This window comes from Mus musculus, chromosome X, assembly GCF_000001635.26.
Source record: "Mus musculus strain C57BL/6J chromosome X, GRCm38.p6 C57BL/6J".
Taxonomy (NCBI): domain Eukaryota; kingdom Metazoa; phylum Chordata; class Mammalia; order Rodentia; family Muridae; genus Mus; species Mus musculus.
The window spans coordinates 107,756,205-107,900,383 of record NC_000086.7 but is presented as its reverse complement, the minus strand read 5'-3'; the positions used below and the strand labels follow the sequence as shown (position 1 = coordinate 107,900,383).

The 144,179-nt window shown below is 36.2% G+C and overlaps 2 protein-coding genes across 4 annotated transcripts; one reads left to right on the top strand and one right to left on the bottom strand.

The window, feature by feature from the left end:
• Positions 1–27,472: 27,472 nt before the first annotated feature.
• Positions 27,473–107,794, bottom strand: Tent5d (terminal nucleotidyltransferase 5D). 3 transcript variants are annotated; one of them, NM_001271008.1, is made up of 6 exons: positions 107,734–107,794; positions 80,629–80,698; positions 76,905–76,975; positions 37,364–37,427; positions 34,867–34,980; positions 27,473–30,089 (listed from the first exon to the last, which is right to left on the bottom strand). In NM_001271008.1, exon 6 carries the CDS (start codon positions 30,068–30,070, stop codon positions 28,898–28,900), a length of 1,173 nt encoding a protein of 390 aa, NP_001257937.1. In that variant the 5' UTR covers positions 30,071–30,089; positions 34,867–34,980; positions 37,364–37,427; positions 76,905–76,975; positions 80,629–80,698; positions 107,734–107,794; the 3' UTR covers positions 27,473–28,897. The 3 variants fall into 3 exon arrangements, with proteins under 3 accessions (NP_001257937.1, NP_001156576.1, XP_006527999.1); NM_001163104.2 differs by lacking the exon at positions 107,734–107,794 and adding an exon at positions 83,743–83,907; XM_006527936.2 differs by lacking the exons at positions 76,905–76,975; positions 80,629–80,698; positions 107,734–107,794 and adding an exon at positions 43,471–43,575 and having other exon boundaries at positions 27,494–30,089.
• Positions 84,050–117,633, top strand: 2610002M06Rik (RIKEN cDNA 2610002M06 gene). Its single transcript, NM_025921.3, has 8 exons — positions 84,050–84,249; positions 92,495–92,592; positions 106,730–106,876; positions 107,223–107,291; positions 107,378–107,485; positions 109,605–109,648; positions 112,046–112,118; positions 112,531–117,633. The coding sequence occupies exons 1-8, from the start codon at positions 84,234–84,236 to the stop codon at positions 112,573–112,575; spliced, it is 600 nt and encodes a 199-aa protein (NP_080197.2). The 5' UTR covers positions 84,050–84,233; the 3' UTR covers positions 112,576–117,633.
• Positions 117,634–144,179: the final 26,546 nt, after the last annotated feature.

The following is a 144,179-nucleotide window of genomic DNA, read 5'->3' as shown; positions in this document are numbered from 1 at the left end:
AACTGGAGTCTATTCTATTTGTATTTGTAATAAAGCTTTATATCCATTAATAAGTACTAAACGTCTAAAATACGGGCTGGCAAATTTCTGGGGATATGTGATGAGTAAAACTATTATGTCTATATTTATGGACCTGATAGTAAATACAGTAAGGGGAAACATTATTAGAAGGGTCAGACAAATATGTTTTTGATTTTTGAGTGTTGGTATTAGCTACCAAAACATGATTACCATGGAAGATTCTTCAAAGGCTGCTGTCTGAATTCCTTTTCTCATTGTTGTGACAAAATAGCTGTTAAAATCAGTTTCAATATACAATTCAAGATAATCATGGTGGAAAAGGGATGGCAACAGGAGCATAAAGCAGGGTGTGAGATGGATGTTTGTGCTTAGCTCATTTTTGTCTTTCCAAGTCAGTCCAGAACTCCAGGGCACACACTGTGTGTCTTCTCAAGTCAATTAACTTTCCCTGGAAACTTCTTCACAAGCCAAGTGGAAGATCCATTATCATGGTGATTCTAAATCCTATCAAATTAACAAATAAGATTAGCCATCAACTTCCACACATTCTAAAGTCTGGAAGGACAACCTTAAGGAAATAAATTTAGAGCTGAGATTAAATAATTATATGTTAACTGAAAGAAAACTGTATTCCAAGCAGGGAGGGAGGCATATGTGAAAGCTTTGGGACACTGTAAACCATCATCTGTTTGTTACATCTTGGATTCGGAGTGTTTCCCAGAAGTCCATTTGTTGGCTTGGCTCTAGCCTAGTGGCATTACAAAAAAACAGTTGAAGGATTAAGAGGCATTTGTCAGGATAATGAGGGTGTTTTCTTGCATTGCCTAGTGTGTGTGTGGGGGGGGGGGGAGCAGGTAGCAGGCCTCTTTTTTTTTTTAACCTCTTTTTACTCTCTGGACATGAAACAATTGGTTTTCTCTGTTTTATGTTCCTTACCTTTGTAGGTTGAGTCACTACAAGTCAAATAGCAGCAACAAACAAACATGGACTGAAACCTCAAATTTCATGAGCCAAATAAACATTTACCTATAAGGTAAAGGTCATTAGGTAATTGTCACAGGCATTTATAAAAGTTATGAACATAAAGTAGCATGATGGTATGATCATATTTCTGAAGATGCTACTTATTTGGGTCATAGGACATGAACAAATCTACCTGGTACCCATCTCAAAACTTTCTTCATACTGACTAGATTTTTTAATGCTGAAAAGTGCTATAGAGGTTGCTGGCAGTCGAAATTCATCAATAGTCTTACACAGCTATGAACCTGATAAGAAGGACTGGCCTGGCAATATGTGCCCATTGCTGGGAGAGTGCAATGACTGGTATGGTGGTAACCAACTGCTTTCTGGTTATATTTAAGGCTCACTACACAAGAAAGAAAGAGCTCGTGCCTATTAGTATAAAAATGTTTGGAAACCTATGGCTGGGAAGCTCATAGGCTCTAGGGGAGAACCTACTATTTTGACTGTGATAAATGGACACAGTATCAAATTGCTTTCTAAATACTTAACTTTATAGTCATATATTACTAAAGCTCCCAGTCCTCATCAAAGAAGCTCACTTTTAGAGGAGATGACAGTATAGCAATTCATAACTGTTCAGTTTGCAAAAAATAAGTGAAGCGGTCATCCCTGAACAGGACATGTGTATATCTGCTCCTTACAGGGCTCAGGAAACATTGGGGAAGAAGGTAGATATATAAGAGCTAGAGGTTGGGAAAAACTGGTCCAAAACAGTATCTTCTGGATATGGCAAGGACATCACATTCATGAACTCATAAGAGCTGTGATGACCTGCACAAGATTAGCACAAGCTCAAGCCCATCCGAATTTCAGTATGAACAGGGGAGGGGCACCTGAAGTTTCACAAACAGGAGAGGAACTGTTGGGCATTGATAATAGTTAGAGAGTCAGTTTGTTGCAGGGGTTGTTATGTCCACTCCAGTGTTATCTGCTTGGTAGGCCTCAGGGACTAAAAGCAGTCATAAGGTGAAGAGTTTCAAGGAAACTTTGCCTCATGGAACCTTTGCATTCTCATAGCCTGTATACTCAAATCTGGTGTATGAATCCATGTGCTCTCTTTCAGTATTGTTTTATTATAAGTGACTTTAAGGATTGATTTTTGACATAGCTAAGCCTCCAATGGTTCCTAGAAAATCCTTGAAGCCAAAGGTGAGCTTGGAATTCAGTAAGAATGTTACCTATTCAGTAACATTCAAATTCACTTCTAGTAGAGACAATGAAAATAATCAGGCATTACAAAGTAAAGAGCTAGGAAAGCTCAGAGCTAGTGTGCACAGTAATTTCTTAGGACAATAGCTGAGTCACACACAAAACACAGGAATACAAAATGGCCTAGCAAATAGGTGGCTTGTTGCATGAAAGAGTTAGTGGAAGGGAATTCCCCTGGTACATGTTTCTTCACTAGGCTCAGAGGAATAGCATAATCAGATATTTAAGAACCCCTGTGGTGGGTTTAACAATAGACTAGCTTTGCATGCGAGCATTCACCTGGTTCCATTTTAAGTGGTAAAGGAGGCCTGGTCCCAGCCTTCCTTTTATGTATGCATTCCTTTTTGTTTTGTGTCAATGTAACTTGGTGGATGTGTTCCCCTGGCTTTTCTTGTTTTTCTTCTGTATAAAAAAGTAGGCCAAAAAAAAAAAAAAAAAGTCTGGTGTTCGTTTGGACATTCAGATACACACTCCCTTGTGTCATGTCTGTTTGTCACCCCATTCTTGCCGATTCCATGCTCACCTACCTAAACCCCTGATTCCCACGGATGAGGGGGGCCAACTAGGCCCGGTCCATGGCAGAGGAAGGTACTACATTTGTGTGCATATGCCCAGCACTAACAGACACAGTGGCTTAAAAATAAATTTTAAAACAGTATGGTATTAGCACATAAACAGAAACAATAACCATGGAAGAAAATAGAAGACCCAAACATGATTGCACATAGCTACATCTTCGTATTTGACAAAGATTCCAAAAACAGAGATTGAAAAAAATTGACAGCATCCTCAACAAATGGTGTGATGAAAACTGTGTGTTCACATGTAAAATTAAGCCCATATCTTTCACCTTGCATAAAATCTAACTTCAAATAGATCCAAGATTTAATATGAAACCTGAAACACTTAAACTGCCAAGAGAAAACAGGCAGTGCCTTAATGGATATAGACTAGAGCATAGATTCTAAATAGTGTTTCTAAAAAGTAGTTTCTAAATAGTATTGCATTTGCTCAGGAATTAAGACCAACAACTGAAAATCGGGGCCTCAAGAAACTAAAAGCTTCTGAATAACTAAAGAAGTAATCAACTGAGTTAAAAGGAAGCCTACAGAATAGAAGAGAATCTTTGCCAGCTACATATTTGACAGAGGATGCAGAATATACAAAGAAATCTAAAGGAGCTAGAGAAAGTACCCAAGGAGCTGAAGGGGTCTGCAACCCTATAGGTGCAACAGCAATATGAAATAACCAGTACCCCCCCACCCCGGAGCTCGTGTCTCTAGCTGCATATGTAGCAGAAGATGGCCTAGTCGACCATCACTGGGAAGAGAGGACCCTTGGTCTTGTAAACTTTATATGCTCCAGTACAGGGTAATGCCAGGGCCAAGTAGTGGGAGTAAGTGGATAGGGGAACAGGGCGGGAGGAGGGTGTAGGGGACTTTTGGGATAGCATTGGAAATGTAAATGAAGAAAATATCTAATAAAAAATTTAAAAGTCATAAAAAAAGAAATCTAAGAAACGTTTAAAAAATCCCACAAATGGCCCATGCCCTCCCCCCAAAATGAGCTGTAGATCTAAACAAAGTGTTTGCAAAAGACAAAATAAAAGTGGCAAAGAACTATCTCTAACATTTTTTACCATCCTCAGCAATTAGGGAAATGCAAATCTAAACATTTTGAGATTTTTATCTTACCCTGGACAGAATAGCTAAAATTAACAAAACAATGGCAAGAAATGCTCTGAAGATGTAGGAAAGAAGGGATGGGAAATCGCTCACTGTTAGTGGCATTGCAAACTAGTCTGATCACTCTGGAAAGAAGTGTAGAGAACTCTCAAAAAGATAAAAATAAATCTACCATAAGAGCTAGCTATACAACTTCCTTGGCCTACGCCCAAAGTACTTGACCTCCTTGTCCACAGATATTTGCTTAGCCATGTTCATTGCTGTTTTAGTCACAATAGCTAGGAAATGGAAACAACCTTAACTCAAAAATGGATAATGAAATGTGGTGCATGTACATGATAAAATTCATCTCTAAAAATAAATGAAGTCATGAAATTCGCAGGTAAATAAAAGGAACTAGAGAAGCTTATATTGTGAGGCGAAATGAGAGCCAAACTTACATTTGAAGTTGTAATTACATTGCCTAAGTGATCCATACAACAAAAATCCCTCTAAGCTGTAAACCCCTGGCCCAAGGACAGATGCTTGTTTAGATGCTAGAGGTCATTATTCATATAAGATAACAAGCCGCTTGTGTCCATTTTCCTATACCAGTTTGGTTGATCCAACTGCACCAGATATACTTGATTACACATACTGGAGGTACTTAGGCAGGAAGTCTATCAGGACGTATGATTACATGATTGAACAAAGGAGGAAAACCTTGTAGGTTTGCCGTTATAAACACCTGGTCAGGGTAGCTTGTGGCCATTTTCTGTGAATCCTGTAATGGACTCAGCCAAAGCCCATTATCCTGACCAGTATTTAATCAAATTTAATTAAACCTTGCTTTAAATTTGGCTCAAAATTTTAGTAGTGGTCATATTCTCAACCAGTGAAATTAACAGTATCCCAGACCCAGAAAGACAAACGCCACACATTTGCTCTCATACGTGGTTCCTATCTTTAAATCTTTAGGTATGAATATAATACCTGGGGAAATTGAACAAACCGGGAAAATAAAATAATATGGAGGTACAATGGAGGGGTTAATGAAAAGAGGAATAGCAGGATACAAGATAAATGAAGGGAGACAGGGGAAAGACAGGGGAGACTAACTGAGGAAGAATAGAAAGGTCAGTTCAGAAGTAAAGGGAAGGAGGAGGGAAAATGATTTTGTGGGTTTTTTTTTTTTTGTTGTTGTTGTTGTTTTTTCCTTTTTTTTTTTTTTACATAAAACATGCAATAACAATGAAAAGGAGGCCAGAAAATTGAATGAAAGCAAGGAAAGGTATATGGGAGTGTTTGAAGTGAGGAAAGAGAAGGGAGAAATGTAATTATGTTCTAAAAAAATTAAAAACATTAATAAAAAGTCATATGAATCAATTTTATTTTTTACAGTCCAGTTTTTGCCCTCCTCCTGGTCCACTTTCTCACACTTTCTCATCTAATTTCTCCTCCCCTTGTCTCCAAAAGGATGCAGACCCCCTGCCAGGCCTCCCTACTCCTTGGGGCCTCAAGTCTCTCAGTGGTTAGGCATACTGAGGCCAGACCAGGCAGTCCTCTGCTGAATATGTGTTGAGGGCCTCGGACCTCAGAGTCTGAGAGATCTGAGAAGTCTGGGTTAGTTGAGACTCCTGGTCTTCCTATGGGGCTGCCCTCCCCTTCAGCTTCTTCAATCCTTCCCCCAATTCCTCCATAGAGGTTCCAAACTTCAGTCCAATGATTAGGTGTAGGTGTCTGCATCTGTCTCAGTCAGCTGCTTTTTGGGCCTCTCAGAGGACTGCCATGCTAGGCTCCTGTCTGTAAGCACACCATGGCATCAGTAAGTGTCAGGCCTTGGTGTTTCACCATGAGGTGGATCCCCAGTTTGACCAGTCACTGGACCGTCTTTCCCTCAGTCCTTCCCTTCACGTGGTCCTTCCTCTACCTCTCCCCTTCTCTTCTGAGAGGGTGGGCACCCTGGCACATCAAATTTCTGCAGGGTTAGGTGCATCCTCTACCATTGAGACCCACCAAGGCAGCCCAGTTAGGGGACAAAATTCCAACAGATTTATGGACAGCCCCTGCTCCAGTTGTTGGGGGACCCACATGGAGACTGAGCTGCATATCAGCTATATTTGTGCAGGGGATGGGGGAGCCTGGTCCAGCCCACGTATGCTCTTTAGTTAGTGGCTCAGTCTCCGAGAGCTCCAAGGGTCCAAGTTAGGCAACTCTGTCTTCATGTGAAGTTTCTATCCCCTTCAAGCCTTCAATTCTTCTCCCAACTCTTTCATAAGAGTCCCTGACCTCTGTGTAGTGTTTGGAGGCCACCTTCTATAGCTAGGAAGGACCCCCAGTGGAAGGATAAGGAAACCAATCCACTTACAGGACTTTTGTCCCAAAAATTTTCCCTGTCTAAGAGAAATGCAGAGACAAAGATGGAGCAGAGATTGAAGGAATGGACAACCAATAACTGACCCAACTTGAGAACCATCCCATGGGTATGCACCAATCCTTGACACTATTAATGAAACTCTATTATGCTTGCAGACAGGAGCCTAGCATAACTGTTCTCTGAGAGGCTCCACCTAGCAGCTTAAGGTTTACTCCAATAGGAAGTGCTCAATAGAGAACCACTCTTTGGAGTGGGGATAGGACATTTTTTGAAATTCCTGTTTTCATCTGGTCTCTAGCATGAATGCATGCAGAGTCCTGACTCAGAATATATTTCTCTATAGTATGGAATTTACAGTTGCTTCAAACTTGATGGATTTTCATGGCACTTGTATGCCAATATGGTAACTTCTGAAAAACAAATTTTTTTTCTAGAAATAGGATGAAGCAGAGTTAGGGAGGAAACAAGAAAGCATGTGATGATTGATTTGTTGGTGTTAGAACAAAGAGTGAGGACATGTGAACATGAACTTAATTCATTCCACCATTATATCAAAGGTCAAGTGTTTCAAATCTATAACTCCAAATCTCATTTGGCTGAAATTCACCATGTCAGTAATCTAAAGTGCACTGAAAATATTTTATTCTACTGATTTACCTTAAAATCCCTGCTTGTATTGATTCTGCTAAGAGTTTAAAAGTAGGGAATATAAGACACAGCTTTGCTCAAGTTTTCAGGGCATAAATGGCATGTACTGCTTCCTGACACTGGGAGTGATGTCATTGCTCAGGCCCTGGGGACAGTAATTGAGTAGTGTTCCAGATTCGTCAGAGAACACAGGGCTTTATGTTTTAAGCAGTACTTTCAGGAAACTGTGGCAGTGGGTCGCAAGGAATTTGAAACACCAACTATGGACATAGATGATTCAGGGTTTTTAATTACTTGAATGTTTGAAAAGCTGGATCTCAAAATTCATTGAAAGGTTTGCTTCTTTCCATACTACCATGGAGGAGTTATGATAAAAAGAAAGATAATCAACTTCTTTTTTTAGAAGTTTAGTACGCATCCATATAATACCCAGGAATTTCTCTTGTTGAAATGGTCTCTCTAAATTCTCAGAACAGCCAGTGAAAAGGAGAATCAGCAATCAGAATACAATGCCACATATGTTATTAAAAATTTGTTATTGAATCCAGATGTATGATGCTTTCTATAAAAACCATGTGCTCATATAGTAGTATTTAGGTATTGGTATCAAACTTGGAAGCACAGAAATCCTGTTGTAAAAGTCACAAATCATAGGCCTTGTGCTTCAGAGGGCTTTCCTTGAAATTAATATAGTGGTACTGATTTTTCTTGTACTAAACTTGATTGAGTGTCTTTTCTTACCTCTGGCTGCCATATCTGATTGCCATAAAGCAGGAATCTTAAACAACAAATGCTAGTTTCCCATTATTCTGGATGCTGGGAAGTCCAAATTCAAGATATGGGAAGATGTTGTATTAGATGAGGGCAGACTCACTTCTGGTTTTCAAATGGTTTCTTGTCATCTTATCCTTACAGTAATTTCTACCTTCTGGTCAATGCCAGCTCCAGGCCACCTTGGGCACGAACTCGGTGGATGGTTCCATGGTCCTCAGAGTATTCTCCACCCCCTAGGTGCCCTAGCATGCCCAGGATCTTAGGATCACTGGTGAGTGGAACATAACATCTGTTCCAACACAACTGGGAGTGCCTGGGGCCAACAGGAGCAGGAACACAGAAGCCTCAACCAACCAGCAGCTCAAGTTCCTTCTGGTCAACACTGGTATACCTTGGTTTCAAACTTAGCAGACAGGGCTATGGTCACCGGAGGAGGTACCACTTCCAGGAGATCTAACACACCCAGGATCTTAGGATCCCAGGATCTCAGGAGCTTGGCCACACCAGGATCTCAGGGTATCAGAGAAAGCTTGACTGCCTAGAACTCTGACACACCCAGAATCTCCAGATCACAGGATCTGGGAATCACAGGATCACAGGAAAAGTTGGACTCCCTCTAAGGAGTTCTGACTCAACCGGATTACAGGAAGGAAAGGCTCCAATCAGATATATTGAGGGCAGGGAGCACTTGAGATAATCAGATATCGAGAGGCAAGCTTAAGAACAAAAGCCACAGAAACAATGGATACTTGGCATCATCAGAACCCAACTCTTCCACCATAGCAAGTCCCGAATACACACCATCACACCAGAAAAGCAAGATATGAATCCAAGGTCACTTCTCATGATGATGATGGAGAACTAGAAGAAGGACATAAATAACTCCCTTAAAGAAACTCAGGCCGGGCGTGGTGGCGCACACCTTTAATCCCAGCACTTTGGAGGCAGAGGCAGGTGGATTTCTGAGTTGGAGGCCAGCCTGGTCTACAGAGTGAGTTCCAGGACAGCCAGAGCTACACAGAGAAACCCTGTCTCGAAAAACAAAAACAAAAAAAGCAACAACAACAAAAAAAGAAACTCAGGAGAACACAGGAAAACAGGTAGAATCTTAATGAGGAAACACAAAAATCCCTTAAAGTGTTACAGGAAAACACTACCAAATAGGTGAAAGAATTGACCAAACAATCCAGGATCTAAAAATGGAACCAGAAACAATAAAGAAATCACAAAGGGAGACAACTCTGGAGATAGAAAACCAAGGGAAAAAGTCAGGAGCCTTAGATGCAAGCATCACCAAGAGAATACAAGAGATAGAAGAGAGAATCTCAGGTGCAGAAGATACCATAGAAAACACTGATACAACAACAACAACAAAAAAAAGAAAATGTGAAATGCAAAAAGATCCTAACCCAAAACATCCAGGAAATCCAGGACACAATGAGTAGACCAAACCTAAGGATAATAGGTATAGACAAGAAGTAACATATGAAAAAAAAATTATTACATAATTGTTTAGTAAAGTGATCAGATACAAAAAAGTGAATAAGTTAAACATTGATTAGTAATGTTTATGTGCTGAAATATTGTGCTACTATAGAGAAAATTTAAAATGATATTTTAAATACATAAAATGTAATTTTTAAAAAAATTTGTAGGTATTTATTTCATGTACATTTCCAATGCTATCCCAAAAGTCCCCCACCCGTTCCCCTACCCACTCCCCCACCCACCCACTCCCACTTCTTGGCCCTGGCGTTCCCCTGTACTGAGGCAGATAAAGTTTGCACGACCAATGGGCCTCTCTTTCCACTGATGGCCGACTAGGCCATCTTCTGATAAATATGCAGCTAGAGATACGAGCTCAAAATGTAATTTCAATAAAAGGATGGGAATCAAAGAAAATGTATGAACTCAATGTAAATAAGATAAACCAAGTAAAAGGAATAAAAATAGGCAATCCAAAGTGTTAACACACATGGCTGGGGGATTATAAATGAAATTCATATTCCTTTAATTTCTGAGTTTTTATGATTTTAGTAGCACAAACTACATTCTCTGAATAAAATGCAACTGTACTCCTTACAAAACTTTAAAATTTCATTAAATCCTTCCAATTATAAACTGAGAAGAAACCTTGGTCATTCTATATTCTATCATGAATTAGCTGTTTATCCTTAACAAACTGTATATCCATATTCTTGGGGACCTTACTTTCTTCATTGATTACTGAGTACTGAGTTGTTATAAATTGGTATTTTGACCTGCAATGTGAAAGGGAAGTAATTTGGAGTGAGAAAATAATTAATTTAAAACTAGATGATGTCATAAAGTTTTGTCCTTGACACAATTTGTATAGAAACATAAGAGCTTGTTTTCTCTTTCTCCCTCCACCATGTAAGAATAAGACAAAGGCAGCAATTCAAAAGCCATAAAAAGGACATCACAAGTATCGTGGTGCTATCAACTTGGCCTCAGATTTTCAGCCTTCAGAAGCATGAAAGATACATTTCTGTTTTATCTGCTACTCAGTATGTGGTATTTTGCTACAGCAACTTGAGCAGACTAATGTATTTGTAAAAGTACAAGTGTGACTGTTAGCCTTATAAGGTTGCTATATGATTAAATGAAATGATATTTATAAACTGTAGATGTCTGATATGTATAAGAAAACTTAAGATTACCAGAGAAATTTATAAGTAAATAATTCCTATCATATAGCACGATGATTTGTGAGCAACTTCTTTTTGAATTAGATATTCTTTAACCAAGTTTATTTTCTTTTTATAGATTCACAAAATATTTTAGCTGATTTGAACCACTAGATAAAATGTTATCTGCTATTGACTATAGAGGGAAAGCCTGTAATATGCTGTGAGAATTTCTCTGAATTTCATTTAATGGAATAATGATATTGAAGAAGATTGGCATTTCCTACAAAATTTCATTTTAAAAGAAAATGATTTATATTGCTAACAGAATGAAGTTCACCTTTATCTTACCATCATATTGGCCCAGACACTTCCTGAAGAATAAGTTGCAGACTCAAACAATAAAGGAAAAAAAAATCCTACAGTCAATAGGAATGTCACTCCTATTCCTATTGGAAACTAGTTATTGTCCTTAGCTTCAATGCCCTGTAGCTTTACAGGACAGCTTTGTACTCTGAGTGAACAAGGGAATGTCTGTGCTGCTGCTTCTTTATCCAACCTGAAATGCTAACACCATTTTTATGTACTAGGTATTTTCAAGTAGATGAAGAATAACAGCCCTGAATTCAATGATCTTCTCTAGGCTGTCTAACATTTCATCTTCCCACTTTAACTGCAAGTAGACTCTGAGTTATTTATATTCCTTTCTTAAAAAAAATAATTTTTTGTGATGTAATTGGTATACAAAGACTACACATACTCAGTGTGTACAATTTGGTGTACATGCTGAGAAAACTCCCATGATACTATCACCACAAACAAGGTAATAAACACATGTAACATGTATGTACTATACATTCCTTTTGTGGCTGTTTTAGTTATTGTTCTGTGAAGTTTTATGAGTTTAAGTAGCATTTAACATAACTAATTTTAACCTTCCCATCATACTGTATTGCTATCTATAAATACTATGTTATATAGCAAACACAAAGGTTTTATGTGTTTAAACAAAAACTTTATAACTATTAAACAATTGTCCCATTTGGTAATCATTATATTGTTTTAATATAAATATTACAATTATAGTCAGTAGAAGTAGGAGCACATAGGATTTGTTTATGAGTGGATTGTTTAACTTTGTATAAACTTCTGAAGATGTATCAACTCATAAAAGAATGAAGTTTCTTTGTAAAACTAAACAACATACTATCATGTTTCTCTACTATATTGTATTTACTGTTTTGTTGGTGTGTGTGTGTGTGTGTGTGTGTGTGTGTGTGTGTGTGTGTGTGTTGGTATAGTTTGCACATTAGAAAAATGGTACAGTAGACATGGGAGGACACATATCTCTTAGAGATTTTGATTTCAGCTGTTTTTTCTTTATTTTATTTATATTTCAAATGTTGTCCCCGTTCCTGGCCTCCCCTCTGCAACCCCCCCCATCATATCCCCTCCCAATTGCTTCTAAGAGAGTGTTTCCCCCTTGCACCCACCAATTCCCACCTTACTACTCTAGCCTCTAGTCCCTATGCTGTGGCATCAAGCCTCCACATGACCAAAAGCCTCCCCTCCCACTGATGACAGATAAGGCAATCCTCTCCTACATATGTAGATATAGTCATGGACCCATCCATGTATATACTCTTTGGTTGGTGGTTTAGTCCCTAGGAGCTCTGGGTGTGTGTGTGTGCAGTTTGGTAATATTGTTGTTCTTCCTACGGGGTTGGAATGCCCTTCAGCTCCTTCAGCCCTTCCTCCCAACTCTTCTATTTGAATATATAGTGAAAGTGGTATGATGTGCCACAGGAATGTTCTATTTTTAACTTTTTGGTAATGTCATCTTCTTTTTTATAGCTGTTGTAGCTTTTTTATATTCTGACCCACATTTTTTACATTCTCCACAACACTGGTCAAGAGTTTTAAATTCTCTACATCATTGCCAATACTCCTTCTCCTCCTCTTCTTTATGTGTTTTAAGACAGTATATGCAGCACTAGTTAGTCTAAAACTTAGTAAGTAGACCAGACTGGACTACAATTCAGGATCTTGTCTTAACCTTGAGTATGGGGATTACAGGCCTGTGCCACCAAGATTAACATTTGCTTTATTTCTAACTTTTATTTTCATATTACTGAAATCCTTATGTCTTTTGGAACTTGACCCCTTATTTAGATATGTTTTCTTCATATATATTCCCCAAACTGTTCCATACAATGGAAGCCCTGTATGTCACGAACTTAATCAAAAATATGTGGATGGGGAATTAATAGGATTTAGTTGGGGAACTTAACCCTTGCTGTTTAGTAAATTGATATATTGTCAAACTGCCCTCAATGTTTATACACTTAGACAACCCTCAGCTTTAATGAAAGAAGCCTCTCTTTATAATAATCAAAAAGTGAATGCAGAAAATCATGGCTGCTCAAGGTGCTGTTAACAAGTGTTTGTTGAGAGTAGAATCCTAAACAAACTTATACAACTTTTTCCTTCTAAGGTTCAGGGAACATCATATAAAACGTGTAGAAAGAATGATGAAGTTAGAAGTCATGAAGAAGGACTACAAATTCTGGGTATAACACAGCCATTGTGATCTTGAGTTACAGCAGTTATGGTTACTTGCACTGGGCATAAAAAAATTGGCCTTGTCAACAATCAGCTGTGGGTGGTGGAGTTACTGGCAACAACAGGAATCTGGAGGGAGAAGGATACAGGGTTATTTTTTTCAGTTGTATACAAACTGGTGAGCCTACCCAACCTACCCAACTTCAAAAGATACAAAATGTGTGTTATGTCAGAAAACCAAAGTATGTGAATATAGGAAAAGGACTTGTAGAAAGGAGTCGGGGGTTGACACAGGTGGGAAGTGATGGCAATTAAAATGCATCAAAATATAAAAATAATTGACTTACTGATCTGTTTGTGAAAACTACAAATCTCATCAATGAAATTCATCAAAAACTCTACATATCCCTTGTTAATTGACAGGAAGATACAATGTGTTGCAGTGTAGTCTATTATCATACTGAGCTTATAGATTCAGCATAGCGCTAATCAAAGCTATAGAAAGTTATTTTATGGATAAAGCTGTAGACTGCTTGGAAAGTTTATAGACAGAAGGAAAGACCTTTTATAGCTAATAAAATACCAAAGGAGACAGAGTCAGAGGCTAGATACTGTTCATTTTCTAGACATACTATAAAGTAAATTAATGAGTCTGGAACTGGTAGAAGAAGAGAAAAATAGATCCATGGAGCAAAATAGCTGAGAAATAGATCTATACAAATGAAGTGAATGAATCATTGGCAATGGCAATAAGGAAACTCAGTGAAGAAAAGACTCTTCTTAAAAAATAATGTTGAAGCAAGTCTATACAAACAATGCTAGCCACAGACATTATAGTCTTCTCAAAAGTTAACTCAGTTTGGATCAGAGACAAAATGCAAAGGGTAAAACTATAAAACTTTGAGATTATAAAATAATATGATTTAGAAGATATTAGATTGGGTAATCTAATACTAAATCCCTCAAAATCTTGATGGATGTATTTGGTATACTAGACTTAAAAAGTTGGTGAGTAAAAAACATTGCAAAGAAAATGAAAAAAACCACACCATTGAGTAGCAGTATGTACTGTTGTCCTTCAATATACATGAACTATGCATCCCTAGATTAAATCAATCATGAATTAAATATTTTAAAAATTATGTCTATTATGAAACTGGGAAGGTCTTTGCTTATTCTTTCAACATGATATAGAATAACAAATATTTATATAGCATTAGGTACTATAAGTAATCCAAAAATAACTTCATGTTTGTCCATAGATCATATTCAAGTATTATGCCAATTTAGACAATAGACTAAATATTCAGATTTTGGACATTCATGACGGATTTTAGAAGCATCACTACCCTATAACAAATCTATGTGGAAAAACATACTTGACAAAGCATTCTTATCAACTATATGAAAAGTATTCTTGTTGGTGGGATTGCAGGCTTGTACAACCACTCTGGAAATCAGTCTGGCGGTTCCTCAGAAAATTGGACATAGTACTACCGGAGGATCCAGCAATACCTCTCCTGGGCATTTATCCAGAAGATGCCCCAACTGGTAAGAAGGACACATGCTCCACTATGTTCATAGCAGCCTTATTTATAATAGCCAGAAGCTGGAAAGAACCCAGATGCCCCTCAACAGAGGAATGGATACAGAAAATGTGGTACATCTACACAATGGAGTACTACTCAGCTATTAAAAAGAATGAATTTATGAAATTCCTAGCCAAATGGATGGACCTGGAGGGCATCATCCTGAGTGAGGTAACACATTCACAAAGGAACTCACACAATATGTACTCACTGATAAGTGGATATTAGCCCCAAACCTAGGATTCCCAAGATATAAGGTACAATTTGCTAAACACATGAAACTCAAGAAGAATGAAGACTGAAGTGTGGACACTATGCCCCTCCTTAGAATTGGGAACAAAACACCCATGGAAGGAGTTACAGAGACAAAGTTTGGAGCTGAGATGAAAGGATGGACCATGTAGAGACTGCCATATCCAGGGATCCACCCCATAATCAGCATCCAAACGCTGACACCATTGCATACCCTAGCAAGATTTTATTGAAAGGACCCAGATGTAGCTATCTCTTGTGAGACTATGCCGGGGCCTAGCAAACACAGAAGTGGATGCTCACAGTCAGCTAATGGATGGATCACAGGGCTCCCAATGGAGGAGCTAGAGAAAGAACCCAAGGAGCTAAAGGGATCTGCAACCCTATAGGTGGAACAACATTATGAACTAACCAGTACACCGGAGCTCTTGACTCTAGCTGCATATGTATCAAAAGATGGCCTAATCGGCCATCACTGGAAAGAGAGGCCCATTGGACACGCAAACTTTGTATGCCCCAGTACAGGGGAACGTCAGGGCCAAAAAGGGGGAGTGGGTGGGTAGGGGAGTGGGGGTGGGTGGGTATGGGGGACTTTTGGTATAGCATTGGAAATGTAAATGAGCTAAATACCTAATAAAAATGGAAAAAAAAAGCTCAACAATAAAAAATAGATTTTAAAAATAAGTAAAAGAGGTGATGAGATGCCTCATCAAATAAGATGTACAGATGGAGAATAAACATTTTAATATATCTAAGTTGATAAATCACTAGGGACTTTTAAGGTAAAACAATAATTTATATTACTATATTACATACATATACCAGAATAGCAAAAATCCATCTATTGAGGATATGAAGCAAAAGGAACTTTATTTATATTAGTTATTATACTTCTTTACATTCCAAATGTTATCCTCCTTCCCAGTTTTCCTTCCACAAACCCCCTATCTTCTCCCCTTCCCCCTGCCTCTGAGGGTGTTTTCCCACCCACCCACCTACCCAGCCACTCCCACCTCCCCATCCTGGTATTCCCCTATGCTGGGGCATTGAGCCTCCACAGGACCAAGGAATTCCTTACCCAGTGACGCCAGATTAAGGCGATCCTCTCCTACATATCCAGCTGGAGCCATGGGTTTTTTGGTTGGTGGTTTAGTCATTGGTAACTCTGGGGTATCTGGTTGGCTCATAGTGTTGTTACTCCTATGGGGTTGCAAAGCCCTTCAGCTCCTTCAGTCCTTTCTTTAACTCCTCCACTGGGGTGCCCATGCTCAGTCTGATAGTTGGCTGCAAGCATCTGCACGTGTATTAGTCAGGTTCTGGCAGAGCCTGTTAGAGGACAGCTATACCAGGCTTCTATCAGCAAGTACTTCTTGCTGTCAGCAGTAGTGTTTGGGTTTGGTGTCTGCAGATGGGATGGATCCCTAGATGGGGCAGTCTCTAGATGGTCTTTCCTTCAGTCTCTGCTCCACTCCTTTTCCCTACATTTCCTTTTGACAGGAAAAAATTCTGGATTAATATTTTTTGAGAAGGATAGGATGTGTGGCCCCATCCCTCAAACAGGGTTTGTGCCTACCCACTAGATATTGTCTCTAAAGGTTCTATCTCCCCTTTGTTGGGAATTTTGGCTAATGCCATTGCTGTTGGGTCCTGGAATCTGGGACTTTCTAGTGGCTACTCCCAGTTCCCCATTGCCCACTGCTACGTACCTCCATTCAAATTTCTGACCCTCTGTACTCCCCCCAGTCTCTTCCCTCATCTGATCCTGCCCCCTTTTTCCTTTCCTCTCCTCTCCTCTTTCTCTCCTAGATCCATCCCTCCCTCTACTTCCCAAGATTATTTTCTTCCACTTTCTGAGTAGGACTGAAACATCCACATCTTGGTCTTCTTTCTACTTGGGTTTCATATGGTCTGTGAGTTGTATTGTGGGTACTCTGAGCATTTTTTGCCTAGTATCTACTTATCAGTGAGTACACACCAAGTATGTTCTTTTGTGACTGGGTAACCTCACTCAGGATGATATTTTCTAGTTCCATTCATTTGCCTGCAAACTTCATGAAGTCATTGTTTTTAATAGCTGAGTAATACTCCATTATGAAAATGTAACACATTTTCTATATCCATTCCTGTGAGGGATATCACACAGTTTCTAGCTTGTGGTTATTATAAATAAGGCTGCTATGAACAGAGTGGAGGATGTGTCCTTGTTTTATGTTGGAGCATCTTTTGGGTATATGCCCAGGAGTATACGGTATAGCTGGGTCCTCAGGTAGAATTATTTCCAATTTTCTGAGGAACTACCAGACTGATTTCCAGGGTTGTTGCAATCCCATCTGCAATTTCCTGAACAGAACACCAATGGCTCATGCTATAAAATCAACAATTGGAAAATGGGACCTCATAAAGTTGAAAATCTTCTGTAAGGCAAAGGACACTGTCAATAGGACAAAATGGCAACCCACAGATTGGGAAAAATCTTAACCAGCCATATATCCGATAGAGGTTAATATCCAAAATATTCAAAGAACTCAAGAAGTTAGACTCCAGAAAACCAAATACCCCTATTAAAAATGGGGTACAAAGAATTCTCAACTGAGGAATCTTGAGAAGCACTTAAAGAAATGTTCAACATCCTTAGTCATCAGGGAAATGCAAATCAAATCTACCCTGACATTTCACCTCACAGCAGTCAGAATGACTAAGATCAAAAACTCAGGTGACAGCAGATGCTGGTGAGGATGTGGGGAAAGAGCAAAAGGAACTCTAAGTCGTCAATAGCAGGAATAAAAACAATGGTACACCCACTTTTGCTATCGCAAATTATTTTAGAAATAAACATATACTTACCATATCACCTAGAACCATAAGTTTTAGTACGTATTCAAATGAGTGGGAAATGTTTGTCCCACAAAACTACTGTAAACATTTGTAAGCATACAAATATTTAGAGTAGTTTTAGTCAAAACTGCCCGGAGAAGAAATCACAATGTCCTCCAGTAAATGAAAGGATAATCTATACAGCACATCCAGTCAAAGGAACATCACTCTTCACTTAAAAAAAAAAAATAGTTCCTCAAGCTATGGAAAGAAAACATGGAGAAAACTAATACATATTACTCATTTAAAGGAGCTGAACAGAAAAGCTGTATAATGAATTATTCCCACTATAAAAAATTCTGAGACAACTATGGAGACAATAAAATAATAATTGACAGAGGCTCGAAAGGAAAGAAGAATGAAAGTAGAGCTGTTTTTTTTTTTTTTTTATTGCCATGGTATTGGAAGTATTCTGCATTATAATGATGGATACATGCCATTTCACATTTGTAAAAAAACTATAAAGTATACAGTATGGACCCAGCATGATATACAGATTTTAGGTTGCAATTAATTTCCAATGTAGGTTTATTGAATCTTAACAGATCAATCATTCTGGTGTGTCATAATAACAGGGGGGAAAGGGGAACACTGAATGTAGGTTTTGGGAGCTATTAAGACAACACAATTGTCCTGATCTCTGAATTGGGCCTCTCGCCCCCCCCCCAGAAGAAAATGGGGTCAAAAGCGGGCCACTGACTCACCGCTCCGAGAATAACCACAGATTGTTCCAGCCCTAAGTCAGCCCTGGATGTCCTGACCTCAAGATGTACCCTGATACCGCCAAGTTCCTGCTTCCCCGTGTAGTAGCCAAAAGAAAAATTTCTGCTGCCCCATCCCTCCTGCTGAGAAGTACTTCCTCTTTTTCCACCCGCCCCATTCCTCCTGCTGAAAGGCACTTCCCCTTTTGCTTGTGCATTTAAACCTCCGGCCTGGCTAATACATTGGGGCTTTGATGCAATTCAGAACTGTTCCGTGTCGTTATTCGCACAAGGCCCTCGTCTCTCTCTATCCCCCATTTGGTCTTTAGGAGAAGGTCCCCTCAAGACCCTCAAATAACTGGACCTGCTGGACGGGTCATGTAGGAATATTGGTCTTTCAGAGGGCTGAAAGAGTCAGATGCAGATATTTGCACCCAACCAATGGACAGAAGCAGCTGACCCCTGTTGTCGAATTAGGAAAGGCTGAAAGAAGCTGAGGAGAAGGCAATCCTGTAGGAGGACCAGCAGTCTCAATTAATCTGGACCACGGAGATCTCTCCAACCCTGAACCACCAAACAGACAGCATACACCAGCTGATATGAGGCCCCCAACACACATACAGTAGAGGACTTCCGGGTCTGGTTTCATTCAGAGATAATACACCTAACCCTCGAGAGACTGGAGGCCCTGGGGTGTTTAGAGGTCCAGTGGGGTGGGGGATAGGGGCATCCACATGAAGACAGGGGTTGGGGGGAGGAGGTATGGAGTGTGGAGCAATCAGGAGGGTGGATGGATGGTCTGGGAATGGAATATGGAGTGTAAAAAATAAATTAAAAATAAAAAGAGGCTAAAAAGAAAGGAGGAATATGTAAGAAACTTATGCTGCGAATTTAAACTTGTGTGAAAATGAAGTCTTTCTAGAAGTGTTATGCAGTTTGCCATTATAAGATTCTACCATTTTTCTCTTTGAGAGTTTTAAAGTCATTAATTCTAAAATTGTATGCATTCTCCCATTTCCTGTTATTCCAGGAATTTATTTTGAAAGCCTCTTACTACACCATGTTCATTGACTGTATTTTTATTATTTTGCAGATCTGTTAGTATTTTCATATAATTATGTATAGAATACTGCTCAGAGATGAGAAATCACATCAAACTTTCAAACATTTAATTCTGAATTGTTAGAAGAGACTGAGCCAATTTAACATTTTAAGAGTAGGCTTCCCTTAACAAGTTTGCTTAAATTTACTTCATGTAGACACCAAATGTTTTGATATAAACCACTTCTCTAGAAATAATAATCTTAGGGGTTTATATTTCGAAGAATGTATAATTCTAGAGGAAAGAGTTGATCAGGAGAGTTTCAAAGAACCTTTAAAATATACCCAGATATACAACCTCTCTAAGAATTAACCTTCCATAAAACCAGATTTTCCCCCATTTTATTTTAAATTTTGTATAATGTGAATTACACTTGTCAGTTTATCCAGTGTTACCCCTATCTTAGTGTGTCCAGAAAAATCGGTTTAATAAAATATTTTGAGTTTTGATAAGTCATTTTTTTTAAATTGGAAAAAGTGATTTTTAAAATTTGAAAAATGATTTTTCTCCATGAATGTATTTATTGTGTCTGCCATATTTATGTATCCATGCAAGAGCCAATGTGGGAGTAAAGGAGTCTGTACTATAGAACTGAAAGAAGTCTGGGATCCATTTCACAGATATATTTATAGTCTAAAGGAGATTCCATTTTTCATGTCATTAAAATTATAAATTTGGTGTTTTACTGTTTCTGTAGAAACTCCTTATATTTTATTTATATATTTTTATTAGATATTTTCTTTATATACATTTCAAATGCTATCCCGAAAGTTCCCTATACCCTCCCCCTACCCTGCTCCCCTACCCACCCACTCCTGCTTCTTGGCCCTGCCATTCCCCTGTACTAGGGCATATAAAGTTTGCAATACCAAGGGGCCTCTCTTCCCAGTGATGGCCGACTAGGCCATTTTCTGCAACATATGCAGCTAGAGACACGAGCTCTGGGGATACTGGTGGACTGTGAGCATCCACCTCTGTATTTGCCAGGCACTGGCATAGCCTCATATGAGACAGCTATATCAGGGTCCCTTCATCAAAATCTTTCTGGCATATGCAATAGTGTCTGGGTTTGGTGGCTGATTATGGGATGGATCCCTGGGTGGGGTAGTCTCTGGATAGTCCATCCTTTCATCTTAGCTCCAAACTTTGTCTCTGTAACTCCTTTCATGTGTATTTTTTCCCTATTCTAAGGAGGAATGAAGTATCCACCCATTGGTCTTCCCTCTTCTTGATTTTCTTGTGTTTTACAAATTGTATCTTGGGTGTTCTATGTTTCTGAGCTAATATCCACTTATTAGTGAGTGTATATCTAATGACTTCCTTTGTGATTGGGTTACCTCACTAATCATGATATCCTCCAGATACATCCATAATACTACCGGAAGATCCAGCAATACCTCTCCTGGGCATATACCCAGAAGAAGTTCCAACTGGTAATAAGAACACATGCTCCACCTATGTTCATAGCAGCCTTATTTATAATAGCCAGAAGCTGAAAAGAAACTCCTTGTATTAACAAAATAACAGGAATCAACTAAGAAATTGTACATGTATTTGTAATAGTACTTAATATTATGAATGATGAAAATAGTGCACTATTAATAATTTTAAAACTTTACATTAAATTTTACTGTAACTTTAAAAAAATTATTCAAATTTTAATATAAAACAAAAGGCAATCTTCAATCAGAAACCAGATAATTTTACATAATCTTGTTAAGAACCAGATTTATTTGGTGAGATATGAGAAAGTATTGCATATGTACTTATAGGTTCATTAATGTACATCCACATGACCACATTATACAATATATAGGAATGCTTTTATTTTAATGTTGTAAATAATGTAGAAAGAATAAAAGTATAGCAAACACAGTCTAATTAGAAATTATTTAAGTTATTTAATGGCACCATTGTTATCTGATTTCTATTAATGTTAAATATTGAAACATTGTTACAAGGCTTGATGAAATATATAAATATGTGGCTTATATATCCGGGATGATTTAACTTGAAGGTCACCAGCAAAATATCATGGAACAGAAACAGGTATATACTGGGATTTATATATATATGTGTGTATATCCATTTATTTCTAAATTTACAGTTGTCTATACATTGTGAGTATGGAAACTGGTATTCTTGATAATGTTTTTAAGAGTTACATAATGCAGGGCTTACCTTTGTATATTAAAGGATTAAAAACCGCGGGAGTGGGTGAGTTGGGGAGCAGTGTCGGGTGAGGATATAGGGGACCTTGGGGATAGCAATTGAAAACGAAGAAAATATCTAATAAAAACCAATGAGTCATATTGACTTTTTTTCACAACCATCTAATGATTTCAAACCTTAGTCATCTAATAATTCACATTATGTAGAGAAAATACTTAGTCTTTATTAAGGCAATTTACTGCTTCTTTTTCCCCTCTACAAAGTTGCTAGACAGTATCTATGGGTGTTTAAATCTCAAACAGATGACAGTCGTATTTCCATTACTCTTACCAGTGCTCATTCTTTTAATGATGGCTCTACTCAAAACCACTTTTCATTCTTATCCTCACTTGGTTAGCATATAGTCTTGAAACAATTCCAAGCTCTGCTAAGGTTGTGGTGCGTACGTGTGTGTGTGTGTGTGTGTGTGTGTGTGTGTGTGTATTAAGTATCTATTATATAATTTTGGTCCATTTCTCTGAATGATTCTGGCATGTAATTTCATTTATGGTCAATTATGATCTCATTGAATGCATTATAAATAACAGTAATTTGAACGGGGAACTATAGTAAATAAGGTTTATTAATGGAAGAATCAAATGAATATGAGGGAAATAAATGAATACAAACTATTTATATATTTGAGTTTTGTGGCTGGTATTGTGTATTGGACAGTGTTAATTACTTTGTCGTGAATAGTGATAGTAGTCAAACAAAGTCATAATATACTGTAGGCTAGTAGTTTCTTATGTCCCATATTTGTAACCTCTAATGAGAACTGTGATTCCATACAAATTCTATGGAACAAAACTCAATGTAGTCCTTTTAAAAATCCTTTTAAGTAACAGATGTGTTTATGTTTGAAATAATAGGCATTTACCCATTTTGCAGCTGGTGCACTGCTTCATGTTCCACAGTCATTTTATTTGAAAACTCATTTTGATCTAATAACAACATCTATACTATATGTCCACCAACTTTACAAAATCACAAAGCAAAGGATACAAGTATAAGAGCTATACGGCGAACAATAAAACATACCTTTTTACTATTATCAGAATCAAAAATAGTTTCCACAAAAGATACTTCACTCTTCATATATTAATTTTGTCAAACATCAAAATACATTTTCAAATATGTAATACAAGTCTCAAAATTGTATAACATCATAAAAAACTATTCTTATTTAACATATATTCAACATTAAAGCGAATATTCACAGTTCATCAAACTTTAGGCATTTCAACATCTGCTTAAATATGCCACTTCTGAAATAGTCCTGAAATTTTTATTTACAGAATCATGGTAAGTTATTACAACACTTCAAAAGGTTTACACTGAGAGAGTAAAAGTGGTGATGTGAACTATAAAAATAGAAAAGGCACCTTAAATCTTAGAAAACTATATTTATATTGCCTGCTTTCTTAAAACAAAGCACAAACAATTCAGTGTTTAAAAAGATCATTTTTCTTGGTGCAGTAGAGAATGTTATTAGTAAGTTTACTTAGACCTGGGCAACTACAGTTACATGGTTTTAATTATTTTTCCTGTATAACCATAATTTGTATCACTGATATTTTTCTTAATGTTAAAAGTTTGGGTTTGAATTAGCTGACTGTAAAAACATGTCTTGAAGAGAAACACTTAGGGATACAATTGCTTAGTTTTGAAGTGAGACGCTCTAACTTCACTTCTCGTCAGATGAATTACTGAAATGATATTGTAAAGTTTTTGTTGTACTCAATACTCATTTTGTATCTTGATGGAGAAGATACAGTCCAGTAGTGTGGCCCATAAGTAATGAAGATTAATCTTTTACTATTCATTATATATTTTCAAATCTGAGTATTTGCCTTCTTTGTTTTGCAGGTCACAAAATTCGCTTAAAATAGGAACTTTAAAGAAAAAATGCTTTGTGCTTGTTAATCATTTTTTAACTAGAAGGAAAAGTTACTGACATTCAGTTCATGTAATCTAAACAGAGACTAGGCAATGTTTAGCAAGTAAATCCAAGCTGCCAAAGAGAATGCTACTTTGTTAAACCCAGTGGCAGTGTTTGCAAGGTATATGTGGCCTGTTTTAAAATAGCAGGAGGTCTTCATTAAAAGAGAAAGTCAGTTTTGCACTGTGACCTATAAAACTGCAAACATAGCTGTAAAACAATACCATCTAACTATAATGGATTAATATCTGGATATATGAAAATTTCAGCTAATGAAATGGGTTATTTCTTATCTTACAGGAATAGTTAAGCTTACTGAATGAAATATGTAAAATGTACTGAAATAAATTAGTCAATATGTCTTAATATTAGGATATAATTTATGAAGGCAAATTATATATTAATTATCTTTTAATGTAACATGCTACAGGAATTTCTATATAATATGCATTTTATATACTTTTTAGACAGTGCCTTTTAATCTTAAAATTTTAGTGATTTGAGTTTTAGTTTTTAATGCAACTACATTAAAAAAAAATCCTCCCAAAATTTCAAGATCACAAAACATAGTATAAAATGGCTCTGAATGTGTCTTACTACAAAAAGTTACCTTATAAATCATAGCCATCTGGACATTAAATAACAAAAAGCCAACTGACTGATTTATGTCTATTTGCATAGATTGTAACAATTCTTCAAGAATCAAAAAGTTAACATATACTTCCAGAATTATAGCCTTTGATTTAAAATTGTTAACATGTTGTAGGTAAGAGAAATCTTGAAAATCAGAGAGCCTAAAATTGGGTTCTATGCCCTGCATACAGGGAAGTTACTTTTCTAGAATGGAGCATCTAGTAACAGTCTACAGCTCCAGATACCTTCCTTATTAGGATTTAATCTTTCATAAACACTAAAAAATTACTCCTAGTTTTAATTTTTCTATCATGTCAATGAGAAAAACAGAAGTGCCATGTAGAAAATGAAGAACATGTGAAAGAGAAATGGGATGAATTAAAAACCTTCCTCTTCAGTAGGATGACTATAAATAACAGTAATGTACTGTGAATTTCCAAAAGCTAGAAGATATTCAGGTTCTCACTATAAAGGAAGACATGTGTTTGAGGAAATACATATAACAATCAGGTTTAAGCCTCAGCAATGTTCACATGTATCAAAACACATGGTAGTTTATTAATAATATTAGTAATGTTTCATATATATTGAACATATTTTAAATAAAGATAACATCAAAACCTTCCTCAAGCAAAATGTATAAATGCTCCATTTTTGGAAGCTGTCAAGATTACCATGAGCAGTACATCTCTTCTGCAAGTATTTTCCTTGTTTTAATAAACAGTCATTGAAATTATTATAGCTCTATGGCTAGCATGTGTAAATAGTGCCCTCAACATTGCTAAATCATATAATGTCATGTATATAGTTTCTGTTTGGCACAAAGATTTGGTATTATATAGAAGGGTATCTTGATTTTGACATTAAAGATTGCTACAGTGCTTTTCAAAGAAGATAATTTTACTTTTGAAACCAGTTTTAATTTATATTCCCAACTTGTAGAGAGAATTGGAAAGAAGTGAAAGCACAATTCAATAATTAGTGAACAACAGGTATTTGGAGTTTACTGCCAGAAAAAAAATGGACTTTGAGAAGTCAGGGCACCAAGGTGCCTTTAAATTCTTAAATCTATAAAGAAGGTAAGTTATGAAGAAACACTTGTGCTCAAGGAAGTTATCTATATGGCTAAAATAAAATTTCAATTTACAGTTTTCTTTGTTCAAATAACTGTTAATATGGGTTTTATTGACTCTACTTCTATTGGTGAAAGGCAGTAAAACTGTAAAACCCTTTTAAAATAGAAAATGTAAATATCAATGTTTAACTAATATTACTTTTCATTTTCAAAATATTTGGATGAGGCTAATATAAATATATAAGAATTGCCTTTTAATTTTGAATTTATAAGTTAAGGATTTGATCATTTCTTTACATTTTGCTTTGGAATCAAGCCTTGACTTTATATAGAAAACTTTCAAGCTCTATTACAGTAAAAATAAAATGGTCAGGTACTGTATTAGTTAGGGTGCTCATACTGAGATGCAACATTATTGTTCTGAGACAAGTCTTCCCTATTCACTACCTATAGACATCTCAAAACCTTTCAACAAGAATCTAATAAAGATTTCTGGGTTCTGTATATTAGCTTAAGGTATATATAAGTTATATTAATGGGTCATATTTATAAAGTGTAGTGGGTTAGTTAGCACTTTTGAGAGAATACTCCATTACTCTAGAATTATGTAATAAATCACCAAATTAGTTGTATTGATATTAACTCATAAATTTTGGATAATTTTGAAGAGTAGCTACTCGATGTACTGTTTCCCTTAAGGAGGACATTTTATTCATCTACAAGGGTTAACAATTTTGTTCTGAGGCATTTGAAGGTTTATCTGTATGGTACTCCTTTTATAGGACAGGGAGGTTTGTCTGTTGAAAGAGGCATAAAACTACATGCATAAAAAGTCATATATAAAATATTTGTTGTGTTTCCAAGGTATACATTTATAAAAATGAATTTTGTTCTTATTAATTCAAATAGTGTCAATCCTTTCATAAGACAGCAAAGTAAAACAAAAGTGTTATATTCAAATATCATAGGCGACATAAGATTGTTTTCCAAGGAGTGTATACTCCAGTTGATATGTCACCCCAAATAAAACACTCCTTTCTTTTAAAGCTGTAGATTAGTGACTATCAAAAGACTATTTCAGAATTTAAGTTTTATATACTCTATTAGATCTTTTATAACATACAGACATTGTGGAGCATAAGAATATTCTAGTTTGAAAAAATATGTGTTTGGGGCTGAAATCAAGTTAATTCAACTGATAGAAATATTAAAAATACATTCTTTTGGCTTTGATTAGATTACTGGGGTAAAAAATAAAAACAAGTTTCAAGTAAACCTGCTACTGGATTTTATCATTGGGTAGAATAGTCAAGAACATTATGGTATATATCTTGTAATGCAATGGCAAATGCTGGAATGCAGTTTGAAAAATAACGACTTCTATGAGTGACTTCAGGTAAAAAAGGATGGCACCTGTTTACCTACAAAAACTCCCACATAGTAAACTAATGAATAGAATGTATTGTATTAGTGCTGCTTTTAAACCAGTTACACTAGTACTGGAGACATGCTATTGAATGCATCATATTTTTCTGGCTAGTAGACAATAAAGGAAGGCTTAACATGGTGAAGTTCTTTAGAGAAACAAAGTCATGAGGAACAGGCTAAAAGCGTTTTCTTCCATGGTATTATTCCCATTCAACATGTTTGCTCTCTCTAACCTGAGAAAATATATACATATACATACATATACATGTATGTTGAACTTTTCCCACAAGAAATCAATACACTTAGAATGTAAGAAGAAAGCATGTACCTTTTCGGCCATTCTCCCTACATAATAACTTAAAGCTTTAAGGCAAATGACATAGAAAAATTGCTTCTTAGGAAATATCGAGTATTTATTTATTAAATAAATAAATACCAGTAAGAAGCAATGGGATGGCAGGTGTGATAAGATGCTCCCAAACCTTCACGATTCTATCATTGAAGAACTATGGGAAATACCGAACTTTTAGCAATCATACCACTAACACAATCCTTTTATTCTCAAGTTACTCTCCTGTACATTTTAGAATTATTTTTGTTACTAATGAGTAACTTCAGTTTTATGTTTATGTATTCCAACTTTCTGAAAACTAAAGTTTATATGTTAAGACACAAAGAATGATCATTATGTTTTAGCGAATACAAAATGTAGATACAGTGATACAATTCCTTAATTTTAGTATTTAAAAATTTTTATTTCATCTCCACCTGAAAGGGTAAATCCAAATATTTTAAAGCCTTGTGCTTTTGTATTACACATGTAATTATTTAAACATACCAATGTGCAGTGATGTATGTATACAAAATGCCAGAAATATTAACCACTTCAAAAATTCCATAAAAATTGTACTATTCTATTCAATACTGTAAATACAGTCTGTAGATAGCACATTTCAAGATTTTGATTGCTGGTTCTTGTTGTGACAGAAAAATAAGTTTTCCGATGGCCTTATTGATATTCATTCAGACTAGCTTGCTGTTATCATCGCATATAACAGCTCTTTTCATCATATAAAGAACATTCATTTTAAACCACTCTCATAGATTTGCTAGTGGATATCTTATATACTGAGCAGATATTGAGAATAATGATGAATATATGCAATACTGAAAAAAAGAGTAGTATTAACTGAAATTAACATTGAAGAAGATACTAGAAACAAATCTTTGGTGTTGGAAAAAAGCCTTCATCTAGTGATAAGTGGTTTCAATGTCTAATGTTGAACATTTCCAGTTATATTAAGGATATTGATCAAATAGGTGAAAAAGGAAAAAAATCCCTTAAATGTCATGGCTGAAATCTATTTTTCTTTCATTGTTGATGGTGTTTCTCTTTTCTCTTCCATTTATTTTTATCTTAAAAGATGATGATAGAATAGTTTCATGTTCAGAAGTGGACTTTTTTTCTGTTTCGATGTATAATTACATGGCAAAGATGCTTGCTTAAGTCACGTTCTTGGTTGTTCAGTTGAAAGGTACTTTTCGATCCACATATTAGCTAAATTCATTCGATATAAAGGATAAATTCCTGTTTTCCAGAATATTTTTCCAAGTGGTCTTTTAAATTTTAGCAATGTTTTCAAGTTGATGAAATGTACTGGGGAACACAGGCTTACAATTCATTATTTTAACATCATTTAAAATTATCTTTGAAATCAAATACTTTCAATTTATGAACAAAAATTTCATGTTATCATTTGCTAACAAAAAACAGTGTAACAAAGAACTAATTGTAGTAAAAATGTTGTAATATATCTTCACTACACTTCATCTTAAAACATGAGAAGTGTTCTTTCATACGTTAGCCAAATATGTAGGCATCTTAGACTGGTCACAATAAATTTGTCAGTAAGATGTGAAAAATCATTTAAAGGTTTCTACTACATTTGAAATATTTTACAGTTACAATATTCAATGATCATGTTAAAATGTCAGTTTAGAGATGATACTTTATCCACTATGGTTATTGAAGTATTGGTGAAAATGGAGAATTAGTGAAAAATAGTTGGCAACTACACAAAAATAGATCTTAACTTTTTACAGAACTTGGAAAATTGCTTTTTCAGAGTTGCTTAAGCAAAACTTGTGGTATGTGTATTTCTTACATCATACCATTTTGCACAGGGAACTGCACTGTATGACATGGCTGGAAATAAACCAGTGGTAGCCCAGATGCTACATAATAACTGGGGTACCCTCCCTCAAGAACTAGGTATGGAGCAGGTTGGTAAAAGCAAGTTACGTTGTCTGTACTGGGTAAAATATTCTGTTCTCCAAGTACTTTCAAAGCCAAAAGGGTGATCATGTTAAGGGTCTGCCTTCTTTCATATCCCATGAGGCAGACGGTGCTTTGGTTTACAACTCCATGCAAGGTCATAAGGTAGTCATACTTGTTCTTTGCTTCACCAATGAAATGGTTGTGGAGGTACGATTCAATTTTCTTTTGCTGTTCTGCTACATCAGGAAAATCAATGAAAAATCTAGAACACATATAACGTTCCAGAGTCTTAATTTCTGTTTGACAAGCTGGTTTGAAGTCACGAACCAACAAATTGCTATACTTCAAAAGGCCACCACCTCTGATCTCTTCAGGTTTTCTGGTAGATATTAGCTTATATTTCAAATGTATCATTGCTTCTTGAAAGTCCCCATACATACTTTCAGCCACCACAACAGGACAGGATTCTTTAGTTAGCTTGGCATTTGGGACACTATAGAAATCTAACATGGAATCCAAAAGAATTTGAAAAGAATCTACACTAAATTCAAATTGTCGTCTGAGTGAATTCACAAATTTTAGTTCTACGTTCTTCCCGTTGTTATTTGAAAGGGAGATGAGACTCCAGCGATCATGGTTATTGCAAATTTTTACCATTTTCTGCACATATGCTTCTTTCATGGTTTTTAGGGTAATCTTTTCTTTTTTAACACCTTTTGGCAAGAAGTCAAATAGACAGCTTAAAACTGCATCCTTAACTACATGAAATTCTTCATCACTTGGTATATCAACACCAAAAATAATATCCAAATCTTTATAGCTGATTCCATTATGGCTTGCGAGTATGTAACTTGCTGTTGAGCCATTCAATCTTGTATCTTTAACAACAATGCCCTGTTTTATGAGTTGATCTTTCACAATATGAATAATATCTTTTGGTTTTACCTCCAGCGTGGGAAAATTGCCCCTTCCATGAATTGGGATCACTTCATGTAACACACGATCCAGTGTTACGATGTGATCCCAAGTGAGATTGCTGAATCTGATCTCCGACATTGTGAAAACAACAGAACAACTAGGGGGCAAGAAAAATATTAATAGGAAATGTCAGCATCTTCAAACAAATGTTACAGCTAAAGCATATAAAAATGTTCAAAGCAGACTTACCCAAATATAGTAAGTACGTTGTAAACAAAGAAATACTAGCAAGATATTAATAGAAATAGTCATACTGAAATATGAGAAACTAAAGGTAAAAATGATCATAAGAAATGTTGGCTCATTATTGAATGCAAACATGTTCCCAGGAATTAACTGCAATTATATAATTCATAAAATAAAAAAAGTGTTCTTTACTATTTTTTCCTCACTTAAATACAAAACTGATGGGGTTTGGTCATATAAACACTACTTATAGGGGAATCATAGTAGAACACTAAGTTTGACTGTCAGTAACGTAAACTGAGATGAGATAGCATGGACAAAATGGAACTAATATGTAATTGATATCTTTATCCCACAAATATAAAAGCATTCACAAATACATTATTGAGCTTTGTGTATTTCATCATTCTCACTTTAAATACCATTACAGTAATATTCTATTATATTATTAATACTATGGATTCTTTGGGAATAAGAATAGCATCTGATTCATTGCCTGTTCTATATGCCTTGAGGAATTTAATGCCAAGTGAAAGAAATAATGACTGTTACTTGGAAATGAAAAATGGAACTCTCAAATATGTCCACAAATTTAAACAAGAACATAAAGAAGCATGATTCTCGACATTTAAAAACATCTAGTGCAGGTAGCTGATAGCTGGCATCTGATTACAATATTCTCAGAAAATTTTACAAATGAGGAGCCCCAAGAACTTAAAATTTTATAATATGTATAAACATGATGAGTATAACTATACATAATTATGTATTTATGACATCTAAAGTGATTATGTGGATCTTCCAAATAGTCTATTAAGCTGTTCAAACAAAGTAATATATGAAATTAAATGAATTTTATTATGGATATAGTCTTTGCTTTTTTATTTGTCACTTTATTTATTCACATAGCAAATGTTATCCCCCTTCCCTGTTTTCCCTCCTCAAACCCCCTCTTCCATCCCCTCCCCCCTGTTTCTATTAGGGAACTCCCCCACCCACCCACCCACCCACCAACTCCAGCCTCACCTCTCTATCATTCCCCTACACTAGGACATCAAGCCTTTGCCGGACCATGGGCCACCACTCCCATTGATGCCAGATAATGCCATCCTCTGCTACATTTGTAGCTATAGACATGGTCCCTCCATGTGTACTCTTTGGTTGGTGGTTTATTCCCTGGGAGCTCTGAGGTTTGTTGGTATTGTTCTTTTTAAAGGGGTTGCAAACCCCTTCAGCTCCTTCAGTCCTTCCCTTAACTTCTCCAAACTAGGTAGTATTTCCAGGAATGAAAAAAAAAAACTGTACTATGCTTAAAGTAGATTTCTGTAGATAGCATTCATATCTTGAATATCTAGGGTGCTATCAGAATAATGAAATATTTAGAATTCAAGCTGCATGTATTTCAAGCATAACTAGATTAATAGAATATATTATTTAGTATCTGTAAAACAATCTTGGGTCATTCAATTACTAAGTAAAAGCAGACATGTGTTGGTGAGAATATTAAACCTATCATGGTCCTCTATATATTATCCTCATAAATATGAATTAAACGATTGGTGTGTATTTTTACTATGTAATAGGACAGCTTATGTAATGATGGAACATTCAATATGCAATTATAAGACTGTTTTAAAACATATTCTTCTAGAGTCATCACTAACTTATTTTAAGATAATGATTTGTTATGCCCATGTTATCAGTCTAGAAAATAGAGTTCATAACAATATCTGGACTTATTAGGAATATTTTAGGAAAGTCTATACTTCATCTAATAAATATTTTAGAGGTATAAACTAACTTAAACCACTGTCATAAGCTTTAAAATTCTTCCTTAGTATTCATATTTGTTTTGAAAATGGAAATTTCTATGTCATTAATGGAAATTCTCTTGTTAATATTAGTAAAAATGAATTAGTGGCTTAATATTAGGCTTACAACCTATGAGGGGGGAATATTACTATTTCAATATATACTTTATTAAAAATAAATTATTTTCCATATAGAAGTCCATAGAAACTTTATATGAAAATAAGGTCATCCAAAACAAGCTTAAATGAACTGGCAAAATAAATGAATAACTGGTCAAAAGGGTATCTTTCAGATAAAACAAATTAGAAACAGCTACTTAATAGCTTGGTTATACACATAGATATTACGAAAGAAAGGGAGGGAAAAGCATTTTGTTTCCCAGATGCATACTAAGATCTTGCAAAGAAAACACAAAAGATTACCATTTCTTTGTGCTTTAGTCTAGGAACGTAGTCCAGACAAGCTGCTTATCAGTGAGCAGCAATCTATAGTTCACTTGACTACTTTTGCTAATGATTCCAAGGCTTCTTGTCTCTAGACTAGTCTTCCAATTTAAATGTGTGTGTCCATATATGTGTGTGTATAAAAATTGACCATTGGCATTTGTTAAAAATGAACATAGGAAGTTAATTTGCTAGGATGTGAAGAAATGCTGTCATTGGTTAGTAAATACTTCAACTTCCTTAAAAACATTTTTAAAAAAGAACAATTCAGATTTTTATTTTAGTATTCTCTTGCTACAACTAAATAAACATCTAGTTTACATAAACTACTTTTTATTAAAGTATCATGTTATTACTAACTGAAGAATTTTAAATTGCCATTTTCTTATCACCTGTATATATTCAAGTGTGAATTATAAAAATTTAAAATATTATAATTACCAAAACTTATTGTTATATAATATGTATAATATATTAATACTATATTTTATTATATATTATATATTATAATATAATTTATCATGTATATATTATATACTATAATATACTTTATCAGGTATATATTATATATGTATTATATCAAATATTATGCAATTGGGCAATATATTCTATATAATTACATAGCTATATATTATATGATATAACCTATATATACATACAGCCATAGATAATCACAAAATTCAATAAAGTATAACACAATGGAACAGATAAAAGTGATTGTTATTAATATGGAATCTATAATACTCATCTCTACTAACATGAAGAAGGTTGTAACGTTATACTTCTCTTACATAACTACTATCTATTAATCTTCTGATAAACACCTAAAACACTAAAGTAATTTGACTTAGTATATATAACTTAACAGTCATATCTTCATATAGCACAGCGAATTCCCCATATATTACATGTAAAATATTAAATAGTATGTTAGGAAACAATATTTTCTGTACCAGAAAGCCCAAGTCAATGCAATCTTTGTATCATAAACTTAAAAGAAGTGTGGGAAAAGTATCCACATTTGCTTATTGTACAATGTTGGTTTCAAAAGAGCTCTCAGCTACAGAATGTGTGGTTTTTAAACATGAAGTACTACCATATATTTCCATGTGCAGAATGTCCAACTCAAGGCAAAGCTCCTTTAAAAATTTGTTGCATGAACCTGAACACAGATATAAAAGGTGATATTCTTAATCATTCTCAGAATGTGAGGTTCATATTAGTCCATTTCTGAAGATGTGGTTCTGACTCTGACTTCTTCCAAGTCATCATCCTATAAGCTAACACATTTCCTATCTAGCTTAATTAATTTTAGTTTTCCTACAATCAATATGATCTAATAATATATATGACTATAGTAGATACTGAAATCAAAACTAAGGTGTTTCAGTCATTTAATTGCTTAAATACACCTGCCAGGAAAGCAAGAGGCTCCTAGGGCCCAACAGGGATGACCTTAGCTGAAATACTCAACAAAGGGGAAAGAGAACCTGTATGGAGAGGTTAGGCATGCCCCCCTGTTGAGGGATGAATCCACTTACTCATCTCAAAAATTTTAGCCCAGAATTGCTCCTGTCTAAAGAAAATGCAGGGACAGAGAATGGAACAGAGACTGAAGGAAAGGTCATCCAGAGATTGCCCTACCTGGGGATTTGTCCCATCTATAGACATCAAACCCAGATATTATTATGGATGCCAACAAGTGCTTGCTGACAGGAGCCTGATATAGCTGTCTGTTGAGAGGTTCTGTCAGAGCTTCACAGACATAGATGTGGATGCTTATAGCCAACCATTAGACTGAGTGCAGTGACCCCAATGGAAAAGTTAGAGAAAGGACTTAAGTAGCTGAAGGGCTTTGCAACCCCATAGGAAGAACAATATGAACCAACCATATCCCCCAGAGCTCCCAGGGACAAAACCACCAATCAAAGAGTACACATGGAAGGACCCATGGCTCCAGCTGCATATGTAGCAGAGAATGGCCTTATCTGGTATCAATGAGGGGGGAAGCCCTTGGTCCCATGAAGGCTTGATCCCTCAGTGTAGGAGAATGCTAGAGCAGTTAGGTGAGAGTGGGTGGGTGGGTGGAGGAGCTCCCTCATAGAAGTAGGGAATAGGATAGGGATAGGATAGGTTAGTGGAGGGGAAACCAGGAAGAGCAGTAACATATGAAATGTAAATAAATAAAATAACCAATAAAAATCAAATAAAAAATAAAACCAATAAAAGTAAAAAATTCATCTGTAATTTAGGTAAAGCAAGTGGATTGTCAAGATACAATATGTACAATAGAAACGTTATAATTGTTTTCCTTTTCACAAACTTATTATCCATCTGTCCACAGAAATAAAAGTAAAACTCATCAACAAGTTTCCACCTATATTAATTTTAGAAGTTTATCTACAAAGACAATGAGGATGACTTACAACTTACATTGAAAAGATAACGTTTGAGAACTCTCTATATTCAATATGATGATTCTGTGAATGTTTCAGACAGCATATGAATTTTCATCTTATCATGGAGTAAAGTCATGGGGCAACCAGTCTGAAGAAACAACAAAAGAGCACTGTGATTCATAGTACACATTAATAATCTGATGCTCCTGATTATATTCTGTACACATACATATTCAGACATGCACACCAAAGAAGTGATAGTAAAACCATTGCCCTGAAATAGGTACTGAACTTTCAAGATGTATCATTATATAGACGGTTTGTGAAATATTTCTTGATCCCAATTTCAGAGTTTCTGAATAAGTAGGTCATAGGGGGAACCTGAACATATGCACTTATACCTTCCCAGATGATGTTGATGTGGCTATACTTTAAGAATCCAATTACTAAGAAGATACTCAGAGGCCCACCTGTGGCATGGTCTGCCCGTAGAAGGAGTCACTGTGGTGTAGAAGTATGTGGTAGAGAAAAAGGAAAGCAGAACAGTTGAGCAGTATGAAGAAAGGTGGGTCTGGAACCATGAGGGTTGAAAGTACCCTGATGTTAGCAGTCTGTCTTGCTACCTAAGGTCATGGTCAAGTCCTGGATCATGCTGCTGAGGGCCCTGTCTTGGTCCTTGGCAATGCAGCAGCAGGGGTCTGTGTTGATGTTCATGCCTCATATTACCACCAAAGGCCATGCAGTTGTCCCTGGTCTGAGCTGTGGCCTACGACCAAGGGCTATGCAGAGCTCACTAACTATAACACTCTGGAGAGAGGCCCTGAAGTTACCTTACATAGGTAGCATAATAGAGCTTGGCCAGGTGCCTGCAGAGCAAGGGAGCTAGTCTCAAAGACATAAGCTCCAGAGAGCTGGCTGGCCCTGCTACTCATCTGCCTTGAGGTGGCATGAGTGCTAGAGAGATGCCCCCATCCTGCCCCCACCTGTGACCTGGCCCCGGGACCATGACAGGAGGAAAACTGGCTCTGCTCCTCACCAGCTATAGCACTAGGGATAGCAGGCTCTGCACCTCACTTGGGCAGTAGATATGCCCAGAAGGCCTCGCTACTCTTCTGCAGTGAGGTGGTATGGCCACTCACTACTTGCCATCTATGGCAGGCTAGAGAGCTGGCTCTGGGATCATGAGAGTGGGCCCTGTACCTCACCTGGGTTTGCACAGTAGCTGGCATAAGGGCATAAGGACTGGAGAGCTGGCACAAAGGGTGTGAGTATAGAAGTGCTAGCCAGGCTATGTATCTTCCTTGAGGTGGAGCTGGACTCGCCCCTTGCAGGCTGAGGCACTGAGTGAGCTCTGTGTGTGTGTGTGTGTGTGTGTGTGTGTGTGTGTGTGTGTGTGTGTGTGTATGTGTGTGTGTGTGTGTGTGTGTGTGTGTGTGTGTGTGTGTGTGTGTGTGTGTGTTGGAGGGGACAATACTGAAGAGCTTGCCCTGGTGATGAGGGTATAGAGGAGCTGGTGGGCTGACCAACTCAGCTACCACCAAAGCCCAGATCCAAGGCTTTGAGTTAGCACACCTCAATATCTACCCCATCTGTGAACTGATGGAGGACATGAAGGGGCTGATTCTACTGAACCAAAGCTGCAAGATCTCCCTAACATGGGTCAACAACAGAATATCTGAGAGAAGTTCTGGTTAGGATCCTATGTATTGAATCAGACCAATGGCTCACTGCAATGAACATTTGCAAGTAAAGATTTGTGAGCAAAAGGGTATACTGTGTGTGACACACTATAGCTTCCATGATGAGATTTTTTTTTTTGGCTTTTTTGTTTGTTTGTTTTTCTTTTCTTCTGTGGTGAGGGGAGAATGTTACAAAGCCATAGGGTGAATACTAAGGGACAGAAAATGAGTGGGTTTGGGGTGCATGATGTAAAATTCACAAAGAATCAAAAGATTAAAAAAATTATCACTAAAAGAAACATAGAAGAAATGATAGAGAACCAGTACTATCAACAGGCATACCTCATGACTTGGCAACATCTATTTCATAATAATAAATAAGATATTACACTGAGGGTGGTGATTATGACTCAGTGGGTAAAGTACTGTGTAAAACTGAGGATTCGAGTTTGGATATCCAGCACCCACATAAAACCAGGTATGGCAGTGCATGTCCATAGTTGTAATACTGAACAGATGGACACACAGAGAACCTGAGCAAGTGCTCACTAGCCATACAGTCTAGCCGAAACGTCAAAATCTAGTTTCACTGAGAATACCCTATCCCAAAAAGTTAGATGGAAAACATGAAAAAGACAATCAATGTTCACCTCTGTTCACCATGAAATAATGGAAAATAAAAATTACAATGAATAAAACAGAATTCTAATCCAAGCAAATGTTCTTTTAAAGGCTTTTTTTAAAGCAGTCTAACAGTCCAATATTATTTTTTCAATTAGATGTTAAGACTAACGAAGCCTAGACTTTGTATTATAATTCTAAAACATAAATATTGTTGGTTACATTACTTACAATAAGTGCTTATATTGAGAGGTAGATGGCTCCTACTTTGGAAAACCTCAGGATTGGTATCCACCTGTAGTTAAATAAAAAAAGGCATTAATAATATAATTTACCATATTTCATAAATTCAATAAAGTATAAAGTAGTCTTTGATTACTAGGTTTCACATTTTATTTGATATACTACTACATCTGTTTCTAGGAGAGAAGATTAAGGCCCATGGGAAATGAAACTGGCATATTTAGTTAAAATATAGTTTACCAACACTTGAGTATCTCTTTAAAGATAAAATTTTTTCAAAGAAATCATATTTATATCATGACGAAAATAGATTGATTTGTTATTTTCATGGTATACTGAGTAAAGCAGTAGACAGAACACCCTGGCTAACATTAATAGTAAAGAGAATCAAACAAAATCATGAGAACATATTAATAATCCCCAAAAATCCCTTTCATTGCTTTCGCTCTGCTAAAGGTAAATTCTGACCCAAAACATTAACAAGGAAAAAAAAAACCTCTAAGAGGCTAGGTATTAACCTGAATGCTACAGTGCTTGTCTGTCACATGCAATGTGCAGGGACCAACTTCCAGCACTGCAAAAATAGAGAACAGCACACCCATATTTGGCTACAAGCTTAAAAGAATCATTAATATGATATTAATTGTGGTATATCTGAAATTAATAAGCTAGACAAAAGTCAGAAAGAAGTGCTATCTGCTTGTGGTCCTACACTGTGTCAAGGTCAATGATAAAAATGTAAGATGTGTACCGTTTTGTCATTTTCCCTCTAGAACTATTTATAATGTCAAATAGATGATTTCTTATAAACATATTCTTTGTATTTAATAAATGTCAAGGAGAGAAAGTGTTATGATGAATAATCTAATAGTTATATAAGAGTAAGAACTCTTAATAACATTATCTTTTTACAATTTTTCTCTCATATATTATATCCAATTACTGTTTCTCCTCCTTCCACTCCTCTCAGTGCCCTCCCACCTCAACTCTTCCCCAGATCCACTCCTCCTCTGTTTAACCATCAGATTTGACTTTGTTCTCATTCTTAACACACAAACAAGGATAATAAAATTAGTATAAGTAGTCCATATCAAAGCAAGTGAGTTGTTTTAAATGGGATAAATGTGATCCCTATTCTAGTATAGAATTGTAGGACATTAGGTATATTATAGAGGCAAATTAAAGAAACAATTAAAATTAAAAAGAATTAAAGATGGGGGTTTAGGGAGGAGGTATGGAATGTGGAACAGTCAGAGGGTGGATGGGGTGGGAAATAAAATCTGGACTGAAAATAAATAACAAAAAATAACTGCATGGAGAAAGAAAGAATTAAAGAAGTAGGCCTTATAATATTAATGTGAAGTGAATCAACACAAATACACAAAAGCCTAATTTCCCATTGCTATTTATAATGCCTTTCTATACACAAAAGGTTTCTCTAGTAGCCCAGCTAAATCTAAAGTAATTACGCATATTTTATCTGAGTATCTACAATATATACATATACAACCCCAAAGTAAACCTTAGAATGACCAACAGATTATAATGTATGTCTTTTCAAAGAGACAGATGTGACTCCATAGACTAATTAAGATTATACTAAAACCCCGCAAATAAAGATTTGGGGCTAGAGATATGGTTCAGCAGTTGAAGAGTAGTAGTTGCTCTTCCAGAGAACCAGTGTTTCATTGCTAGCCTTCACATGGTGCCTCACAATTCTCTGTAATTCCAGTCTCAGGGGATCTGATATACTTCTTCTGGTTTCTGTGGACACCAGACATGAATATGGTGCACAAATATATAGGTAGGCAGAATATTCACACACATAAAAATAAATAAAATGTAAATTAATATTCTTAGTTGGGATTCCATGAAAAAGACCAATTTTCTGTGGCTATTATGGCTACTATAATAAGTTATTCTAGTATCTAAATCACACACATATACATAAACAAATGGAAATTAAGATAGCAAAAGTACTAATTTTTATTTTGAATTCATTAGCTCTTTGCTCTACTAATTTCAAAACAGGTTTTGCTTAAAAATGAAACAAATTTTGTGTCTATAGTTTAACTATAGATGTATTATATTTAAGGGACCTGTTATCTAAAAGATATAATTTAACATAATTCTCTTTTTAAAGTCTATACAGATCTGTTTATAAAAATTATAATCACAAAATATTTGCCAGAATCTCTACTCAAATAGATTATTTTATAATTTGTTCAAATGACAAAATGAATTAACTTCTTCATTCTTGGAATTTTAATCTTAGCACATTTTATTAGTCTAAAAAAATCTAATTAAAAAAGTAACCCTACAACCTTTTTCTGGTTAAATATAGCAAAGGATAAAGATTTTTAATTAAAAACTATAGACATTTAAAATATTGATATGTTCAAATATTTTTATGCATTGTTGAATTTGGAATTATAATGCATATATGTAATATTTCAACAACTAAATATAACTTACTTAAGTAAGCATGAGGAACTCACAGTAAGGTGAAGCTATTTGGAGACTTATATTAGGCTTTTTCTATTGTGTCATGAAAGTTTTATATAGTCAAGATTTAGAAAAATAATTTCATTGAAATTACTATGTCATTTATGCCATAATGCACTGTTGGATGTTACAAGTTTTGTTTAAAGGTTCACAAGGATGTTCTTAATAGTGCTTATTTTTGACATTATTCATTTCCAAAGCCTGTCCTGAAGAATGAATCACTTCACTATTAATGTTAAAATGAGTTCATTTTAGGCCAATCCACAAACTCATTTTAGTTTCAATATGGTCCATATCCCAAAACAGTTGCAATAATTCATTTGTCCTGGATTCCCTTAATGAAATGGATAATCATTTACAAAATTTATAGCTACTAACAAATATACATTAGGATAACTGTGAGGCTTATATGAAGGATGTTAACTTTAAAGTGTTCTTAGTGTTAAAACATATCTTTAGTTACATTGTTAATGAAGTTATTAATGCACATTTTAAACTACTAGAAATGACATAGGAAATCTGGTTTATAATCAAGAGTTAGGGCCATGCTGGGAGACAGAGAACATCACTTTCTCTTGTGCCAAAAGATGATGAGACTGTTACAGGTTTTAATTCTATTTTTGGTACATAATAAGACAGTCATGTATTTCTCATTCTAATATTATTTGTATATTTGTCTATACAGCACGTTATGATCATGTCTTTTCAAGTATCATGCTTAAGTCCACTTCTTAGTCAAAGAACAAATTATTGCCACTGGATATATTTACACAAATACCCAATATTCTGTCACTTGTGTATAGAAAAGTAATTTTTCAAAATCCCTGTATGTAGGTATGCAAGAAGGCCTTTGAGTGCACAGGCTAAGGTGAAATGGGAATTAAAGAATTAAGAAACATGCCAGGCACCTACTGACCTAAAGAAAAGAACACATAGGGCTGAAAACAGAGCACCTTTGGATTAAAAACCTTCGTACTCATAAAAGAATGCTTTCCCATCAGGTTAAACCTATGCCTTTAATTCCAGAAAAACAAACAAATCTTATCATGTTCTTTTTTTTTTCCCCCTAACACAATACATGTATTTCTTCCAACTGTTTTTGGTGGTGGTGGTGTGTGTGCAAGCACAAACACTGGCACCCATGCATGCTGTAGTTATCTGTTACTTTTAAATATTAAAAGTGTGCACTCTTCTGAGTAAATCATCTCCTGTTTATTTCAGGTTTAGTGCAAATCCTTTACAGTGAAAAGTATAAGGACATGACATTATAGTTTCTTTCTTCCTCTTCTTCTTCCTCTTTTGTATTACCTGGCTGAGGGTGATCACTATGAAAATTCCAAAGCTACTTTTGGCATTCTTTTTGCTTCTGATATTAGCCAGTAGAGTTGCTGCCTCTGGAAACTGATGCAACATTTAGAGAGATAAACTGGCAAAATACAAATCCAGTTTTCTTTCAATGGAATGCAAGAGAAGCGTACCCCTAAGAAGTCTCTAAAGTGCAAAGAGCTTCCTGGATAGAAGCCAAAGCTACCCAGTGAGACAAAATATCATGCTCTCTGTATGGAATGCTTTTTAACTAACACGACATTCATAATAAACCCGAAAGCATAATAAGCATTTACAAAGTAATTTAATATTTCTAATTACTTTTACTTATATTCCTGTCAAGACTCAGGGATTAAGGACTATATAGAGACAGAAGAGGACTCCAAAATTATAATCAACACCACACACATGCGCCACATGATTCACAAACACTAGCCAAAGAAGCAGAGAAGAAGGAACTCACCAGAATAGTCCAAGAAAACAAAACAAACCCCTCTTAAGCACACAACAAAAACTTCCGTTCATGCCTCTCCCCAGCCCCTATCGCTACCCTCTCAGCCCTTAGAACTCACTTCACCAACTGCTGATCTCTTCAAATCCGACCAGTTAAGCAGCAACTGGAGGGGTGGAGGAGTGCTAAAGTGAGGCTTCTGAAGCCTGAAGGAGAGATCAGGAGGGCTGTTAAAGAGGGAAACGGAAAGAAATAAAACAATGTTGCAAAAGACTGGGAGAGATAAGAGATGGATGAATGAGGGAATGCGCTTCAGGCAAAGAGCCCAGAGAGCAAGCTCCTGCAACAGCTGGCAAGGCTGTTTCACTGCTGCTGTCCAACAGCTACTGGGTGCTGAAATGACTTCCCCAACACACACCCCTAGTCCCACTCACCCACTCCAGACTTCCCTTCCTCTCAGGCTCATTCCCCTCTCATAGCATAAAACCATCTCCATGGCAACCTGTCGTCATACAATTTAAGGTGGTCCGTATTTTTGAGTTGTGTGAGTTTTTCATAGCAAAAAGACTTTACTATTAGTTTTACTATTACTTTTATTGTCCTTTTGCACAAAACTTTCCCTGGTATGATAATACTACCTTTTCTCCCTCCTAAAACGGAAAATCAATTTCCCCTTTCACTTGCAAAAGCTGCCTGTCCTCATAGTTTTTCTACCTCCCACCTACAAACATAACCTTCACACACACACACACACACACACACACACACACACACCCGCACGCACGCACGCATGCACAAGAGAGAGAGATTTATTTTAGCTTTCAAGTGTTTCTCCAATCCTTATTAACACAAAGAAAACTAAAGTTTATGCCCACATGCAGTTTTGCTGAAACAAATGCCTTGTTTGATTTACACCAGATTTCTGCACAACTTGTATTATCTCAGGGAAGTCTCCTTCACGTCAACACATTTTGCTCTCAGTTTAGTCAGAGCTTTAGTATTTTCTCCTATATTGCAGATAAACACAGTAGCATAAAGGCATTCTTTAAAAAATGTTTTAATGTAGCACTAAAAGCTTAGAATAGAATTGCTTTAGTGAAATCAAGTAAGTTTGTTATTAATTTAATTTTTGTTTCTCTTACTTGCATTAAATCTGCTACAGAACAAAGTTAACACACTTTGAAGGTACTAAAGGCTATAACAAAGGGATGATTCACTAATGCTTATTTGGAAGAAAAATTCTAGGCATAAATTTTAAAATATAAAAAAATCCACAAAATGTAAATACGCATAATTGCATACTATCTTACTGTAACTTCCATTCAATGAAATGCCATAACTAAAGTCTTCTTGCTATCTGAAAAACACAGCTAGTAAATATACTGCTACTTTATATGCTTGTTTTGAAATATCTTAAGATAAACTTGGTAAACTATTCACTGTCAGTTTATGTAGCCAAATAATATAAGGAAGTTTTGTAACTCTTTAAACCTAGAATTACAAATAAATGAAGTTCTGGGTAATGCCAATATATTAGTAATCTATTTCATATCTTCCTCATGAGCTCAGAAAATGTATTAAAATAGTTATTGATAAATTGTTCAGTTAATTAATGGCTCAGTTTCACAACAGTTATGATTATTAGCACAATTATTCATAAACTATATTTACTAAAATATTCAATATAGACCTTCATTTCATCTAAATAAAGTACATTTCTAAATAAAACAAAACTTAGATGTCAATTTCAATGTTGACTCACAGTAGCAACTGAAAGGCAGAGTAATGAAATTCCCTTTATATAGGATCTTACCATAGTTTTGATAACATTTTGTTGAATTTGGACTAAACCTACAGCTAAAACTAACTTCCTTCTCTACTACAGCTCCCCATTGACTTCTATCCCCACAGTTTCTGCACCTCATTTTTCAAAACACTATGGATACTGTTGCTAGGAGATAAAAGGTTCTACTATTGCATCAATAATGCTCACAGCTAGGACCATGTTTTAAAATGAGACCTTTAGGTAAAGCCAATTCTGTCTGAATATAGTAATGGGTAGAATATAGTAAAGACTATTTTAACTTCTTTCTTTCTTTCTTTCTTTCTTTCTTTCTTTCTTTCTTTCTTTCTTTCTTTCTTTCTTCCTTCCTTCCTTCCTTCCTTCCTTCCTTCCTTCCTTCCTTTTTTTTTTTTTCGAGACAGGGTTTCTCTGTGTAGCCTTGGCTGTCCTGGAACTCACTCTGTAGAACAGGCTGGCCTTGAACTCAGAAATCCCCCTGCCTCTGCCTTCCAAGTGCTGGGATTAAAAGGCGTGTGCCACCATTGCCCGGCTATTTTAACATTCTTTATTCTTTTAATTTCATACACCCATTTTTAGTCCCCTCCTCTCTCACCAACTCTTCTCTCCTCTCACCAAGTCCCCATCCTACTGTCAGGCATTTTGGCCTTGTTTTTTCTTAGAATTAAAAAAAATAAATGTATTAAATCATATACGTATTCACAGGTTACTAGATATAAGTGTTTTTGTATAAGTTTTATAACACCTACTGTGACTTCAGAAATAAGGTCTAAAATTTAAAATTCAAACTTTGGAAAAGTATTGTCTATTTGTTTTTTATTATACTTCACAAATAAATATTGGTTAAAAATACCCTTAAACAGCCAAAAAAAAGTCCAATTAATACTTATAATTTGTTTTGAGTTCCACAATGAAAATAAAACTTCCTTTCCACAGCATCCCATCACCTTTTCATAGCATACTTTGCTGAATTTGAATTTAACAATACTCCAGAGCTAAAGGCAAAGTTCCCAACATAATGTCTTATTACCTTATAATTATTATAAATATTCTGATAGGGCTATAAAATTAAAAATATATACTATGAAGTAAAAATATGAAGTAAACTATTTGGAAGTGTAAATGATTCATTTTAGACAGTCTATTTAAAGACCGCTTTCCAGTAAAATAGGTAAAGTACTGAGTATATTTTGGAATGACTGAAGAAAAATCCAGATGCCTGATTATTTTTCCCATGGAACTATAGTATACATGTCAAAAAACAACAACAACAACAACAACAACAAAATAATTGTGAATTTTTTCTTTGGGTTTTCTAGGCAGGATTTTTCTGTGTAGTATAGCCCTGGCTGTCCTGGAACTAGCTCTATAAACCAGGCTAGCCTCAAACACACAGAACTCAGCCTACCTTTGCCTCCCAACTGTTGGAAATAAAGGCATCTACCACCACTACTCAGCAATTGTAAATAATTTATAAGACAATAAGCACTATATATAAGGAAATTTTTCATATCTTAATTAGAAATAAAATATATGTTTCTAAATGAATATATGTTTCTAAATGAAAATGGGTAACATTTTATATGTAATGTTGAATATAAGTTTTTAATTTTATACAATTTGAATATATAAATTTAAATAATTAAAATTTTATAATGTGACATATGCTAAATACTTTAATTATCTCATTCAATTTTCACTCAAGGAATGTAAATAATCAAAACTCATAAACCAAATGGAAAAAATAATATATAAAGTAACTCATGAGTAGAATAAATAAAATACCTCAAAATTAGCTAAGAGTTACATAGATAGGCATAGAATGAAGAAGTTTTAACTAGAATAAAGCACTAGGCATTTTGATTTGTCATTTAATATACAAGAAAGATTAATTTTGTAAAAGCCCCAAATATCACAAAAAGATATCATTGGATAGCAATAACCAATACAGGAAACAACTATAAAATAAAACAATAAAATATCTATCAAGCATCACTCAGACATTCATCTATCTTGTTAAAATGGTCTTAAGTATTACCAGTTTATTATATATGTGAAAACAACATGTTAGCCAAATAGAGTATATCATGAAAATATCAGCAAGAAACTTGGTAAAGACAAAACAGAAGTAAAAGACAGGTATCATTAAATAGTTAGTTGTTTAACAATCCAAACACCTCATCTCAGGTCCATTAAGTCCATTGATTAGAATAAATGTACTTGATTGCCAGTGCTGCATGGTTTTATTATTATTATTATTATTATTATTATTATTATTATTATTATTATGAAGTACACACACACACACACACACACACGGGTATGTTTGTTATTGGGGCTCAAACCTGAACCTGCATATAGTCAATAAAATGTTTTATCACTGCGCTATCCCCTCAGTTCTCTGTATTCTAAAGTACAATTTAAGGTCATTCTTCAAACAAAAATCCTGTTAAATTCACTGAGTGACCTCTTACATCTTAGGAAAGAATACCCAACTCCACAGAGTTGTAAGAAAATAGAGTAGAGCTCTCTGGAGAGTTAGTTAAGTAGAAATCAGGATAATTTGTTTGAAATTTAACCTAGAAAATGCTAAACATCCTTAAATGGGGTGCTGAAGCTACCAGCAGAAAACATCAAACTGTTTACATTACAGATTGGGTATGGACTTGATCAGGACTATTTGCCATTACAGATGGCTTAGTCATTAAGGAGTACTAACATACATTTACTGATGGGATTAGTGGAGTGTAAAAAAGCAGTGTTTGTGAAAGATACAAAACATGATAAGTGGTAGATAAAAGGGTTGTAAATATAAATATTTAGAAAGAAGTTTACATTTGTAGATTTGTGCTGCTCTCAACCTTACTCAGAGAAGCTTCTCACTGCAGAGGGTACTGGTGAAGGCATAGATTCATAATTGTTCATATTGCTAATGCTGAGAATAAATAACTGTGAGTGCTTAAACATACTTGAATCATCTATAAAAACCTTCCCTCACAACTGGGAACTTATGGACCATTTTGGAAGAAGGAGTAGTAATAATGTAAGAGCTGAAAAGTGGAAAGAGATGCTGCGAGATGCTGTCTACCAGACATGAACTCAAAGCAGCTGTGGTTGCCTGCACCAAACCTGCCCAAGGTCAAGCATGAAGGCAGAAGGGGCTCAACAGCATTTATACCTAAGGAGCTCATGACAGTTGATATTCCTGTGGGAGCAGAAGTAACTTTCCTTGTAGCTCAACCACTATGTTCCATTGGGTGGCCCGACACCCATCAGTATAGGGACAACATAAGTAGCAAAAAAGGAGATATAAAGTTTTGGGATTTACAGACCAGTCTCAACAAATCCGTGAGCCCATGCCTCACAATAAAATAAGTCAAAAGAGTATCAGGGCTATGGTTCATCAGGAGAGCAATTGCTGAGCTTGTATGGACCCTAGTTTTAGTCCTTAGTAACACACACAGACACACAGACACACAGACACACAGACACAAACACACACAGAGACAGACACAGACTTTAAAACTCCCTCAAAATTATAATTATTACTTACAACTCATTACTGTTAAGTCCACCAAATATTGATGGGCTTTTTTAAATAGCTAATTGAAACAAATTTTTGCTAAATTTAACAAAGTAGAAGAGAAACGTAAAGGATGCCATCATTTGTTAAGCTTTCATTAAGCGTTACACATCAATAGTCTACTTATATTCATTACAACAGTTAATTATGACAGTCACACAAAGTAGATCTTATTATCGTCACATTTTACAGAGAAGCAAACATAAACTCCCATATACACTAACAATATATTATCCCACTGATCTATATTCCCAGCATATAATTTTCTACATTTTAAAGATTCGAATCTGAGGAAAGGATTAAGTAATTTGTCCTAGGTAATACAACTTTGAAATGTTATAAGTAGGATAAAAATTCTAGGTTTATTAGGTTTCAAAAAATATACTACAGGGTAAAGGACAGAACATGGGGAGAGACAGCTAACACTTAAGGGTCTTCAAAAACCCTGTGGAAACCTACTACTATAGAACCTTCCTAAAATATATAAAATACAAAAGTAATTTAAGTGGAGTTACAAAATAGTAGAGGGCAATGCCCAAACTAGACAGCTTATGCCATCAAATCAAACTTCCAGTGTCAGGAATAAATTACATCTTGTTGAGCCATTGATCCAAGTGGGTATCATAGACTCATCTAAACATCACAGACTTTTGCCAATATGCTTTGTGTTACTCTCCTCAACCTGATAGTAAGTACCTATTGACAAATGTTCCACTTATTTGTGTCAATGAACATGAAGAAATCCAGTTGGTGCCCAGCTAGAATCTTCTTTCCTACTAACTAGTGTTTATGGTACTTTAAGGTACTGTGAATGCTATCAAAGAAGAGAAGTAATTATCAGTATTACCCAACTACAAACGTTGTGACCTCCAACAGAAACCTGCCTACAAGCTATACTGGTGCACTAGTGGCAAAAATGTTAGGGGAATAACCAGCTATTCTTTTGAATCCACTTTTACTTTATTTCAACAGCTCTACAAATGACTTCATTTGATTATGCTTGTCTACCCCCGATTTAATAACTTACAACAGAATGTAATTGCTTTGTACTTATTACTGTGAAGTGGCCCCCAGAGGAGGATGAGCGCTTGGCCGTGAATTTTTTAAACTCACATCTCTCTCTCCTCCCCCTTTGGATGAAGGAATCTTCATGGAGCTTCTGCCTCCTGGTGATACATGGCAGGAAAATTAATTCTGCAGGAGTCTTTTTCGAGACCAGAGTTGTGCTTTGGCAACTAAAAATCTATCTGCTGGTAATTATTGGGGTGCAGGCCCCAGAACTAACCAGCTACTTTTCAGTTGGATTTAAGTACCATTATGTGAGATGAAACCCATACCTGATAATGCTAAAGTGGCCAAGAAGTTGAGACTAGACATGTCATGGGCCCTTGGAGAAAGCCTACTATTATTCTACTAAAGGAACATAGTAATGAAATCACTCCTAATTACGTAGTGCTATACTCAGATAAGTACATTGCTCAATTCTCAACATAGAAGATTTGCCTTGAGTAGATGAATTAACAAAGAGACCCACAACTTAGCATTGTGTAGAAAGAGGAGAATGTAGAAGAGAGATAGGGAAAGGAAGAATTAAAAGGAAAGGGAGAGAGAGAGAGGGAAAAAGAATGGAGGAGGAAGAGAGATTTTGTAGAATTCACTCCTAAATACAATGCCTTTAGCAAACCACTCCCCTCAAGGCTTATGGATGTATGTGGAAGAGGAGGCAGAAAGAATGTAAAGTCAAAGGGGATGGATGACAACAAGGAAATATCATCTTCTAGACACAATACTGATGTATATTTGAATTCACAAATACTATCAAAGTACAACCAAGACCTGTTCAAGTTCAAACAAACCAAATCCCAGCACTGAAGAGGGGAAGTGAACACAAAACCATATCCCTAATGGAAGAAGCCACTTGCACATGGTATCTACTGGGAAAGGATAAGCCAGTTTTTTTCCCAATGGAGTGTCACTGGGTATACTGGCCAAACTCCAAGTGAAGCTCCATGCTTGGCCAACACAAAACAGATTTCATGATTTTGTTATTGTATGGAGAATAATGATATTGTTTTAAATTACAATTCACCCTGAATCTTCTATTATGATGTGTGATATGAAATTTTTGTTTTGTTTTTTTATAGGTCAAAATGCACCCTTTTTTTATTAATCATTTTCTTTACATTTCAAATGTTATCCTCTTTCCTGGTCTCCCCTCCACAAACCCTCCTCTCCTTTGCCTCTAAGAGTGTACTCCTCCACCCACCCACCTACTCCCCCATCAGCCCTCTAGCATCCTCCCTTCTCTGGGGCATCAAGCCTCCACAGGACCACGTGCCTCCCCTCCCACTGATGCCAGGTAACACAGTCCTCTTCTACATATGCAGCTGGAACCATGGACTGGCCAATGTATATTCTTTGGTTGGTGATTTAGTCCCTGGGGCTCTGGGTGGTCAGGTTGGTTGGTATTGTTCTTCCTATGGAGTTGCAATCCCCTTCAGCTCCTTCAGACTTTCCCCTAACTCTTCTATTGAGCTCCTAGGGCTCAGTCCAATGGTTGGCTGTGAATATCTGCTTTGTCTTAGTCCAGTGCTGGTGGAGCCTCTCAGAGGACAGCCATACCAGGCTCCTGTTTGTAAGCACATTTTGGCATCAGCAATAGTTTTAGGGCTTGGTGTCTGGGGATGGAATGGATCCGAAGATGGGCTTTTTCTTCAGCTTCTGCTCCATTTTTGTCCCTGCATTTCCTTTAGACGGGGACAATGAAGCTTATCAAGAAGGAAGGTCAAAGTGTGGATGCTTCAAACCCACTTAGAAGAGGGAACAAAATAATCACAGGAAGCAGAGAGATAGGGGGATCTGGGTGGGAGAGAGGAGGTAGAAGAAAAAAGGCAGGACCAGGACCAAGAATGTGAAGAGACAAGAGAGAAGTCCAGAGGGCAGGAGAAGGAATAGAAATAAGTAAAAGTGGAAGATGGGGAACTTGGGGAACCACTAAAAAGTCCCAGACACCAGAGATGCGAGAGGCTCCCAGGACCCAATGAGGATGACATTAGCTGAAATATCCCACAGTAGGGAGATAGAACCTAAAGAGACCACCTCCAGTAGATAGATATGTCCCCCAGTGAAGGGATGGGGCCACCTACCCATCTAATAATTGATACAAAGTTTTAAATGACTACCATTCTTGTTTCTACAACTTGCTAGAGGTGAAAACCTAGGGCTAGATACATGGCAGGCAAGAGGGTAGACCACTGACTGTACCTCCTGTTCTACTTATAACTCTTTTAAATTTCAAAAGATTTTTTTCTGTACTGGTACTGTTATTTTATAAATACTGTGCATAATCTTACCTGTGCCATTTAAGATTGATTTTTTTTTTCAAATTTACTATCATGGAAACTGCCACTATAATTTATATGGAAGGCTAATATACACAACCAAAAGAGATTTGATGTCAATCTAGCCAGAATTTTGGAACTAAAATCATGCATGAAAATCTGTGTTTTTCTATCTAGTCAGAATATTAAAAATTATATTATATCATAATTAAGAACAGTTGAGTTTTTAAATTATTTTCTCTATTCCTGAGAAATTCATATATGTATAATTTTAAATATGATCATATCTACTACCATCCCGCTTCATGCCTTTTTAAACAAGCCACAAAGTATAGTTAGTACTACCCATATATGCTTGTGTGAGGGGCCATTCACTAGAGATTGATGAACCTATCAGGAGCTACATCCTTAAAGAAAAGTGACTCTTCCTTTACTAATGGTCAATGGCAGTCAATAGCTACTCAGATAGTAATGGATTCTTGACTACCCTTCCAAACTTCATGCTGGAATTTAAAACTGGCTCGACATATATGGGCTGTACCAAGGCCCCTGGAACAAATATATATTTGATATGCAGTCCAGTCTTCCTATGGGTCCCCTACCAACTGGAGTGGGAGCTATTTCTAAAGTTGCTGCCTGTCTGTGGAATCCACAACTGGGCTGCCTTGCCTGGCCTTAGTGGGAGAAGGTGGGCCTAACTCTTTGCAGGCAAGCTCTCTTCTTGCAGGGAAGGTGCACAGAAGTTTGGAGCTGTTTTGCCTCCTGGCTGAAGATGAAGGCCTGAAAGGGGCCCTGTCCCAGAAGCTATGTTGCTTCTTCAGCCCATACGCTCTCCTATGCAGACTGGTGAGGGACCCGGGATACAAGATGATGGAGTTCTATCTTCTTAAATCCTACACTCATTGTTCAATCCTTGCCTTACTGAAACACTAACAGTGTTTCCCAGTATGAACAGTTCTCCTTTCAGGCACTTTACTTCTTTTCCTTTCTAGGATGTGCATTTACCTCATTTCTGTTTTCCTATCTGGCCATCTCTTTGTTTATCTTTCTATTGCTTATGCTTTTCTACATTTGGAGTAAGCTCAAATCTGGGTTTTTTTCTTACACTTACATACTGTTTGAGTACTAATTAGTTTCATAGCTTTATATGTTTCTTAATTTCGAAGTTTTCACAATTGAGTTCATAAGAGTATTTGCTGTGCCTTAAGCGTATCTCCACAGAGGTTTCATAGGCTTAGTTAACTATGTCGTCATGGACTTTGGCTTTCTTTCATACTTAAATATGAACCATCAAAATGAATTGTTTTTACCACTGATATTTAACCATATACCAAGTCATTTTTTTGTCATTCCAACTCTTTCATTCTAATCCAATCTAGCATATCTTGCACATATTAATTCAACACTTTCCTAGCAGGTCTCCATGTGTTTGTCTTTAATTCTCAGCAATCTTATCAATAAAAAAGCCAGACTAATTTTTAAAACTTATAGACTGAGTCCTCTAGAGAATATCCCCACTACACTAAGGCAAATAAAATACAAATAAAAGTAAGCCTACATATGCTTATTATTTGTCTAATGTGTTTCAATTGTTCTTTCCCAGTCAACTCCAACTATACTGACTTTCTTTATGTTCCCTAAACATGCCTAGCACACTACAACTGAGAATTACCTGATTTAAAATGTGGTTCTATGATCTATCTACCATGCCTTTCACACTTTTTTTTGAGTAGGTATTAATTTAAATAAGATCTTTCTTAGGCACCCTATATAGAACTATGTTGTTTCTCCTGGGTCTAACCTCACAGTATATTCATTTCATTTGCTTTTTAACCTTAGCATGGTTTGCATTTCAAAATTCTCTATTTTATGTAATTTGTTTATTGTCTCTTACCACATAAAGGTGGAGTTTCTGTTCAGTAATAATGTTAAATAAATACAATAATGATATGCATATAGTATTCAACATATATATTTGCTATTGCCTAGGCACGTTGCCAGGAACTGGAGATTAAAAAACTCATGAAAGCAAGTACTCAAGAACAAGGGAATTCATGTTCTAGTAGTTGGTATACACTTAAAGTAAGATTTCCAGTTATTTGTATTTTTAATATATCTACATATTTGATTATATAAATGAAATATTCCCAATATACTTTGATAGCAGAGGACTTGGCTTATTCATTTTATACTATTTACACAGTTAATAGTAACATGGTAATATGTGGTAGCAGTAAACAGGTAAATTATATAATACAATAATAATCAATTAAATACATAATATAAATAAAATGGTATACATATAAATTAGAAGGTTACAAAGAGAAGTATGGGTATAACCAAATACAGGGTGGTTTATATGAAATAGAATTTCTCATTGCAGCATGTAATTCTACAGATTCTAGAAATTGAATCTTCCTAATATCTTTGATGAAATAAATGCTTGAAATAAGAGTTTGGGATTCTACCCTTCATTAAATATAGGTAATACAAGGAAACATATTCTTGAAACATAAAATAAAGTTTCTACATTTAAAAATAACATGTTGGGATAGATGTGGCAGGGGACATACAAAATCTTCACACTTGGAGCTCAAAGCCATCCTCAGCTACACAGTGAGTTTAAGTCCAGGCTGGGCTGCACAGAAAACTGAGAAAATTGTGCATGTGTGTGTATGTGTGTGTGTGTAATTACATGTTGGTAAATGAGAAAGATCATTTCTATTCATTTATATTTCTCTGAATAAAATTACTTCATGAGCAATCAATTTAAAACATCTTCAAACTCAGTTATATTTTAATGTTTGTTATTTTTAGTTTTATAGTTTCTATTAAATAAGCCTATTTCAGTATACTATGAATGATTCTTACACACATAAAGTTATAAAGTATAGAAGAGGCTTCAAGTCCTTCTCATGCCAAGCCTGGTTGTAGACAATCCCATGTTTATAAGGCTCAGAATACAAGACCAAGATTGTGCTAGATAATAGTGAGGAAAAGTACAATATAGTATAAAAACACTACTTGCAAATGTGAACATACAAGCCTCTGTTCAACTCCACTGAACACCTATGACATTCCCTACCAATATAAGAGGTGTTCACTAATATTAATTCTATGTTCCAACTCTGATATGTGCTCTACCTTAACCTTCCTAATGCAGATGTAGATAATACCTGCCTTTTTAATATGAGCTAGGAAGGTCTCTTCTCTATTACTTTCTACTTTTTTCTATATCTAATTAAAATTTCAGTAATGTGAGAAGTAAAATATATTGAAAATTGTGTGTGTGTGTGATATATGAAATGTGTACATGCTTTCATGTGCTCATAAATATGTACTACTTGTAGATGTAGTGGAGGACAGACATGAAAGTTAGATTTCTTTCTCTGCTGTTCTCCATCTTTCCTTTTGAGACAGGCTCTCTCACTAAATCTAGAACTCTCATCAGTTCAACTATGTAGGCTGTCAGGAAGCCCAAGAATCTATCTACCTGTCTTTGCTTCCCTGGTATCAAAATTACAGACACATGATGGAATGCCAGGCCTTTAATGTGAATGCTGGGATCTGAACTCAGGATTTTATACTTGTGTGGCAAACACTTTACCTGCTGAGCCATCTCCCTAGTTCCAAAAAGAGAAACAATATTCTATATAACATTGTTCATTAAAAATTCTCCGCTGAGAAGGGGGAGGCCCCTGAGTATCACCCCACCCTGGCACATCAAGTCTCTGCAGGACGAGGTACATCTATCCTTTCCCACTAAGGCCAGACAAGGAAGTACAGTTAGAGGAATGGGAACCACAGACAGGCAACAGATTCGGGACAGTCCCAACTTCAGTTGTTGGAGGACCCACATGAATACCAAGCTGTATATCTGTTATATATGTGAGGAGGGCCTAGGTCCAGCTAATGTTAGCAAATTGGTTGCTGGTTCAGTCTCTAGGATCCCTGTAGGGTCCAGGTTAGAGCAGATGTCAAAAAGAACTTATCAGACCATAAAATGTGATGATCTATCATGAGTTTAAATGGCTTTTGCTATATATTCTATACCTCATCTCACCATGCCCACAATAGTCTATTGATGATCCTGAGATCCTATTCTTACCACCTGAATTATGAATTCATAATAACTGATTCCTTAAAGAAATGATAAAACATTAACGTCACCTGTACTGAATTAATCGAGATACCTCTCTAACCAACAGTCTAGGCTTATTGCCAACAAATTATACCCAGTAAGCTCATTGAAATGTTTCAATTTTATATTTACAATACATATAGTCCTGACCAACATACCTACATTTTGCTTGCCTCTGTGATGAATAGCCATTACAATGTCACTATCAGAGAAGGAAAATAGAACTATGGACTATCTTGTTAAAAATGTCATCTATTGTGTAGAAAAAGTACAACTCTAGCTGCTTTGAGTTAAGAATAAGCAGAGAGCAATTTACCTGACAAGCATGCACTGATTTTTGTAGCCCACATGTCAGTTCTTGGTGCAGCATAAGCTTACAAGGTAGCAGTATAAAACAAGAACACAGTAGATGCCACTTTTATGAATACAATAACTAGCCAGATTTGAGGATTCTCAAACATTATTGATTTCTTTAAATATGTATTTTTAGTTATCTTAACATCTTCATGAAAAAATTGAAGTTTGAATAATAAATTAGTAGAAGATATTTAAGAGAAATTATATATAAAAATTATATATATATATAAATTATATATATAATATATATACTCATTCAGCTTGTTTGGATGGAGTGCATGTTGTTCATGTGGGTACATGTAAAGGTAAAGGACAGGGTTGACTTTACATATGGACAATGTGGATTAAACACTATTACATTTGTTTATTTGTATATGTGAGTGTGTATACATGGTTTAGTCAATAGTGAGAATCATTATTCTGCATCTAGGGCCATTACTTTCTAGGACCAAAGATTTGTGAGAAAAAAATGATGGTTCCTTTTCTTCATAAAACATATTATGAGATTCGCAATAAAACTAAAAATATAACCTAAATAATGAAAATTGTTCCCTGAATTTTAGCCAAATTCTCCTTGTAGAAGTTCACAGAAAATATCAGGAATGAACTATGTGGTTGGTATATTATAAAATGTTTATGTACTCAATTTCTTTAGTTACTTCCCCTGTGAACTTAAATTTAATTTAACTTATTTTTCTAATCTACATTTGTTAGAATGATGTATATGAACTGAAACTGAGCAATTCTGGGCAAAAATTACACCTGGCAATGATATAAAATGATAAAACAACAGAAATAAACCAAGCAATAAAGTGCTAAAACAGTATATGAATAAATCATGAACTGTTTTGAATAAAGTGATGGCCATAAAGGACATTTCCTAAAATATGGGAATTCTGAGGTGATGCATTATGAAGTAAATGGTACAAAATAAATGGGAGAAAGAGCATAGTATTAAAGATACATGACCAAAGAAAATGCAAGTCCTATTAAAATGGGTAGTAAAAAGAGCAAGAGAATTTTAAACTGGGAGGGAGAATTACAGAGAAATTTGAAAAAGATGTAAAATTAGCAATCATTGAAGAAGTGATAACCGTGGAGCACAGTGCACTTTATTCTAGCCACTTGTCTGGCTTTACAATACTTCTGAATTCATCTAAGTGAGATTCAATATGTAAAATGGAGAGGGTATTATCTCCGTTACTAGGGTTGTTCTGAAAATTTATGATTTATATGCAAGTTTCTTGGACAGTGCCTCAAATATGCAAGTGGTTTCTGAGTTATTAGCTGTTTTACATGTATACACGTTTAAGATGACATACTATATGTAAAAAATATATATATACAATATTTCAAATTCATGTCAGAAAAAATGAAGCTCAAACTGGCAACATGACTTAAAATCAAATAGCTGGGATACATTATGAGGTAAAGTTTGAGTAAAGGTATTGGGATACATTTTCAAAATTTATTTGGCATGAGTTTGAATATTATTGCCTAGAGAAAAACAAAGTGCAGCAGAAAACATTTTGTGGTATTTAGAGATGAAGATAATATAATTGCAGAGAAATTCAAGCAGTCTACTAAATCAAATGCAAAACAAACTAAGTAATTGACAATTTCCTACTTTGGATGAACATTCATAAAGAGCCTTTGGAGACCTAAGCTATTTTTTACACATATTTGTGATCCTTGGAACATTTTGTAAAATATGCAAATAAGCCTGGAAGTCCAGACATATTTTCCGCATTACTGATAATACTCTGTCCCTGACTTAGCTGTTCATTATATTCTTGAATTAAATATATACCTTGAACTTCCTATTATAAGTATTTATTATGATATATAAGCACCTGCTGTTGCTCATGAGCAATGCATATAAAAAGACAGAGATAATTGAACATAAAGAATAATGTCCTTCAAGCTAGGTTGAATTTTATCATATATTACAGATTTTTGATGAAAATTCGTGTTTACATGTATTTTTCTGATGAGGAGAAATAGTAAGTTTAAATGATACACTTTAGATGTACATATACTGGCTACACAGAAAAATTAAAAATATGTAAATAAATAAAAACACCCTATATGAAAACATGATGACAGAAGGGAAAAGCTCAACTTCCAGAAAGAATTTTATGCACAAACTTCAAAACATGTGTTGAAAAAAACCCAAATAGCTAATATGTATGCATTCTATTATGTTTGAAAAGAATGTCTGGAAAAAAAGTAGACTTGACAGGAGTAACTGAGGGAAAAAAATGACCAAAGGATAAATTTTAGCCATCAATTTGAGTAAGTGAATTTCTGCCTTTACCTATTCCTAGAAAATAAATTTGTTTATAATCATAAAAGAAAAATTAGCAATATTTCAGAGATATTAAAAACAATTTGGTGCTTTATTGAATTTATAAATGGATGTTACCATCATACAAAAAAATTAAAATTCAGTGTTTAAATCATCTCTTGTTCTTTCAAGGGAGAAATATTAAAGTCAGAAAAAATATGGAATTAGAGCATAAGGTTTAATCATTTACAAGTAGTAAAATATTAAACTGTCTCAAAGATCTATCATATACTCCTTAAAAGAACCAGTCTTTAAATAACCTATCTCCAGCTCACCCAATAGGATAAACAAATTATGTTATTCAATTATCACACAGACAAAAAAAGAACATGGAAATGCAACAAGGTACCTGATGTGTATTGGTTTATTCAATGCAAGCAGGTATTCTATTTCACTTGAAATAGAGCAAACACAAAATTAACCAGGCTATATTTTTACAATTCTACCTAGTACAAAGTTGACATTTTATATTTTTTATATTAAAGTTCTGACTTTGGTTTGGAAATGCCATGTTTGAATAATCATATAATTTTCACTAAAATTAGTATGAATTTTATTAACTTATTAAGTTTTATTTACTTTATTAAGTTAAGGGAATACTTTTTTCCCTTTTCTTGTTTAAGAATGAGTACAGAAACTGATTAGGAAAGAAAATATGTAAGAAGTTCATCTGGATTAAACTGCCTGAAAACATACAGGTACTCTGCACACAAAAGGAAGTTAAAATTTCTATGAACAATGTACTAAGGATATAATCTCTTCATTATGAAATATATTTGATAGTTTAAAACAAAAAGGGTTAATGAAAGGTATACATTTCCATGGCTCATGCAAAATAGAGTAAGCAAGCTTTTTAAGTATGAGACTTGAGCTTCATGCAAGGTGACAAATATGGATCTATTTTCATTTTTCTATATACCAATTGCCAGTTAGACCAGCACCATTTATTGAAGGTACTTTCTTTTGTCCATTGTATATTCTTTTGCTTCTTTGTCAAAGATCAAGTGTCCATATGTGTGGTTTTATATCTGGATTTTCAATTCTATTGCATTTATCAACCTGTTTGTCTCTGTACCAGTACCATCCAGTTTCCATCACCAGTGCTCTATAGTAAAGCTTGAGGTGAGGGATGGATGGCGATTCCCCCAGAATTTCTTTTATTGTTAAGAATTATTTTGCTATCCCGGGTTTTTTGTTTTTCAATATCAAATTGAGAATTGTTCTTTCCATGTCTTTGAAGAATTGTGTTGGAATTTTGATGGGGATTGCATTGAATATGTAGATTGCTTTTGGTAGGATGGCCATTTTTACTATATTAACCCTACCAATCCATGACCATGGGAGATCTCTCCATTTTCTGAGTTCTTCTTTGATTTCTTTCTTGAGAGACTTGAAGTTCTGGTCATACAGATCTTTTACTTGTTTGGTTAGAATTACCCCAAGATATTTCACAGTATTTGTGACTATTGTGAAAGGTGCTGTTTCCTTATTTTCTTTCTTAGCCCATTTATCATTTGTATAAAGGAAGGCTACTGATTTGTTTGAGTTAATTTTATATCCAGACACTTTGCTGAAGTTGTTTATCAGCTGAAGTTCTCTGGTAGAGTTTTGGGAGTCATTAATGTACACTATCATATCATCTGCAAGTAGTGATACCTTGCCTTCTTTGCCAATTTGTGCTCCCTTGATCTCCTTTTATTTTCTTATTGCTCTAGCTAGAACTTAGAATACTATAATGAATAGTTATGGGCAGAGTGAGCATCCTTGTCTTGTCCCTGATTTTAATGGGATTGCTTCAAGTATCGCTCCATTTAATTTGATATTGGCTGCTGGTTTACTGTATATGGCTTTTATTATATTTAGGTATGGGTATTGAATTCCTGATCTCTCCAATACTTTTAACATGAAGGTGTATTGTATTACTCTCATAAATACTAAAAAAACTATTTATTGAATCCAAATGACCGCTGTTGGCAGTCTAGTGACCATTTAGCAAAAATATTCAATTAATAACACCTCCAAGTGATTCATTTTCAAAATTTGTATTTGTATATGTCATTTTGCTTAAGAGTAAACTTTTGTGACAAACAGAAGCATGTTGATCTGTAGTCCTTGATTCCTTATAGGCAAGTGCTTACAGCTTGGCAGTCATTTGCTTGTGCATGCATTTAGCAAATATAAACCTGGAGTTTAAATTTTTGGCAACAATAAATAATTCTGAAGTAACTAATTGATTACAAGCATGATGGCAGCTTCATCCCCAGATGACAAAAGATGAAAAGAATACCCACTTTCAAATAGTTCAGTATATTAGGGAACATTAACAAAAACATTATAATCTGCCAGTATAAGGGATGACAGAATTATATGAAGAAATTATTTTTAAGAGTGTATAAGAAACTGTTCCTATCACTGTCTTCATAGGCAAATCTTAGGTGAGGAACAAGAATTCTTGGCATTTAAAAAATATTGGGATTGAAAACTGAATAAAAGTCCAAAGCAAAGAGACTGAGAGATGATAAACAGCATTACATGAAAAAAAATGGAGACAAACTTCTGGGTTGGTGCTAAGACATATTATATAGAAGTCTGGGCAGAAATGATAATGTTAACAACACTGAATTCTGTATTGCAAATGTTGTGGAACAGGTTAAAGCACTGATGAATGTTATGGCCAGGTTCTGTTTTATACAACTCTTTAAGTGTGCTATAGATGAGATGAAAGCAGATGAGACGTCATATAAAATGCTTTGATAAAATTATGACTGGATGATTAAATGAAGCTGTGAGAGGTGAACTGAAATAGTCATGGGAAGGATCAGAAGGAATAGATCCAAGAAATACTATCAAATCCTTTTTTAAACCTCCCATATATTTTACCTACTTTGAGAAAGATCGAGATAAAATAGATTTAAATTGAGATTTTATTACATCAAATAAACAAAAAAGTCTAAGGGAGATTAAAATTAGGCAATGACTAAAAAAAAAAAAGCTACAGACCCCAGAATTCTGTCTTGTTCATGTATAAGATTTATGAGCACATAAATATATAACTATGAAACTTAACTAAATGGTGGATTAAATTATATATACCTGAGATTTCTCTGACACATGATATTTTTAAATTACTTTTGTTAAAATTAATAGATTGCAGTCTAATGTCATTTTAAAAGGGGATTCAACTAAAGAAACAAAATGTGATCTGAACCCTCTAAATTATCTTCATATAATTTTATTTGATGATACAAAGTCACAAACTAAGCCTATTGCTGTGTTACATTTGACTTTTTAACCTGATATGACATCAGGAGTAATTTATATCCTCCATTGGTTGTCATAATCTGAAATAAATTATATAGTTCTAATAATTTTTATTTTGTTGTGCTAATTTTATATAATACTAATTATATATTCTCTCAAAAGCATTAATTTGTCTCATTATTGTTTGTTATGATGTATTCTATATTTGTAATAGAGTAAATGTCAAGAAGTTTTTTTCATGTTTCATATCTATTTTCTTACTTCCAGTATTTTGAATATGTGCTTTACTGGACAATTTTGATTTTGTTTTTTAAATTTTACTTAAAAGTGTGTGTGTGTGTGCATGTGTATGCACATGTGCATGTCTATGCACACATCACAGTTATGATATGGATGTCAGAGAATAACCTGAGGGAGTCTAAATTCATATGGATTCTAGGAATTGAAATCTGGTGGTCAGGCTTGATGGCAAACACATTTTTCTGATGAGGCATCTCAACAGCATGTTTTTTTCTTTACATCAGTTTCTGAAGAATAAATGCACGTGTATTGTTATAAATTTTGAGTTATTTCTGTAATAAGTATGGCATTCATTCTACTCCTTCAAAATGAAGGTCAAATGTTTTTTTTCAATTTTATTTGTTTTTTGTTTATGGCCTTAAAACTTTGATGGTCTTCTGTTTTGATTTTCATCATTTTCTTTATATATTTGAGTAAAAGCTTGACAGTATTTTCAAATATTTCTTTCCTATCTTTTTGAAACATGAGTATGATATTATTATAGTTTAAAAGAAAAACCACTGAGCAAACAACCTGTAAACCACAGCATCTTCCTGGAGAAGGAAAATGGAGAGAAAGGGAAAATGCCATGCTTGGATGTAAGATAGATATATTGGAGCAGGTAATTACATGGTTGGAAGTTTTATAGTAAAAATCCCAAGCATGGTGGAAAAAGCTTGCTTAGAATAGAGACAGATTGATAGTTTATAATCCTTGTCCTTTCCATCATTTTTGTAGAAGGTAGATTCTTTTATTTTATTTTTATTTCACTTAAAAAATTTTTATATCATTTGATTTTTCGAGATAAAAACTGTTGTCACAATTTCTTGCTACTTAAAAATAGTCTCAAGCAACTCTAGTTGCCACAAAATATGAATAAAATACTACTATTCCATTTAGTTTTGTAAATTAAAAATAAATCTATTTTGTTGTATATATCATTCATTGCCATCTTAGACTTAATAATTGACTGCTACTGATGAAACAAAATTCACAGGAAGAGATAATTATGACTTGGCTGGTAGATTTTTATCAACTTCACACAAACCTACACACGTTTGGGAAGAGGAACTTCAACTGAGAAAATGCTCCTGCCAGATTGCCTTTAGGTAAGTCTGTAGGACATTCTTTTGGTGAGTGATTCATGGTAGAGGGCTCAGCTCACTGTGGCTGGTGGCACCCCTGAGTAGGTGGTCCTGAAATGTATGAGGAAGCAAAAAGAGCATGCTAGCAAGTAGAGATCTTTCCTGGCTCTGCTTCGGTCCATGCCTCGAGTTCCTGCATGATTTCTCTCAATAATAAACTATGACACAGAAGTATAGGTAAATAAACCGTTTCTTCTCCAAGCTGTTTTGAGTCAGGATGCTTATCACACAAATAGAGACACAAACTATGATAGATATTAATTAGTACCAGGTTTCTGGGATATGGCTTTGATAGACCTGATCATTTTGTTTGATAGGATGATGGAAGGTCCCCAGAATTTTAAGCTGGGAAAGCCATTGAGTGCACAAATCTTTCTAAAACAAATACTTAAAAATTATTTTACTTTTGGAGTTATAAAATCATAGTATCATTTCTCCTTTCCATTTTCTCCCTCTATCTCTCCAATACACTGTACATTTCTTTTAAAAAAATCAATCTTAATGGGCTGTTGTGAGCACTTGAAAGATTGAAATGCTGAAAATGATGCAGACAATGGAGGCATAAAGTTTCAGAAGGAAGCAATCACTCTGGTAGGGTCATTTATTTGACATTTTGAATAAAGAATACATGGTATCTAGTTAGCTTTGGTTCTCAATTTTCCTAAGGCTACAACCCTTTAATACAGTTCTTCATGTTGTGTTGACCTTAACCATAAAATTATTTTTGTTGCTATTTCAAAATTGTATTTTTGCTACTGTGATGAGCCATAATGTAAATATCTATGTGTTCCAAGGATCTTATGCGACCACTGTAAAAGGGTCTTAAAACCATTAAATAGGTTGAAATATACAGGTTAAGAACTAGTGAGTTACAAATGATATGTACTCACTGATAAGTGGATATTAGCTCAGAAACTTAGAATACCTAAGATATAAGTTACAATTTGCAAAACACATGAAACTCAAGAACAAAGACCAAAGTGTGAACACTTTGTCCCTTCTTAGAATTGGGAACAAAACACCCATGGAAGGAGTTACAGAGACACAGTTTGGAGCTGAGACAAAAGGATGGACCATCTAGAGACTGCCATATCCAGGAATCCATCCCATAATCAGCCTCCAAACGCTGACACCATTGCATACACTAGCAAGATTTTGCTGAAAGGACCCAGATATAGCTCTCTCTTGTGAGACTATGCCGGGGCCTAGCAAACACAGAAGTGGATGATCACAGTCAGCTATTGGATGGATCACAGGGCCCCCAATGGAGGAGCTAGAGGAAGTACCCAAGGAGCTAAAGGGATCTGCAACCCTATAGGTGGAACAACATTATGAACTAACCAGTACCCCGGAGCTCTTGACCCTAGCTGCATATGTATCAAAAGATGGCCTAGTCGGCCATCACTACAAAGAGAGGCCCATTGGACTTGCAAACTTTATATGCCCCAGTACAGGGGAACGCCAGGGCCAAAAAGTGGGTGTGGGTGGGTAGGGGAGTGGGGGGGGGAGAGTATGGGGGACTTTTGGGATAGCATTGGAAATGCAATTGAGGAAAATACCTAAAAAAAAAAAAAAAGAACTAGTGAGTTAGCTGAAGGTGAAAACTCAATTATGATTGAAAAGAAACAAGCACCACTAAAGTAAAACCTTTGCTTTACTGGGACAATTGATGATTATTAGCAAAGCTGAGAAATTAACTCTGATTTAGAAGAGACCAGCATCACTGAAATGAAATCTTCTGGGCTTTCAGGGTCAGGAAACACAAACTGTGGTCCACAGTGGATCAGAGGTACAGCTCACACTGGCAGCTAAATTTGAGAGTGCATATTAGTCACCAGGTAGTTTTGAGGGCATGAAGGGAGTCACTGAGAGCATCTGAGGCTTGGAACTGTGAAAGGTGAAGAGAGGCCCCTAGTACAAGCTCAATCAGTGGAGACCCCAGAACTGAAGGCGTCAATGAAGAGAAATTGAGGCCTGACACCATGTTGCAACAGGATTAGAGGAGAGGTTATGGGTAAAGGTGCAACCCAAGCTCTAATCAAGACTCCAGAATGTTTATTATACTGGAGATACCAGGACCATGGGATGAACACTAGACAGCAGCAGCTGAGGAGTGGGGCTGGCCTGAGCCTATGAGACATGCTGAACATTGTAGATGGCAGAACTGGAAGTGAAGTTGCCCGGGTATGTTGGAACCCAGGGGATCATGAGTGGGTTCTAGATGCCATGCATTGACATTTTATTACACTATAATTTTTTGCTGTTGTTATTCAGATTTGATTGTGACTGTACCCTGGCTTTTCCCTCTTGGTGTAAGAAAGTATTCAACTTGCTTTATATTTTTCAGGAGCCTTAACTTGAAAGACTTTTAACAGATGCTGGATATTTTAAAGAAAATGGACTTTTAAAGTGACCTGGGTGGAAAAGGGGACAGGCAGGAGAAGAGGCAAACATGATCTGGTATTGGGTGGGGGAAAGGGCTGAAGTCTCAAGGGCCAGCAGAAAGAATAGAAACAGGAAACGTCAGGAGGTAGGAGTTTTGGGGGACCCTCCAGAATATACCAGAGACCTGGGAGGTAAGAGACTCTCAGGATTCAAAGGGAGGAACATTAGATGAAATATCTGATAGTGGGAAGAGGAAACTGGTAGAGCCCACCTCCAGCAGAAAGACAGGACATCAAGTGAGGGACAGGGTTGCCATCCCATAGTCAAAACTTTGACCCATAATTGTTACTGTCTGAAAGAACTGTAGGGATGGAAATGGAGACAAGCCTGAGGAAAAGAAGGTCCAGCTACAGGCCTAAGGTAGGATACAGCTCAAGGGGAGGCTTCAAGGCCTGACACTTACTGAGGCTATGGGGCGATCATAAAAAGGGGCCTATCATGAGTGCCCTCTGAAAGACCCAGCAAGCAGCTGAAAGAGCCAGATGCAGATATTTGTACCCAACCAATGGACATAAGCTCTGACCCCTGTGGTTGAATTAGGGAAAAGCTGGAAGAAGCTGAAGAGGAGAGCGAACCTGTAGAATGAATGACCTGCAGTCTCAAATAACCTAGACCCCCAGGGATCTTTCAGACACTGAGCCACCAACCAGGCAACACACACCAGCTTATATGAGACCCCAACACATATACAGCAGAGGAATTCCAGGTCTGGGTTCAGTCAGAGAAGATGCACCTAACCCTTAAGAGATTGGAGGCCTCTGGGAGTTTAGAGGTCAGGTGGGATGGGGAGTGGGCATATCCTCCTGGAAGACAGGGAAGTGGGGAGGAGGCATAGGATGGGGAACAGTCAGAGGGTGAACCAGGGGAATAAAATCTGTAGTGTAAAAATAAAAAGAAATATTAAATAATTTTTATAAAAGAAAAAACATATAAATTACACATACACATATGCACTCATGAGGGTGGGGTGAGGTCAGAGGGGAAGAAGAAGTTCTAGTGTAATTTCCCCACATTGGAGAGCTAATGTACTCTCAGGATCTATGGTTTAAAATAATAAATTCCTGGACCAGGCAAAAATAAAAAGAAGTGCTAAATATTTTAAAACTGTAGGAGTTTTAATTGTATCCTGTTTTATATTATGAGATCTTGGGAACAAATAAGAACGTAAAGGTATGGTTTAATAGTGATGTGTTTGTGTGTCAAGTTCATGGTGTGTCAACTGTTTTGGTGATTTTTGTCAACATGACACAAACCTACACCTATCTGGGAATAGGAACCTCAACTGAGAAAATGTCTCTACCTGAATGCCTGTAGGTAAGTTTGAAAGGCATTATAGTGAACACTGATGGACATGAGAAGGCCCAGTCTACTGTGTGGCTGGTGTCATCCCTGGGCTGACAGTCTTGGAGTCTATCAGAAAGCATATTTAGCAAGTCAGCAAGCAATGTAAATCCATGGCCTCTGCTTCAGTCCCTGCCTCCAGGATTCTGTACTGAGTCCTTGCCCTGACTTCCCACTATGATGGACTGTGATCTAAGCATGTAAGACAAATAAGCACTTTCCTCCCCTAACTGTTTTTGGTCATAGTCTTTTTCAAGGCAAACAGAATGGTATCTTAATATAATACCAATACAAATATAACTATAAAAGTGCACGATTAGTCTGTGAATACAATTTTCCTGCTATAATTCTTAACTGATATAATGTCTGTAAGTAGAACATTTATATCAATCAGAAAATACAATGTCAGGAAATTAGTACACACTGTAATAACTGTTTAACCTTAAGCAATTTCATTTCAAAATTAAATTACTGACTGAGAAAGCTGAGATTCAAGTAGATTAAAGGAAGCTAGAATACCTGCCCAATTAAATATGTATCAGAGTATTTATTTTGGCATTTATGGAGATTGCACAAAAGATCCTACAGATTTAAAAGCCATTGATGATCAAAATTGACAGTTTATATTTTTGTGTACATGTGCTTTTATTCTCTTCTCGATGCATTTCTTTATTTTTTAATTATTTATAGCCAGGGTGTTGTGTTTCTCAAGTTAGCCTTCACTGGTTATGTAGCTGAGGATGACATTGAACTTCAGGCTCTTCTGTCATGGTTAGGAATTAAACCTAAGGCTCTATGGACACTATATTTTCACTCTATCAACTGAGATACAACCTCAGTCTGACTTCTTGTGATTTAAGAATTCAAGGCCATGGAAGACATCTCATAATCTCTTTCTCCCCATCCTACTAATATCTATATTCATTTTACTTAATGGGTATTTTTAGCAGGTACCAGATAGTGCACATAGATATTTAGATTACTATGCATAGCTAATTTAACAACACTGGAAAATGTTGAGTTATTTACAATTAGGTTTAGTGACCTACACCTGTAATCTCAGTATTAGGGAAAGTGAAGCAGAGAGATTGTCATGAGTTTGAGGCAAGAGTGGCCTACAAAATGAATTGAAGGCCTACTTAGCAAAGTCTCATAACAAAAGTAAAATTTAAAAAATACATGGATTATTAGTTTCTTTATTTTTGAGACAGCATCTTACTACATAGTCCTGGCAGAGCTAGAACTGCAATGAGACTAATCTATTCTCAAACTTGTGATGATCCTATTATCTCAGTAATCCTGGTACAGGAATTACAGATATGCCCACCTGTAATAAACTAGTTTGTAGACCAACAGTACCCTTTAATATATTTAAGATTCATTCCATAACAATTTTCAGAAGGCACCATATTCCATACTATACTAAGCCTCTATATTATATTGAAATGAACTAGGAATTTTGAAGTCATATTTAGACCTGGAATTAATTCATGGCACATTATAAAATGTATAGTAAAAGAGATTGTATTACATTATGATAGCATACAAGCAACTAAATTGTGTCACTTCTCTATAGTTGAACATAAAAGTGTGGGAGTTTTCCTAGACTTCAATTAGTGTATTATTACAGATTCATAGTTATCCTCTGATTTAATAGCTATGTAATCATATGTTAAATACTTGAATTATCAAGGCTTCATATTTTGTTTATAATATAACATAATTCAGATCTCATGGATGCTATGAAAATTAAAATAGCATTTTGTTAAGTGCCCAACATAATAAACTAAACCTTAAAGAGTCTTAAAGCAACACTGAATAGGAAATATGATAGTATTGGAAGCCTAACAGGCTTGGGCTTCAGTGTCGATATTGAAAATAATGTTGATATATGTAAGTTACTTAACATTTGTAAAAGTAACTTTTATTTGCCTGATGTTAATTGTCATCTAAAAGGCTTACTTCTGAAGAAGCTTACCCTTTCTAGTTGTTTCTGAATTCTGGCTGGTTGGTTCACCTCAGCTGTTTTGGCTAAAACTCTTCTCCATACTGATTCAAACTCCCTTCTCTAGGCTTCTGACTGAATTGCTCTGTTTGGCCTGAAACTAACTCTAGAAATCTGTTGTCCATTCTCTTGCTCCTTTGGTCTTCACCTATGTCTAGCTTGTTCTCTCTACAACCTGTCTATAAAACTGCCTCTGAATTCTACCAACTGAACTACCTTGAACTCCATTCCTCTGCCTTTCAAATCACTGACTCAACAGAACCACTGACTAAACAGAACTACTTGCCAAACGCATGAAATTCAAGAAGAACGAAGACCAAAGTGTGGACACTTTACCCTTTCTTAGAAATGGGAACAAAACACCCATGGAAGGAGTTACAGAGACAAAATTTGGAGCTGTGACGAAAGGATGGACCATCTAGTGATTGCCATATGCAGGGATCCATCCCATAATCAGCTTCCAAATGCTGACACCATTGCATACACTAGCAAGATTTTGCTGAAAGGACCCAGATATAGCTGTCTCTTGTGAGACTATGCCGGGGCCTAGCAAACACATAAGTGGATGCTCACAGTCAGCTATTGGATGAATCACAGGGCCCCCAATGGAGGAGCTAGAGAAAGTACCCAAGGAGCTAAAGGGAACTGCAACCCTATAGGTGGAAGAACAATATGAACTAACCAGTACCCGGAGCTCGTGTCTCTAGCTGTATATGTATCAAAAGATGGCCTAGTCGGCCATCACTGCAAAGAGAGGCCCATTGGACTTGCAAACTTTATATGCCCCAGTACAGGGGAACGCCAGGGCTAAAAAGGGGGAGTGGGTGGGTAGGGGATTGGGGGGGGTATGGGGGACCTTTGGGATAGCATTGAAAATGTAAACGAGGAAAATACCTAATAATAATAAAAAAAAGAACTACATGCCTCTGTCTCCTGAGTGCCAAGATTAAAGGCATGTATGACCAAGACTGGACCTAAACTTTTCTTTGTCTGAAACTTGCTCTATATCAGGCTGGCCATGAACTCTGATATCTGCTTGCCTCTGTCTCCAGGAATTAAAGGTGTGTCTGTATTCTAGTCAGATCACACAGACCTAGGAGGTCTTTGGATATGATCCCTTGTCAGAGTAGCTATGTTGCTGGATAAAATTCCTCTACAAATATTTGTTCCTGTTTTTCATTTGTAAATGGGAATAACGACAATACTCTTCATATGACCACTGATATTTAAATGGGAGTAAAAGAACAATAAACAATTCAATACAGATCCACACTTTAACCCTACATTGGAGATTCAAAGGATTACATGACTGTTTTAATGAACATGTAGAGGCTGAGATAGGAGGACTATTTTAAATTCGAGGCCACCCTCACCAACAAAGTACTTACCTGGCAAGCCTGTGTTCAAATGAGACCCTATGTTAAACAACCAAACCAAATCAAATCCATACAAGATTTATAGCCAAGTGTGGTATCTCACATCTATAACCTTAGAATCTGGGTGGCTGAAGTAGGAGGATCATGGGAGTTTGAGGCCACTGTAGGCTTCTGAATGACATTGTCTCAAAAACTAAGAAAAAAAGTCAAGACAGAAAAAAAGCACTTAGACAAAGTGTAACAACAAAGAATAACCCTGAAATCCTTAAAAAATGATAGGCCAAACCACATTTTTAACTTTAGATGGAATACATTGCAATTTTAAGTATACTTTCATAAAACAAACTCATAATTGTAGCTCATTCAATAAGTGGTATTAAAATCTATATTACAGTCAAGTTACTAGAGAAATAAAACACTCATTATTTTGTCAGTATCAACATTTATTTAATTATTGGATATGTGGTCACAGTACAGATTTTTGATGAATTTATGCAATGAGTTACATAAGAAATATACATGCTCATGTAATTTAGAGTCACCACTGCAAGAATCTGTTTAGTGACAAAAAAACCTTCAACTTTCTTGACATGTGATAAAAAGGCTATTAAATATCACAAGTGACATTTAAATCAATCAGGTTAACTAAAAACTGAGTGAAAGTTTCATGCTATGGCACAGAAAAGTATAGACACACTACGCTACTACTATAATTACTATACTAGTTTTGCTGCTCTTAAAAGTAAAATAGTCATTCTGACTATTTATTGGAATTGTTTTCTTGTAGTCTGCTAAATACATTAAATAAAACACCTAATTTAATCCTTATGAGATCTTTATGGAAAGGGTACTACTGTCGTTTTACAGTTCAGACAACAGATTTTCCCAAAATCATAGGTTGCAGAGTCAGGATATAAAATTCAAGTCTAACTCCAAATATCTACAAGAAGTCATGTGTGGTAGGAGCACCTTAATACAGGTACTGTAGAAGCAGAGGCAGGTAGTTTTCTATGAGTTAGAGGCCACCTGGGGATACACAGTGATACCCTGTCTCAAAAACAAAATTCTAGAAGTATCACGTGCATGATTTAGTAGTAGAGCATAGGAAAGCATTTTAAAATCCCTAGGTTATATCTCCTATACTACACACATACTCACACACACACACACACACACACACACACACACACACGTACACTCATGCACACCCACAGACATATATGTATATGTATATATATGCATATGTGTGTATACACATATATATATATATATATATATATATATATATATATGGTTCCAAAATGGTAATCCAATCTTTCTTTGCTGATAAAAATATATAGTGATATTTTACCTACAAGAGAAGATTTTGCCTCTATGTCTCTTTAAGATGAATAGTCCTATGTTTGAAGTTCATAGCAAAGTCCTTAGTTCTTTATGGTATATTTGCTTATCAGAAAGGGAAAACACAAAGTGCTTCCTTCTGTCTTTCTTTGGTCTGGCTTCATTTACAATGCATTGATCAGAAATTCCTTATAATTTCTTTCTTATATGTAGAGAGTTCACTTCAGTTTCTAGTGATAACTCATAGAAATTTATTTGCACTCCTTGTTACATATTACTTTGTCTATTTCATGGGAATTAAGATATTATACACCAGATTCTGGTATTTAGTTTGGACACTTCATATTTAGTTTTTTATGGTATTAGAAAATCATTGGCAAGAAATATATTTCTCAGATTTTATATTAGTGTATAAGCTTTGTTAATAATGTAAGAAGTAGTTTTCTTAATGTTGAGGAGCTTAGTGTTAAAGGAACTATATTTGATACAGTGTAAACAATAGACTTATTTCTATGTAGAAATATCTAAGTTATCGGGTACTTACAGTTCCATGGCTAGCTTTTATTTCTAAAAATTAAGGGGTGATAATATTTATAAGGTTTTATTTATCTACCTAATATATCTATGAATATATATGTGTCTAATGTATATATATATATATATATATATATATATATATATATATATATATATTTGTTTACACATACTTTTATATTTCCTTCAGGATCAAAATTATGCCATCTATGTACAAAATAATTCTCTTGTTTTGGGACATAACTTTAATAATTTTCTGTTAAAGAGAGGGGATTTGATGATATAACATATATATGTAACATGCATTTTTTCCTTCTACACCCTCCCCCTTCTCTCTCTCTCGCTCTCTCTTCTCTTTCTCTCTTATACACTCACACACACACACACACACACACACACACACACACACACACACACACACACAGAAAGCTTCCATGCAGAAGGGCAGTTAAAGGGGAGGAAGTAGATGAGTAAGAACCAAATATCATGTCATATACATATGAAAAAGCCACAGTGAATCTCATTACTTTGTATGCTAACTTAAAAAGTTATAAAAAAAACAGGACAACCAAATAAGTTTTGAACATACATATTTGTCTACACAGAATAAATCTGTTTAAGGGCACTTATTAAATTATTTTATATCATTTCAGAAATAATATCCTATTTATTTTTCATACGCAAGTATAAAAATATTACACATAAAGACATACATGATTAAAAACAAGCCAGAAAAATATTTCCTAAATGAAGATTGAACTCATTTTTTAAAATCAGAAAAATAAATAAACGTAACAAAATTGAGACCTAATTTCTATGAAAGAACTAAAATTCAATGGTCTATAATTTCTATGAAAGCCTTTCATAGCATATATTTTCATTATTTTCTAATACTTTGTTTCCACATTCTTTTATATTTTCTTAAGGATAAAAATTATGCTATCTAGACATACATTAATTCCCTTGCCTTGGCATATAATATTAAGTATTACTACTTAATATCTTTCTTTTAATAAGATAGATGATTTGATGATTTAACATGCATTATGTCCTAGCAAAGGTCACAAAGACTTCATTCCGGAAACAACTCTATAAATTACATATAAAATATAAACATAATTTGTTTTTCTAATAGCAAGCAGATATTCTAAATATAAGTTAAATTGAGAATTCAAAGCTTTACCTTTTGAATATATTCTTCTGTGTTAAGCCTTATATAGTCTTGAGTCATTTTTATTTCTAGTGTATAAATTGTAAATCACAAGTTACGAATTTCTTTTTTGAGATAAGTAATAATTCATTTTTATTGGAAATTCACGTTCAATTTGTTTCCCTGTTTCATGTTGTAATTCTTTCTTTTCTTTTCTTTTCTTTTCTTTTCTTTTCTTTTCTTTTCTTTTCTTTTCTTTCTTTTTTTTTTTTTTTAAGACAGGGTTTCTCTGTGTAGCCCTGGCTGTCCTGGAACTCACTTTGTAAACCAGGCTGGCCTCAAACTCAGAAATCTGCCTGCCTCTGCCTCCCAAGTGCTGGGATTAAAGGCATGTGCCACCACGCCCGGCACTCATGTTGTAATTCTTAAGACAAACTTAACCTAATGTTTGGAAATCAAAAGCTGTTACATGTAGCAGGAAAAAAATAACAACTACTAAAGTAAGTGTTATATAAAGAACATAGTATTTGGAGAAAGATGGAGTGAGTGGAGAATAGAAGAGGTGGAGGGAAAGAGGAGGACAAGAAGAAATGGCAGAGATGGCTATAGAGAGACAGATATAGAGACATAGAGAGAAGGATTTTCATTAAAGGACACATACACAGCTTAGAATTTTAATTATGGTGAATTTTGACAGGTTTTATGACAAACAGTACTTTGCCAGTACTTTGCTATACTGTCTCTCTTTAATGGAAGCTCACGTTTTACTTTGGGAGTAATTAGACTTTACAAGAGTTGTATAAACAAATCATTGATTCGTGAGCTTTCTAACTGTTCTCTCCTATTATTTGATCTAAGCACAAGGTGTTGCTATAAAAAAACATTCAAATGGTGGCTAAGGGATAGTTAGATAATTTTAAAATTCTTCTTCAACTTACATACACTCATGTAAAATCACATATGTTCAAACATATTCTTGAGGAACACAAATGTCCAGAAAAGAGTACTCTATGAGACGTTTTGATAAATGAGTTTTTCCTTGAGAAAATGGCTATTACCTAGACTTCAGTGAATGACAATGGCCTATTTATTTAATACTTTTCAACTTTACCACTGTTTAAGTTTTTTATTCCAGATTTACAATAGACAAACATCACACAAATTTATTACTTTATAATGCATTCTTAATTTTAAAATATTTTTTTCAGAAGAAGACAATATTGTTTTGACAGGATGTCTAAATGAGACATTTATGCATCTTACATGGAACAGAAAACAACTCAGGACAATTTATAATACATAATAGGTCCAATTGCCTCCCCGACGTTACTTACCTCTACCACCCCTGTCCAGTGTCCCTAGATGAATGGGGTTCTGAAATCCTCCTATTCAGGTCACTATACATAGAACCTCCTTCCTTTCTCTATAATTATAGGCATCTTGCTTGTCCCATACAAGGCAGTCTTTGAACATTCTATGCCTTTATCACACAAATGTGCAGAGAAGCAGAGCTTCTCTGAAACTAAGTTATTAAATACAACACATCATTGTTCTCCATATCACATAAAAAGGAACAATCTGCAACATTCCCAGGAACTTCTTCATTCCAAGACCTTAAGAAAAAAAGCTACTGTTCTCACTGAAAACAATTTTCTAGTTCTAATTTAGGTTAAATCCTATCCTAAATTAATTTTATGTGATAATTCTTTAAAAGTTAACATGTTTTACAAGAACCATTACTATTAATCTTTAAGATGATTGTCTCAAATATAGAAATTGTTATGGAAATCAAGAGTTACCTGAAATATATTCTGAGTAATTTGATTAAACACGGGTATTCATTGACTATTTTGACATAGTAGGAATACATAAAGAGCTTTTATACAAGGAAAGCTCCCACCAATGAAATTGAACCTGAAAGTCAGATATAGGCAGCAAGGTAAACTCCTGAGTGTAACATGGTTCTGTGCATTCTCTAATGTATGTGAGCTCATTTTCTTATGACTGAAAACTTCAAAAGATTTCCCTACCTCTGTTCTAGAAATTATATATTTAAAGTCCTTGCTTTATTTCTATAGGTAAAATTGTTTCATACAGTTAAAATAATAATACAAAATAGAACTTGTTTCCTATAACACCAATATGATACAGTGAGGAATTTTGGGCTATTCATAATATAAAGGCTCTTGTATGCTGTCATAATGACGCAAACTAATCAGAAAGGTACTCTAGTACAAACATAATAACTGGAAAATTATAGGTTCATTAGTTAAGTAGCATGTTATTGTCTCATTTTTAGTCATATTGGTGTCATGAAATTACAATTTTGCTAGTCTCAAATTTATAAGTGTATATTATTATTAGACAAGACACCTGAAATTCATGAGAGTATTTTATATTGTTAATTTTGTTGAAGGCAGATTTATGCCTAGCTCCTGACAATTATCAAAAATCTGTGATATATTTTAAATATATAAAGAATCTGCTATCTGGGCAATTGCGATGGCTCCATATGTAAAGAAACTTTCCACCATGTCCTATGACCTAAATTCTGTCACCAAGAAGTCAGCGGATTGATGCCTGAGAGTTGTTCTTTTTGACATTCACAAGTACACCTTGCACATGTATGGTGTAATTGCACCCACACAAACACACACACACACACACACACACACACACACACACACACACATACATGCACACACAAAATTAAATGTAAATTCAATTTAAAAAATAACTTGCTATCTATCTCAAATTAGTATTCCTCAGGTAGATGCATTCATTTCAGTAGAATGACTTATGGGGACCTTCTTAGCCACAGAAAATATATTGAATTAAAAAATGTAAGCAATTTATCTCTTCATGAGCATTTATACACCTTTTTCCAGTTATGAAAATGAAATGAAATATATAGATATCTCTCTGAATGAAAGACATAGCTCTAATTTATGAAAGCTCTAATTAAAGCATGTTAATGTCTCAATTAAAACCTAGTAAATTTTGACAATTGATAAGGAATTATGTTGGTTTGACTCTTCAAAGCTACATGAGAAACAAAATGACTACATCCTTTAGTCTATAGTCTAAGCCTATAAACTATCTGACAAGATAAGGTACACATATAAGGGAAAATAAAATAAATACAAGAACTAATGTTGCTTTTTATAAGATATCACATTGATTGCCCATTCTGGATATTTTATTTCAAATTTCTAAACAGCACATTGTCAGAAGTTTTTAAAGATGTCAATATGTAACAGAAAATATGTAGAAAATGGATGGATTTAAAATATATAATATTAACTGAGGTAAACCAATCTCAGAAAGAAAAACAATTAAAAAAAACATGCATTATCCTTCATATACAGGACCTAACCCATACTGGATACATATGTACTTATGCTAACAGTCATAAGTGTGGGTATAGTATACTACTTAGAGAGGAGACCAAGAAATGCTATTTTAATATTAAGTGGAGAGGGCAGACAAAAAATAAGCAAAAGGCACATGGATAGTAAAAAATGTAAAGCTAATTAGTTTCCTAGTTATAAATCTGTCGTGAGTTTTTTCTTCTTTTGTGGTAAATACAGACATAAAAAGTAAGTAATAATTAAAGTCCAAAATCCCTAAGCAAAATTCCATACCTAGAGCTATCATATACATAGAATATAGAAATATTTTGAGATTCAGAGATATATAGAGTTTGAGTCTGGGCAATGTTTGAGTGGCTACCTTAAAAGAGCTCCATGATGCTTTTCTTTGTGTGTTTATTACAATAAAGTGAATTTAAATGAAACAAATTCCAAATCAAAAATGAAAAGGAATGGTGGAATATCTGAACCTCAATGTACCATGTACTTGATTTGAACATTCTTTGTATAATATAACAATGTTGCCTAAATCCTCATCCTGATTACACAGCATTCTATACATTCCCAGAAACCCTAATTTGGATATAAAGTATGGAAAATACATTCATCTTGAGTTTGTTTTTATCTAGTTGGCTTTGAAAACATATCTAAAAGTTGTATTCATATGAAAAGGGAGTGGTAGTGGTGGTGGTGATGATGATGATGATGGTAGGGACAATTTAGACTCAAAGAGAAAAGAATAGACTGCTGGTTAGTTTTTCTCAACTTGAAACAAACTAGATGCGCGTGGAAAGAAGGAACATCAGTTGAGGAATGGCTTCCATATGTTTAGCCTGTGAGTAAGTCTGTGGGGATATTTTTCTGAACAGCTCAGGTTATTGTGGCCTGACTGACCCCATAGAAGATGGTTCTGGGTAGTTTAAGGAAGCAAGCTGAGCAAGCTATGGAGAGCAAGCCACTAAAACTATTTTTTGTGGTGTCTGCTTTGGTTCCTGCCCAGACTTCCTTCAGTGCTGAACTTCAACCTGGAAGTATAAGATGAAATAAACCTTTTCCTACCCATGTAAGTTTTGGTCAGCGTTTTATCACAGCAACAGATACAAAACTAGGACAAATAGTGGAGACACTTCACAGCTTTAAAAAAGAGAGAGAAAACAGGAATAAAATAATAAAGAACATGTTTTCTAAATTCATACACAAATTTTGCTCCTATTCTCCAAAATTGAATTCTCATTCATTAGAGCAACTCTCAGAGATTTAAGATGATCCTTTTTATACTGTTCATAAGTACATCTTTATCTGAAGATTAGAATTTTAAAAATTAAAGGATTAACTCATATCAGCACGACATATGTTCTTTTGTAAGTTAAATAACCTTTCATTCCTGTGCAATTTATAAATTTATGTCTTGGTAAACGTTATATCTTACCTCCAGTTAATGAAACTTCAGTGAGAAAGACTTGAAGTACTGGTTAATTTTATTTACTTTCACTGAGAAGTCTGAAAATGGGATAAAATACATGGCCATTATTGTCTTCCTGCCTCCTTTTCCCAGCCTTTCCTCCCTTCCTCTCCCACCTCCCTGTCTTTCATTCTCTCCCCTTCCCCATTTTCCAGCCCTCTCTCTAGTGCTGGGATGGAATCCAGAAGTTTATGAATTCTAGGCTACACAAGAGTTATCTGTAAGACCTAAGGTTTTTATTTTCCACAGAATATGAATCATTGCCTAATTCTTATTAAGTTTTAATCTAGGACTTGCCTTAGAAAACAGTTAAATTTAGTTACCATATAAATCACTTTATTTTAGTACTATGGCAATGATCTATAACTTTAACGTCTTACCCTAATATCTATTTGTACATGAAAAACTAAATTTCAGTAAATTGATGATAACCTCCCAACAATGATCACATTTTTAAATGAAAGCCAGACTTTCCATAAAATTAATGAGAATATAACTAATTCCCGAATCTTAATTTCCAGACAAGAAAATCTTTTACTGTATTAAATAGTATTTGTTTTACTTTCCTTAGAATAGTTATTTTACCCTGTGTCCCAATATTCTAGTATACTCATAGAAGTCTTATAGCTATATAGTGACACACATGCCACAATGAGTAACTGCAGTGCTGCTTATGATTGAAAACAAGGAAAGCAACTTAGATGTTCATAAAGGTGGAATGAATAAGTATAAATTCATTATTTTAGGGTAAATTATATAAAATGTTGATAAATTATATAGGTAGACTTCAAAAAAATGCTGAAAATGGGTAGGACAACTAGATACCTAAGTAAAATATCCACTGTTTTAAATCACAAAGTATATATTGTTTTAGAATCAACACTTATATATAGAAAATAATATATAATACTTTATAATAGTTATTACAGGATAGAGATTAGAATATTTATGAGTACAGTAAGCAAAACTTTAACTGTATAATGGTGCTTCATTTACTTCCAAAGTGAAGAACTTTAGTTTCTTGGGAAGAATAAAAATGCTTTATAAATAATTCTTTATATTTTTCAAATTTTAAAAATGTACATGGCTGATTAAAAACAAGGACACCATGACTTTTACAAATGGATGGGACTAGAAAATATCATCCTGAATGAGGTAACCTAGTCCCAAAAGGACATGCATTGTATGTACTCAGTGAGTAGTGTATTAGTCATAAAGTACAGGATAGCCATGCTATAATCAACAGACCCAAAGAAGCCAAGTAGTAAGGAGGGCCCAAGGAAGGATGGTTGGATCTTTCTCAAGGGGAAACAAAAATCAACATCTGAGGTTGACTGAAGGAGGAACTGGATGGAAGAGATGATGGGGAGGTGTGGGGAGATCATATATAAGGAGATCAGGGGAGAGAGAAGGGAGATCAGCAGTTGGGGGGGCAGTCTCTAGGATGTGTCAGAGACTTGGGATAGGGAGAAACACCACAATGTCTATAGGGGCAACTCCAACTGAGACACCTAGCAGTAGAGGATATGGATATTGAGGTGGTCACTCCCTGCAGCCAGGAAGGACTTCTAGTGCACAGCAGACTACCCAAAAAACCTCCAAACCAAAATGTGATCTGACTACAAGATGTATAGGGATAAAGTTAGAGCAGAAACTGAGGAAATGGCCCACCGATGACTGCCCCAAATTGAGACTTATCCTATGAGCAAGAACGAATCCCTGACTTTAAAAAATAGAAAGGGATGCAGAGACTAACCCCCAAATATTATATGGAGCTCTGTGAATCTTATGGAAAAGTTTCAAAAATCTAAAAGACAATCATATAATAGTGAAATAATATGAAATAAAATGGACTATATATACTTATTTGTGGAGACTGTATGAATATAAATTCAAATATGATCCACACAGTGTTACTAATTTTATTTACTTTAATTCAATAAATGTATACATGGGTTTTGCCCATATATTATTAATAGTCTGTTCTTTCTGATTAAAGCCTTTAGAGTACTTTTTAAATAAGCCTTCTCTGGGCCTCTTTAGACATTAATTCTTTGTTGAAATATGCTTAACAGAAATGTCTAACTTTTCTAATGAACCATGTATTTATGTCATATGCTTTTTACTTTTCTTTAAGTGTATCATTCCTAATGATGGGTAACTTAATTTGAAGCTGCAAAGATTATGACTTCTCATTTTTTTTCTAATTTAGGAATTATAATACTATCTAATCCCAGAAATAAAACCATCAAAAATTTCCATATTGTTGCTGACAAAGTCAGAATCAATGTAAGTTACATAAACTGGTGAAGATTATTAACTCTATAGCAAGTGAAGCTTATCTCTGAATGAATGATTCCAAATGTCCTGTTTTCTTCAACAGCCTTCAAAGTGAACAGAAGGTAGAATAACTTCAAAATCCCTTTCCTAGGTAGGGGAGATGGCTTGATGGGTAACATGCTTGCACTGCAAACCTGGGAGCTAGAGTCTGGATCCATAGAATCCAAATACAAGCTAGACAGACATGGTAGCTACTGGTAATCCTAGCACACAGGAAGCAAAAACAGAAGCTCTGTGGGGAAATCTCCCTAGGTAGACTAACATGCATTAGTGAGCGTTGGTGTTTTAGGATTAAATTCTACCTCAAAGAATATAGAGTGAAGACACGTAAGACCAATTTTGGGCCTCCACAGTCCACATTCACATAGAGGTGCATGCACACTCATCAAACCACAGACACAGGCACACACACACACACACACACACACACACACACACACACACACACAAGCACGCACACATGTATGGATTTGAATTTTACCAAATATATAATTTTAAAAGCTAGACATGGTGATATTGCTTTCTTCTTACTGTAACATGTGTGAGCAGAAGCAGGATGACACCAGTTTCTCTTGCTATTACTGTTGTCAATCTTGATGGCTTAATATATAGGCAATGTTATATAATTGTAAAGTTTGACTAAGTAACTCTACAACTGGGAGTAATTTTGTTCCTGAGAGAATATTTTGTGATGTCTAGAGACATATTTTAGTTATCATAACTTGTAGAGAAGGGTGAAGATTGAGGCCAGAAATGATAGGAAGCATCCTATCTACTATAAGATAACCCCATCTCCAAAAGAAGTATCCAGCGTCAAATGCCTATAGCAACATCTGAGAAACCTTTATCCAGAGATAAAATGGGTGGATCTATAAGAACCATGCAGCACTTCTCTTGCCTCTGCTTCCTGAGTGCTAAGTTTCCAGGCCTGGAACAGCACAACTGACCATATTGATTATGTTTAAAGTATTTTTGATCTGGCCTTCAGGATAACACTATCTACAAATCACTGAATATATAGATAGATAGATAGATAGATAGATAGATAGATAGATAGATAGATAGATAGATATCATTATTACTAAATGACTAAATGTAGTAAAATACAGAGGAATCAAATATTTATCAAGACTTTTAGTTGTAGCTCTAATCAATTTACCAGATAAAATAGTAAGTGCCATGTGAATGACTTTGATAGAATTCTGACTGGAGAATTAGACTAGGGTAAAGAGTTGTATAGTTACAACAAAGTAGTAAAAAATTAACTATAGGTAAATATACAGGTTCAGTGGCTTCTAAATGGAATATAAGAATTCAAGACAGGTTTTTAAAAGAGCTATCTTTTCCTTACTTTGTCTTCATCCACACTTCTCAAAAAAAATCTTTTACTTCTCCACTTAACAATTTTCTTCAAACAGTGCCTGCATGATAAAATAATAAAGAAAAGAGCTTATTTAATAGTGGGTTTCTCTGCACATTTATGCCCATATTGAAGAATTTCTCAATCATGCAATTTTCAAAATTATTGTGGAATCATTCTAAAGTAGAAAGTATCTCTAATAACAGCAAATGCTTTATTCTTCCTTATCATATCATCTTTTAAGAATCAATCAAATCTTTTAGTGGTAAAGTGTAATTTTAATTTGATTAGTCAACTATTCAAAAGGTTTCCTGACAGGGAAATTTATAAGTCTTGATTGCTTTGTGAGAATCCGAGGTTACCAAAAATATTCTTCTGATAATATATATATATATATATATATATATATATATATATATGTATATGTATATATATAACCATCAAATATCACCCTTTATTATTTAAATAAGAAAGAAATCTTAACACAAAGAATAAATATCTACATATTATTAATGATCCAATGTTTATTTTTCTCTTTATAGTCATGTGAATTTTGCAATCAACTTTTCATCTTGTCTCCTAGAAACATTTCTCATTTTATAAACATAAACTGAATGAGTTTTAGGTCACCTATGTCAACCAATCAGACCTATTCCTTTTGTTTGTATTAGTTTTGCTAATTTTATTTCTTTCAGGCGAATATTTTTTTTAAATCATCATACTATGTACTTCTGGCTGACCTAGGCCTTCGTATTTAGACCAGGATGACCTCAATAGCAGCACTTCTCTTGGCTCTGACTACTGAGTGCTAAGTTTCTAGGCCTGGGACACCACACCTGAACATATTGCTTCTGTTTAAACTATTTTTCATCTGCTCCTCTATTTGCCTTAGCAAATAGACCTTTATCTCTTCAGTAGCTCCTCTAATCTCTTCCATCAGTTACTTGAATAGTTCTTTGCTAGTACAATTTGCAAATGAAATCTGAAATGGCAGAACAAAAAGTTTTTCCTATTACGAACTAGAACGCTTCTCACTTTATACTTCTCTAGCATTTCCAAAACAGAAGTTATTTCTCCATAGAGAAGCTGTAAAGATTGCACACCAGTTAAGACAATTTGTTTCTCCTGAACTCCTGTACAGCTAGCCTGTTGTACATATTCAAAAGAAGTGCATTAGAAACCTAGGAGACCAGGTTGTAACAAGGCTATTTGTTCAAAACATGCTTATGCAAATCATCTTTTAAAAGCTTTGGTTGTTGTTCTTATTATTTTTGTCACTATTTTCTTATGGGTAAAGATGTCAACAATACCTGCTAAGGTTACTACAGAATATGAACTACTATATGAAGTAATTATGAGATCCTTTATAAACAGTTCAATTTCTTCTCAACTAAGGTATTAATTCAATAAAGAATTTATTATTATATACTTGAATATCCAATTATACTATGTAAATAGAGGAAAAATATTGACCTTTGGGTCCATCTCTGAATTTATTTTATCATAATTTAAAGAAGTTCAGATTATCCACCTGATGTTATAACAAGAACAGGAAATCTGAGAAAAATTATAAAGAGATACACTATTCCCATTCCTGGTGCATTCCTATTCTTTCCTGCAATGGAGCTTAGTTTCAATAAACCATTACATTTTCTAGTCACTTTAGTAAATTTTGCTAAAAAGCCACAAAAGCATTGTCACAAAGCAGTCAAAACAAATATTAATATTTAGTGTCTAGGATCTAAAGATTATTTTATAAATATTTTCACTTAAAATACTTATTCATGTAACTGACTCAATTATAAAACTGACCATGATTAAAATCAGATAGTCAAGAAAATATGAAGTTAACTTTGGGATTTAAAACATAAAAGACCTCATAAACGTAAAATACCTTCTAGGTGTTTAGTACAGACGATAACAGTTTTGTTTTGTTTTTTACTTAAGACAGACAGCAGCAGCAAACACTCTCTATAAACAAGGACCTTATAAAAGAGATACTTCTTGAAAAAGTTTATCGTTTGAAAAAAATTTTAATTTAACGTTTATTTTTATACATTGCATACCTATAACTCTAACAACAGCATTTTAAAACTCACATATGTTTAAGTTTTGGTAGGTTGTTCTAGTATTTATGGTTTTACTGAAGGAATGATGTTAAAAATAGTAAGTGCTAAGGGAAAGTCTTTCCAGACAGATATCTTTACCTTTAACCCCCAAAGGTAGTTTTCCAGCAATGAAGGCAACTGTTTAAGGCACACAGAGAACTGATGAAATTTCCAAAGCTTTCAGTTTCATAAGTCTTGTTCTCCAACTATAAAGTGAGATGCAAACCTAAAAATAACCTTTACACGGTTCTGCCTATTGAAATGATTTCTAGACTGTACTTCCCAGAACTTTGTATTGAGCAAGGGTTCTCTTTTTCTTTTAATGAAACACGGACAGTTAGAAAACAGTCTGAAGCTTTTTACCAACTATCATTAACACAAAATAATAAAATATTCACTTTTAAAGCCAGTTTTGTTAAAAAAAAAAAAAAGAAATAATCCTAAGGATAAAAAGTGTATGGCATTGTGCACATAATTCCACAGGTTGAATTTAAGAATGAGGTAAATGACAAACTTCTGAGATTTAGCAATTACGACAATTACACTAACTTTCAGAGTAATATATGTAATTTCTATGACACTAAAATTGAAATGCCACAAATCTGCTTAAAATTCCCTCTTTTCCTAAGTCCAGAGAGTGCTTCTAATAAATCCACCTCTGGACATTTCTGAAAGTCAAAGGAACGTAAAATACGCCAAGCTCTATCTACGACCACCCCCATTACTGCTCCCACCCATTATAGAGATTTTATATTAATTTTAGACCATACATCAGCTGTGCTTAAGAAAAATAAAATTAAACCAACTAATATGAGAAAAAATTTCGAAGCAACATTACCTCTCAAGTAGAGCCGGACTTTTCCTCCTTCCCCTTCAACCCTACAACTCTAAGGTTCAAGATTGTTTAAAAAACCTCAACATTACCCACCACACTAACCCCTCGAGCCGTTCTTTTACACTGTCAGAATTTTTAAAAAGTACTTTAAAAGTCCTATACCTTTGTCTTCACCCTTTAAGACTTAAGCTCTGAGAGAAAGGGATGAGGGACGACCAGGACTGTGTGAAATCTGAGGTACGAGGTGGGCGGAAGGCTAAGCGGCGTCCAGGTTGACAAAAGAAAGAACTAGAAGTCCGGTGGGATGCCGGACCAGGTTTAGCGCAGTTATCCTGAGCGCACGTGAAGCATCTAAGTGGGAGGGACCTAAGCTTCAGCTCTCGGACTCCACCGCCCCCAAGCGACCAGAGCCATCCTAACCGAAGCGACTCACTGCAGCCATGTTGGCGTCGTCCCAGTCCCGCCTCTCTAGCTCGTGGGACTCCACCCACCACGGGTTCTAAACCGAAACAGGAAGTGGGCTAGGATCCCTCGAAACCCGCTACAACCGCCACCCTCCGCGCGCCCAAGCGACCCACAACTCGCGGGTCCAGCCCCTGTCCCGCGTGTTACCTGCCCCTCCCCCTCCTCCCGCCCGGTGAACTCGAGAGATCATGTCGAACATGGAGAGTATCCTTTCTGTTGGTCAAGATGCTACCAGGGCCTTGGGGGCTGGGGAGGGGGGGGCGAAGGCAGGGGTGCTGGGGACACGCCCAGGGGCTTGACCCTTTGGGCCCGCACGTGGGGCGAGGGAGCTGTGATGCGGATGGGTAGGCTCCAGCGGCCTGGGGTTGGCCTTTTTTTTATTTTTTTTATTTTTCACCCTCCTCCTCGCTGCGGCCGCCGCCTCCGCCTCCGCTGCCATCCTCGAATGTGGGGAGGGTCAGAGGAGCCAGTGGACAGACAGAGATAATTGAGCCCGTACCGCCCCTTGTTGAGGATTTCTGTCACCTGCCTTATCAGTGAATTTTTGGCCTCTTTGAAATTGACAGGGAATGGTGCCAGGACCTAGGGGAGGCGACTGGAGTTTGCCTATGGCTCCAGGCGGAGGTGTAGGTTCTCAAAGCGTACGTGGACAAACTGCTTTTGGCGAACTGCCCTTTAATGACTGCAGGTGACTGGTGATGAGGTTGAGCGATTGCTACGAACCCTCCGAACTAACTGTGCTCGCTTTCTGTTCCCGCTGCATTCTAATTTAACACTTGAGGAAATTCAGGTTATTCCTGAAGCCATAAAGTCCATCAGCCAAACCTGTCTGGCCACTTGGGCAATTAGTAGGGGCTAAGAATAAAGCTTCCTGGTGACGTCATGAACACAATTTGGCTTTCTTTTTCTTTTTCACTACTTAAATTCCATCACAGAAGCTCCATGTTGCTGTAATTTTTGCTCCTTCCAGGGGTTGGCTTTAGAGAAAAATAAAATAAATTGCTTTTTCTTCAACTCCAAGATAGCAAAAAGATAAACCATGGGTTATGGTAACTGTTCTGTAGCTCGTGTTAAGCTCTTTTGGCGCTATTAGTCTATAAGCCTGAAGTACAGGTAAAAATGGTTTTTTGATGGGTTCAATTTTATGTCATCCAGTAAATCTTGCAGCACTAGTCAGGATATGCTGTACATTAAAGTGCTAGCCTGGAGGAAAGGTGCAGATCATGAAAAGATGACCAAGAGAGGTCCTGTTTCTACTGCATGTAAAAAAAAATAGTGACTGTAGTATAGTTTTAATATTAGCATAAAGTGACAAGCACTTTATTGAACTCTGAGTCAAAATATCAGTTTTATTTCCCAAGTTCCTTGAAACAACAGTTTTCTGAATTAAGGCATGGTGTTCATCCTCTGTCACCCACTTGACTCATTTGGGAAGCATATTGTCTCACCTTTCAACCCTAGAAAGGCATTTTTAAAGTAAAAAGAAATGGTAGTGCCTACTGAATTGTATTTTTGAACATAATCTGAAGTATTAGAGATTTGAAGAGCTTTAAAATTATTAGCTCTCTTTTTTTTTCCTAGAAAATTTGAAAGGATTAGAGGCAGTAGCTTCAAAAGCTTTTATTTCATGTTCTGAAAATATGGAAGCAGGCTATTTTTACTTTGTCTAGCCTGCCTTGTATTCCCAGTAACAAAATATGTAGTTACTATTTTTTCTTTCTTTCTTTCATTTTTGGTTTTGTTTGTTTGTTTCTTTGTTTTTGAGACAAGGTTTCTCTGTGCAGTTCTGGCTGTCCTGGAACTCACTTTGTAGACCAGGCTGGCCACCTGCCTCTGCCTCCCAAGTGCTGGGATTAAAGGCATGCGCCACCACGCCCGGCTGGCTGTTACTGTTTTTTCAATGAAAAGTTTTAACATGTTCATTTTCTAACTCCCAGAGTCCAGTCAAGTGCTGCTCCTATTTACATGGCTGTAGGCTCGTCCACGTCCACTCAGGCATGGGCAACCATTTGAAGAAAAGTGATTTCCCCCAACTGCAATAGCCTCAGTTGCTAGTACCTCCTCAGCTAGAGGTGGGGCCTGAGTAGTCCTTCTCCTCTTTTATCAGTGCTTGGATTTTAATGGGCTTGAACTTGTCTAGGTAGTGTACAGCTAACCATAACTTCTGGGTGTTCTTGTTGTGTATTTACTATAGCTAAGTCAGGTCCAAAACACTATATTGTATAATACTTCTTAAAAAATTAATATAAGTACATCTGTACCTAATAACAATGGCCTACTCTTTCATCTATTATGTAAAGTAGTAAGGTTTAACTTGATCCAAACTATATAACTACTCATCTTGGTTCATTTATGTGTAAACCAGACCCCCCCCCCCACACCCCCACCACAGTATAGCGGTAGGAAATAATATGGACTCAGACCTACCTTCCATAAATAACACGAAGTAAAATTTGAAAAACACCTTACCTTTTATAAAACGTAAAATTCTCACTGTACTGTTAGGAAGCTTGGCTGTGATTAAATAGTTTAGTTGCCTTTGATTAAGTATGTTAATCTCTTTGTACAATAGTAAAGCTCACTTTAAATTTTTAATTGAAGTCAGATTTAATTACTGTGACGTATATCTATAGGTCTTAGTGTTAAGTTAATTACAGGAATGAGAAATTAGTAGATAAATAATTAAGGGCTACTCCCATGGTCCGTGCTGTTGTTCCTCCCTTATTACCTCAGGTATATGTCATTTTAATATTGGAATTCAGTGTGATTCATTAACAGGAACTTTCTAGTTTTCTTAGTCTAAACTGATGTCCTTCCAAAGTCTAAGATCTTAGGACTAGCGTTTCCTACCAGTTACTCCTGTTCCTTTCTGCATCGTTATACCCTTTATTTAAGCATCTCTACCCTTAGAAGGTTGTTTACTTAACTCTTTCCTTAGACTATGAATTCCTGGGGAATGGGGCCATTTATCTTCAAATGCTCATTTGCATACACAGCGCTGGTCCCATAGTAGACAAAAAAATGAGCAAATGACTTTCTGTTAATAGTTAATTATTAATATAATTGAATTGGGATCTTTCTTATAGACCAAATCATATCATGGATACATGAAATTAAACATACTACTTCTATCTTTTAGCAGCTTTTGATCTGGGGCCAGAGGTCACACATCTGTGAATCTAAATACCAATTTAAAGTAACTCAGAATTCAGATGAATGCTAATGTGTAGACTTAGTTTAACATTGTATGCACAGTTTTGAATATTATTATGTCTGTTTTTCTGGCGACATTATCTGTAGCTATAATATTTTTAGGCATTCTGACTTGAGGGTGGTTACAGACCAATGAAGTAGATAATAAGTACTGGACATACTCAAGTTCAAAAAGGGAATGAAGGACTGGTATCACCTGGGGCTGTATTGCACAGAGCAATAGCTAGCTACTTAAAAATAGCTATTAGTAATTGCAGATCTTTTTTTTTTTTTTTTGGCTTTTTTGAGACAGGGTTTCTCTGTATAGCCCTGGTTGTCCTGGAACTCACTTTGTAGACCATGTTGGCCTTGAACTCAGAAATCCGCCTACCTCTGCCTCCCAAGTGCTAGGATTAAAGGTGTGAGCCACCACCGCCCAGCAATAATTGCAGATCTTATGAATCACTTTAAATCCTAAAACTAAACAAGTCACATATCAGAATCAGACTTGCCAGCGTTGATACACAATGTTGTGTTTTTATCAAAGCACTGTCAACATAAACAACCATCCTTGCTTCAAAGGGGATGACATAGTTTAATCTGAAGCCAAGTATGATTAACCATGGCTTAAGAACTTGGATTCAGATTACTGCAACCTGCTAATAGTTTAGTGGATTTTTATATAGCAACAGAATAAAGTTATAAATCAAGGCTCTTTTGCAATATATCTTTGGAGACATCAGATAGATGGTACAGCACAGCAGAAAAATCTCAGCTATAGGCCTCATATCTATCTGAGAACACTCTTAGCTTTCTGGTTGGTGGAAGCTGCTGGTCTGTTAATGCCTTTCAAAAGGTTTTATCTGTTAGTCACAGGATGTTAGGCCAGACAGAGGTGGGCAAGGAATAGCTGTTAAGGGAACTAAAGATAGTCCAAGACAAATTGTAATTAGGCCCTGGTCCTGCAAAATTCCAAGCTCTCCAGAGTCATGGAAATTCTAATCAGTTAAGTCAGCCTTGCTGAAGCTCAGTGGACGGTATAGCCTCTTTACCAGAATTAGTTACCAGTGTTTACAGTGTTTCACATTTGCCCATTACATTGGTCACCTACCAGTGCATACATAATTTATGGCTTATAGACTCAACAGAATGCTGTCTTTTATAAGAAGTATGGAATCCTAATTTTCAGGTCATTCTTTCCATGCCATATGAGGACCAATTCTGAGATTCCCTTTAACAGTTAGTGTGACTTGACCTAAGGAGCACTGTGTGTGCTCCTTGTTTCTGTATTCCTTAGTTACTGCAGATTTATCCGGATGGCTATAGCAGTGGTTCTCAACCTGTGGATCACATATCAGATATCCTGCTTGTCAGTACAGTTCATAGCAGTAGTAAAATTATAGTTAGGAAGTAGTAACAAAAATAATTTTGTGGCTGGGGGTCACCACAGCATGCACTATATTAAGGGGTTACATCATTGGGGAGGTTGAGAACCACTGATCAGTAGGTTTATATTTTCAAGTTAGTAAACTTTCTCTAAAGTTGCTTCTAGTTCAGATGATTTTGAACCGGATTCTTTTGCTCTCAAATTTACCTCCTTAAAATATACACAGTAGTAATTAAAGTCCTGGACACTTTAAAAGCCAGAAAGTTGGAAGCATAACAGCACTTATCAAATACATAGTATCTGGTACTGGTACCACTGTTTTATGCTAGGTCAGCTATTAATGGAGTACTTTCTTAAAAGATTTATTTGAAATGACCTGTGTGTGTGTGTGTGTGTGTGTGTGTGTGTGTGGTGTGTGTGTGTTGTGTGTGTGTGTGTGTGTATATGTGTGTGTGTGTGTGTGTGTGTGTGTGTGTGTATTTGTGTCTGGGTATGTTCACATGAGTGCAGGTACTCACAGAGTCCAAAGGAATGTCAGATCCCTGCAACTGGAGTTAGAGATGGGTGTGTACTATCTGACAGAGGTGCTGGGAACTGAGCTCTGCTCCTCTGCAGGAGAGACAAATGCTAATAACCATTGAGCCATCTCTAAAGGGTGCCCAGCCCCTCTCTCTGAAACTCTTTTGTTTTCTTCCTCTTCTTACCTGTATGTTTTCAACCTCTACCCCTGTTTATCCAGAGAATTATATAATCTGGCTGGTGACATTTGTAATAGAATAGCTTCTGAATTACTATATTTAGAAAATACACTATCAGTTTAAATAGTGTACTGTCACAAATTTTTCATAGTAAGTCGAATTCTATTTTAAACTAGGGCTTCTTTATACACAGTGGATTCTTTTAATCCTAGTGATTTTTGAAAGGCTATAAAACAAATGCAATGTAATAGCATATAATAGTTTTATATAATGCTCTCAAGACAAATTTACATTTTCATATAGATTTCTCAATTAAAATAGGTGATGTAGTAAATGATAATTTAGTAAATACTCTATGCCAAAAAACACTAACTTTTAATTCAAAAGTCTTTTTTAAGCCCTATAATGTCCTTTTTAAGTCCTTCCCTCTTAAGAAAGTTTAGAAAAAAAAATAGAACATTCCTGAGATCCTCATTTTTTCCTTTAATTATACATAAATAACTTTTTAAAGATTTCAAACACAAATTCTTACATTTTCTATTTTACCTTTAGTTTCTTTCAGAAAACCATGAAGAGCCGGGTGGTGGTGGCGCACACCTTTAATCCCAGCACTTGGGAGGCAGAGGCAGGCAGATTTCTGAGTTCGAGGCCAGCATGGTCTACAGAGTGAGTTCCAGGACAGCCAGGGCTATACAGAGAAACCCTGTCTCAAAAAAACAAAAACAAATAAACAAAAAAAGAAAACCATGAAGAAAGCAAATATATTAACTACAAAGTTGTGGTCAGCTGACAAATTTTTAAAATTTATTTCAGTTATGGCCTAATAAGTTTTCTTATATCTTATTAATATGCTTGAAGATGTATAGTCTCAAACTATTGGGGCAAGATTAGCTGTCTTCTCCATGCCTTTTTCTAAAAGTTTGTTTTTTTAAAAATTTGATTAACGTACAAAATAATGCATTTTATTATATATAGCACACATACACACATATATGTATGTATGTATGTATGTATGTGTGTGTGTATGTATCATGTACATTGCTTTCCCATTAGCTTCTCTTGTCTCCTTCCTCATCCTGCTGGCTTCCTTTCCTCCCCTTCTGTTTTCATGTATTATTTTTATATGGTTAAAGCCAGATCACATATATGCAATATTTTCAAATTTTACCTTCTTAGTTCCCTTTCTCCCCATAAATAGTTTCTTTCTACCTTTCATGTAATAGGTATATGTGTGTATTTGTGTATATATATTTCACACACATATATATCTAGAGTCCACATAGGACAGAAAATATGTCATATTCATCTTAATCTAGTTCATTTCATTTAACAAACTATTAATTAGTTTTTCATTTTATTTTTGTATATGCATGTTTGTCCTGGATCATGTCCATGCATCATATATACTCAATGCCTTCAGAGACCAGAAAGGGACATAGATCCCCAGGAACTGATGTTACAAATGATTTTGAACTGCCATGTGGATGCTGGGAATTGAACCCAGATTCCCTGGAAGAGCTGACATTCCTGTTAACTACCAAACCATCTCTTCAGCCCCTTAAACTTTTTATTGGGCACACACACACACACACACACACACACACACACACACACAATAGGGATATGGAATGCTTTAAATATTAGGTCAGCTTATGAATTTTTATGATGATCCCTCTTTCTTAATTCCTAATATTATACTGACTTCTGATACTGTTTTAGTTGATGCTAATAAATTCATTGCTTCTTTCTTTTTAGAATAGCACTTGAAATTTTTTGTGTGTCTTTTGACATCTCATCACTCTATGTATTTGTATTTTAAAGTTCTGCTTATAATTTATTTTATTATTTTTAATCCATCATGATTTTTAAAAATCACTTTTAAATTTCCTTTTATATGGTGTGAATGTTTTTCCTTGATTGTATGAGCATCTGTTTGCCATGTGGGTGCCTGGTGCCTGTGGAGGTCAGAAGAGGTTATCAGGTCCTCTGCAATAGGAGTTGCAGGCAGCTGTGAGGCACTTTGTGGGAGCTGGGAATCAAACCCGGGGTCCTCTGCAAGAACAGCCAGTGCTCTTAACCACTAAGCTATCACTCCACCCCTATGTTGATATTTTGAAAATGTTTCTTTTTCTTAACCTTTCTTTCTTTTTTATTTATTATTTGTATGTACACTACAGTTCGCACGTAGAGGTCAGAAGTCAGTGTTGGGGAGTCAGTTCTCTCTTTGAGCTAAGGTCTTTGTAGAGACAAGGTCTTTCTTGCTGTTTCTGTTGCACTGTGCATTCCAGAATAGCTGGGCCAAGAACTTCTGGGCATTTCTCTAGTCTTCTCCTTACCACCTTTCAGTGAGAATTCTGGGATTATAGATACATGCAGCCTTTTTAGGTAGGCTCTGGAACTCACTTATTTATATATGGATTTATTTATTTATTTATTTATTTATCTATTTATTTGTGTCAGCTTGTCACAGGCTAATCATTTGGGAAGCAAGTCTGTGAGGTATTTTATTGATTGATTGATGGGAAGGGCCCAGCCCACTGTTTGCATTGCCACCCCTGGGCAGGTGGCCCTAGATGTTATAAGAAAGCAAGCTGAGCAAGCCATGGGGAACAAGCTAGTCAACAGTGTTGCTCCATGATCTCTGCTTCATTTCTGCCTTGCTTTGGTTTCCCTCAATAAGAGCTATTGGTAGTTTCTGGGAGCCTTCCAGTAATGTTTCACTTAGTCACAAAGTCTCTTATTTGCTTCAGTTATTCAGTTGTTCCTTCCTGATTGATGAATTTGACACTTGAAAATCTATACTGCTCATTTATAACAAATGAGATTGATCTTAGCAACAGTACTAATGATATGTTATTTACAAGACATCTCTTCAAAAAGTAAATAATATTGGCATATCTTATTACTGATGACGTTGAACTTGACTAAATCCTAGTTCCTTAAGAATAGTTATTTTTCTTTTGTAATTAATATTCTATCTTCTACTAATGTGATTTTTGGGTGAAAGGAAGTTTTAAAGAAATAATTTGTTCTCTTTCTTTAGAAATTTTGTGATAAGTTGCCTCAATTATAATAGTATCTGATCACTTTTAATTATTTTAACATCAACTTGGCAGGTCTTTATGCTGGACAAATGACTTTTTGACGGGATAACCTTAACCTATATTTTCAGAACACTTATTTAACTTGAAGTTTGCTGCAAAAGAACTTAATAGGAATGCCAAGAAGTGTGATAAAGAAGAAAAAGCTGAAAAGGCCAAGATAAAAAAGGTAGACCACTTTTAATATTTTTGTTTTTTCTAATTCACAAAAGAAATACAACTAGATGTAGAAGGGTAAGTTAATTATATTGTGTCTCTTTAGGTAAACCATTAGCCTATGTAGTTGATAATGCCTTCTTTACTATACTTCAACTTTGTTGCTATTTATATATGTAAACATAGCTTACAAAATTGTGTACTTTTGAGTTACTACAGATAAAATCTCTCCTTAGCTAACTTCATTCTTCTTGAGAAGCCCACTTCGGCTGATTGTAACACCCATGCATTCTAAGGTTTCCCATCTAAACGTTACAGACAACTGATAGATTCTGTGCTTTGGTTATTTACTAGCACAAGTCATAGGGCACAACAAGTAGTTTTTCTCAGGGCTATAGTATATAGTAAAAGGTTGCAGTGCAGACTCAGCAAAGAAAACCACTGCACGGGGCAGTCTATAAGATTTAGGTTCACACTTCGAAGAGTATTTTTTCAATGGAGTCACGTTGGGACAAGCTTAAGTTCTCCAGCAAATCATAACCTATGTGAAACATTGCCTAACAGAGAAGCTCTGGATATAGAATTCTGAAGGTTTTATTGGTAATCAGTTATGTTTGGACTTTTTACCTTGAACATGCTAGAATTCCAGATCTCTGGAATGAAATTAGTTAGTTGACACAAAATACTACTGTTTGCACAAACAATTCAGCCATAGTGAAACATTTTTATCTGTATATTCATTGTACATAATGATGGGTTTCACAGACATTTTCAAACAAGCATATCATGTATTGTGACAATATTCATGCCATACCTTTCCCCTTATTCCCCTTCCAACTCGTGTTCATTACCTCACACAGTCTCACTTCTGCTTTCATGCCCTTTAGGAAGATTTGTATTTGTGTGTCTATATAAGAGCTAGGATCTACAAATGAGAGAAAATAGGCTTACACTGAGTCTGACTTATTTCATGTACTCTCATGTTCCTCACTTGCATCCATTTCTCAGCAAACAAAATCTCATTCTCCCTCTGGTGGTTATCGGAACCCCATTCTGATATGGACATGTTTGTAAATGACAATTTTCTTTTCTCAGATGTTGGTGGATACCTAACCTGGTTCAATTGCATGGTGATTGTGAATACTGCTACAGTAAATATGGCTGTGCAAGTTACTGTGTTCCATGTTGATTTAGAGTCCTTTGACTGTATCCCTAGGGATGTCCTGGCTAGGTCCTATGGATAATCTATTTTTAGTTTTGTGAGAGGCCTCCATGTTCATTTCCATAGTGATTCAACTAATTTACATTCCTGCTAGCAGTATATAAAGGTTGCATTTTCTCCACATCCTCATTAGCACTTAATGTTGTTTAGTTAATGATAGCAATTCTGAGCCACAAAGGTGGAATCTTCGTTTTGTTTTCATTTTCATTTCCATAGTGGCTAAAGATGTTAAACATTTTTCTTAATTACCTTCTCCTTTTAAAAATTTATCCTTTAAAAAAAAGTAAATGAAAATTTATCATTTGAAACCTGTTTGCTGATTTTATTATGCCATTTACTGCTTAGATTGTAAGCCATTTTTAGCAGTTTCAGATGTTCCCAAAATCTAGGTTACTAAGGCAAATGCCAGACTTAGAAGTAAAACTTTTCAAGGATAACATCTTCAAGCATGCTATGTTAATTAGGTCGTGTACATGTGGATTTCCGTGGTTTTCTCTCATATGTTCTTTTTATTGTTGGAGAATTCCATGAATACATCTGATGTGTTTCTGTTAATTTCACTCCCACCCCTTCCCCATCCATCCCTCCCCCAGCCCTTCCACTATTCTCTCCCAATTTCTTGTGCTTTCACTTTAAACCCATCAAGTCTGCTTGGTGAGAGCAATATGTGCATAAGTGTAGGGCTGCTACTGGCACATGGGTAAGCCTCTTGGGCCACATCCCTGAAGAAAACTGACTTCTTTTCCTAGCAGCCATCGATTGTGTTTAGCTTCTCAACTAGTGCTGAGACCTTGTGATCTGCTCCCCGATCCTGGCTGGGCTTTTTTTTTTCCTTTTTTTCTGGCTTGATTTTGTACAGGTCCTGTACATGTATGTGGTCAGTAGCTACTGAGAGTTCCTGTGGGCCCATCATATCATCTAGACAATTCTGTTTCATAGTATTCATCTACTACCTTGGGTTCTTATTCTTTCTGCTCTCTCTTTCACAATGATCCTTGAGCCTTGAAGTGGGGGTGAGTGATATAGATGTGTCATTTAGAGCTGAGCACTCCATGGTCTTTTATTCTATTCACGTTAACTAATTGTAGTGTTTGTATTAATCACTATCTTCCAAAAAAGGAAGCTTCTCTGATGAAAATCAAGAGCTGAACTGATGTGTCCCTTTAGCAAAATGATAGTAGTAGGTTTGCCCAGCTATGGACTCTTGACCCTATTAAAGAAAGGTATGAGTTCCATCTTTTAGAACAATCTTAAATCTAATTTTAAAAAAAAGTTATTGGCTACTCCCATGTACTTGTGGACAACTTTCCACCAGGCCACTCAGTACTGTTGCTTGAAGGGCTCATAATAGCTGGGTAAAACTATTAATTACTTCATTCCCTCCATAGCATGCATAGCACCTTTCTACTATGAAAGCTAGCCAGTAGGGATGAAGCTTCAAGCTCAAACCTAGCATGATTCACCCATGTTCCATGACTTGAGGTTGTGCTATCTTGTGCCTTACCTTCAAGATCTGGAAGGGATAATGAAAAGCAGTGACAATAGCTTGGAAATTTGGGGGGTAGGAATGCACCTATCAGAGTCTATTGACAAACAAATCAAAAAGAAGTAGCTCATATCTGACACTGGATTTTTTTTTTTTGTTTTTTGGCCTATGGTGTTTGAGAGAGACATTGTCCTTCCCTCCTTGCCCCCATTCTAGGGTTCTAGAGTTAAACTTTATATATATATAGATGCATATATTTTAGGATGCTTCTACAGTAGTAGGTTTTCATTTGTGTTTTTCTAAGTGTCTTAGGGTTTCAATTGCTGCAATGAAACACAATGACCCAAAGCCAATTTGGGAGGAAAATGTTTATCTGGCTTACATTTCCTTATTTTAGTCATTTCCCAAAGAGAGCTAAGATGGAATCTCAGGAAAGGGCAGGAACCTGGAGGCTGGAGCCAATGCAGAGGCCATGGAGGGGTGTTGCTTACTGTCTTATCCCTATGGCTTGCTTAGCCTGCTTTCTTGTAGAACCAAGGACTGTCAGCCCAGCAGCAGAACTACCACCACAGTGGGTTGGGCCCTTCCCCATTAAGCTCTATAGGATGGCCTACAGCCCTATCTCATATTTTCTCAATCAAGGTTTCTTCCTCTCAGATGGTTACAGTTTGTGTCAAGTTGGCATCAATTTAGCCAACACAGCAAATGTCTTTTGTGTTCCTTGCCCCCTAACTCCCTCCTGTACTTGCACTCCTGTCCTTCACCCTACTCCATCCCTTTTGCTCCATTGTTCCCTATATCCTTCATACCTCATACATTTTATCAACGTTCCCTTGGAAGCTTCCTCCCATGGCCTCCACCTCCAAGTTTCTTGACTTCTCTGTGTTTCAAAGGTATCATCCAGATATGAGACTGACCTAGTTAGGTGGCTTTTGTCCTTCTGGGTGTGGGCTCCCTTAGTCTGGATGATTATTTCGAGCTCTGTAATTTTATAATTTTATTTTTTTTACAGATAAATAGTATTACATATTTTTATTGTGTATTTGTTAGTTGATAGCTGTTTTCATTTCCTGGCCATTGTAAATAGAACAACAATGAGCATGGATGAACAAGGATCTCAGTATTAGGATATGGATCCTTCAGAAGTATGCCCAAGAGTGGAATAGCTGAATCATATCATATATGTATTGCTAGCCTTTTAAAGAACCTCCAATCTGATTTCCATAGTGGCTATACTAGTTTGCACTGTTGCCAATAGTTAAAAGCATCATGTTTTATGTGGTTTTTGTCCTTGTGTTGTTATTAGGATGTTTGTTTGTTTGTTTGTTTGTTTTTATTTGACTGGGGTAAGATGGAATCTCAAAGTAGTTTTAATTTGCATTTCCCTGATAGCTAAGGCTACTGAACATTTAACAAAATTTCTTAGCCATTCTTGTTTCTTTGGGGTGGGGGGTGTTTATGGTTCTATTCTCCATTTCTTTTTTATTTTATTTTATTTGTATTGAAGTTAATTTTTATGCAATAGATTTTGATCATGGTTTTCCTTCTACCAATTGCTCCCAGATTTTTTCTTATTCATCCATATCCATGCCTTCATTTTCATAGTCTTTAGAAAACAGACAAATAAAACAAACATGCTAATTAAAAAGAGTAGCACAAGGAACATATACAACCATTAAAAAGTCAGAAACTATAAAGTACAAGGAAAATGCTGAAAGAAAGCAATATGAGCCAAAAAAAATCTGCAAAAAATAGCATTGAGTTTGTTTTCTGTTGACCATCTACTGCTAGGGCATAGAACCTACCCTTAAGTGTGGTTTATATACCCAGTGAGACTCCATTGGAGCAATTTTCCTTTGCAAGCTGTTGTCAATTGCAGATATCTTCTTGGTTAGGGATAGGAGATCATGTCTAATTCAACCTCTCAGTGCTGGGACCCCATCTGGCTTGGACCTGTACAGTTTGTGTACAAGCTGCCACAGTCTTTGTTAGTTCCTGCATGCTACATCAGTTCTGTTATGTCTGAAAAGCCATGTTGCCTTGGTGTCTTCCATCCCCTCTGGTTCTTATAATCTTTCAGCTTCTTCTTTCACTGGGTTCCCTGAGCCACGGTGTATGGAGGGGTTTGATGGAGCCATCCCATTTAGGGCTCAGTGTGCCATGGTCTCTCACTCTCAGAACATTGTCCAGTTGTGGGTTTCTGTATGTGTTCCCATCTACTACAGGAGGAAGAGTCTCTGATGATAGATGCGTGAGGCATCAATCTATTAGTATAGCAGAATGTCATTAGGAGTCATTTTATTGATATGTTCTCTATGTCCCTGACCTATGAAGTCTCTAGTTCCTGGTCCCCTAGGCAGTGTTGGATATGTAATCCATCTCACAGAATGGGCCTTAAATCCAGTATGATAGTGGTTGGTTATTTCTACAACTTTTGTACCATTGATACCATTGCACAAGTGTATCCTACATGCAAGATCAAAGAGTTTGTATCTAGGTTGTTCCTCCTATTATATTATTCAGGGTTACCTTCCAGTTCCATGAACACTAGTCAGTAGGAGTGAAGGCTCTAGGTAGGGACCAGCTTGACTTCTTGTTCCATGAGTTATTTAGGTGTTGTCTTCAGCAGTAGACCCTTACCATAAGTTTGTGGCGAACAACCAATATCCTTGGCAATAGCCTGGAATGTTAGGAAGTTTTCATGGTTTTCCTTTAGCCAACAACTCAGTTATATGTAACCCATTTCTGGCATTGGAGGAATGTCTATTTTGGGTTTTGCATCCTCTTTATTCATTTATTCCATTGAGATTTCTTTTGTTTCTGTGTGGCTCGCATTGTCAAGTTGGAAAAGGCAAAGGCTGAAGACCTCGCCACTAAATTGTGTTAAACGCGCACTAAGTTTTCTGTACATCAATATAATTACAAAATTAAAAAACAAAAAACAAAACAACAACAAGAACAACAACAAAAGAATGAGGGTCTTCGAGCCGTGATTAGAGTTTAAAGGAGGAGAGCATGAACAAGGAACAGTACAACACATAAAAGCAGGGCCCTAAAGAAAAGAAAGCTTCCCTTTAAAGCCTATAGAGAAATTTCCTGTAAAAGGATAGCTGAAAGAAGAAGAGAGGAAGCCTTCATAGACAGGATGTTATGTTGGAAGATGTTCAAAACATAAAGCTTTCATGGAATTCCTCCAACAAATGGGAAGTCTGACTTTTATAATAATACCATTTGATTCAGCATTAATCTTGGATAGTTTACATGGTAAGGATATTAGAGGAATCAGGTCCTGGGGAGGATCATAAATTAGGTGTAAACTCACTCAACAGAACCAAAAAGAATGTCTTTACTCCCTGTTTCAGAGAGAGATAAGCAGGGCTAGATGACATGGCCTCTTTTCTTTAGACCATGGGGACTGGCCTCTTAGAGTGACCCGTATCATAAAAGGGGGTGCACATTACCCAACACAAACATGCCACTTTAATTCCTCCATAAGTCTGTAGCATTTTTTTGTGCTACAATTAAGAGTTAAGTAGTTACTAGAAAGATCGTATTACTGCAGAACTGTGAAGTCACCTGGGTCTTTGAATAAAGCAACGCCAGTTTAGAACACTTTCCCTAAAATATCTTCCCACAAAAACTAGAGACCACAAGAAAAGTTCAGAGAATTTTTTTCACAAAACCAGAAGTCAGGGAAAGGATTACATGCCTCATAAAATGGAGCAAATTGTGCAAATTAACTGAGAAAGAAATAGAAAATCCCTATTTGTTAATGCTTTTATTCGAATGGGCATGAAAATTGTGTCCTGCCTAGGATGATGGAGCATTAAGTGTGAAAGCTGTTTACTACTGGGCCAACTGAGGAAGAAATAATTAACTACACTCCAAATTTTTAACTTTGTACTCAATATTGTCTAAAACTCAGAGTAGATATTTGAGATAAGAAATGGCTAACCAGATTTTATACTGTGAGTTTACCTTTTAGCTTTTTGGTAGCTTCACAGCAGAAATAATAGAATCTGTTAATGTTTGTCTTTTCATTTAGTGGCCATCGCTGCATATTTTGTCATTTTTACCAAAAACAGTGGCAAATAGGTTTTGAGGCTTGCTTCTTTGAAAGGGTTCTTGTTTTATTATTTATTGATTTATTTATTATTAGCCTTCACATAATGTTTCCTTATGTAATTCTCACATGTTTAGTTTTGGTTGTTTCTCTCTTTCCCCTGCTCCTCTCTCATCTCCCATTTTATGATAAATTTTCTGTATTCTGTCTTTTACACACCTCCCTCAAAGCCTCATGGACCCCATCTGATTTTCTGGCCTCTATCCATACTTACCCCAACCTAAATATACATATTTAGCTATTGTAAGCTAGAAGCCAAGCACACGGGACAACATAAGGTGTTTGTCTTTTGAGCCTTAGTTCTAACTCTGTTTTAATTTAAAGTATTTGAATATTTTAAGTTGTCTTATAAGAACCTGCCTCCTCTTCAAATTTCCTGATCCATTGTCTATCCTAGCAATATGACTACATAGTTTAAATTGCTTACTTTTTGACTTTCTACAAAAAAATAAAGTGTTAAGATTCGTAGGCTGGAAGACCCTTGAAACTAAAAATAGGCAAGCTGCAACTTCCAACTCTCAACAAGACCTGGATAATGGCAGTAGCAGTTTACAGGCCCTTGTGGACAAGGAAAATCTCACGAAGCCTCACCCCATGATGAAGAGCTATGAGCAATTACTTCTGAGAGAGAGAATCAGAGAGATTAATACCCTTATTAGTTGTTTTCCCATAATAAATGGTCAACCCTAAAGATATATATGCATAAGCACCACTAAATGGACTAAGCAGATATCAATGTATTCATTTTCATATGTGAGAGTAATAATGAATGTGAGAGTAATAATGAGTGAGAAGAAGGCATGATTTTGAAAGGCAATGGGGAAGGCACAGGAGGGGCTGGAGGAAAAGAGGATGTTATAATTATAGTATTCATGTCTGAAAGTTTTAAAATAAATTGTAAAAAAAAAGCTTTCAGAAACAATACAGACATATGAAGGGGGAATTTTTAAATTAATATTTTCCCTCTTGTTCAAAATATGGATGGTGATTGTTAAAACAAGAAACGACAAGTTGCTTTTGTTAGGGGAGTATTAATGGGAACAGGGACAGAGTAAGGAATTTAAAAACTCTTGAGGGACTGAAGATATTTTTTTCAGCAGTTGTATTACTTAGGGGTTTACTGCTGTGAAGAGACACCATGACCCAGGCAACTCTTATAAAGGATAATATTTCATTGTTAGGGCTGGCCTGGCCTACTGGTTCTGAGGAGCAATACATTATCATCATGGCATGAAGCATGGCAGCATCCAGGCAGGCATGGTGCTGGAGGAGCTGAGAGTTGTACATCTTTTTCAGAAGGCAACCAGAAGACTGCCTTCAGGTAGCTAGGAGGAGGGTCTCTCAAAGCCCACCCCAACAGTGACACACTTCCTCCAACAAGTCCACACACCTCCCTGAGCCAAGCATATTTAAACTGCCACACCAGTTAAGAGCACTTTGGTGCATGTTTTTATAGCCTTGTCTGCAGAGTAAGTTCTATGATAGCCAGGATTACACAGAGAAACCCTATCTTAAAAGCCACCAAAAAAAAAAAAAAAAAAAAAAAAAAAAGAAAGAAAGAAAGAAAGAAAGAAAACTTGCCGCTCTTCCAAAAAACTCAGGTTCAATTTTTAGCACCCACATGATGATCACAACTCTTTGACTCTACTTCCTGGAGATCTGATATCTTCTTCTGGCCCCTGTAGATACCAGACAAATAAGGGGTCATCCACAGGCAGGCATGCAGACAAAGCACTCATAAAAATTAAAGTTTTACAAAACTAAAAGCTATTAATATGATAGAATGTAGATTTGATGACTGATAAGGGAGGGGAAAAGAAGAAGTTATCAAGAGTGACTCTTGGGTTCCAGCTTGGGCAAATGGTTAGATGGAGGTGTTGGCTTTTGTTTCAGTGTAAAAGTACCAACAGTTTATCAGGCTCTTTGAAGGAGAATGTTGAACTTTTGATATGCTAAGTGATATGTGCTATCTGATGTATTGGCCTGATAAGAAATTAATTTTCTCAGGAATCTAAGAGGTAGATTTCTTCAGGAGATAACAGATATGGTAAGATTTAGTGCCAGAACTGTGGGCACATGTGGGAGAGAGTAAGCAGCGAGGTCTACACCAGACTAACTAAACCAGTCTGGGAAATGCAATGGGATAGGAGAGAGGAGATGAACAACGTACAAGTGGCAAAGATCCAAAAGGAACAATTTGGGAAGATCCAGGACTAAAAGAGCAGAAGCAATCCATGTGAAGATGGGTTGACAGGTAAAATATATAAGAAAATTCAAAATAGCCTGTTGGACATGACAAGCAGAAAGACAGTAAACTTTAGTTGATGTTTCATAACTCTAAGTCTGCCACTGTTATGGATCATAATGCAAATATCTAACATATAAGATATCTGATATGCAACCCTTGTGAAATGGTCATTTGGCTCCCAAAGGGGTTGTTACTCACAGGTTGAGAACTACTACTTTAAAGTTTCCCGGTGGCCTTATAGCACATCTGATGTTTATATGTCCAGGAGAGGTATTCCTGGATTTTCCGGTAGTACTATGTCTAATTTTCTGAGGAACCACCAAATTGATTTCCAGAGTGGTTGTACCAGCTTGCAATCCCACCAGCAATGGAGGAGTGTTCCTCTTTCTCCACATCCTCACCAGCATCTGCTGTCACCTAAATTTTTTATCTTAGCCATACTGACTGGTGTGAGGTGGAATCTCAGGGTTGTTTTGATTTGCATTTCCCTGATGATTAAAGGATGCTGAATAATTTTTTCAGGTGCTTCTCAGCCATTCAGTATTCCTCAGTTAAGAATTCTTTGTTTAGCTCTGTACCCCATTTTTAATAGGGTTATTTTATCTTCTGGAGTCTATCTTCCTGAGCTCTTTGTATATATTGGATATTACTCCCCTATCTGATTTAGGATTGGTAAAGATCCCTTCCCAATTTGGTGGTGGCCTTTTTGTCTTACTGACGGTGTCTTTTGCCTTACCGAAGCTTTGCAATTTTATGAGGTCCCATTTGTCAATTCTAGATCTTACAGCACAAGCCATTGCTGTTCTCTTCAGGAATTTTTCCCCTGTGTCCATATCTTTGAGGCTTTTCCCCACATTCTCCTCTATAAGTTTCAGTCTTTGGTTTTATGTGGAGTTCCTTGATCCACTTAGACTTGTCTTGCTAAATATTTTAGCATTGATACCTGAGTAAGTATTCAGCGATTAGTACTCAGAGGACATGAAAAATGGCTTATGTATTCCTGTTGTTATTAAATTATGAGGTTTGCCTCCCATGCTATTAACTAATTAATTATCTGTACTATCTGTAAACCTTTTATGTTCATAAAATGCCATTTTATCATGTTGATATATTATAATTTACTCAATTATTCCTCTGTTTGTATATCTAAATAATAGCTGTTTGGTGATTTCTTTGTTTGTTTGCAGTACTAGAAATTAAACCTAGGGCCTTACACATACTAGGCAGGTACTCAGCAACTGAACTGTGTCTCTAGATCTAAACTCTTTTAATATTTGAAGTACCTTATTCTTGCATATAAATCTTTTTAGGATTGGTTTTAGCAATAAAAATGGCTGCATAAGAGTATGTTCAGTGTACTTTTATACATATTTCCAAGCTATTAGATATAAAAAGACTTAAGAGAATCATCATAATATGGTGGTGGGTTATAATGTATTTCCTTAATCCATGTATTCTTTCATTCACTTCAGTGACTACATCATGGCTTCTTTGTAAACATAAAGATGAAATTTACTGAAATTTGACTGATGCCCTTGCTTTCTACTTCATTGAGAGATATGTGGTCCCAGTAGATAACGGCCTCAGTTGCCATAGACTGTCCTTCCTTCCTCTACAAATAGATAAGCTGGCCATGGTTCTAAGAATTAAAAGGAGTCTGCTGCTCCTCTGTGCTGAGGCCTGTTCAGCCAATCATCCTTACTCATGTAATAATCTGTTTAACATTATCAATTTTCTCCTGTGTGCTGACTAAATTGTGTTACCACGTATTCAACCTTAAGTGTTTAAAAGCTCTTATGCAAGAGTTTTCTTGTTGTTGTCGTTGTTTTTTGCTTATTTGTTCAGGTTTTTATTTTATTTTTTTGCCTCTTGATGCTCTGTCATTGTTTTTGTTGTTATCTAAGGGTTTGGGGGGGGGTTGGGGGTTCATTTATTTGATTTTGGTGCTAGGGAAACAACTGACCATTAAGTTCTAGGCCCAGAACCTTTCATGCTCCGTCCACTTTTTTATTATTTGCAAGACCCTTTGAAGAGCCAGTTATTTTTATTAACTATAATTCTACCTTCTTCCATTGGGGGGGGGGTGTTTTGTTTTGTTTTATTCTTTGTTTACAGTTAACATCTCTCCCCAAATGGAATCCAAAAATGGAAACCAAGAATGTTTACACTGCTCATTCCAATCATCAGTTCTTAATGCACATTTTATCAGAATCACCAGGAGCATCTGTTAGAGCTCCTTACCCCTTCCTTCAATCCCTTTTTGATTTGACTTTTAGGAAATCACATTCACTCCTTTTCAAGCTGTTGTTTCCTTTTGTGTTTCTAGCCTAAGTTGGCTCTAGAATTTTTTCTTTTTTTTTAATTAGGTATTTTCTTCATTTACATTTCCAGTGCTATCCCAAAAGTCCCCCATACCCTCCCACCCCACTCCCCTACCCACCCACTCCCACTTCTTGGCCCTGGCGTTCCCCTATACTGAGGCAGATAAAGTTTGCATGATGATGAATAAATCTAGCCTAGCCAATATACCTAAAGTGACGATTCCTGTTTACAACTGTTTATTGCTTCTACTCAGATCACCAAGGGGAAAACAATTACACTTGAAACGGAGCTCCTTATATGCCATCCTCCAGTACAGTGTTGCTGTGTGCCTGTAAGGCATTTTTGTGTCATTCAGTTAAAACAAACAGCCTTAAAATAGCCTTATCTCCACCCAGGGCATCTTTATCTTACATCACTTACTGCAAATAATCTTCAAATTGCCCTCTTTGTTTTGACTCTGTTCCCAAAATGCTTTTGTTTTACTTTATTTTAGTTTTTTTTTCCTTTTTCCCTCAGTGTTAGGAATCAAGCCCAACACCATTGCACCTGTTAGACAAGCACTCAGCCACTGAACCACCAAGCTACACCTCAGTCCCATAGCCAAAGGAAAGATTTGAAAGACAGAAGTAGTAACTTGTGTCAGTGTTCTGCTCAGAACTTTGTCTTCATCTCTTCTCTCCAAATAAAAATTTCGAGTTTTTAAAAATAGCTCCAAAGCCATATCTGATTGATTACTGGATTTCATTTCTGATTGACCATTTTGTAGGCTTTCTTTAGTTGTGTTAAGCCCACCCACTCCTAGCTGGGTTTCTTTTCACTGGCATTTTTCTGCTTGCTGTGCTAAACATCCACGACTTGATTGCCATGCTTCCTTCCTCTCACTAAGATAGAGAAGCCTTTTTGTATTTCATGTTTCCTCACAGCTCACTACATTTAAAATCCTTTTCAGGGTCTACAAATTCAAGAATCAGAATCCTAACTTTTCTTTATTATTTGAAATATTTTGTTTTAATTTTTGAAATTATAATAGCATTACTCTTCCCTCCTCATTTTTCAAGTCATCTCATATACCCCCTTACTCTCTTTCAGATTCATAGCCTTTCTTTTTTTCACTGTCATATTATTTTGTTTCTCTCCCTGACACCTGCTACTACCCCCATCCCCTGACCCCGAAGCAGGGTCTCACTATATAGCCTTGGTAGGCCTTGAACTCAGAAATTGCCCTGCCTCCCTGTCTCTGCCTCCCAAGTGCTAGAATAAAGGCATGTGCCACCTCTTTATATACCTGCCACCTTTACCATTTTCTAGTCATCTTGCTTATTATCAGGCTGTGCTTAGATTGTACGTTCCGAAAAAACCCAGGGATTTCTTTGAGTTCACTGCTAAATTCCCAGTGCCTAAAGTACTGCATTGTATTTGCTAGATGCTAGGCTCTCAGAGAGTGAGTGACTGCGTTGAGAGAAAGCCTTTTTAATATAAGGTATTATTTTCGACTTTAATTCTATATTCACGTGCAGGTGTTTCTTTTGTAGGAATTTTTAATCAGCTAAAATGAACAAACTGGCATCAAACCAACCAAATCCCTTGAATATATTCCAGTAGGAAATGCTTCAGTCAAGGAGGCAGTTATTGTTGGAAGGCAGTAGATGCATGCGTGAGTGAGAGGCAAACCTGTAGTATATGCCTGCAACCCCAACTATTCAGGAGGCTCAAGCTAACTTTGAATGTATATCTGTATCCAGTAATTCAATATGTAGATATTTGTCTTAATGAAAACATTTGTAAAGGATGTGCAGTTACATATACTAGGCGAGTTATAAATTGCTATTTATTTTATTGAAAAACTGGGATCTCCTTCTTGAATTTCTCTTACTTCCATACTACCTATTCTACTTTGTTGTGTTAGAGGACTGTCTGAACTGTTCATTTTGTTTAATGTTTTTTCTGTAGATAAATTTGTTTTTCTTTTAGTGTTATCCCTGATGCGATGGATGATACCAGGAAAAGGCTGGATTCCTGTTACATATAGCATTTTTATACAGTAGAAACATACAGAAACTGCTTAATATCTGTGTAATAACTAGAATCACTTTATGTATGATTGGTAGTTTTTTAAATAATGATGTAGCTTTGTTTTAACTTCAGGTGATTTTTTTTTTTCACACAAGAGAAAACAAGATAGAAAACTGTATTCTATGCACCTGCTTTTGGTACAAGCTATGTAATTTATATATAAAAATATGTTTAAATACTAGGATAGTTTATACTAAATTATAGTGAAATTAGCATGGGAATTCTGTCTATGATCAATTTTTAACTTTTAGTTTATTTATTTATTTATTCATTTATTTATTTATTTATTTATTTATTTATTTTTAGTCAAGGTCTCACTATGTAGCAGAGGAACTTGATATGTAGGTAAGGTGGGTCTCAAATTCAGAGTCGGATTGCCTCTGCCTCCTGATTGTGGAATTAAAAGTATGTGCCATGTGCAGCAAATTCTAATATCTTAAACTTTTAATACACATGCATTTTCTAATCATGAGATTAAAAAGAAAATAGGATTGTACATTATTCCATTATTATTTTAATCATAATTAGCTATCCAAAAGCTAATTAAAAGCTCTTATAAGCTAGAGGTAATATGGTATCATTTACGTTTTTAAAATATTTGTACTTTTGTTCCTTGTCTTCACTGGTATCTTGGTTTGTTATTTTTCTGCAACACTATTTTACTTGTTTAAAACAGGCCATTCAGAAGGGCAATACAGAAGTTGCAAGAATACATGCTGAAAATGCAATCCGTCAGAAAAACCAAGCAATCAATTTCTTGAGAATGAGTGCTAGGGTTGATGCTGTGGCAGCCAGAGTTCAAACTGCAGTAACAATGGGCAAGGTAAGACCAAACATCTGTCAATCAAAGTAATACTGACAGAGTTTAAGGAAAAGAAGAAGATTTACATAAGCCACAAGTCGGTGTCTTTTGCATGATATTATAGGATGTAAATAAAGGACTTCATAGAAAATTGGATTTAGTGAGGAAAAGTATTTTGTCAGTGAACTTTTCAACCATTTTTACTAAGGAAACATAAATAATATAAAATATTACCTATACCAAGATGCATAATGTAGTTTTACTGTGAAAGAAGTTATGGACAAGTTTCCTAAGTTGATATATTAGCAGTGTGCTTTGAAGATTAACAAGTTTACATGTTGCTCAATCGGTTTTGAATTCCACATAGGTGACAAAATCCATGGCAGGTGTAGTTAAATCTATGGATGCTACATTGAGGAGTATGAACCTTGAGAAGGTAAGCTCTAAAGAAGTACCATTCTCACTTGATGTTCCGCTAACATCTTTTCAGGATACATTTTTCTAACGACCATATCTTTATAGATTTCTGCCTTAATGGACAAATTTGAACATCAGTTTGAAACATTGGATGTTCAGACACAGCAAATGGAAGATACAATGAGTAGCACTACTACCCTTACGACACCACAGGTAAGAGTAACATCTTTACTTTCAGTGGTTTCTTAAAGCTGAATCGATCTGGCCATAGTGACACATGCTTGCCTATCATAGTACTTAGGAGCTGAGGCAAGATTTCTAAGAGGTTGAGACCAGCCTGTGCCATGGAGTAAATTCCAGGCCAGCCTGGGTTGCCTGGGCCAGCCTGGGAACCACTGTCGAAACACAAATCACCTACTTTTAAAATATAATGGTTTTATGAACATAAATCATCTCCTTACCTTGAGAAACATAGCCCAAGTGCAGGTGGTAAGCTTGCTACTGCTCTGCCCTCAGATAGTTAAGAATGTTTTAGAGGATAATGTTACCTAGCACCGAGTATGGTTTGGAATTCTGGTGATTCTATTAGATCACATATATAGAATCTAGAACCTGTTTCCACATGCTGGCTAATACTCTTATCTTAATAACACAATTTAATAGGTGCATAATATTGGGTAACATGATATTTTGATACATAGATTGTTTAATGTTTAACTCAGTGCCCACATATATACTTAAACATTTGATGTTTTTGCTCCAGTCTAGTCTAGAGTCTGCATATAACATACATACATCTCATACAATATTAATTGCCTTTTAATTACAAGGAATGCCTAGCACAATATAAATGCTGTAGTTCACTTTCTGAGTTGTTGAAATGCTAATAAGGAGAAAAGTCTTATATTATGGGTACAATTTCTTCTCTGATTGTTTATGTTTTGCAGTTGGCTAAGCCTACAGTTAAACCCGCATAGGGTTCTGTGCCATAGATACATAATATAAGTATATTTTGTCTGTTAATATTTTTGTCAAAAGTCAACATAATGCCAGATTTGTATTATTTTATAGAATAACTAATTAAGCTAATTTAAATCTATTACATACAACCAAACTGGGTTCTACTGGAGCTTTATAAGTTGGATCACTCCCATGCAGTATTACATTACTGAGATGTGAGTCTGACTGGCAGCATTGTTCAGACAACTTCAGTATTAGACTTTAAAGCTTAACATTCCCGAAAGAACAGAGACAGCTTGTCCTACCACTTTACAGTACTTGGAGCTAGGGAAGGAAGGGACCAGGAGCACACACTAGGCTGCCTGCATCAGCCCTTGAAGTACCACAGCTTAAATGTTCTAGGGCCGTCCCCTTCCACTGTCACTGTCGCCAGTGAGAAATGGTTTCCCTCAGTAAAGAAACTTATCAGACGTTTACATTTGCACATCTGCCTCAGCCACTAAGAGCCCTAGAGAAGCACATCTGCAACCTTTAACCTCTGACCCTCAGGAGAAATGTGATTTTAGCCCACAATTATGAGGGAACGATAGACTAGAAAAGGTTCTTGGGGAAACAGGCCAAGACAGGGCCTGGTCAATTAATTATTATCAAGTTAGAGTGAAAGACAGTAAACTGCTTTTCTTCAGTTTTTGTCTTCTCTCTTCTCTTTGATGTTTTGCTATTTCCTTGTGGCTTAGAATATAAAATAATTTGTTAATATTTGTTTTGAACAAATATTTTTCCCATAAAAATAAAATAAAATAAAGCGTAACATTCAAGTTGCTGTCTGAAATCGTGTAGCGCCCCCTTGTGGCGAAAATATTTTTTTCTGTTTTTTTTTTAATTAGGTATTTATTTCATTTACATTTCCAATGCTCTCCCAAAAGTCCCCCACACGCTCCCCCATCCACTCCCCCACCCACCCATTCCCACTTCTTGGCCCTGTCGTTCCCCTGTACTGAGGCAGATAAAGTTTGCACGACTAATGGGCCTCTAAAATATTTTTAAAGGATTGTTTTAAAAGTTTTGAAGGGCAAGAAGTTTGTGTGTGTGTGTGTATGTGTTGTTTGTTTTATTTTACAAAAGTTTTATTATTTTACTTTTGATTATGTGGGAGTGAGGGAACTGTGTACTAGTGATAACATGTTCCTGTAGAGGACAGAGGCTTTATCTCCCTCAGGTTTTGGAGTTAAAGGCAATTGTGAGCCTCTAGACATGGTTACTATAGCCCCTATTTTAAACGTTAAAAATAAGTTTCCCAAGCAAAACCAAACCCAAAAGCCATCCAACAACTAATACTACAAAACTATGAATTCATGTTTTCTTATTTTAGAACCAAGTGGATATGCTGCTCCAGGAAATGGCAGATGAAGCTGGGTAAGGTCCTTTCACTCAAATCCTTTTAAATAATCTGCATTTGACATTTAGAGGTCTTACATGTTGATAATATGAAGTTAGTATTTTGCTCAGAGTTTCTGCCTAGTATATGTGAAGCCCTGGACTGAAAAGGTATACGTCCTTCTAAAAATTTGCTATGGAGTGAAAAATTTGTCTTTAAACCCATTCATCCAGCTTGGAGTTTTGACATTTTATAGAGATACTGTTTCAAGGTCTTTTAACAGTTACCCCCCCTTTTCTAGCCACACACACACACACACACACACACACACACACACAAATGTGAATTTTCAAACCATAATGACATCAACTCCAGCAAGCCTCTGGAGCTAGATTCAGTCAGCGGTTGATGTTATGAAATACTTGGAGATGGTCCAGAGGTAAGGCCATAGCACCATTTCTCCCAGTTGTGACAGCTATATATGTGTTTAGATATTGCTAGCTGTTTCTTGGGAAAATGAGACCAGTATTGAGAAATTAATTAATCAGTAACTGAAGCAAGAGAAGCAGGTAGAACAACTGATACAGAAACATTAATTTCCAGTATTAAGGACTTTTAGATATCTAGTTGCTTGAGTTAACAATTCTCATAATGAAATTTTAGTATAGGGTATGTTTGCCTTTCAAAAAAAATCTGCCAATAGCATCCCTTAATGCCATTTAAAATTACTGTTTTATTTGTATAGTTTTCCTGTTAGAATACATTATTTTCGAGACAAATAGAAAAATAGTTTATATCCTAGAAGAATAGTACAATAGAGATTAAGGTCATGAAGCTTACAGGTAAACAAACAACAGCCCTAGATCTACACATGTGCTATCTCATTCACTGGGGTGATAGGAACTTGGGACACCTGCATTAATTCTTTAAAAAAAAACCCACAGGGTTGTAGATCCCTTTATCTCCTTGGGTACTTTCTCTAGCTCCTCCATTGGGGGCCCTGTGATCCATCCAATAGTTGACTGTGAGCATCCACTTCTGTGTTTGCTAGGCCCCAGCCTAGTCTCACAAGAGACAGCTATATCACGGTCCTTGCAACAAATGCTTGCTAGTGCATGCAATGGTGTCAGCATTTGGAAGCTCATTATGGGATGGATCCCTGGATATGGCAGTCTCTTGATGGTCCATCCTTTTGTCTCAGCTCCAAACTTTGTCTCTGTAACTCCGTCCATGGGTCATTATTTCCAATTCTAAGAAGGGGCAAAGTGTCCACACTTTGGTCTTCGTTCTTCTTCAGTTTCATGTGTTTTGCAAATTGTACCTTATATCTCGCTATACTAAGTTTCTGGGCTAATGTCCACTTATCAGTACCCCGGAGCTCTTGACTCTAGCTGCATATGTATCAAAAGATGGCCTAGGCGGCCATCACTGGAAAGAGAGGCCCATTGGACAGGCAAACTTTATATGCCCCAGTACAGGGGAACGCCAGGGCCAAAAAGGGGGAATGGGTGGGTAGGGGAATGGGGGGTTGGGGGACTTTTGGGATAGCATTGGAAATGTAATTGAGGAAAATACGTAATAAAAATAAATAAATAATATGCAGAAACAGAAAAAAAAAACATTGTGTAGTTGGATGAAATCCTTGGTTCTTCAAGGTCCCCTGAATCAACTGAGCAAGGCTCATATGAGCTCACAAAGGGTGAAGCAGCAAGCATAAGACCTACGCAGTCTGCACCAGGTCCTGAGGATATATGTTTCAGCTTTCAGCTTAGTATTGTTATAGGACTTTCGAGTGAATAAAAAAGCGGGTCTCTGATACTTCTGCCTGATCTTGTGGCTCCTTTCCTTCTGCTGGGTTGCCTTGTCCAACCTCCATGTGATGGTTCATGCTTCACTTTACTATAGATTATTTGGTTATATTTACTTTTTAAGTCTTAGAAGCCGATTATTTTCTAATGAGAGACAGAAAGGGAGTAGATCCAGAGAGGGGAGAAAAGGTGGGGAAGAACTCGGAGGGAAAACTATAATCAAGATATACTGTAAGAAAGAGGAATCTATTTTCGATAAACGGAAAATTATGCTTTGGATTTAAAAATAATGAAACTAAATAAAAAATAAATAGAATGAAAAAAATCTAAATTTTTTTCATCAAAAAAGAGAAATTATTGGTTCTACTAAGAGAATTCAGGAACGGAACACTGAACTAATCTGGCTCCTAAAGCTTCTGTAGCTCAAGGAAAGTACTTAAAACCACCAGTCACATGTTCAAAATGATTCTGAAGACATTCAAGTTCTATTTACATGTAAACATGCTTTGATTTGTACTTAAAATAAAAGGTTATAGTGCTCTCGTTTACAGTGCCTATATGATCATTGTAAAATGTCTATATTAACATTCTTTGATTCTGATTATTTTTAATTTTGTCTTTATTCAGCCTCGATCTCAATATGGAACTACCACAGGGTCAGACAGGGTCTGTTGGTGCAAGTGTTGCTTCTACAGAGCAGGTAGAGATCGAATTTTATTTTAATTCATGTACCTGATTTATATTTAAATTAAAATTTAGAAAATGTATATTTATATGCAATATATTTGCATACAAGAAAACATATTCACATTTTTATGAAGAATATTTTTCTACCATGATACATCATTATAAATGAAGAAAATATGAGAAACCATTAGCTCTGTAATGGTGGGCATTTTCAATTTGCATGCACATTTCATTTCTTACATTGTTTTGCTAACCTTCATACTGCTCTAAATGCAGTTTCTTTTGAGATATTTAAAAAACTAATTGCCTAACATTTATATAAATTTCATAAGCTTTTAAATTCTATTTACAATGGAAGAGGATTAAAATTTTGTGGCTAATATTTGTTACAGCCTTTGATAATTTGTAAATTTGGCTTCCCCTAGGATGAACTGTCACAGAGGCTTGCTCGTCTTCGTGATCAAGTGTAACTTAAATAACTGGTGCTTCTGTTCCTCCACATATTTCTGAGCCATCATTTGTGTGTGTGTCTATAGATAAGGTGTATTCCAGTTACAAAAACATCATACATGACAGGATGTTTGGACATCATTTCTATAAGATGCTTTCTTTTGCCTTGTGTATTTCACAGTGCATTGCGAAATTCCAAGGAATTTCCACATTGGCAGATTTTATAGTTCTATATATTGTGTGTAAAAGTGTGAGGGACATATTTTTCTAGATGTCTTTGGCAAAGCTAGCATTAGTTTTCTGTATATTATACATCTTCCGCAAATATTAGAGCAAACATCTAGCACCAAAGTAATGCTAAGTAAAGTAATTTTGTCAGAATAATGTATAAAGGCTTTGTTTTTACTTATTGAAAGTAACTTTCAATTATTGTCTGTGATGAATTTTGATTTTGTAAAAATAAAAACAGGAAAGCATGTTCATTTAATATGTTCGCATAACCCAGACCATCTTATTTTAAGTATCACAAGATAGACTATACAATTTCCATGGGATTTTTGAAAATTATTTCTATTTTGTATGTATGGTTGTTTTGCCTGCATGTTAAATTGTGTACTCACTTGTGTGTCTGGTGCCTACAGAGGCCAGAAGAGGACATTGGATTCCCCAGGAACTAGAGCTATAGACAATTGGGAGCCAACATGTGGATACTAGAATTCAAACCCATTTCTTCTAGAAGACCAGCCAGTGCTCTTAACTCCTGAGCCATGTGTCTAGCCTCTGTTTTGTTTCGTTGCTGTTGTTGTTTTGCTTGTTTATTTTAGAGACAGGGCAGAAATATATAGCCCAGAGTTCCCTGAAACTCAGTGAGCCTCCAGCATTGGTCTCTAAGTATATACCACCATACCCAGCTCATTTTCTATGATTTGGGGGTGGGGGTTGTTATGCACATTAGTTATTTTTTCTGTTTCTATGATAAATAACCGTGCTCAAAAGTGACTTATGGAAGAAAGAAAGTATTTTGGTTTATGGTTCCAGGGAAATGAGGGCTCCATCATGGTGGGGAGGTGTGGCAGCAAGAGCAGGTAGCTGGTACATGTTTAATGACACACACAAAGCAGAAAGAACAGGCTGCCAGTGTAACAGACCTAGAAGCTCTCAAAGCCAGTGACATACTTCATTTAGTAAGGTTGCATATCTCCATACCTTCTCCATAAGGCACCACCAACTGGGAAACAATTATTCAAGTACATGAGTCTATGGAAAAATGTCTCGTTCAGACCACTGCATTCCTCTCCCTGGCTTCCATAGACTTATGGCCATATCATAATGCAAAATGTATTTACTCTGATGCTTAAAGTGCCCATGGTCTTTCTCAATCTCAATACTATTTGAAATTTCAAAGTCCAGCATATCTTGTGAGACTCGAGACAATCTCTAGCCACTGATAAGATCTAAAAGCAAATAATATACTTCCAACATACGATGGCACAGGTTACACATTATCATTTTAGAAGGGAGGAAGGGGGACATGATGAGGAAATACTGGACTACAGAGAGACTGAAAGCTCACAAGGCATACATATAAGCAAATCCTGTAGCTCTATGTGGGATGTCTGGGACTACTTTCCGAGGGTTTGGATGGCTTAACTCCTCCAGCTTTGCTGCCTGATTTAATAGCTCACTCTCTAGTAACATCTTCTACGTTAGTTACTTCTCTGTTGCTGCGATTAAGCACCATGACCAGAAGCAATTTATAAATAGAAGAGTTTATTTTGGCTTACAGTTCCAGAGGGATAAGAAAGTGTGCACCATGGCAGGGATGCATGGTAGCAGGATCAGGAAGCCAAGAAATCATGCTTTCTATTATGCTGTACACATGACGCAGAAAGAGCCAGCTGGAAGTGTGGCAAGACACTCCCAATGCCTGTTGCTGGTGGAATAATTCCTCCAACAGAGTTTGTACAATGACCTGTACCATAACCTTCCCAACTGGTGAACAAAGTTTCAAATATGTGAGCCTATAGGAGACTCATTCAATTCAGAACATTATGTAAAGAGAAACAGAGTAAATATTTACTTGGTTTTAATCCACTGTAAAGTTTAAATCATTATAGTTTTTAGCCAGTAATTTAATGATGACTGTTCATTAATTTTTAAGACCTTTTAATGGACAATTTATTATATAACTAGGAAAATTCTGCAACATTAATCCAAAGTTTGTATTGGGATACCCTAGATATCCATAGAAGAGATTTGATGGACAAAAGTATTTATGACATAAAGAATGTGTTCTCTGTTGGTATGAATTAAATAGTTTCTGTTCTTTTAACTTGAATAAAAAATTGTTAGATTTATTACTACCACTTAGCTCCACAACTAGCTGTTCATTCTTTTATGTTGCAACCATGTCAGACTTACCTTTTAAAATATTACTATCAGGGCTGTAAAGTTAATACTACCATTTCAAGAGGATCTGCCTTTGTGTCTCAGCAGCACATCAGTTACCTCACAACATCCTGTAAATCTGCCTCCTGGGGATTCAGTGACCTTTCCTGGTTCCCACAGGGTACCTGAACTCATGTGTATAGATGCACACAGACACACACATAATTTTTAAAATAAAGATATACTGGACATGGTCACACATACCTTTAATCTCAGCACTCAGGAGACTGAGGCTGTGAGTTCCAGGCCAGCCGAAGATACATTATGAGACCACATCTCAAAAAATATTTGTAAAACATTGATGAGGCAGGTAAGATAGTTGAGTAGATATAAGCACTTGCCACCAAGCCTGGCAACCTGAGTTCAGTTCCTGTGACCCACATGGTAGATGTAAAGATTTGCTCCTGCAAACTGTCCTCTGACCTCCACACACATTCCATTGCATGCACACAAGTTTTAAAATTAGAAACTACATTAATGGACACTAAGTTTTATTTTTCCCTTCATTTGTTCACTCTTTTATCAATGTAATGAAAATGTACCTCTTAGACTTTATTCCTAAACCAATAACCTAAGCATGTGATGGTATCATTTGGTTGAACATATATACTCAGATACTTAAAACATCTTGTTGCACTTTCCCCTGTTGGATAAAAAGGCTGATGATAATTCTCCATTTCTTTATGTGTCTTAATGCTTAAAGCCATCTGGTTGCCTGTGAACCATTTTAGGTACCATTATGGACTAGGCTATTTTACCTGGTTAATTGATTGCTTACAAATACCACTTGGAGAAGAAGGAATGAGTAACTCTGAGAAGAGATGTGGACTTTAGAAAATTCTCAGGAAGGAGCATCTGTAGTATTGGGAGAAAGCAAAATGAAATGATAGACTGGCAGAAGTAAGCTTGCCAGCTTCCTATGGATTAATAATGTTTGTTGCTAATGATGTTGAGATAAACTGAGAAAGCGTGCCATTTAAAAATTCTAATAGGAAATAGAGAGATGGCTCAGAGTTAAGAGTACTGTACGCTCTTGCAGCGGACCTGGGTTCAGTTCCCAACACCCACATGGTGGCTCACAACTGTCCAACCCCCCTTTTTAATGTTTATGGGTTTTTGTGCACATATGGTGCATGATATGTGCACTCAGATATGCATGAATAAATATTTTTTGAAGTTATATTAACTCCTACTATTTTTTCATGGGATGATTTCATAGTGTATTTTTTCACAATCATAATCATTATTTGCCTATTCATTTCTCTAATACTTATTGAGAGTGTACTTGCTATGTGCTATGGCGATTTGGTTTTGAAGATTGAAGGGAGGCAGGGCAAGAAATTCTCAATTAACTACAATTGAAGATACTAAGTGATCTCTACAAGATCAGGCCTAACTCACCTGTGGAGCTGAACTCTAGGATTTTGACTACTTTCTCTGTTGCATAGAATAATGGCATTCATTGTTCACATTGCCACCTACAAACTAAATTATCTTACCTACTTCCAAAAATGGAGAGCATATGAGGAATGGTCAACTCCCTGCATTGTCATGTGTATTCAAAACAAAGTTATTTATCATCTACTGTTGTGGAAAATGTTATTTGGGAGTTTCTACCCCACCTTAGATCATTTAGTTCCCAAATAAAAGATTCCAAATCTCTATATTTGTAATAAGCTTTGTAGTACTAGAGCTGGGCAGATATCAACCCTCTGTGCTATTTGTTCTACTTCACCATCAGTAATACTGAGACATCACTTGCTCTGTTCTGCCTGGTCCACTCCTACTCCAACAGACTGGCCCTCAGGGCTATGCATCCTTGATTTACCCCCTTGGTGCCTTCTTCCTCCTCTCTACAGAAGCCCTGCCTACCATTCTTTTGCCCTGCTACAGGCAATTTTAAATTAAAGTAGCAGGGTTTGCACAACAAAAACTGGTATTTGTGAAAATTCACTTGAGGCAAATAGACCTTGGGGTACAGAATTTAGCATTACAATACATAGCAGCAGACCAATCCTCAACAATTTACTGTATTTCTGATTTTCCACTATTTGGTATTCCTTAGAGATACCTTTCATGAAAATTTCTTTGAAATACACACACTGTATCACCAAATCCTTCAGTATGACCTTATCTAAATTCAGTAACTCAAATGCCTCATTCTACCAAAATATTTGAAATATAACAAGCCCAAGTAACTTTTGAATGGAGAAGAGATTAACATGGATAAAGTTGGAATGGAATTGGGAGTCTAAGGCTGAGTATTGTGAAAGGAGTGCTTGACATGGCCTTTGGAAAGACGTGGGAGGAATCTGCTGTAGAAAAGTTTTGTCAGTCTCTATGGTACATAGGCTCGGCTTTAGCCCTCATACATGTGATTACTTCAACCTTTGTCAGGGGTCAGCACAATCTGCCTGTTTCATCTTCATCGCCCACACTTGAAAACATCTTAATGTCTTTGTTTTTCTTGTGAGAGAATTAGATCTCAACTATCTCAATATGTTTGACAAGCCTTAGTGTACATTTACACCTGAATTTGACATGTAAATAGCATCTTTGTCAAACTGGAGGGAATGTAAATGATGGATATGTCAGTGCTCAATAAACAGTTCTAGAATGATTATTTGAAATTGGCTGTACTCTGTAACTAAGTCCCATTAAGATCAGCTTTTGATAGGTTTCGGAGGGGAACCTGAAACATAGAGCTAATGAATTCAGTGTCTTTGCAAGTATACTGCTCCAAATGGCAGTATTAGTATTACACATGAAACTTGCCATGAAAGCATATTATTACTAAGCCAAGTATAGTAGTGGTAAATACTTGTAATCCCATTGCTCAGGAAGCTGAAGAAAAGAGAAGAGAGAGAAAAGAGAAGACAGGAGAGGAGGGGAGGGGAGGAGGGAGCAGAGGAGAGGAAGAAGGGATGGGATGGGAGAAGGAGAAAGAAGGAAAGAAGTAAGGGGAGAGAAGAGAGAGACAGAAGAGTTGTAGCAGTGTATTTGTTGACTATAGGCATTGGCCTCCTACCTTTACTAGACAAAGAGAAGAGGGAAAAAAACTGCCTCATTAAAGATATGGTATATGAGTGGAGAAAGGCAGTCTTTTAAAAACCCTATAGAATATTTTGCTGTGTTGGTACATTCTAAAGTTTGAGAATCAGTGCCTTAATAAGACTTAGTTTACTAAATGGTTTTACAGTGATGGGAGTTGAATTCAGTGTCCTAGATCCGCTGGACAAGTTCCCTACCACTGAGCTACATCCCCAGCTCTATTTGCATTTTTAATAGGAAGGGACTATATTTAGGATTTTGTAAATTCCCAGTGTTGCTTAGAATATGTGGAAAAGTACAAAGGACATCTTAGTCATAAATATGTTCATGATTTACCATCATGAATAAACTTGAGGACATTAATCCTAGCATTCTGGAGGCAGAGGCAGATGTATCTCTATGAGTTCGAGGCTGGCTTGGTCTAGATAGTGAGTTCCAGGGCAACTAAGACTCCATAGTATGACTTCATCTCAAACAAATAAAAGAATAGGTAGTTTTCAATTTAATTGTATTTATTTCTCAAAAGTCTAGGTTATACACAACACCGATTCCTACTAAATTTTCTGGAAATTGAACACTTTGCTAATCTCTTAGAAGCCCTACAGTGATTTCATGGTCAGTCGGGACTGAGAACATTTGTTCTGAACCTTGGCTACACATTTCATTTGGGAAAATTAAAATCCCCCCCTCTAGCTTGCTCTTTGTGTGTGTGTGTATGTGTGTGTGTGTGTGTGTGTGTGTGTGTGTGTGTGTGTGTGTGTGTGCCTAAAAACACAAGTACAGCATGATGAGTCTGTATACATACTTTTATGTATTTAGGACTGACCACTTGGTATTGCTCTTCCCTAAGGAAGACAATTTTCCTGCTCTCAGCATTCCTTAGTTGCCCATGGTTCTTTGTGTAAGCTAACAACAATTAATGGGAAAAGGGGCCATGAATTTGAAAGAGAGCAAGGAGGGGTAGTTATATGTGAGTGTTTGGAAGAAGAAGAAAGGATGTTATTTATAATCTATAAAATAACTTAAAATAAAATCCTGAATCAAAAATACACCACTTAAATATAATTCTCTAGGATAACACCTTTTAAATGTTCACTCTTAACATATAGGGATAATAAACCTCTGCTCCAGATACTTCTTTTCTCCCTCTTGCATTTCAGAGAGTAGAACCTACGACGATGAGTCCAGCTCTGGGTTTAAGGAAAATAGTAGAGATGGAGATGCCAGAAGACAAGTTTATAATTTATGTTTACAGTATTGCCAGGTATCTGCCTGCCCAAAGTATGTATTAACTTAATATGCTTCTTGTATACTTAACTTCTATTCCCAAAGGCAATACTGCATTCACCTTTGCCATATATGACAGTTTTCATTTGCAGTACTTTAAAAACCATTTGTTTATTGTCATTTTCTTTATAGCAAGTGTGCTGAATGGTTTTCTGTCAACTTGACACAAGCTAAAGTCATCTGAGATAAGGGAACCTCAATTTTAAAAATGCTTCCATACAATGAGCTTGTAGGCAAACCTGTAACTCATTTTCTTAGTTACTGATTGTTGGAGGAGGGCCCTGCCCATTATGGTCCCATAAGAAAGCAGACTGAGCAAGCCATGAGGAGCAAGCCAATATGCAGCACCCCTCCATGGCCTCTGAATTACCTCCTGCCCCCAGGTTCCTGCACTGTTTGAGTTGCTGTCCTGACTTCTTTTAGTGATGAACAGTGATACAAAAGTGTAAGCCAAAGAAACCCTTTCCTCCTTAATTTGCTTTTTGGTCATGGTGTTTCATCACAGCAATGGAAACCCTAATTAAGACAACAGGCCAGTAAGTTAATTTCTTTCTGCCTCAACATCTTCATCATTACTGTAAAATGTAAATTATTATGTTACTCAGTAGAAAAGTTCTAAAAGGAATATTTTAAGGACATATTTTCAGTGAGCATTGAGACATCAAAGCATTAATTGATCAGAGTCAGTCTCTGGACCTCAATTTTCTTTGCCTGTCAACTCAAAACAAAGATACTCACTCTGCTGTCTATGAATAATATTTTTAGAATCAAATGATATGACATCTGAGTATACACTTTGAAGTGGGAACTAACCCTATTATTAAAAGAGGTTATGAAGTCTTATTCTCCTGTAGAGATAAAGAGTCAGTGTCAGAAATCAAGGCATTCCTAGAATTATTGAATCCTTGGGCTAGAAATAGAAAGTCTTTAGCTGCCATTTATATAACAACTGCATTGTTTATACAGTACAAATGAAAGTTATAGAGAAAATTATAAACCAGAAAATAGTGACATAGCTAAGCAGTAATTTGAAGATAACAACTTATCTTGGATCCCAGGCTTTTGCTACCATTTCACATTCTGTCCCCTTCTTTGTCCCTGTATTCTCCATTATCTGGGCTCTTTGTGTCCCACACTGTAAACAATGTGCTCAATTTGGCATGAGCCATTAAACAGCAGGACTGCTTTTTAGAAGACGTGGAGTTCATGTGATTTAAGATTTCCCTGTGTGCTGTACAGATCGTGTGTATCAGAAATAAGGAGATCCTGAACCAAGAAGTGAGTGGGGACATATTTCTTACACTTTGTGCTTAGGAACTTTTCTCATTTAATTCAAACTGCTATTGATTTTCTAACACCAAACAAAATTCACATCTCAGAGGAAGACTTACTTCGATTACTTAGCTTCCTGATACAGTAAAATTGCATATTTTACTGTGTGTGTGTGTGTGTGTGTGTGTGTGTCCGTCCATCCTTGTTTAAACAATTGTTTACAGGAGTCCAAGCTTGGGGATTAAAAACCAGGGGTGGGCAATGAAGTGGCGCAGCAGGTAAAGAGCACTTACAGTGCAAGAGTGATGACCTGAATTTGATCCTTAAAACCCACACAAGGGACGGAAAGAACTGACAGCTCAAGAGTTGTCACCTCTACGAACACGCACACACATCTTGATGCTAAAAAGAATGTAATTAGAAGAATGGACTAAAGCAGGGAAGGTGCATTTAGTCTTTAAATGAAGGCAAGCATTACAGCAAAGGAGCAGATAAAATAACTGCCCATAGAGAGGTTGTGTGTGGACATTAGGTTCTAGAAATACCTCATCTTCGAGGGTCACCACTTTATCTCACACATGAAATTAATAGTTTCTCCAGCATAAAAAAAAGTCCACCTACATCTTTCACCCTGCCCTACATACTCAAAATTGAAATGTAATTGATAAATAATTGAAGAGTCAACAACCATCAAGAGTTCCTTTAAGACATATCATGGGAAACCTTAATTTGCCCTTGAACAGTGTTATACATTAGTTCCAGCCTGTTACAAAAGACTGAGACGAATTGATATGACCTGACGTTGATAAAAATCCACCACAGTTGAACACTAACTTTTCCTTCAAACATTTAACAAGGAATTACTTTGAACATCCCAAAAGACCTTCTGTAAGCATCCTTTGTTTCCATGATTAAATGTTAATGTCCTATCTCATTTCAATTGTTGAGCCAGCAAATACTAATATTTATTATATTATTGTCAAAAGGCTAAATTATTTAGTAACTCAAAGGCATTATAAAATCCTGCTATAAATTTTGTTTCAAAGTTAGAACATATTGCTTTCTGTCTCCCCTGAATCCTCTGACCTTTAATTTTTCGGTCTTTAAATTCTACACTGCTGTTTTAAGTGTTTTTGCATGCAAAGAGCCACTTAGCTGAAATATAATGAATAATGTGACCACAAGGCATCAGTGGGAGGCACAACTGGCCTGTAAGATCCTGCTGATTAAATTGTCAGAAAATTTGTGACCCGTTTGAATTTAAGTAACTTGTAATTGGCCATGCAGAGAACACATGCAAGAATATATTGACACTTTAATATTTAATTTGTTTTCAGTAAATTGTTAGAACTTGGTCAGCCTTAACAACTGCCTACTTTCAAAACTGTCCTCTTATTTATTGATATATTAAGTGACTAGTGTCAGGACAGCACTTCTGATTCACTTTTAAGCATTGCTTGTAAGCTATTAAACACTCCAGTTTTTATTGGATTAATGGTATTAACGTGTTCCTATTTCCATAATTTTAGAGATTAAGATATTTACTATTGTTTATATTTTATATCTTACTTTTCTTTATCTAACCTTGGCAGACTCCCTTTTACTTGGGACATTTAGACTCTTCGTCCTTGGTGTGATTAATGTCAATAGGCAAGTGGCCAATTTTGAAAATACACAATATATTTACCGTTAAATTGATGCTTTTGTTTTCCATTTGTTTTGATTTTGGTTTGCGTTCATTTGGATTAATCAAACATTCTTGCAATGATGTTTCAGCTACTTTGTTGACTAATTAGCTATAATTAGTTAGGATCTCCCTGAAATATATTTCACTTCATGTATAGGGTAACTTTCATTTCTCCTTCCAGCTTGCATTTTTTTCCCTATCTTATAAGCATACTATGTTTTAATTATTTTCTAAGTGTTCTACCAATTTTAAGGAGATTTAAACATTTTTAATGATAATTGTTGTAACTGTAGATTTTGTGTACATGCTCTCACATGTGTGCATATATCACCTTAGTGTGACTAGCATTATTAATGTTTTATATTTGTGGTTATATTCAGATTTTCTTTGGGTACTATTTTCCTTCCACTTCAAGTACTTCCTTTAGCATTGCTAATAACATCGATTTTCTGATGGGAAGTGTTTCCATTTTTCATGGCTTAAGTCTGCCATTTTTAATTTTGAGAAATATTGTCAGTTGGCACATTAAAGAATGACAGTGTGTTTTTTTTTCCACACCAAAGGTTTTATTACGATGTGATCCCTTTTGTGTATTGCTTCTGAGGAAAGCCATTGCTATCTTCACCTTTTTGCTTCTGTAGACATTTTATACCTCTGTGTGATTTTAAAATTTATATTCTTTGTCACGTATGTTTAATATTCAGCATTATTTTTAATGTTTCCTGAGGTTTGGTTTCTTGAACTTCTTACATGAATTTCTAAGTTTTTAATTTCATCAGATTTAGAAATTTTCCCAGCCATTATGGCTCGACATATACAGGAGAGAGTTCTGAAGATGAGTGTCTGACATCCACAGCCGGTCTCTACCCACATAAAGACATTCTACTCTCATATATCTTCCTTTATCTTCTTTGGTTTTTAAACATTCACATAGCTATCTCAAGGATTTTCACAACCCAACTAGGACTTAACAATATATATGGCTGGCCGGCAATCTGATCCTACCCTACTCAGATCCTACCCAGCCTGGCTCTTTAGAATAGAATTGAGCAGTGTTGTTTGCTGGAGACTTTGGTATTTTAGGAAATGTGGCTATTGTGTAAATATTCTTAACTATTCTTTTCATTTCTAGTCAGTTACATTTATGAAGGACTGATGGCCATCGAATTTGAAGCATGTATTCTTGTCGTGTAACAGAAAAGGAATGTGTATTGTCCATGTTTGTTAATCAACTGTTACACTTGGACTCTGGGCAGGTGCTGTGGGGATATGTGAGTACAATTATACGCATGCCATGGCATGACTGTGACATGCAGAAGGAGACCACAGATTTTGGTCCTCATCTTACATCATATTTGAAATAGGCTCACTTTCTCCTTGCCTTGTTTTTTGCCTCTGCATAGTTCAGAATAGCTAGCCTGTTTGGCTGCTGGGACTCACCTGTTTCAGCCTATTATCTTCTTTTTCTTTCTTTTTTTACTTTCCTCCCTTCAAAACCATCTACATACCTGCTCACTGCTCTTTTTCAAACTCACGGCCTACTTTTTCACTAGTTGTTATTACGTGCATATATATGAGTATGTATGTACGTATGCCTGAATATAAATATGCTCAGTCCATATAATGTTACATGCATGTGTGGTTTCAGGCTTGATCATTAGGCACTGGACTGTGCCTAATGATTAATGCTCTCTTCCCTGGGAAGGACCCCTTTCCTGCTCTCAGTTTTACTTAGTAGCCTGTAGTAGCTTTGTGTAGGGTTGAGGCTATTAGGCTTTTCTCCATCCGGTTTCATTGGTGCCATTTTTGTTCAGCTGACATTTGGGCAGTCATGTTGTTTTGTATTAATGCCATTTTGTATTTTGGTAGTTTTGTAGCATAGTTTCAATTAAGTGTGTGTTTCATGATTTCTCTTCTAATTTGAAAGATGCCACTTTTATTAACTTCACTGGCTTTCTCCATTTTCTCACCCACACCCATGCCTTTAAATACCACCTGTGTGCATCCTCCAGAACTCCTGAATGTGCCTAGGACTTCTTATATGTTTTTGTATCCCTCTACTCAGCTTAGTGTTCCTCTGCAGAATGTACTTTTGATAAACTTCTTACTACCTTTACTATTACCGTCCAAATCCAGTCATCATCATCATTTCCTCCTGGGATAGCTTTCTAACCAGTTTGCATGACACCATCCTACTTTTAAATTAAACCTTGTTTTTATTGATAGTTGCTTTTAAAAAAATGAACATATTCATGCTGTAATAATAGTAAACCCCAGAGTCCTCGACAGAGTACCTTCTTCATACAGCAAACAACCATTTAACTGTTCTAGATGCCAAATTTCAGTAAATAAGCCATTATTCCCATGGAAAGGCCAGTGTTAGCAGACACCAGAAGAATCCCTAATAAGTGAAAGAACAGAGTGTACATAAATTATACAAACAATAGCAACAACAACAACAACAATAACAAAATACATTCTGCTCCCAGCTTTTCTAGGTTACCTATAGTTACTTGTGTAGGATTGAGGCTTCATGGACATTTCCTCATCCACTTTGAGACGTCCCTTGGTGTCACCTCTATGCAGCTCACATTTAAGCAGTCATGTTAGTAAAGCTATACAGATGTAGCTTCTGATATTTCTAGAAAACACAACCTCACAGTAAACTCCCCTAATCCTCTGGCTCTTAACAATGTTTTCACCTCCATTTCTGCAATGTCCCTGAGCATTAGTTGTGTTTTGTAGATGTAACCATTGGACTTGGAGCCGCAACTCTACATTTTGATTGGTTGTGGTTTTCTGTGGTAGTCTCCATCTGTTGCAAAGACAAGGTTCCTTGATGAGTAGTGAAGACTACTCTTATCTGTGAATATAAAAAAGCAAATATTTATACATTGCTGTTAGGGCTTATGCTGACTTAATAATTTAGTGGTTGTAGATTCTCCTCCAATAACTATTACTTCACTAGCACTAAGTAGTTTGTTAGGTTTCTAGTATTAGACATGGTTTTCTTCTTGTTGAGAGTATCTTAAGTCGAATCAGAGAGTTATTCGTTACCACTCAGGTATAAATACCACTACTACACCCGTAGGGTTATTATGCCTTGCTGGCCATTGATGTGATTCATAGGTGTCATAGCTTGATAGGACTGTTGCCCTTCCCCCACCCCACAGTCTTTGGTAGCTTACATGGTACCATCTTATTGTGCATACCAGTAGGATATGTTGATGAAACAGAGTCAGGAGGATTGTGGGTTCAAGGAGAGATTGAGCTACTAACTTTTAAAAAACACTATTCCTTATTCCTGTAGTATAAGTACAAGAGTTGTGGCCACATCCTACCATGACCAGTTTTTACATGGATTATGGAACTTTACATATACATATGCATATGCATACACACATACTCACACACACACACACACACACACACACACACATATGATTCTTTGAAAATTTCATACAATGTATTTTGAGCATATTCACCTCCCTCAACTTCCCTGTTTACCACCATTCTAACCTTCTAATTTCTTCCCTGCTCTGGTGTGTGGTCAGCCTACCAAGGGTTGCAGCATTTAAAATAGTAAAAAAAAAAAAAAACAAAACTGGATTTCCAGCAGCTATCAAATGCTAATATCTCCTCATCTAAACTCTCAAAACCATTGTACTTTAAGTTTTCAGCAATAACAGTTTAATCTGCTAAATTTACTTTATAAACAGTTGTTCCTTTCCTTCTTAAAAAAACCTTGCTCCAGTTGCCGAGGAAAGGGGAGAAAGGCCTAAAAGGAGAGAGTGAGCAACAGCTGTCCAGATCATCACATGGAGGGAACATTTGAACTGAGGATTAACTGAGACAAAACTGAATATATTGAAATTCACTAAATCCTCACAATGCTTATAATCTCTTCCTTTAACTTAAACATGTTCCTCTTTTGCTTAATTTTGGTCATCTAAAGAAGTCATCCTTCTTACTGCTTGCAGGTTTTGAAAATGAATTGTACATGGAATAATAGAATTATATTAATGGTATTCATTCTGAGATTGGTAACTCCACTATTGTTTATAAGATTCTGTGATTATTCTTTGGCAATACACACTGAAATATTTAGAGGAAAAGAATCATAATTTGAAGTCTCCCTCGAGCAGTTCAGTAAGGAAAACAGGAAGTTAATTGATTTTTTAAAAAGATTTTAATTATCTGAATGAGAAAAAGTGTCAGATTTCCATCTTTATCTTCAGGGACCGGCTAGAGCCACAAGTCACACTTCCTTGCCCAAGGCCATACAGCTAGAAACTGATAGGGCTGAGACAGAAACCTACGGTTCAGACATTTTGTTCTCTCTTTTGAAAATGTATATTATGCCATCTAAACATATTTCTTTCAGTTCATGACCTATGGAACAACTAATCTTAGGATTTAAGTGAAAATATATATGGCACGTTTCTCTTTAACCTCAGCTTTTGTTGACAAAATAACTCAGGAGAAAGCTTTGCTAAGTGCCTCAAACAAATGCAGCAAATATGATTTCCACCTTCACCTCATTCACAGCACATCTTCCTATTGAAAATATATGATATTTCATATATATTGGCCAACAGGAACTGATAAAACGTGGTGATTTGCATTAGTGAATCAAGTGAGTCACAACTGGTTTTCAATCTTCCCTTTCTCTTAAATATTGTTGTTGTTGTTGTTGTTGTTACATTTGTCTGTCCAGAAAATGCACAGGCTGCGGTTTGAACAGTGTTCAATCACTTCCTTTTTTGAAGGAAGTATTGAGAATTGCAAATGTGGTAGTCAAAGCATGTAGGTTTTCCAATGCAATTTTATTTCAAAGTCTAATTGGATACATTACAAATATATATCCCCTTAATTCTTTGTAAAGAACCTTTGAAGTAGGAAACAGTTTTATAAAGTACTTTTGGCAGTAACCAGAAAACATGGAGTGTGTGGATCAGTGATTAGACACACATTGTTTAGTCCACCACTTGAAGGTAATGTAGCAGTCATTAAGTTTTCAGAGTTTTGGTTTGCTGTCAATAGAAAGGTACTCAGAATTTCCCCCACTTTAATTAATATATACTTCTCTGATGCACAAATTGAACAATTTTTCTATAAGATGGGTGGATAAAAAACCAAAATGAAGAGAAAAAAAACTTGAAAGAGTTTTCTCAATATCTGAGAGCATGCTGAGTAGCCAGGGTCAGAAGAGATTTCAAGACAGCTGGTAACTATATTGAGCAGTGGTGAGTTTGTCACACGTGTGGCATGTTAATTGAAATGTCTTCAATGGTAAGTAGAAACATTAGTAGGCGATCTAAACAGAACTGAAAATAGTGCTCCTACAAATCAATTACCATCTTCATGTGGGTGAGCAGAAACATCCTGCAAGTCTGTGAGGACCCGCAGCCAAGGACTGACAGCAACAAATGGAAACTGGAGTCACTACTACTCGTAGCTCCTGGGGTTACTGACCTCTGCAACCCCATGGGAAACACAAACAAAAGGAAAACAAGAGCTGAAAGAATCAGACAGTAAATCACCAAACTAAATTATGCAGTACTGATGCAGGGTGCTTCCAAACATTGATTAATGTCAGGTAGTAGATTAACGTGAGACACACAGAAGTAGAACCATCATGAAATCCATCTAGCTCAGACCTGTGAAGGTCAACATCTGCTTGCTGTCTTTCCCTTGGTCCTGCGTGCACACACACACACACACACGAAGATTGTATGCTTTCTTTTGCTGTCCCAGTAGATACTTGATCATTTAAAAGTATTCTCTCTTTAAGCTATTTTCTGTAAAAATTATCTATCACCACTACCTTGATTTCACCCACCTTTTACAAAGAACACAAGGGAAAATAAGACCTGCTTTGACCTTTGTTTCACTGCAATGTAATTCCACATGCCTGAGAAGAAACCCATATAATGAGGCCCACATGCTATTAATAGAAAAATTGGTTACCCAAAATCTTGTCTAGAATAATGTTTAAGAACTTTAAGGTTGTTTTTAACTGACAAAAGATCAAGCAAACAATGGCAAACTATGTCTTACTTTCTACCAAATTTTATCTACTGAGCACAGCTCATTTTCTTTCTGGATAGCTTGCTTATTTTTAACTCTACTGAAAAATACTTTGTCTTATATTAATATATATTAATTGTATAAACTAATGCATTTCATTGTGACATTTTCATATTTGTATGTACTATATTCTGATAATATTTATTCCATCTATTGCCCTCTCTTATATTCTCTCCCTCTGGACTGCTTCCTAGGAGAGATTTGTCTATGCATCTAGGGACTACCATTTTTCAAGAACTTGATCAGATCAATATATGGGTATTAAAGTTCCTGCTGAATTTGTTATTCATATTTTGTTAAAGGACCAAAGAGGAAGGTCATTGATTTCTAAAAAGTATATATGGTTAAAAAAAAAAAAAAAAACTACGTGAAGGTCAAAACAGCAAGCAGGATATTTGACAACTGTGAGAATTCCCATCTCTATCTTTTATAATTAATTTGGTGAGGAAGAAAAATATAAGGATGGAGACTCAGATTAGCATGTCCATTAGTCACTGAAAGGGTTAATCAGGAATAAGTCTATGTCTTTTGTAAGTGTCTTCAGTCCTCCAGACATACAGCAGTTATGCATGTATTCATCACTAGGCACTTCCTCTCCTATTGAGGTCAGAAAAGCAGCCTAACTAAAAGAACATATCCCATGGACCAGCAACAGCTTTTGTGATAGGCCACCACTCCAGTTGTTCAGGACCCGCATAGAGACCAAGCTACCCGTCTTCTACTTGGGCTTGTGTACCAGAAGCTTTCCATGGAGATCTCTGGCCCAGCCTGATGTGAGAGTTCCAACAAAGGGAAACAAGTATGGGCAGGGAGGGGAAGTCACTTCCAGTGCTTCTGTTGCTGCAGTTGCCTCCACCTCTGTCTGGCCTTCCAGGTTACTCAGTTACTCTGCCCTCCCCTACACTGAGTCAGGTAGGGCTGGGCAGATGAGAGGCCAGCTAGGAGTGCCTGAGGAGTGCTGGCAGCACTTTGGTTGAGCAGATCTCTTCCCAAGTGTTATAGCTCTTAGGACAGAAGGCTCAGATGAAGGAGTAGTTCTCTCACACCTTTAATCCTTCTGGATAGGATTTTTATATACAGTTTGGGGATGGGTCAGGGATTGACAATAGTTACTTCTCATTGGTTTGGTGTGAGAGCTTTGGGGAAACCTTATTTGAATGTGGGAGGGCTTGGTGCTGCTCCTATATGACTGATGGCCACATACCTCTAGGGGTGGGGAGGGGGTGGTGGGGGGTGTGGGAAGCTGTAGCTGAAAGATGAGGCAGGGGGCAGGAGGCGTTGCTGATGACCTTCCTGTCCCATCCAGGTGGAAATAACTGCCCACCAGGTCACCGGGGTTCCAGTGACCAGGCTGTCTGTGCACAGCCCACCATCCCACAGCTACATGTGTGCAAGGAGGCCTAGGTCCAGCTAGTGTATGTTCTTTAGTTGGTGGTTCAGACTCTGAGAGCCCCAAAAGTCAAGGTTAGTTGACTCTTATAGGTATTCCTGTGAAATGCCTATATTTTAACTGAAATAGAAATACATGATTTTCCCCTCCTAGCTAGCCTTCATTTCATTGTTCCTGTGGTCCTCCCCTCTCAAATTGATAGCCTTTAAAAAAAAAAACAAAAAAAAACCACTATTCTTACATATGTGCCTGTATTCACAAACATATATAAAGTGCTGGGTTTGTTCTGTTTGTTTGAGTATATATGATTTCAGGGTTTGACCATTCTGCATTGGAAAACCAATAAGGAGGCTCATCCCTGGAAGAGGCTAATTTTCCTCCCAGCAGTCAATAGTTATTTGTTTAAGGTTGAGACTCTGTGTTATTTCTCAACTTGGATGTTAAATTATCTGTTGATAGCGCTATTGTTTTGGTCTTATTTTTACAACGATTTTTAGGAGAGGCTGTTTCACAGCAAACTTTCTGGTGTTCTGGCTCTTACAATCTATTGGCCTCATCTTCCACAATATTCCCTGAGTTGTCAATGCAGGAGATTTTGTATAGATGTATCTATTGAAACTGTGGCCCCCGGATTTACAGCTCTCCAGATTTCTAGTGTGCTCTGTGTATACATAGATTTGAATTTTATTTTGACCTTACTAGCTATGTGATATTAAAATAGTAACTTTCTTGAACTTTGGTCTTCTTGCTAGCAAAACAAAATAATAATGATTCTTACTTCACAGAGGTTTTTTTTTCTTTTTTTCAATAAGAAACTGTGTTTTAGCCAGGCATGATGGCACACACCTTTAATCCTAGCATTTGGGAGGCAGAGGCAGGCAGATTTCTGAGTTCGACGAGCCCAGCCTGGTCTACAGATTGAGTTCCAGGACAGCCAGAGCTACACAAAGAAACCCTGTCTTGAAAAAAAACAAAACCAAACAAAACAAAAAACAAACAAACAAAAAGAAACTGTGTTTCAATGCCTGTTTATTCTGTAAATAACTACAGCACCAGATTTATAGGACTTACTGCTTCCGATTTTGTTTTATGTGTTTATATTAATTTAGTTAATCACAAAGACCCTGTGAAACAGATATATTTGAAATCTCCACTAGGTAAATAAGGAAACTGAAGCAGATATAGATTAATATACCCCAAATCATAAAGCTGTGAAGTGGCAAAACCAGAATTTTCAGAATGGCTGATTTTTACCTTCTTCCAACTGCCCCCCCCCAAAAGGATATAACTACATAAAGTTAAACTTTGAAAGCAATTAGGTGAAGAAATGATTTGGACAATAGGACTTCTAAATCTAATTTTTTGAAACAAGATTGCGTATTTGAGAATTTTTTTAAATGAGCAGAAACAACAATAGAAGTAATAATCCTTATCCGACACTACCACATAATAGACCCTATATTGCTCTGGAAAAATCTCTGACCTGCTACTACTGTGCAATGAATATTTATATTTGCTATGGCAATTATGAAATCCACAACATAGTAGAATTAAAAATATATGTAGACAAATAAGATACAAAGTAGAAATCACGGGAGAAAAAACTCTGGAAGTAGGGACCTGCAAGAGGGCAACCTTTGGAATGTAAATAAATAAAATAATTTTAAGAAAAAAAATTAATAGAAAATAGGAGAATCTGGGCTCCTGCGGCTGGGATTTATATGTTTCTGACATACCAGGCTTGAGAGAAAAGTCAGTTATTTCATAAGGATGGGAAAAGGTCCAACTTTGCAAAGTACAGAACAAGAAGTGGAACTCAATTCTGAGTCAAAGGTACAACCACGGAGAAGTGAGCTCGTTTGGGGAATCAGGAATTTCTTTTGATTATGAAAGTTACATGTAAGACTTGATATGAGCAAATTAGGGAGCATTCAGATCTAAGAAGAGATGTGAAAGTCAAAGGAAAATTTTGAGCCTTATTCTAGGAGTTCATGGAGTCAGTGGAGACTTCTCAAAGTGTTTTAATATCAACAATGAACTCCACTCCAGGAAAATTAACCTAGTAGCCAATTGGACAACGAAGTAGAGAGCAAGGAATTACAGACATGCTTTGCTTTAGCACACTGATCTGGATCACTAGTCAAAGTTGATGAAAGCACAACGGAAACGTTTTCTCCTGAGTCACGGGGATAGTTCAAAAATCATTTACTTAAACATACCCACTAAATTCTTTTTGTGGGAAAATCACTTTGGTGGCGTGACCTTAATTCCCTCACCTCCAAGAGGCTTACTAAAATTATAACTTGATAACTATAGTTAACACTCCCCCAGATGCACATGCTGTGCAAGAAACCTTGACAAGCTCCAAGTCGGCCTTTTTTTCAGGAAACACTTTGAGCTAGGAAATCAAAAGATAGAATCAGCTTACAGGGGTGGACAATAAACAAAGTTTGTTGATAATGCTCATTCACAGTCTTAGCCTGTACTAAAATCTTCTGACCAGTAGATGGCGATTACAAGCTTTTTGCCTATGCATCAAGTAGCTGTTAAACCTTGGAGGAAATTGGAAGAAGTCTAAACAAGGGGAGATTGTGATGGCCAGTGAAGGGAAGAGACTCTCTTGCACAATGAGATATCAAGTTGAGGAAAGTGCTTGCAGTTCAGCAGACTTTTATAGAAGTCACCGAGTTGGGAGCTATCTCTCTAAATCTGTACCTGTACTTACTGGTGAGAAAGGGATTTATAGTGGGATGCAGGCAAATACTGAAGACAAATAATTTTCCTCTTCCACAATCCCTCAAATATAGTTTACAGTAGGGGTTGTATATGTGTTTCAACAGGGCTGAACAAACCATTTGGCTCAGTGTAGCAACAGAGGCAAATTGGAAATCTTAAGCATTCTTCTTCTTAGGTGTTTATTTCTAGTTGTACTGAAAATTCTTAAGAGCAACTTTTCCCAATAAATTATAAAGACGTGTACTAAAGATAAAAAAGAGATTCTAGTGAAGCTGACCTTTAGGAATGGAAAGGAAAGAAAATCCTCAATTTAACAGGTGGACTATGCTTACTGAGTGTGCCATGAATAACAGATTTAAAGCTGAATAAGGGAAGGCAAGAGAAGGCTGAAGACCACCCTACTGCTTTGGCAATGTGAATAGCTTTTTACTCACTTTTGGTGCAGTTGGAATATTTTGAAGTAGAAAGTAGCTCTGTTTTGATAGGAATTCAAGGGGTTAAGAATAGTTTTCCTAATATAGGTTCCTGTACCTGTCAATTTCTGTGGGACAGAAATCTGGCATGGATCTCATTGGGCCAAAATCAAGATCAATGATCCCTTCTGGAAGTTCTAGGGAACACTTTGTTTCTTGCTCTCAGAAGCTTCTAGAGGCCACCTTTAATTAATGGCTTATCCCAGGGCTTCATCTATTACCTTCGAATACATATCATATCTCTTGCTATTATTCTTCAATCATATCTCATTCTGACAGCATCTCAGAAAAATCCAGCTTTAAAGGAAACATGAATTCATTGGGATCACCCTGGTAATTATAGGAATATATCATATGTAGATCTGTAAAGTTTTATACCTATAACAGTGAAATTGTGCTACATGGAGCCATATAGTCATGAAAGAGAGAGAGAGAGAAAGAGAGAGAGAGAGAGATTATGAGAATATGAATCTAGAATGATTTAACTGAACTCCATAAAATGGACATAATGAGGGCAAACAAGATGGTTCAGCAGGTAAGGGACCTAGCCTCCAAGCCTGACAACTGAGTATGATCCTTAGAACCCACATGGCATAAGAAGAGATATGACTCCTGCAAGTTGTTCTCAGACTACATATGTGTGTCATGACACATATGTGCATGTATACATATGTACACACACAATAAATACGAAAGTAGGTAGATAGATAGATAGATAGATAGATAGATAGATAGATAGATAGATAAGCTATTAAAAGAGAAATGATCATAACGAATCACTGAGCCTATAGGACAAGTACTTCTTTTAATGCCTATAATAAAAAGGACACCCTCCCCAGGTTTTAAAAATCTTTCCAGCTCTCTGACAGTTTACTCTCTGACAGTTTTATACTGATATGCAGTATATTCTAACCATATTCATCCTCAACTCCTTCACCCAGCTTCTTCAGGGAAACCCAGAAAACAACCCCTTTGCAACTTTCATATCCCTGCCCCCATCTCCCTCATAATACACTGAGTCCCATTAGGGCTGCCTGCTCTTATGTTGACGTGATTCTGTGCATGTAAGTCTAGCTTTTGTGTATTCATGAGTGAAGGCCCTTGTCAGTTTCAGAAGACAGTGGTTCACAGCACTCATCCTTGTCATCTGGTTCTTTTTAGTGCTGACCATTTGAAAGTCACATATACACAACACTTTGACAACGTATGAGACTCAGTTGCTATCCACTACAGAGGAAACTTCTCGGGTCAAGGTTGAAAGCAGCACCAATATATGGATATAAGCATAAATATTTAGAAAGTAGCTTGATAATGTGTCCATTTAGGAAAACAACAGCAGTAGGTTCCCAACTAGGGCCGGTAATCTCTTGAACCATGAGATTTGGATCAGATTTATAGTAACAGGAAGGAGTCCTCTCCCATGGATCAGGCCTCAAATTCCATCAGAAATGTTGGTAATCCCTATAACCTTCAAACCATTATTTCAGCAGTGGGCAAAGTATTCCAGCACTCAGGGTTTATCACAGGGTAATTGTGCTGATTACTTTCCCATCCTCAGTGGTCTGCATAGCACTGTTCAGCATTATGAAATTCAGTGCTATGCAGGAAGCAGGGAGAAAGTCTCCAAGTCAGTTTGAGATTGATATCTTCCCATTTCCTCCCTCCCCCTTCACCCTCCCCCTCCCTCCATCCCCTCCTCCCCCCCCTCCCCCCTCCCTCCCCCTCCCCCTCTCCCTCTCCCCTGAGCCCAAGCCTGTGATTTCTTCAACAATAGGTTCTTATCTTGTAGTTGTAAACTACAACAAGAGAAAGGACAGTAGCCTGTGTGGTTGGCAGTGAGAATGGATTCTAGGACCTCCCTAACAAATGATTTATAAGGAAGTATCCCAACATGACACTGATATCTTACTTTGATAAGCCTTGTCTTCGTGAGGTAACGTTGTCCACTCATGCAGGGTTCCTATGATCAAAACTCTTTTTATATTAAATTATATTTTAGTCAGCTTGTAAGTAGTAGGTTTTCAAAATCCACAGTATTTCTGCTGTCTACTTTCATATCATTAGACACATAATTTCAATTTGGATAAATATAGGAAGCTTAGGGGTAAATATAACAAAAATACAATCATGCAGGCATAGAGGCATAGACCTATACTTACAGTGCTTGGAAGACTGAGGCAAGAAGCTTATGAGTTTGAGATTAGTCTGACCTACAGAGTGGTGCTTTACAGTAGGACTGTCTCAAAAAATAAACATTTAAAATTAAAATGGCGCTGGAGAAATGGCTTGGTGGTTAAAAATCCTTACTGCTTTGCCCTGTGATCTGATTTTACTTTACTGGGTTTTGTGTCTACTCCAGGTTACATAATCATATATGGAAATTTAGAACTAGGAGCCATAGATGAGAGAGAACTTGTGGCATTCATCTTTGAGTTTGGATCCCCTCATTCATTATAATACTAATTTACTTTCAAATTTCATTTTTTAAACTGAGTTTGCTTGTTTAACTGACTCTGTATTCTAGTTATTAATCCTCTATCAGATATAGAGATAGAAATTATTTTTTCACACTTTGTGAACTTCCTGTTTACCCAATCGATTGTTTCCCATGAACATGGGAAGAGTTTTCATCTTTGATTTCTTTCTTTGGAGACTTGAGGTTTTCTTTTTTTTTTTTTTTTTCCATTTTTTTATTAGGTATTTAGCTCACATTATGCAGTTTCTTCACCTCCTTGGTTAGGTTCCTTTCTAGATATTTTGTTTGAAGTTAGCAGGAATGGGGATGTGTCAATGTTCACTTTCTCAGCATGTTTACTATTGATGTATAGATCTTGAAAATTGATTCAGTGTCCTGTCACTTTACTGAAAGTGTTGATCATTTCTTGAAGATTTGGGGTGAGATTTTGGGGAGTGCTTATGTCTAATATATCATCTACAACTATAAATAGGACTTTGTTTCCTATTTTTATCACGTTAATTACTTTCTTTTGTATTATTGCCCTTGCTAACATGTAAAGTGCTACACTGAGAACTAGTGAGGATAGTGGACCACCCTTTCTCATTCCTGATTTCAGTGAGATTTCTTTGGGTTTTTCTCCATTTAGGATGATGCTGAGATGAGTTTGTCATATACAGTCTTTATTTTGTTGACATATGCTCCATCCTGTCCTATTTCTTCTAACACTATCTATCTTGAAAGTATGGTTATTATTACTGAAAGCCTTTTCCACATCTATTGAGATTATCAGTCCATTGATATGATTTAATATATTTACTGACGCATATATGTTGAACTGTCTTCACATTTCCGGAATAAAGTCAACTTGACTGTGGTGGGTGATCTCTTTTTTACACGCCTGAACTCCATTTATAAGTATTTTGTTAACAATTCTGTCGATGTTCATCAGGAATATTGACTTTTACTTATGCTTTTTTGTAGTGTACCTGGCTTTACTACTAAAATAATACTGGCTTTGTAGTTGAGCTTAGAAATACCTCTTCTGCTTATATATTTTTAAATGATTTAAGAAATATTGGTTGCAGTTCTTTGAAAGTCTGGTAAAAATGCTGCTTAGAATCCATTTGTACATTGCTTTTAAAGTCTGAAATTTTTTACAGTTTCAGTATCCATATGTCTTACTGTTTATTTAATTTGCTGATCTCTTCTTTAACTTTTGTGATTTGATAAACCTAGAAATTCACCCATTTCTTTTTGTTTTCCAGCTTATTGGAATCTAGTATTTAAGCAAATTACCTCATGATTTCCTGTATTTCTTTGGCATTTGTTGCAATATTTCCATCTTCATCTCTAATTTTATTAATTTGGCTTCTCTCTTTCTTTTTGTTTTGGCCAAAGATTATTAATTTGGCCAAGAGTCAATCAATCCTGTTTATTTCAAAAGAACTAACTCATAGATTTATTAATTCTTTCTGTTGTTTTTTGTTTGTTTCTATTTTATTACATTTTTCTGTTTATTAATTTGGGACCTGGATTTTATTATTTCTCTATATATACTGGATTTGGGTCAATTTGTAGTATTTTTCCAAATTCTTGTGGTGTATCATTTAAATATTTATTTGTGCTGTTTATGATATCTTAATATTTCCATTTAGAGTTATATAAATTTTCCTTTTTAGGACTTATTTTAATATATCCTAAAGGCTTTGGTGTGTTTTCACTTGTATTTATTACAGTTTTTTTCACATTTTCTTGATTTCTTGCTTGACCAATTCAGCATTCAGTAGTATCTTGCTTAGTCTTCATGAGTATTTGGAATTTCTAGGTATTCTTTTGCTATTGATTTTAAGTTTTATTGTACTGTGGTCAGATATGATACATAGAGTTTTTGAGTTCTTTTGTATTGGTTAAGATTTACTTTTTCATCCATTAATTAATTAATTAACTTCATATTTCTATCACAGCTTCTTCTCCATCCTCTCCTCCCAGTACCTCATTCTTACCTCCAATCGCCCTAACCCTGTTCCCTTTCTTCTTGGAGAAAGGGAGTCTTCCCCATGGATATCAACCTGCCTTGGCATATCAAGTTGCAGCAGGACTAGGTCCATCTTCTCCTATTCAGGCCTTTGGCCCAGTAGATGGTCTATTTTAGATAAACTTTCATAGGTTTCTAGAAGGAATGTATATGCTTTAGTGTTTGGGCAATATAATCTACAGATATCTGTTATGTACTTAAACATAAAATATTTCATGAATAACCTTTCAGAAAAAGGTTACTTATGCCTCTAATTTCAGTACTTAGGATGGAGGAGAATCATGAGCTTTTGGCTGATCTATACTACATAGTAAGACTCTGTAGAATGAAGTCTAGGGGTATAACTTGGTGGTAGAATGCTTTCTTGACATATGCAAGACATTGGAGTTCTATCACTATGCCTAAGAAAAAGAATAAATATAATTGGTACTAATTATACCAATTATACTAATCATATTGGACAGTACTAATACTCCCCAATAAAATGTTTTAAGAATTTTTTCTTTATTTTCCTCTATCTTATTTTTCATGGGGGGTGGGGGTGGACTGGGAGGAACCATTATGTATAATCACAAAAGTTTCCAAATATGTTCTCTGTTCATACTATTTTTTGTTGCTTTTCTTAATTACTTGTGCCCATTCTTCCCTTTTAAGATGATACCCTAAAATTATGATGAAACATAGGTATTCAAGCGCTGTTAAGCCATAAATCAACACTCTGGTAGCTCAATGATTTTCTATTTATCTCTGGTATGCAGAATTTGAAGACTGATACATTCTGTGTTCTTTTCATCATTAATTAATTTATTTATTTATTCAGTTTGCATCCATATCATGGCCCTAGTTTCCTCTGCTCCTACCAGTCCCACTCTTACAAATCCCTTTCCCCCTTGCCCCTGCCCTTCTTGTCAGAGAAAGGGAGTCCCTTTTGGGTACCACCCCACAGTGGGGTATCTCTTCCTAGCAGGACTAGGCACATCCTCTGCCATAGAGACCTAACCAGACAGTACTGGTAAGGGAAAGGGGATCCAATGGCAGGGAACAGAGAGTGAGACACCTCTTGCACCATTTGTTAAGGGACCCACATGAAGACCAAGCTGCACATTTGCTACAAATGTGTAGAAGTTCTAGGTCCAACCTCTGCATGCTCCCTGTTTGGTAGCCCGGACTCTGTGATTCCCCACATGGTGCCAGGTTATTTAACTCTGTGGGTCTTCTTGTGGTGTCCTTGACCCCTCTAACTTGCTCACTTTTATACCTCACTCTTCCACAAGACTCATGATCTCTGCCTGATGTTTGGCTGTAGGTCCCTGAATCAGCTGCTGGATAAAAGGCTCTCGAGAGACAGTTGTGCTGAGCTCCTGTCTACAAACATAGCACAGTACCATTATTACTATCAAGGATTGACTCTCTCACATGAGATGTATCTCAAGTTGGGGCAGTCATTGGTTTGCTGTTCTCTTAGACTCTGCACTTTATACCTGCATATCTTGTAAGCAAGACAAATTTTGGGTTGAAGGTTTTGTGGGTGGATTGATGTCCCCCTCCCTCCACTGGAAGTCCTGCCTGGCTACTTCAGTGTCTATATTCCCCTCTTGTAGGACTCTCAGCTAGGGTCATCACTCTAAACTCCCCATATCCTTCCCTGTCCCAGGCCTCCAGATCATTACCAGAGATTCCCTCCAACTAATTTCCATTATCACTCCTAGCCCTCCCCCGAATCCCCATACCAGATCATCACCTCTGTTGACCTTCCCATTAGCCACATGTAGCTATTAAGTAGCTGAATTGTGACCAATATGTCTAATTGAAATTTGTAAGTTATTTAGTTTTACATAATTATAATGTAAGTTTGAATAATACTATATATTTATGATTTACTACTTTCAAGACAAATATAGATATAAATACAGACTTTTGTGGTAAAGAAAATCAAAAGTTCCTTTGTACTAACCCAGTGAAGATCATAGGATAAGCCATCAAATATATTTCAATAAATTTAAATATAATTATATTGTCTTAGTTACTCTTCTACTTGTAAAAGTAACTTTTATTTCCCTGATGTGATTGTGGTCAAGTAGTCTTGCTGCTGAATATGCTCACCATTCTATTTCTGAACTCTGGCTGGCTGGTTCAATTCAACTGTTCTGCCTCAAATGTTTCTCCAAGCTGATTAATTCAATCTGCCTTCTCTCTTCTGTTCTCATTGAATTGCTCTTCTTGACCTCAAACTAGCTCCAACAGTACAATCTAATCTTCTGTCTCCTTCTCATTTTATGTCTAGTTCTCTATGCCTGTGACTAGCTTCTTCTATCTGCACTTGTCACTGTATAACTGCCCTGTAAAAACTGCCGCCCCCTCCCTTTGCTCTGCTCTCTTTTATTTTAATTAGGTATTTTCCTCATTTACATTTCCAATGCTATCCCAAAAGTCCCCCATACCCTCCCCCCTCCTCCCCTACCCACTCCCTCCCACTTTTTGGCCCTGCCGTTCCCCTGTACTGGGGCATATAAAGTTTGCAAGTCCATTTGGGCCCTCTTTCCAGTGATGGCTGACTAAGCCATCTTTTGATATATATGCAGCTAGAATCAAGAGCTCCGGGGTACTGGTTAGTTCATAATGTTGTTCAACCTATAGGATTGCAGATCCCTTTAGCTCCTTGGGTACTTTCTCTAGCTCCTCCATTGGGGGCCCTGTGATCCATTCAATAACTGACTGTGAGCATCCACTTCTGTGTTTGCTAGGCCCCGGCATAGTCTCACAAGAGACAGCTATATCAGGGTCCTTTCAGCAAAATCTTGCTAGTATATGCAATGGTGTCAGCATTTGGAAGCAGATTATGGGATGGATCCCTGGATATGGCAGTCTCTAGATGGTCCATCCTTTTGACACAGCTTCAAACTTTGTCTCTGTAACTCCTTCCATGGGTGTTTTGTTTCCAATTCTAAAAAGGGGCAAAGTGTCCACACGTTGGTCTTCGTTCTTCCTGAGTTTCAGGTGTTTTGGAAATTGTAACTTATATCTTGGGTATTCTAACTTTCTGGGTTAATATCCACTTATCAGTGAGTAAATATCATTTGAGTTCTTTTGTGATTGGGTTACCTCACGCAAGATAATGCCCTCCAGGTCCAACCATTTGCCTAGGAATTTCATAAATTCATTCTTTTTAATAGCTGAGTAGTACTCCATTGTGTAAATGTACCATATTTTTTGTATCCATTCCTCTGTTGAGGGGCATCTGGGTTCTTTCCAGCTTCTGGCTATTATAAATAAGGCTGCTATGAACATAGTGGAGCATGTTTCTTTCTTACTAGTTGGAACATCTTCTGGATATATGCCCAGGGGAGGTATTGCGGGATCCTCCAGTAGTACCATGTCCAATTTTCTGAGAAACTGCCAGACTGATTTCCAGAGTGGTTGTACAAGCTTGCAGTCCCACCAAAAATGGAGGAGTGTTCCTTTTTCTCCACATCCTCGCCAGCATCTACTGTCAACTTAATTTTTCATCTTAGCCATTCTGAATGGTGTGAGATGGAATCTCAGGGTTGTTTTGATTTGCATTTCTCTGATGATTAAGGATGCTGAACATTTTTTCAGGTGTTTCTCAGCCATTCGGTATTCCTCAGGTGAGAATTCTTTGTTTAGCTCTGAGCCCCATTTTTAATGGGGTTATATGATTTTCTGGAGTCCACCTTCTTGAGTTCATTATATAAATTAGATATTAGTCCTCTATCTGATTTAGGATAGGTAAAGAGTCTTTCCCAATCTATGGGTGGCGTTTTTGTCTTATTGAAGGTGTGTTTTGCCTTACAGAAGCTTTGCAGTTTCATGAGGTCCCATTTGTCAATTCTCGATCTTACAGCACAAGTCATTGCAGTTCTATTCAGGAATTTTTCCCCTGTGACCATATCTTCGAGGCTTTTCCCCACTTTCTCCTCTATAAGTTTCAGTGTCTCTGGTTTTATGTGGATCTCCTTGATCAACTTAGATTTGACCTTAGTACAAGGAGATAGGAATGGATCAATTTGCATTCTTCTACAGGATAACAACCAGTTCTGCCAGCACCATTTGTTAAAAATTCTGTCTGTTTTCCACTGGATGGTTTTAGCTCCCTTGTCGAAGATCAGGTGTGTGGGTTCATTTCTGTGTCTTTAATTCTATTCTATTGGTCTACTTTTCTGTCTTTATACCAGTACCATGCAGTTTTTATCACAATTGCTCTGTCAGGCATGGTGATTCCACCAGAGGTTCTTTTATCCTTGAGAAGAGTTTTTGCTATCCTAGGTTTTTTGTTATTCCAGATGAATTTTCAGATTGTTCTTTCTAGTTCATTGAAGAATTGAGTTAGAATTTTGATGGGGATTGCATTGAATCTGTAGATTGCTTTTGGCAAGATAGCCATTTTTACAATGTTGATCCTGCCAATCCATGAGCATGGGAGATCTTTCCATCTTCTGAGATCTTCTTTAATTTCTTTCTTCAGGGACTTAAAGTTCTTATCATACAGATCTTTCACTTCCTTAGTTAGAGTCATGCCAAGGTATTTTATATTATTTGTGACTATTGAGAAGGGTGTTGTTTCACTAATTTCTTTCTCAGCCTGTTTATCCTTTGTGTACAGAAAGGCCATTGACTTGTTTGAGTTAATTTTATATCCAGCTACTTCACTGAAGCAGTTTATCAGGTTTAGGAGTTCTCTGGTGGAATTTTTAGGGTCACTTATATATACTATCATATCATCTGCAAAAAGTGATACTTTGACTTCTTCTTTTCCAATTTGTATCCCCTTGATCTCCTTTTGTTGTCGAATTGCTCTGGCAAGGACTTCAAGTACAATGTTGAATAGGTAGGGAGAAAGTGGGCAGCCTTGTCTAGTCCCTGATTGTAGTGGGACTGCTTCCAGCTTCTCACCATTTACTTTGATGTTGGCTACTGGTTTGCTGTAGATTGCTTTTATCATGTTTAGGTATGGGCCTTGAATTCCTGTCTTTCCAACACTTTGATCATGAAAGGGTGTTGTATTTTTTCAAATGCTTTCTCAGAATCTAATGAGATGATCATGTGGTTTTCTCTTTGAGTTTGTTTATATAATGGATTACGTTGATGTATTTCCGTATATTAAACCATCCCAGCATCCCTGGAATAAAACCTACTTGGTCAGGATGGACGATTGTTTTAACGTGTTCTTGCATTCGGATAGCGAGAATTTTATTGAGCATTTTTGCATCTATATTCATAAGGGAAATTGGTCTGAAGTTCTCTATCTTTTGTGGATCTTTCTGTGGTTTAGGTGTCAGAGTAATTGTGGCTTCATAGAATGAGTTTGGTAGAATACCTTCTACTTCTATTTTGTGGAATAGTTTGTGCAGAACTGGAATTAGATCTTCTTTGAAAGTCTGATAGAACTTTGCACTAAACCCATCTGGTCCTAGGCTTTTTTTTTTTTTTTTTTTTTTTTTTGGTTTGGAGACCATTAATGACTGCTTCTATTTCCTTAGGGGATATGGGACTGTTTATATCCTTAACTTGATCCTGGTTTAACTTTGGTACCTGGTATCTGTCTAGAAATTTGTCCATTCCGTCCAGGTTTTCCAGTTTTGCTGAGTATAGCCTTTTGTAGAAGGATCTGATGGTGTTTTGGATTTCTTCAGGGTTTCTTGTTATGTCTCCCTTTTCATTTCTGATTTTGTTAATTAGGATGTTGTCCCTGTGACCTCTAGTGAGTCTGGCTAAGGGATTATCTATCTTGTTGATTTTCTCAAAGAACCAGCTCCTCGATTGTTTGATTCTTTGAATAGTTCTTGTTTCCACTTGGTTGATTTCGCCCCTGAGTTTGATTATTTCCTGACGTCTACTCCTCTTGGGTGAATTTGCTTCCTTTTTTTCTAAAGCTTTTAGGTGTGTTGTCAAGCTGCTAGCGTGTGCTCTCTCTAGTTTCTTTTTGGAGGCACTCAGAGCTATGAGTTTCCCCTTAGAAATGCTTTCATAGTGTCCTATAAATTTGGGTATGTTGTAGCTTCATTTTCATTAAACTCTAAAAAGTCTTTAATTTCTTTCTTTATTCCTTCCTTGACCAAGTTATCACTGAGAAGAGTGTTGTTCACTTTCCACGTTAATGTGGATTTCCATTATTTATGTTTTTATTCAAGATCAGCCTTAGTCCTTGGTGGTCTGATAGGATGCATGGGATGATTTCAATATTTTTGTATCTGTTGAGGCCTGTTTTGTGACCATATATATGGTCAATTTTGGAGAAGGTACCATGAGGTGCTGAGAAGAAGGTATTTCCTTTTGTTTTAGGATAAAATGTTCTGTAGATATCTGTTAAGTCCATTTGTTTCATCATTTCTGTTAGTTTCACTGTGTCCCTGTTTAGTTTCTGTTTCCACGATCTGTCCATTGAATAAAGTGGTGTGTTGAAGTCTCCCACTATTATTGTTTGAGGTTCAATATGTGCTTTGAACTTTACTAAAGTTTCTTTAATGAATGTGGCTGCCCTTGCATGTGGAGAATAGATATTTAGAATTGAAAGTTCCTCTTGGAGGATTTTACCTTTGATGAGTATGAAGTGGACCTCCTTGTCTCCTTTGATAACTTTTGGTTTGGAAGTCGATTTTGTTTGATATTAGAATGGTTACTCCAGCTTGTTTCTGAAGACCATTTGCTTGGAAAATTGTTTTCCAGCCTTACACTCTGA

Coding starts and splice junctions, on each gene's coding strand:
- 2610002M06Rik (NM_025921.3), top strand. Junction 106,877..107,222: donor CTGCAGTAACAATGGGCAAG/GTAAGACCAAAC, acceptor AATTCCACATAG/GTGACAAAATCCATGGCAGG. Junction 109,649..112,045: donor GAAATGGCAGATGAAGCTGG/GTAAGGTCCTTT, acceptor GTCTTTATTCAG/CCTCGATCTCAATATGGAAC.
- Tent5d (NM_001271008.1), bottom strand. CDS start 30,070: ATGTCGGAGATCAGATTCAGCAATCTCACTTGGGATCACATCGTAACA.